We start from the raw sequence: 144,179 nt of genomic DNA on the forward strand, positions 1-144,179 counted from the left end.
TTTGCCCCAATGTCACCTGTGCCCCAATGTCTCCTGTGCTCCAATGTCACCTGTGCCCCCAGTGTCTCCTCTGCTCCAATGTCACCTGTGCCCCAATGTCTCCTGTGTTCCAATGTCTCCTGTGCTCCAATGTCACCTGTGCCCCAAATGTCTCCTGTGTCCCAATGTCACCTGTGCTCCAATGTCTCCAGTGTTCCAATGTCTCCTGTGCTCCTATATCACCTGTGCCCCAATGTCACCTGTGTCCCAATGTCTCCAATGCTCCAAAGTCTCCTGTGCCCCATTGTCACCTGTGACCCAATGTCTCCTGTGCTCCAATGTCTCCTGTGCCCCAGTGTCTCCTGTGTCCCAGTGTCTCCTGTGTCCCAGTGTCTCCTGTGCCCCAGTGTCTCCTGTGCCCCAGTGTCACCTGTGTCCCAGTGTCTCCTGTGTCCCAGTGTCTCCTGTGTCCCAGTGTCTCCTGTGCCCCAGTGTCACCTGTGTCCCAGTGTCTCCTGTGTCCCAGGGTCTCCTGTGTCCCAGTGTCTCCTGTGTCACAGTGTCTCCTGTGCCCCAGTGTCTCCTGTGCCCCAGTGTCTCCTGTGCCCCAGTGTCTCCTGTGCCCCAGTGTCTCCTGTGTCCCAGTGTCTCCTGTGTCACAGTGTCTCCTGTGCCCCAGTGTCTCCTGTGCCCCAGTGTCTCCTGTGCCCCAGTGTCTCCTGTGTCCCAGTGTCTCCTGTGCCCCAGTGTCTCCTGTGCCCCAGTGTCTCCTGTGCCCCAGTGTCTCCTGTGCCCCAGTGTCTCCTGTGTCCCAGTGTCTCCTGTGTCCCAGGGTCACCTGTGCCCCAGTGTCTCCTGTGCCCCAGTGTCTCCTGTGTCCCAGTGTCTCCTGTGTCCCAGGGTCTCCTGTGTCCCAGTGTCACCTGTGTCCCAGTGTCACCTGTGTCCCAGTGTCACCTGTGTCCCAGTGTCTCCTGTGTCCCAGTGTCTCCTGTGTCCCAGTGTCTCCTGTGTCCCAGTGTCTCCTGTGTCCCAGTGTCACCTGTGCCCCAGTGTCACCTGTGCCCCCAGTGTCACCTGTGTCCCAGTGTCTCCTGTGTCCCAGTGTCTCCTGTGTCCCAGTGTCTCCTGTGTCCCAGTGTCTCCTGTGTCCCAGTGTCTCCTGTGTCCCAGTGTCTCCTGTGTCCCAGTGTCTCCTGTGCCCCAGTGTCTCCTGTGTCCCAGTGTCTCCTGTGCCCCAGTGTCTCCTGTGTCCCAGTGTCACCTGTGCCCCAGTGTCACCTGTGCCCCAGTGTCACCTGTGTCCCAGTGTCTCCTGTGTCCCAGGGTCTCCTGTGTCCCAGTGTCACCTGTGTCCCAGTGTCTCCTGTACCCCAGTGTCTCCTGTACCCCAGTGTCTCCTGTGTCCCAGTGACTCCTGTGTCCCAGTGTCTCCTGTGTCCCAGTGTCTCCTGTGCCCCAGTGTCTCCTGTACCCCAGTGTCTCCTGTGTCCCAGTGTCTCCTGTACCCCAGTGTCTCCTGTGTCCCAGTGTCTCCTGTGTCCCAGTGTCTCCTGTGCCCCAGTGTCTCCTGTGCCCCAGTGTCTCCTGTGCCCCAGTGTCTCCTGTGCCACCAGTGTCACTTTGCCGCCAGTGTCTCCTGTGCCCCAGTGTCTCCTGTGCCCCAGTGTCACTTTGCCGCCAGTGTCTCCTGTGCCCCAGTGTCTCCTGTGCCCCAGTGTCACTTTGCCGCCAGTGTCACTTTGCCGCCAGTGTCTCCTGTGCCCTAGTGTCTCCTGTGCCACCAGTGTCACTTTGCCGCCAGTGTCTCCTGTGCCCCCATTGCCTTTTGTGCTCCCAGTGTCTCCTGTGCCCCAGTGACTTCTGTGCCCCAGTGCCCCTAGTGCCTCTGTGCCCCATCGTCCGATACAGCAGTCCCAGGTCGACTCTGTAATCAGACACGTCATTAGTACTGGTTACACTCTAGGGCACCTCACTCACAGGCTTAGACACAAACGTCCACCTATCCACTCCATAGATGGTGTTGCTGTCTAAGCGCCACCTCACCTGAGGTCAGCAGCGGCTACGCTACTAGCTGATTAAGACGGGAATCCAGCCCCTGTGGCCGGTATATCCCGTCCTCACTAGATGGCTTCGTCCATTTGGAGGGGGTTTCGGGAGCTGACTCACAGATGGCGTTGTCGTCACCGCTCCGTGCTACGACGCTGGGCTCGGGTCCGTAACACTCGCCTCGCTTCTCACTCTGTTCTCCCTCAAGCTCTTGTATGCTTCAGTAATCATATCTGCTCTATATGTGTCATCTTTCACCTCCTTTATCCCTGCTTCTTGGATCTTGAACTTTGTTTCGGGATGCATCATTTCTAAGAACTTTTCCATGACCATCAATTGCTTCAGGTCAGCGTAAGATCTAACTCCGGCAGCCTCAATCCATTTCTGGAATCGTCTTTCCAGATCCCTTGCTGTCTCAGCAAAAGTACATGCTCCAACATTCACCATCTCTCTAAAGCGCTTCCTATAAGCTTCTGGGGTTAGCTGAAACGAGCGCAGTATGCTGCTCTTTACTGTGGCGTAATCCTGGCACTTTTCGAGTGACAATTGGGTGTATGCCTTCCTGGCTACACCGTCAATTTTAACTGGACCAGCTGGGCCCCATTCCTCCTGTGGCCACTCCTTGATGCTGGCTACCTTTTCAAAGTGCTCAAAAAAGCTCTCTGCCTCTTCGGGAACAAACAAGAGAATGTCCTTCTCCCTAACCCTAACATCTGGCGAGTGTGATACCTGGGTGGTGCTCTCTGGCAACCCATGTTCAATCCTTTGTTCAGCCAGAGTCATATTTGCTTCTATCTGCATTTGTTTTGCTCTCTCTTTTTCTTTCTCGACCTGGGCTTTTTCTTTCTCGACCTGGGCTTTTTCTTTCTCGACCTGGGCTTTTTCTTTCTCGACCTGGGCTTTTTCTTTCTCGACCTGGGCTTTCACGCTTCAAGCCTTACCAAAACATGTCTAACTTATCAATAAACATTCGCTATGATCGCTGTGCACACGATCAGTTATCGGCAATCACTGTAATCTGGCTAAATTTGGGATTACCACAATAAGGTCTCAAGCAGGGCGCTCTCTGGGGGAGGCGACACTGTGGATACCTCAGGCTACCCACAGAACTGCCTTAACTGTCCCCTCAACACCTTCTGCAGTTCCTGACTTGAGCTGGCACGCCTCCTAACTTATTCCTCAGTCGAGACGTCTGTCCACTGCCTTCCTCTTGAGGGTATATCAACTAGGGGTATCCTCTTTAAAAGGATCAAACACGGAGTGCACCTTCCCCCTCGCGATTTCTTCAGCTCAAGTGGCTCAAGCTCCTCTCAAGCGAGCCTCATGCCTCCACCAAACTCTCCACATCTTGTGTCAAGTCATTTACATATTTTCTTATTCACTGCCCATTATCTTAAATTGTCTATCAAATCCAACCAATTATTTTACATCTGTATCTTCACCTCTATATTTCCTAGACCTTCTAGTCAGGTCAGGCAAAGGGAGACTCGTTTTTCGGCTGCCTGGGATCATAACACTAGAAAAATGTACAATATTGATTCCATCCACCTAGGCTTATTTCCACAGAGGTGAGGCTTACAATTGGTACGATATTGGCTTTACCTAAGAGATAATTCTTTATTGACTTTATTTACCATATTCCCTATGCATGCTTTTAGATTGTGTCCATTTTTCCCTCACATAGTTAGGCTATTCCAGTTCACATGATTCCTAATAATCTCCAGCTGAGAAGATACTACTTTGCTGGGCGGAGTATTACTGTTATCAGCCTATCAGATAGGATATTTTCCTATCAAACATTTTCAACTGTGTCCACCAACATTTTATACTTGAAACTAACCTCCACAGGAGGTAAAGTTCGTAACACCCCTCCTAAGCCATGAAGAAAAAAAATGAGAAATTCATAAAAGCATTTCACATTTTTTTCACATAAAATTAACACCTCAGATAGATTTCAGAATAATTTTAAACAAACAATGATATATATTAAACATTAGATATACAATAATATATACATCTCTGTGCCATAGTACAACCCTAAGTCACCCCAGGTTTTGGCAATCTGGAAAGTGCATCTGCTTCTATATTTAATTTTCCTGGAATATGTTTGCTGCCCAGATTGTACTCTTGCAACAGTAAAGACCACCTTAATATCCTCTGATTGGAATTCTTCTTGCTAGCAATAGAATTCCAATCCATGTGGTCAGAATTTTTTCCATGTGGTCAGTAAACACTTCAAGAGTATTGGCTGATACATAAATGTCAAATTTATCTCTAATATCCTTAAAAAAGTAAGAGTAATGCCAGTTCATAAAGGAGGTAATCCGGCAGACATAAACAATTATAGACCAATACCGAACCTACCCACACTATCAAAAATATTTGAAAAAATTATCTACAAACAGCTCTACTCCTATCTCGTAAAATTCGACATTCTTAGCCCCTGTCAGTTTGGCTTCCGCTCCCAAAAGAGTACTAACGATGCAATTATTAGTCTCTTTGACATAATTTACTCAGCCCTTGACAAAAATGAGTTTCCGATTGGACTCTTCATTGACTTGAGAAAGGCCTTTGATACTGTTAATCACAACTACGTCTTACGTAAACTCAATCATTATGGAATCCGAAGCCATGCACTGGATTATATCCAATCCTAACACACAGAAATCACAATTGCGTGATGCATCAAATGAACAAATCCACAAGAGCCGTGACAAGGATTCGAACCTGCGTCCGAGAGCATAACAGACGCTGCCTTAATCGACTGAGCTACGACATGGAAAAGGAATTGAAACCGAAGTTCTACTGAACTTACTGGATCCTGCAGCCTCTCCGAGACACAAACCAGGCTTTTACACAATTTCCCCCTGCACTCGAGCTATGTCAATAGGCTGTTCTCCCGCTTTGCCCTTACTTCATTACACACAGAAATCACAATTGCGTGATGCATCAAATGATGCGTGTGTGTAATGAAGTAAGGGCGAAGACGGAGAACAGCCTATTGACATAGCTCGAGTAAATGGGGGTAGCCTGGTTTGTGCCTCGGAGAGGCTGCAGGATCCAGTAAGTTCAATAGAACTTCGGTTTCAACTCCTTTTCCATGTCGTAGCTCAGTCGATTAAGGCAGCGTCTGGGATGCTCTCTGAAGAATGCTCTCGGACGTAGGTTCGAATCCTCGTCACGGCTCTTGTGGATTTGTTCAATGCTATTGTTATTTCTGTGTGTTTTGCATGGTAGAGTTTACAGAGGATTTGAGCTTAGGCTGCGGTTTCAAAACTTTGAAATCGTCCCATTCAATAGTGGGAAATTAATTAAAACTAATCTTTTAATGTCTTTTAATCTTTTAATTATAAAAGAATACAAAATTATAATTTTGTTTAACCTAATATGCTTTCTTATGATATATGATAATTTAATGACCTGTTCTTTTGAAATAATGAAACATTACTATAGAATTAGGCAATGCATTTCTCATCAATAAAATTAACAAATACTGAGTTGTATTACTTAATCCAATTACTAGGAAAATGTACAATACTGATTCCAAGTACCTAGGCTTATTACTACAGAAGTGTGGATTACAATTGGTACGATATTGGCTTTACTTAAGAGATACCTATCAGAAATAACTTGGGTATCTTCTTGAGGTTATCTTGAGATGATTTCGGGGCTTTAGTGTCCCCGCGGCCCGGTCCTCGACCAGGCCTCCACCCCCAGGAAGCAGCCCGTGACAGCTGACTAACACCCAGGTACCTATTTACTGCTAGGTAACAGGGGCATAGGGTGAAAGAAACTTGGCCCATTTGTTTCTGCCTCGTGCGGGAATCGAACCCGCGCCACAGAATTACGAGTCCTGCGCGGGTATCTTTAACAGAAATAACGTTTGACTAACAAAAGAGGGAATATTGAGAAAGAAGATTTTTTAACAATTAGTTGGTTATTATCTCGACAAACAACACAATAACGCAGTCTCCGTGGTGTAGTGGTAAGACACTCGCCTGGCGTTCCGCGAGCGCTATGTCATGGGTTCGTATCCTGGCCGGGGAGGATTTACTGGGCGCAATTCCTTAACTGTAGCCTCTGTTTAACGCAACAGTAAAATGTGTACTTGGATGAAAAAACGATTCTTCGCGGCGGGGATCGTATTCCAGGGACCATAGGATTAAGGACTTGCCCGAAACGCTACGCGTACTAGTGGCTGTACAAGAATGTAACAACTCTTGTATATATCTCAAAAAAAAAAAAAAAAAAAAAATAAAGAGCCAACAAAGGGAAAGTAATATTTTTGATTTAGTGGAGATAAATAACATCGAAATAGTGGCTGATCGAGGCATCTGTGACCAGAAGTCACTCAGATTTAACAGCATGGAATAGTTTCATAAGAAGGATAAATTGAGAAAAAAGCTAGAGCCTGGGCTGCCGGTCGGCCGAGCGGACAGCACGCTGGACTTGTGATCCTGTGGTCCTGGGTTCGATCCCAGGCGCCGGCGAGAAACAATGGGCAGAGTTTCTTTCACCCTATGCCCCTGTTACCTAGCAGTAGAATAGGTACCTGGGTGTTAGTCAGCTGTCACGGGCTGCTTCCTGGGGGTGGAGGCCTGGTCGAGGACCGGGCCGCGGGGACACTAAAGCCCCGAAATCATCTCAAGATAACGGAAGAGTTTGAAGCAGTGTCATGGAGAATACCAGGTGTGTGTGCCGTAACCCATGTCAGTATGCTGAAGGCTGTTCAGCCCAGGACACTACTGTATTATCTCTGTAGGCCCAACTTTTTGCCATTTCTTACTTTATTTACGAAAAGTGGCCAGTTTTTACGAAAAGCCAGCATACCCGTTGCCAGTTTTTACGAAAAGCCAGCATACCCGTTGCCAGTTTTTACGAAAAGCCAGCATACCCGTTGCCAGTTTTTACGAAAAGCCAGCATACCCGTTGCCAGTTTTTACGAAAAGCCAGCATACCCGTTGCCAGTTTTTACGAAAAGCCAGCATACCCGTTGCCAGTTTTTACGAAAAGCCAGCATACCCGTTGCCAGTTTTTACGAAAAGCCAGCATACCCGTTGCCAGTTTTTACGAAAAGCCAGCATACCCGTTGCCAGTTTTTACGAAAAGCCAGCATACCCGTTGCCAGTTTTTACGAAAAGCCAGCATACCCGTTGCCAGTTTTTACGAAAAGCCAGCATACCCGTTGCCAGTTTTTACGAAAAGCCAGCATACCCGTTGCCAGTTTTTACGAAAAGCCAGCATACCCGTTGCCAGTTTTTACGAAAAGCCAGCATACCCGTTGCCAGTTTTTACGAAAAGCCAGCATACCCGTTGCCGGTTTTTACGAAAAGCCAGCATACCCGTTGCCAGTTTTTACGAAAAGCCAGCATACCCGTTGCCAGTTTTTACGAAAAGCCAGCATACCCGTTGCCGGTTTTTACGAAAAGCCAGCATACCCGTTGCCAGTTTTTACGAAAAGCCAGCATACCCGTTGCCGGTTTTTACGAAAAGCCAGCATACCCGTTGCCAGTTTTTACGAAAAGCCAGCATACCCGTTGCCAGTTTTTACGAAAAGCCAGCATACCCGTTGCCAGTTTTTACGAAAAGCCAGCATACCCGTTGCCGGTTTTTACGAAAAGCCAGCATACCCGTTGCCGGTTTTTACGAAAAGCCAGCATACCCGTTGCCAGTTTTTACGAAAAGCCAGCATACCCGTTGCCAGTTTTTACGAAAAGCCAGCATACCCGTTGCCAGTTTTTACGAAAAGCCAGCATACCCGTTGCCGGTTTTTACGAAAACACAGCATACCCGTTGCCAGTTTTTACGAAAAGCCAGCATACCCGTTGCCAGTTTTTACGAAAACACAGCATGTTCTGGAGTAGTTACTGTCTTGATAATGAGTGAGCCAAGCTGAAACCGCCTTCAGGTAAGAGTTTCCAGCATTTTCCATCCTTATTATTGAATTATAATTATCTATATTTGTTCATTAGTGTATACGTTAAAAAGACGAAAATAGGAAGGTAAAACATAAATGAATTTCAGTAGCGTTAATAAGGAAATTGTGTGGCGAGAAGGAGTCAGGAAGAGAGGAAGCCGCTTCCTGGGGTGTGGGAAAAGCTCCCCCCCTCCCTCCTCCAAATCTTTCCTCTTCCCCTTCTAATTCAATTTATTATTGAGAAACACTAAAACAAGTAGCACCACACCGAGTATCTCACTTGACTATGAGAATCGCATACGTCTCCCTAGTTGCTTATATTTCCTATGGTATTTGAGAGAAAGACTGCTTTTTTTTACCCTGGAACCGCCTACCTGCCGAATTCATAAATACTAAAACTCTGTTAACATTTAAAGTACAAATGGAAACGATCATCATGTTTCAATGGGGAGATCATCAAGGCAGTTTGACACGCCGCCGGCTTCCTGTCGTCATTCGGACACTAGTTTTAGCGATTTCGATGATGGTAAACTCAGAAACCGACCACAGTCAGCATATGTTCGTCCCATACTCCAAATTCATCTACCTGAGATGTTGTGTGAGGTTATCCCCAAGCATCTGCCCTCCAACCTTGCCCAGACAGCCAGTCAAACATCCTTTCTTATATAACTGACATGCTGATGTTTGGGTGATGCTGAGTTTGTGGTGGTGTGAAGGGGTCCAGACCTGCACGGGATGATGCTGGGCTTGTGGTGGTGTGAAGGGGTCCAGACCTGCACGGGATGATGCTGGGCTTGTGGTGGTGTGAAGGGGTCCAGACCTGCACGGGATAATGCTGGGCTTGAAGTAATGTTAACTCTAAACAAGAGTTTAGTGTTTATTCATTTTTGTAAAGGTACATTTGCTTCAGTACCATGTATACATAAACAAAAAATATTTTCTAGGGTTAGTGTGAACTTGTTGATTGACTTGCCTCTCTCTACCTTGGGGCCTCGTAGCCTGGTGGATAGCGCGCAGGACTCGTAATTCTGTGGCGCGGGTTCGATTCCCGCACGAGGCAGAAACAAATGGGCAAAGTTTCTTTCACCCTGAATGCCCCTGTTACCTAGCAGTAAATAGGTACCTGGGAGTTAGTCAGCTGTCGCAGGCTGCTTCCTGGGGGTGGAGGCCTGGTCGAGGACCGGGCCGCGGGGACACTAAAGCCCCGAAATCATCTCAAGATAACCTCTATATTGAGAGCATTAAGGCTGACACTCCCCAAGGGGGCATGCAAAGACTTGGAACACTCTTTGACTTCATTGGGGCTTCTTCGAGGACTGGCATTCGCATCGATAATAGTATAAAGGCATGACGGAAACATTTCTCTAAATGCACCTGGCAACAAACATATGAATAAAGGTAACTGCAGAAGGCTTATTGACCCATACGAAGCAGCTCCTAATTATAACCACACAATCCTACTCATATACATGTCCAACCCACGCTTGAAACAACCAAGGGACCCCACCTCCATCATGTTACACAGTTATTGGTTCCACAAATCAATAACCCTATTACTAAACCAGTATTTACCCAAGTCTTTCCTAAATCTAAACTTATCCAATTTATAAGTATTGTTTCGTGTTCTGTCCTGTGTTGATACTTTTAATACTCTATTAACATCCCCTTTGTTATGCACATTCATCCACTTGTACACCTTTATCATGTGACCCATAATTCTTCACTTTTCTAGTAAATGTAATTTAAGCTTTGTTAATATTTCTTCATATGACAGATTTCTAATTTGGGGGATTAACTTTATAATCCTACACTGGACGCATTCATACAGCGACTAAAACTGAACTGCATATTCTAAATGGGTCCTAACCAGAGCAAGATATAGAAGAACAACACCAGGTGTCTTATTACTAACTCTACCATTAATAAATCCCAGTGTCCTAATTGCCTTATTACGAACATTTATACATTGATTTTTTCGTTTCAAATTCTTACTAGTCATAACTTCCAGATCCCTTCCACATTCCGACTTTGCAATCTTAACACTATCTAACTCGTATCTTGTAACTCTATCATCAACATCTTACCCCAAAACCTTACATTTGTCAGCATTAAACTCCATTTGCCATCTTTTGTCCATTTCAAATTTCTATTTAGACCATATTGAAGTGATAGTGAGTCTTTTTTCGTGTTTATCTCCCTACCTGTTTCCCTATTTCCTGTTACCTAGCAGTAAATAGGTACCTGGGAGTTAGTCAGCTGTCACGGGCTGCTTCCTGGGGGTGGAGGCCTGGTCGAGGACTGGGCCGCGGGGACACTAAAAAGCCCCGAAATCATCTCAAGATAACCTCAAGATAACCTCCCGATTTTTGTATCATCAGCAAATTTGCAAATGTTGCTGCTCAAACCTGAATCTAAATTATTTATATTATGAATACCAGGGGTTCCTGGACAGAGCCTTGAGGCACTTTACTTACAAGATTTTTCCACTCTGACTTAACCCCAATTATACTAACTCTATGTAGTCTCCGTGGTGTAGTGGTAAGACACTCGCCTGGCGTTCCGCGAGCGCTATGTCATGGGTTCGTATCCTGGCCGGGGAGGATTTACTGGGCACAATTCCTTAACTGTAGCCTCTGTTTAACGCAACAGTAAAATGTGTACTTGGATGTAACAACGATTCTTCGCGGCAGGGGATCGTATTCCAGGGACCATAGGATTAAGGACTTGCCCGAAACGCTACGCGTACTAGTGGCTGTACAAGAATGTAACAACTCTTGTATATATCTCAAAAAAAAAAAAAAAAAAAAATGTTTCCTTTGGAACAGCCGTGCCCTAATCCAACTTAATATAGCACCCCCCCAATACAATGAGCCTCTATCTCTTTAATCAGTCTTTCATGTGGTACTGTATCAAAAGCTTTGCTAAAATCAAGGTACACAACATCATAAACCTTACCACTATTAACTGCCTCAACTATGCTGGAGTAAAATAATAGCAAATTCGTTAACCATGAATAGCCATTTGTAAAACCCTGATGTGAATCGTTTATTAATTTCTTTTTTCAAACAAGGCTCCATGAAGATCTCAATTCCCTCCAACCTAAACCTCTACATATTACCAGACCGCTCTGCTGATATCCTGGCTATAAATACAGAAACAATACACAAGTATGACGATATCAGGAAATTGAACAAAGCATTATATATCAAGCGCTTTAAACCAACTATCAATATACATCTAAAAATTTAGGCAAGTCCTACCATCTACATGACCTGATGGCATGTCCTACCATCTACATGACCTGATGGCATGTCCTACCATCAACATGACCTGATGGCATGTCCTACCATCTATATGACCTGATGGCATGTCCTACCATCTATATGACCTGATGGCATGTCCTACCTTCTATATGACCTGATGGCATGTCCTACCTTCTATATGACCTGATGGCATGTCCTACCTTCTATATGACCTGATGGCATGTCCTACCTTCTATATGACCTGATGGCATGTCCTACCTTCTATATGACCTGATGGCATGTCCTACCTTCTATATGACCTGATGGCATGTCCTACCATCTATATGACCTGATGGCATGTCCCACCATCTATATGACCTGATGGCATGTCCTACCATCTATATGACCTGATGGCATGTCCCACCATCTACATGACCTGATGGCATGTCCTACCATCTATATGACCTGATGGCATGTCCTACCATCTATATGACCTGATGGCATGTCCTACCATCTATATGACCTGATGGCATGTCCCACCATCTATATGACCTGATGGCATGTCCTACCATCTATATGACCTGATGGCATGTCCTACCATCTATATGACCTGATGGCATGTCCTACCATCAACATGACCTGATGAAGAACAAAGCTTTAAAAATAGATGCTCAGTCTTTCCTTTACTTCCCAAAGGTTTTAATAGAAGTAATTTCGCTATTCTTTGCCTTCTGACAACGACGCTTCCAACGATTCCAGAAACAGCAGTATTTCTGGGGCACTCAGACCTATAGTGGCTTTTTCTGCATTCCCTCCAAAGTATGCACGGACCTTGCCATGGAAGTACTGCGTCTTTCCAGAAGTAACGTCATCGTCTTGTACACACATTCTGCGAAAAATGGAAAACATCCTTTTGCGAATATGCTGAGGTTCCCACTCAGCATCATCATTGATGTCTTCCATCTCCAGTAGGAATGCGTTCTTAAGGATGAAACCAGCGGGAGCAGGAATTTTGAACCTGCGTCCATTCCAGTATGTGTACAGATCCTTCACGTCCCGGGGTGCCCAGCTCTCCACCTTCAGGGTAACGATAAGTAGCTTACAGGCAAGGAACACCAAACGACGATCCTCAGACATGGAACGAAAGATTCTGTTTTCAACAACAGCAAAAGAATAGCGCCAGTCGCCATCACCTGTGTTGCTGATGTGGACTGTGTCGATGTCGACAGGCGTCAGTGGAGGTCTTTCCAGTTTATCAGGCCAGGGAACTTTTAAAACTGGGACAACATCAACATCAATCAACAATAAAGGAAACTCGGTACCTTCCCATGCAAATGAAATATTGACACCAACTTGAGTCTTTCTTATTCCCGGAGTCACAAAGCTCAGACGATTATCTGACAGCTTAAAGTTTTTCACACACTTATATACAGCATCGGAAAATATATTCACAAAGTTCATACCATCAACAAAAGCTTTGAGAGACTCATTCACAGCCGAGACGCTGAGACACGTGGTGTAACCTTTCATTACCGCCACCTCCTGTGGAAGAGGTGTCAGCTCAATGTTTACGCCTCCACCTGGAAAGCCATTAATATTTTTAAGAACCACATTACAGTCAAACTCATCAGGTGCATACAGGCGTAGGTTGTCTGCACTACTACCTAGGACCTGGAGATCGCCTTCTAAAAGAGGGTTTAAGCTTGCTAGATTACTAACGATTTTCCTTAATTCTGATGTCAGTGTTAGCTGCACCTCTCGAGCTTCACCACTGGTAAAGTCTACACGAAGTTTTCTTGCAGCTCTTTCAAAATTTGCTCTCCACTTCCACTTGAACTGCTTTAAGTGTGCCTTTATGAGAGAGAGAGGGTCATTCTGTTCTTGTGCAGTAATTCTGATACTTTTTTCAAGAATGTATGTCTCCATGTAACTGTTAAAGGCTGCTAATAAATCTTCAGGTCGATTTCCAGCTTTACTTCGCGTGTCTTCAAGACCTTCTCGCAGGCGATCGCCCACCGCAGCGTGACCAAACAAGTAAGCGAGGTGTGCAGGGGTGCGGCCCGCTCCGTCCCTGGCAGTGTGGGACGCATGTCTGCTCAGCAGATACTCCAGCAACCCGAGGCATCCAAGAGATGCAACAATATGTAAAGCGGTGGACCCGCTGACTGGATCAACGACCTCATCCACAGGCACACCCGCCACTTCCAGCAATAGGTGGGTCAGGAGCGGCAGACCTGACTCACAACACAGTCGAAGGGCTTTGTGATATGTTGAGTTCACATGTTCTTCAAGCTCAGAATTCTGCTTAGAATTTGTGAGTATTGGTTTGCCTCTTTCTTTCAGCCTGTCTATGAACAAGAAGAAGAGTTCTTCCTCTATATCAAGCTCCTCTTGAGTCTCTGTTGCAGTCACCATCACTGTTCCATTTCCTTCATCACTTTCACCATTAATTTGTGATTGGTAAAACAGCAGTTGTTTCAGCCAATCATCGTTAGTAAACTTTGTTTTCTCAATTTTTCTCAATATAGTTATCATATGGAGAAACAATTTCTTCCACCCATCTGATGTAGAGGTTTGGTTGGGAGATGAGATGGCTGCACATGACAAACTGGTTTTCCCAGCCAGCAAGTCAGCCTCGTTGGACAAAATGGGACGATCTGAGGATAAGTTTTCTTCACATGATGACAAGCTGTACTCACAGTACAAGACAGCCATAAGGACTATCACACAGGCAATATTCTGCTTTTCCAGACCATTCCGAGTTTTTTCCATCACGAAGTCAAGGGCGCGGTAGTCTTGACTCATAGCATCCTGAAAAATAAAAGTTTGTGTTGATAATAAGATCAATAAAGCTACAGAAACAACTATAGCTAAAGATAATAACAGTTACAATCCATCCTTCAATAACACAACATACGTAACAATCGAGAGGTACATGTCCCAAGGAGCTGGGACATGAGGGCGGGTGGAAGCAAGGAGCTGGGACATGAGGACGGGTGGAAGCAAGGAGCTGGGACCTGAGGACGGGTGGAAACAAGGAGCTGGGACATGAGGGCGGGTGGAAACAAGGAGCTGGGACCTGAGGACGGGTGGAAACAAGGAGCTGGGACCTGAGGACGGGTGGAAACAAGGAGCTGGGACATGAGGACGGGTGGAAACAAGGAGCTGGGACATGAGGGCGGGTGGAAACAAGGAGCTGGGACATGAGGGCGGGTGGAAACAAGGAGCTGGGACATGAGGACGGGTGGAAACAAGGAGCTGGGACATGAGGGCGGGTGGAAACAAGGAGCTGGGACATGAGGGCGGGTGGAAACAAGGAGCTGGGACATGAGGACGGGTGGAAACAAGGAGCTGGGACATGAGGGCGGGTGGAAACAAGGAGCTGGGACATGAGGACGGGTGGAAACAAGGAGCTGGGACATGAGGACGGGTGGAAACAAGGACGGGTGGAAGTGAACATTTAATCGGAATTGATGGATTTTCTAAACATTCATTTGAAAATTTTAATTAAGTTTTATATACATTACTAAGTTATATTTATTATATGTAGCTTCTCAGCTTTTGTAGAGCCATTTAAATTCTCAGAATGTGGTTAATGTTGTTGTTGTTAAAGATTCGCTACCTGGAACAGAGTTCCAAGTAGCACGGGCTATGGTGAGCCCGTAGAGTGGTTAGTGATGCTAATTTAATCTGGCTTGCAACACTAATGATGGAGACGCTTTCTTTTTTTTTTTTTTCTTTTTTTTGAGATATATACAAGAGTTGTTACATTCTTGTACAGCCACTAGTACGCGTAGCGTTTCGGGCAAGTCCTTAATCCTATGGTCCCTGGAATACGATCCCCTGCCGCGAAGAATCGTTTTTTCATCCAAGTACACATTTTACTGTTCCGTTAAACAGAGGCTACAGTTAAGGAATTGCGCCCAGTAAATCCTCCCCGGCCAGGATACGAACCCATGACATAGCGCTCGCGGAACGCCAAGCGAGTGTCTTACCACTACACCACGGAGACTGCTTTCCTAATGATCTCACCTCCAAAAGTTGATTCCCTGTTTCTTGAGGACATAGCTGGAGGGGAAGCCTTCCCTTGTCGTCACACAGAAAGATATTTGCTCCCATATGGCGAACCAAACTAAGAGTTGTATGCATGTGATCAGCGTCCAGGGAAGTGTGAAGTGCGGTACGACCATCTGAAGTCCTTGACGTCACTGAGCCTCCTCCTTGCTGCCGGACAGACGTATCAATGAAGGATTAAAATTATTATCCACGTTTTTACATTATCCTATACATATTGTTACGGAGTGTAGCTCCTTGAAGGATTAAAATTATTATCCACGTTTTTACATTATCCTATACATATTGTTACGGAGTGTAGCTCCTTGAAGGATTAAAATTATTATCCACGTTTTTACATTATCCTATACATATTGTTACGGAGTGTAGCTCCTTGAAGGATTAAAATTATTATCCACGTTTTTACATTATCCTATACATATTGTTACGGAGTGTAGCTCCTTGAAGGATTAAAATTATTATCCACGTTTTTACATTATCCTATACATATTGTTACGGAGTGTAGCCCTGTATTTCCTAATTCCCACATATAAGAGACATAACTTCCTTTTTTGTGCATAACTAGAAGAAATTGTGAGTTGATTTTATACACTTAAGAGGAAGCATGATGTTGCATTCAGAAGAAATTGCGATTTCTTGTTATTTGAGATGAAGCTATCAAGCGTCTCCTACATGTTAAGATGGCTGAGCGAGCTGCGAGGGAGGCAAGGGGCCAGATTCACGAAAGCACTTAGGCAAGTACTTACGAACGTGTACATCTTTTCTCAATCTTTGACGGCTTTGGTTACATTTATTAAACAGTTTACAAGCATGAAACCTTCCCATTCAACTGTTGTTATTGTTATAAACAGCCTCCTGGTGCTTCAGAGCTCATTAACTGTTTAATAATTGTAAACAAAGCCGCCAAAGATTGAGAAAAGATGTACAGGTTCGTAAGTGCTTTCGTGAATCTGGCCCAAGGATTCTAGCCCGGAATAGGAGCGGGAACAGGGGCAGCTGCCCCCCCCGTGCCCCCGTATATTTGTTATATTTATATAGCCAAGAATATGTTACAATCATATTACAATGCATAAGTAGATCCATCATAACTTAATCTGGGGCCTCGTAGCCTGGTGGATAGCGCGCAGGACTCTTAATTCTGTGGCGCGGGTTCGATTCCCGCTCGAGGCAGAAACAAATGGTCAAAGTTTCTTTCACCCTAAATGCCCCTGTTACCTACCAGTAAATAGGTACCTGGGAGTTAGTCAGCTGTCACGGGCTGCTTCCTGGGGGTGGAGGCCTGGTCGAGGACCGGGCCGCGGGGACACTAAAGCCCCGAAATCATCTCAAGATAACCTCAAGAAGATAGATTTGTCTTAGATACGACAACATACTTCACGTATGTCTATATATTTTGAAGGAACTACATGTAGCATGTTGCAAACTAATATAGCTCCTTAATCAACAGTATTTTCATATTAATTTATTTAATGTTCAATAGTTGTAATTCATTTAAAATTCAGTACACCCATATTAATTACCAAATTACTGGAAGTTATAATATACCTAAATTCTTTGTAGGAGTAATATTAAAAATAATTAAATAAACTTATTGAATTACAGATTTAGTATTGCCATTCGGCGATTTATGGTACAACATGGTAAAAAGATTGCAACCTGGTGTTCTACAACCCTCATCATGGCTCCTATGGATTTACTCACTTATGGAAAATGAGTTTTGCAGGCACGACTGCTTGTCACTTATATCCATTGTACTTAAATATTTACTGTCGGTTCCTAAGCCAAGTACAAAATTTGAATCAGTAATGAAAAAAATATAACACTGGGGGAAAGGAGAGACAGCAGTTGCATCTGAAACACAAGAAGGAGTTGGGTACGCTGAGGCCCCACGAGTTGAAGTTGAGGCCCCACGAGTTGAAGTTGAGGCCCCACGAGTTGAAGTTGAGGCCCCACGAGTTGAAGTTGAGGCCCCACGAGTTGAAGTTGAGGCCCCACGAGTTGAAGTTGAGGCCCCACGAGTTGAAGTTCTGCTTTGCAAGTTATATCCGTAAGAGCTGATACTTAACGAGGCATAAGACATAGATAACATATCAATCAATCAGAAGATTGGATCACGGGCAAAAGACTCTTCCACCACTACTGCGCCACGTTGAGGGGGTACCAACCGAGTCCAATGAAAGCACCACTATCTGGAAGACAGAAGAGTTAGGGGGGACATGATCACCACATTCAAGATTGTGAAGGGGATTGATAGGGTAGATAAAGACAGTCTATTTAACACAAGGGGAACACGCACAAGGGGACACAGGTGGAAACTGAGTGCCCAAATGAGCCACAGAGATATTAGAAAGAACTTTTTTAGTGTCAGAGTGGTTGACAAATGGAATGCATTAGGCAGTGATGTGGTGGAGGCTGACTCCATACGCAGTTTCAAGTGTAGATATGACAGAGCCCGATAGGCTCAGGAATCTGTACACCTGTTGATTGACGGTTGAGAGGCGGGACCAAAGAGCCAGAGCTCAACCCCCGCAAACACAACTAGGTGAGTACAAAGTCAGGGCCGACGGCCTCGACAACCACATATACAACATCAAGTCATCAAAAGCCTCTAATGTGTCACTCATCGACATCCGACAAGAAGTGGAAGCTTCGTGCTCTACTTCTCGAGCGAGAAGGACCTCAAAAAGCTGCAGGGCATCGATGAAGAGCTGCACCAAGCTCACCTCAGTCTTAACTACCCACAACGGTACCTCGCTGCACGAACCGTCTCAGCGAGACCAGCATTTGGATTACGGACAAAGAACTGCTACATTGGAAGAAAATGTAGAATAGAACCAATGAAGAGCAGAGGTGCCATAGGCACAATCAGAGAACACTGTATAAACATCAGAGGTCCAGTGAAGAGCAGAGGTGCCATAGGCACAATCAGAGAACACTGTATAAACATCAGAGGTCCGCGGTTGTTCAACACCCTCCCAGCAAGCATAAGAAATATTGCCGGAACAACCGTGGACATTTTCAAAAGGAAACTAGATTGTTTCCTCCAAGGAGTGCCGGACCAACCGGGCTGTGGTGGGTATGTGGGCCTGCGGGCCGCTCCAAGCAACAGCCTGGTGGACCAAACTCTCACAAGTCGAGCCTGGCCTCGGGCCGGGCTTGGGGAGTAGAAGAACTCCCAGAACCCCATCAACCAGGTATCAACCAGGTATATACTCATCAACGTCGAGGAAGAAAACCAGAACATGTTGGTTGTTGTTTTAGGTTTAGCCATTCAGAAGGAAATGCCCATTGACCTCGTAACCGAGTTCGGTTATTTGCGATAACCTTGTTACTGTTATATTTGGGTCAAAGTTTTAAATGGAGGTGGGGTTTCCCCCATTTCTCCCGTTTATTTTCTGCTACTGTTTTAGCGCAATGGTTTTAGTCTTTTTTTAATAACATTATCTAAGTGGCGGATATAGAAGCACAGTGTTGACCAGACCACACACTAGAAATTGAAGGGACGACGACGTTTCGGTCCGTCCTGGACCATTCTCAAGTCGATTGAGAATGGTCCAGGACGGACCGAAACGTCGTCGTCCCTTCAATTTCTAGTGTGTGGTCTGGTCAACATACTTCAGCCACGTTATTGTGACTCATCGCCTGCATAGAAGCACAGTGTTCACTAGTTCGTCCCATTTTTCAACTGCGTTTCTAATCATTGTAGTCGCTGTGGATTTTGCATCTAATGCAGCTGCTCTCGTTTAATGTGCATGACTTTAGATTCTTCCCATTCCATTAAGTAATGCAATTGTGGCGTCTCTGCATCTATTCCACAGAAATGACACTCTCTAACCAACCCGTTCTCGCAAATTTAATAAGTCAATATTGACTTATTAAATATGTGCATAGGTGACATACTTAACATAATAGATACCCTTAAAAAGATTCATAGAAAACACCGACCTTACCTAACCTACTTAGTATGTTAAGATAAGCATCTTATTGCTTCGTAATTACAATTATTACCTAACCTATAATAGGTATAGGTTAAGTAATAATTGTAATTACGAAGCAATAAGTTGCTTATCTTAAGATACTAACAAGGTTAGGTAAGGTCGGTGTTTTCTATGAATCTTTTTAAGGGTATCTATTATGTTTAGTATATCACCTATGCACGTAGTTAATAAGTCAATATTGACTTTACGAATTTGCGAGAACGGGTTGCTCTAACTATTGGGTTCATTACCTCCCAGCAGCACTTGTAACCAGGTCTGAGTCTGTGTATGGCTACTGCAATGTCTCTGGATATTTTTTGCCAGGCATGAAAGAGGAGTAACCAGTGGCTTGTTCGTACCATATCGCAGTGGATCTTTCTTCCACTACTTTGGCTCTGTGGCGACTTTTGATAGTTGAGAATATTTTCTTCTTGATTTGCTCCTTTATCTGTGAGAAACTTGGAGGTATTTGAACCTGTACAACAGGTAGAGCAGTGGCAGTTTTTGCTAGTGAGTCTGTCTTTTCATTACCATCTATGCCAATGTGACTTGATATCCAATTTAGGGTGATTGACAGCCCTAGATTATGGGCTTCTTTTCCTATATGTAGGATTTCTGTGATGAATTGTATATTATCTCTGTGCGGGCTGGATAACAATGCCTGGAGCGAAGATTTACAGTCGGTAAGAATGATGATGAAAAATGTTCAATTTTTTTAAATTATTAAGAGTAAATTATTCTCAGTTGCATAATTTATGGCCTTTTTGAAGGCATATAAGTCTGTTGGCAATGCTAAGCACACACTGTTCATGCTCCAGTAAGCTTCATGGGTGTTAATGTAAACTGCTGCCCCAGCAAAAGCGGATTTAACTTTGCCTACAACTCGAGTCATTTTTCTTCTTTGATTTTTGCTGTTTCTTCATGCACATGATCTCGAGTTTTTGAAAGTTTCCTCTCCTAACCTGTCCGCGTAGGCCGGACGACTCAAACAGAAAACGGAGCAGTACGTCACTTTTGTGAGTCGATGTCATTTCAAATTACGTCCAAATTTGGCCATAGCGCGCATACGAGCCAAAAGTGACGTTATTTTTAAGAGGACGAGTTGCTCGGATAGTGCTAAGAAGTTTCAGATTAGCTTGGGTTCTGTCTCTTCTGATATTCTTTCGTGCACAATTTAGCCTGCTATGTAGTTCTTTGATCCTACCACAGGATCACATTGGTACATTGGTACCACATTGGTACCTAATACCAATGGCCTTTATGTTGTATGTTTTCTTCTTGGGGATCTTATCTTGAGGTTATCTTGAGAAGATTTCGGGGCTTTAGTGTCCCCGCGGCCCGGTCTTCGACCAGGCCTCCACCCCCAGGAAACAGCCCGTGACAGCTGGCTAACACCCAGGTACCTATTTTACTGCTAGGTAACAGGGGCATAGGGTGAAAGAAACTTTGCCCATTGTTTCTCGCCGGCGCCTGGGATCGAACCCAGGACCACAGGATCACAAGTCCAGTGTGCTATCCGCTCGGCCGGATGGAGTGATCTGCTGAGTGAATTCCAACTGAGCAGCATGTTGATATTCTCAGGTGTGTTCTACCATGAAATTAACCTTCACCTCATTAGCCGTGGCTACCCAAGCTACCACACAAAGATTCAACTGATTTGGCATCAAGATCCCACCCTACCGAGTGAAGAAGGAACGCGTCTGTGATATACAACAGAGCTCTAAGTGCTATGAATTCACCCACCCAACCAGAATTGTCAGCAACCCATCGTGAAGTGCAGTATCTGCGCCCAGAATCATCACAACTCAATGTGCAAAGCGGAGACCAAATGCTGCATAAATGGCAAAAGCGATCACTCTGTGATCGCTTTCCCCCCACGATCACAGAGCGATCACTCTGTGATTTCCCCACTGCTTCCCTCGTAGACAAGAAATCATCGAAGATCTGGTTGAGTCAAAGAAAGCCAAAATCTCTACCGCCGCTGTCAGCTCTATTAGCATTAGCTTCAGCGCCTCAGCTAAACCAACCAGCCAAACATAACCTGGTTGATACCTGGTTGATGGGGTTCTGGGAGTTCTTCTACTCCCCAAGCCCGGCCCGAGGCCAGGCTCGACTTGTGAGAGTTTGGTCCACCAGGCTGTTGCTTGGAGCGGCCCGCAGGCCCACATACCCACTACAGCCCGGTTGGTCCGGCACTCCTTGGAGGAATAAATCTAGTTTCCTCTTGAAAATGTCCACGGTTGTTCCGGCAATATTTCTTATGCTTGCTGGGAGGACGTTGAACAACCGCGGACCTCTGATGTTTATACAGTGTTCTCTGATTGTGCCTATGGCACCTCTGCTCTTCATTGGTTCTATTCTACATTTTCTTCCATATCGTTCACTCCAGTACGTTGAGGCCTACCCCGTTTTACCAAACAGTGGCCCTGCCCACCAGCCTTCCTAGTGGAGAACCAATGCTCAGTCAGCACCCTCACAATCCCTCACTTCACACGAATGGATCATTCCCGGTCTCATTCGTCTAGCTGAGAGACTCGCCGGACCAGACAACCACCAGTTCGTAACTCAATGCTCTGAATATTGCCAACGGCCTGGACCCCATCATTGCCCTTGAAGACAGGCTCTCTGCCTCTCCGACTACTACAGGGACCTCCAGAAAGACTACCTCAACCCAGACTCCAGCACCACCCAAGACCCAGGCTACACAAACGGAAACACTTCACACCGGCTCCTAACGATCCTACAATCACCAACTCAGCCGAAGCGCTCGCCGACGGACTGTCTACGCCTGGTAGTAATACCACTAACGCTCCGGCGTTAGCTGCAACCACCACTCCATGACACCAGGGCCTAACCCCTACTGTGCAAACAAAGACTGAACCATCGACTACAGACAACGCATCGGAGTTTTCAGACGAAGAACTCTCAGTAGGAGCAGCATCTCCACACCATCAATTTAACACCTACAACGTGCAAGACTTCCTCATGGAGGCCTCCTCACCAAGTTTAGACGAAAACAGTCATGTCAACAAGAAGCAAGACCCCGACGAAGAAAGTCTGGAAACTCAGGAGTACGCGAGGACCTAGTACACAAGGGGCCCAACCACCTGCAGGAGAAGAAAAGTGGGATGAAGAACCAAGACTGAGGCGTCTTCACCCAACGCCAACACACCACTTTACTCTCTACCTCACCTCCCGCCCTGGCACAGACCCTTCAAGCCCCATCAAGCCTACCACGCCGCCCAAGATAATCAGAATAACAAAACCACGATCAAGACCAAAGGAAAACACTCGACGCCAACCCACGGTGGATAGACCACCGAACTGTTTAGTCTCCTCATCTTCCATCCTCAACCTCTTCAAGAATTCCAACTTCTCGTCCTTCTTCCTCCTCCCACCTATTCCAAACCCCTTGGACATGTTACTTAACGTAACATTGATACATTTACACATATCGTAGAAGCTGAAAGAAATACCTCTTAATTGTTAGAGTTTAAGACATTCTCAAAATATATAATTGGTAAAATATTTGTTTATGCTATATACTATACATGAAATAAAAATAGGTAAAAATACGAGAAAAGGAAGAACCTGTATAAATGCTGCAGTAAGGGTGGCGCCTCTTTGGCAGGCTTTCACGAGGAGCTTGGTAAGGGGAACCGAATCCCGTTTTTTACTCCTCCAGGCTGCTCTCCACGGCTCCGACCCCTGCAGCTCCTCCAGCAGAAACCCCAACCCAACACTCAGCTCCTCATCTTCTGCCTCGCTCCCAACTTCCATCAGATTCAGTTCAAACTTTATTCTGTGTACTAAAGCCTACATGGAAAAAGAGAAAATCTTGGATGAACATGTGAATATGCAGCACTGACTTGGACTATGTATAGGTAAGAAGATCACGCAAGATAAGATTGCGAAGAACATGTTTGACAAATTATGTGTAATAGAAAATAGTTTGGCAGTTTCTTGAGGTTATCTTGAGGTTATCTTGAGATGATTTCGGGGCTTTTTAGTGTCCCCGCGGGCCGGTCCTCGACCAGGCCTCCACCCCCAGGAAGCAGCCCGTGACAGCTGACTAACTCCCAGGTACCCATTTGTTCATTAGTTTGGCAAGCAGAGAGAATGGGAGATAGGAAGTTGACGAAAGTAACGAGGTAATTAAAACCAGCCAAGAACATAGGATTAATAATAGGGCGAGACAGTACCTGGGTTAAGAGTGATGCCATTAATGAGAAATATCTTTTTGTTGAACATAGATACGAGTCCTTCATGGAGACTAACAATCCTGCAGCTTTTATGGGAAATGATGTGTTAGATAAGATATAAAAAGATATAAATGATAATACACTTTTATGACAAATTCAAGGTACAGATTTCATGGAGGATAAACTGGTTTAAGTTGTGTCAACTGTATTTGCGTATTTACACATATACAATCGAATACAATTTACAACCACAAAATACTAAATTTTGCAGGATTACAATACAATACAATACAATACAATTTTATTTAGGTAAGGTACATACATACAATAAATTTTTACAAGGATTGGTTGACTTATAGGTAGAGCTAGAACATACAATGCCTAAAGCCACTATTACGCAAAGCGTTTCGGGCAGGATTAGTCTTACCAGAAAAATAGAGCGAAAGATGAGGATCAACAATGCATTTCTGGACAAATTTCGCTTTCCAGAAAATGGAATAAAACGTCATAAATGTGTTTGTTGTAATCTTTGTGGTATGTTTAATAAAATAATTCATATGTCTGGCACAGATATATCTTCAAACACTTCATTCAAATGGAAGAAAATGTAGAATAGAACCAATGAAGAGCAGAGGTGCCATAGGCACAATCAGAGAACACTGTATAAACATCAGAGGTCCGCGGTTGTTCAACGTCCTCCCAGCAAGCATAAGAAATATTGCCGGAACAACCGTGGACATTTTCAAGAGGAAACTAGATTGTTTCCTCCAAGGAGTGCCGGACCAACCGGGCTGTGGTGGGTATGTGGGCCTGCGGGCCGCTCCAAGCAACAGCCTGGTGGACCAAACTCTCACAAGTCGAGCCTGGCCTCGGGCCGGGCTTGGGGAGTAGAAGAACTCCCAGAACCCCATCAACCAGGTATCAACCAGGTATTCAGACTAGAATAATATTACAAGAATTGATGAAGTGATAGACATGTTAAACCTTACTAACATTTGATGAGACATATACCCTGACTGACATTCACCATCTTTAAGAAAACAATTGCCATTTATGTACACAAAACAGGGATTCTTGAGGTTATCTTGAGATGATTTCGGGGCTTTAGTGTCCCCGCGGCCCGGTCCTCGACCAGGCCTCCACCCCCAGGAAGCAGCCCGTGACAGCTGACTAACTCCCAGGTACCTATTTACTGCTAGGTAACAGGGGCATTCAGGGTGAAAGAAACTTTGCCCATTTGTTTCAGCCTCGTGCGGGAATCGAACCCGCGCCACAGAATTACGAGTCCTGCGCGCTATCCACCAGGCTACGAGGCCCCTTAGGCTACGAGGGATGAAATCAATTCTACCACATCTCAATCTGCAGGAGACTGTAGCCCTGAAATCCACAATGGAAGAGTTAAGAACCATTACAATAGTGTAATGTACACTATTTGTAATAATAGTAATAATTTGTAAAATAGTGTAATGTACACTACACAATGTAATGTACACTCAGGATATACAACGACCATTAATGCTGAGAGATCCGACGACAGCAATTGTGGGGTTATGTGATTAAAGTAATTTTCATTAAATTATCTTACCTTCAATAGACTTTTTCATAGGTTTGTTTGTTCCATTATTTTTCGTAACTCTACAGTGGGGGATTATATTGTTCTGATGTTTATGCAATTTATAAATAGTTCAGTCAGTGTTGAAACAGTTAATTAACACTTAAACTTACTCACTTGGTCAATTAAACTAACCAGAATGAATTCTTAAATTAATTAACTGAAAGGACCAGCCTAATGGCGTTTAGTCTACTTGTTTGTTTATCACTGAATGAACTAATTGTTAATGCAAATTACAAATTACTCTTACACCAATTAAATTACTTCATAGTAATTTAATTTATTATTTAGAATTTAAGTGTAAAATGTGAAAATTATTTCACACAGCAATAGCACCGAGAGCACTGAAGGAAACTGAACGCTGCTGATAAGGAAACAGAATTATTAAAACAAAATCAGATAAAGGAAATCTTTATCAGCAAAATCAGATCACACAATCGACTTGAGAATGGTCCAGGACGGACCGAAACGTCGTCGTCCCTTCAATTTCTAGTGTGTGGTCTGGTCAACACAATCACATAAATCCAAATCAAGCTCATTAAAGCTCAGATACCAGTATAAAAGTAACGACTGTCAATAAACCTTCAAAGTTAAAACTTGCAAAAATTATGCGAAGGAAATATTCAGATATAGAAAGAAAACTGGAAAATTTGAATTCTCACATCTTAAAAAATAGAGAATATAGAGTAATGAAATGTTACTTCTGAGCAGCCCTTAAGTAGCTCCTTGAAGCTACTATAAACTTGTGTCGCCTTCCAGGATCTATGGCTGGAGCTGGAGGTCTGGGAGAACACTCCTAGACCTCCAGAGAACACTCCCAGACCTTCAGAGAACACCCAGACCTCCAGAGAACACTCCCAGACCTCCAGAGAACACTCCCAGACCTCCAGAGAACACTCCCAGACCTCCAGAGAACACTCCCAGACCTCCAGAGAACAACTCCCAGACCTCCAGAGAACACTCCCAGACCTCCAGAGAAACACTCCCAGACCTCCAGAGAACACTCCCAGACCTCCAGAGAACACTCCCAGACCTCCAGAGAACACTCCCAGACCTCCAGAGAACACTCCCCAGACCTCCAGAGAACACTCCCAGACCTCCAGAGAAACACTCCCAGACCTCCAGAGAACACTCCCAGACCTCCAGAGAACACTCCCAGACCTCCAGAGAACACTCCAGAGAACACTCCCAGACCTCCAGAGAACACTCCCAGACCTCCAGAGAACACTCCACAGACCTCCAGAGAACACTCCCAGACCTCCAGAGAACACCCCAGACCTCCAGAGAACACTCCCAGACCTCCACGAGAACACTCCCAGACCTCCAGAGAACACTCCCAGACCTCCAGAGAACACTCCCAGACCTCCAGAGAACACTCCCAGACCTCCAGAGACACTCCCAGACCTCCAGAGAACACTCCCAGACCTCCAGAGAACACTCCCAAGACCTCCATGAGAACACTCCCAGACCTCCATGAGAACACTCCCAGACCTCCAGAGAACACTCCCCAGACCTCCACGAAGAACACTCCCAGACCTCCAGAGAACACTCCCAGACCTCCACGAGAACACTCCCAGACCTCCAGAGAAACACTCCCAGACCTCAGAGAACACTCCCCAGACCTCCAGAGAACACTCCCAGACCTCCAGAGAAACACTCCCAGACCTCCAGAGAACACTCCCAGACCTCCAGAGAACACTCCCAGACCTTCCAAGAGAACACTCCCAGACCTCCAGGAGAACACTCCCAGACCTCCAGAGAACACTCCCAGACCTCCAGAGAACACTCCCAGACCTCCAAGAGAACACTCCCAGACCTCCAGAGAACACTCCCAGACCTCCAGAGAACACTCCCAGACCTCCAGAGAACACTCCCAGACCTCCAGAGAACACTCCCAGACCTCCAGAGAACACTCCCAGACCTCCAGAGAACACTCCCAGACCTCCAGAGAACACTCCCAGACCTCCAGAGAACACTCCCAGACCTCCAGAGAACACTCCCAGACCTCCAGAGAACACTCCCAGACCTCCAGAGAACACTCCCAGACCTCCAGAGAACACTCGCAGACCTCCAGAGAACACTCCCAGACCTCCAGAGAACACTCCCAGACCTCCAGAGAACACTCCCAGACCTCCAGAGAACATTCCAGACCTCCAGAGAACACTCCCAGACCTCCAGAGAACACTCCCAGACCTCCAGAGAATACTCCCAGACCTCCAGAGAACACTCCCAGACCTCCAGAGAACACTCCCAGACCTCCAGAGAATACTCCCAGACCTCCAGAGAACACTCCCAGACCTCCAGAGAACACTCCCAGACCTCCAGAGAACACTCCCAGACCTCCAGAGAACACTCCCTGACCTCCAGAGAACACTCCCAGACCTCCAGAGAACACTCCCAGACCTCCAGAGAACACTCCCAGACCTCCAGAGAACACTCCCAGACCTCCAGAGAACACTCCCAGACCTCCAGAGAACACTCCCAGACCTCCAGAGAACACTCCCAGACCTCCAGAGAACACTCCCAGACCTCCAGAGAACACTCCCAGACCTCCAGAGAACACTCCCAGACCTCCAGAGAACACTCCCAGACCTCCAGAGAACACTCCCAGACCTCCAGAGAACACTCCCAGACCTCCAGAGAACACTCCCAGACCTCCAAAGAACACTCCCAGACCTCCAGAGAACACTCCCAGACCTCCAGAGAACACTCCCAGACCTCCAGAGAACACTCCCAGACCTCCAGAGAACACTCCCAGACCTCCAGAGAACACTCCCAGACCTCCAGAGAACACTCCCAGACCTCCAGAGAACACTCCCAGACCTTCAGAGAACACTCCCAGACCTCCAGAGAACACTCCCAGACCTCCAGAGAACACTCCCAGACCTCCAGAGAACACTCCCAGACCTCCAGAGAACACTCCCAGACCTCCAGAGAACACTCCCAGACCTCCAGAGAACACTCCCAGACCTCCAGAGAACACTCCCAGACCTCCAGAGAACACTCCCAGACCTCCAGAGAACACTCCCAGACCTCCAGAGAACACTCCCAGACCTCCAGAGAACACTCCCAGACCTCCAGAGAACACTCCCAGACCTCCAGAGAACACTCCCAGACCTCCAGAGAACACTCCCAAACCTCCAGAGAACACTCCCAGACCTCCTGAGAACACTCCCAGACCTCCAAAGAACACTCCCAGACCTCCAGAGAACACTCCCAGACCTCCTGAGAACACTCCCAGACCTCCAAAGAACACTCCCAGACCTCCAGAGAACACTCCCAGACCTCCAGAGAACACTCCCAGACCTCCAGAGAACACTCCCAGACCTCCAGAGAACACTCCCAGACCTCCAGAGAACACTCCCAGACCTCCAGAGAACACTCCCAGACCTCCAGAGAACACTCCCAGACCTCCAGAGAACACTCCCAGACCTCCAGAGAACACTCCCAGACCTCCAGAGAACACTCCCAGACCTCCAGAGAACACTCCCAGACCTCCAGAGAACACTCCCAGACCTCCAGAGAACACTCCCAGACCTCCAGAGAACACTCCCAGACCTCCTGAGAACACTCCCAGACCTCCAGAGAACACTCCCAGACCTCCAGAGAACACTCCCAGACCTCCTGAGAACACTCCCAGACCTTCAGAGAACACTCCCAGACCTCCAGAGAACACTCCCAGACCTCCAGAGAACACTCCCAGACCTCCAGAGAACACTCCCAGACCTCCAGAGAACACTCCCAGACCTTCAGAGAACACTCCCAGACCTCCAGAGAACACTCCCAGACCTCCAGAGAACACTCCCAGACCTCCAGAGAACACTCCCAGACCTCCAGAGAACACTCCCAGACCTCCAGAGAACACTCCCAGACCTCCAGAGAACACTCCCAGACCTCCAGAGAACACTCCCAGAGAACACTGGAACTGTATGTAGTTGTTGTTATAGATTCAGCTGCTTGGAACAAAGAGTTCCAAGTAGCACGGGCTATGGTGAGCCCGTAGTGGACTTACCTGGCACAGAGCGGGGCTGTAACTGAGGAACTGTACTGGGCGCATTGGCTTTATACCATTATGGAGGTCAGATACATAATACAAGTAGGTGAGGAAGGGAACTATCGGAAGAAAGTGCCAAGCCATTATGACTATATAGCACATGGAAGATGTCAAGATGGGTCAAGATGTCAAGATTTTGGATGGGACGGGGGGAAGGCGTCGGGGATTGAATGCTGACCTGCATGAAGCGAGACCATCGCTCTACCTCCCATACCCATACATACATGCCCATACATACCTATGTATGGGTATAAAACGTGTAGGGAGAAATATGAATAAAGGAGTGAGGATACGCAAGGAAACGTGTACCTGCAGATAGATGGAGGAGCAATGGGCTTTTCCCCAAAGAGTGTTAGACAGCCAGGAGCACGATGCACCATGGCGTACCCGGTACCTTAACCACTCAACCAACCGAGACTGTACAAAAGTCATTGGGAGCCGAGGCTATATCTCCAACGACTTGACAGCACTTGGTCGTAAGCTTGGGCATAGTTACGGTTACGACCAACTGTGATCAACCGTCACGGTTGGTAAAGTGGTTAAGGTACCGGGTACGTCATGATGCATAGTGCTCCTGGCTGTCTGGGTTCGAATCCTTCTGGGGTATGGAGTTTTTCAGTGTGTGTGTGTGTGTAAATCACGAAAATTAAAACGTGATGAAAAATGTGACAGTGTCAGACCAGGGAGGAAGAATTGAAACAGGAATTTCCTTAAGTACTTTCGCATAGTAATACATCTTCAGAAAGAATGAAGAAGACATCTTCATTCCTTCTGAAGATGTATTAATATACGAAAGTACTTAAGGAAATTCCTGTTTCAATTCTTTCTCCCTGGTCTGACACTGTCATATATATTATATATATACTATACTTATATATTAGCTCCAAGCAGCTCCGCAAAGCATGGGCCCATGTTGACCAGACCACACACTAGAAATTGAAGGGGCGACGACGTTTCGGTCCGTCCTGGACCATTCTCAAGTCGATTGTGACACAATCGACTTGAGAATGGTCCAGGACGGACCGAAACGTCGTCGTCCCTTCAATTTCTAGTGTGTGGTCTGGTCAACATACTTCAGCCACGTTATTGTGACTCGTCGCCTGCGCATGGGCCCATGCTTTGCTTCAGGAGGCTTGGGTCGTTCATACCCATGATGGGACGGTCCCTCTCCGGGCACGTCCACGGCGGTCTCCGGGGTTAGAGGTCCCTGTGCCCCTTTTTCACCAACCTCGAGGCCATCCCGGAACTCACAGTTCCTGCGACGGCGCTGGAACCAATCGTATTGACCTTTCCATTGGAGACTTTCAACGCCGTGGAGAGGGAGGGGTGACCTGCTGCATGGGTAACAGCTTCTCCCCCGAATCAACCTACTGTGGCATTGTGCCCTGGTGAAGCCACTCAAGACCAGGCCGACATCAGAGCGCAACTCCATAGTCTCCTGAGACTGATGGATGCCTACTACAACTACTACTATATTATTTATATATATATATATATATATATATATATATATATATATATATATATATATATATATATATATATATATATATATATATATATATATATGTCGTACCTAGTAGCCAGAACGCACTTCTCAGCCTACTATGCAAGGCCCGATTTGCCTAATAAGCCAAGTTTTCATGAATTAATTGTTTTTCGACTACCTAACCTACCTAACCTAACCTAACTTAACTTTTTCGGCTACCTAACCTAACCTAACCTGTAAAGATAGGTTAGGTTAGGTTAGGTAGGGTTGGTTAGGTTTGGTCATATATCTACGTTAATTTTAACTCCAATAAAAAAAAATTGACCTCATACATAATGAAATGGGTAGCTTTATCATTTCATAAGAAAAAAATTAGAGAAAATATATTAATTCAGGAAAACTTGGCATATTAGGCAAATCGGGCCTTGCATAGTAGGCTGAGAAGTGCGTTCTGGCTATTAGGTACGACATATATATATATATATATATATATATATATATATATATATATATATATATATATATATATATATATATATATATAGAGAGAGAGAGAGAGAGAGAGAGAGAGAGAGAGAGAGAGAGAGAGAGAGAGAGAGAGAGAGAGAGAGAGAGAGAGAGAGAGAGAGAGAGAGAGAGAGAGAGAGAGAGAGAGAGAGACAGACAGACAGAGAGAGAGAGAGAGAGAGAGAGAGTGTGTCTCATCTAGGGGAAAGGAGAACCCGAATTCAAACCTCCTCTGCCTTGCGGCTAAAGCCACTCATGGAAAAGGCTTCGGGAGTTAACCCAGAGGAAAACTCCGGAGTCGGAGTCCCTAAGGCGGTATGCAGCTGCATGGGGATGGGTAATTGCTCTCCGCAGATTTGCTGCATGGGGCAACAGCCAGTTCTCCACAGCTATTGCCCAGGCCTGTGCCCTGGAAAGAACACTCCAGCGTCTCCTTGACGATGGCTCAACATGAGAAGCTACAGTTACCGGCGATAAGCCTACCACTCAATAGGCTTAGAGTGAGGTGCCAGAGGCTGCTTCCGTCAATGGGAGAAATCTTCCGATTTCATCGACAGTTACCACCCGCAGGGGCTTGGTAGGGGCTACCAAGCTTGGCAGCCCCTAGCCAGTAAGATGCTGTCCTGCCTCGGTCCGCCTGCTCCACTGGGAGCGTGGAGCTTAGGCCACAATCCAACTAGCAGATCGTCAACTATGCACCAAGCAAAAGAAAACAAATGTAGAGCCACCCAGCTCTCAAACTGGGCACTTGTAATGTAAGAACCATGACACCATGACAGTAAGTATCTCGGAAGATTTACTGAAAGTGAACGACGCCCGCGAAACAGCTGTGATCAACAGTGATCAATGTAGGCTCCAGATGGATGTAGTCGCCCTGCAAGAGGCACGTCTGCCCGCATCCGTCAGCATACAGGAGAAGGATTTTACCGTCTTGTGGCAAGGCAAACCACAAGAAAGAGTAAGGAAGCATGGAGTTGTCTTCGCCGTCAGGAACAGGTTACTAGGGTCCAAAGTACCGCCCACAGAGGGGTCTGTAATGATTCTCAAACTTCAGCTTCATCAACGTCTACACTTCAACTCTGACCTCCTCTACCGAAGCGAAGGATTAATTCTATGATGACCTCGGCCTAACTCTCTGAGACCTACCTCAACAAGAGTCAGTTTTCTTCCTGGGAGAATTTAATGCTAGAGTTAGTTCTGATCACAGCTCTTGGCCTTCCTGCCTGGGCCAGCTTGGATTTTGGAAGATGAATGAGAGTGGGCAGCACCTCCTAGAGTTCTGCTGTCGTCACGATCTCTGAGTCACCAATTTCTTCTTTGACACCAAGCCCCAGCACACCTGGAGACATCCCAGGTCTAAGCATTTGTCACCAACTCGACCTGTTGCTTACAGGGCGTAGCAATCTGAGAAGTGTCAAACTGACCCGCAGCTTCCAGAGGGCAGATTGTGACACTGACCACTCTTTCGTCGTTTTCAAAGTAAAGTTCCAACCCCGGAAAATCCACAGAGCAAAGGAGAAGGGAAAACCATGCATAAACGTAAACAAGACCTGGGATCCTCACAAGGTGGAGGAGTTCACTGCTGCTCTGGAAAATGCCCTTCCTAGACCACCCTGCGATAGCACATGTGACAGGTGGTCACACCTCAGGGGGCACCATTTTTAACACTGCCATACCCACCTTCGGTAAAAAGCAGAGCAAGTCAGCAGACTGGTTCGAGGCCAGTACCGAGGAACTGTTACCCCTCATAGAGGAAAAGAGACGAGCTCTCTCAGCCTACAAGAACCTGCCCTCAGGAAAAAAACTACAGGGCCTCCGTATTGCCCAGAGTACCTGGTTACCTGGTTGATGGGGTTCTGGGAGTTCTTCTACTCCCCAAGCCCGGCCCGAGGCCAGGCTCGACTTGTGAGAGTTTGGTCCACCAGGCTGTTGCTTGGAGCGGCCCGCAGGCCCACATACCCACCACAGCCCAGTTGGTCCGGCACTCCTTGGAGGAAAGTAGAGTTCAATAATCTGCAAGGTGCTGTGCTAACAATCACTGCACCAACACTGTTCCAGCATCCAGACTGCAACAGGCCCTATACGAAACAGAACAGATCCTCTGAAGTCAGCCACTGATGAGATCATTAAAGATCGTGATCAGCAGATGAATCGCTGGGTGGAACATTCCTCCGAACTCTACTCCAGAGAGAACTTGGTCAGCGTAGAGGCCCTGGATGCAATCGAGTGTCTACCCATCATGGAAGAACTTGATCTTGAACCGACTGTAAAGAAGATGAGAAAGCAGTGGATTCACTTTCCTCAGGGAAGGACCCCAGGAGATGACGGAATTCCGCCTGAAGTTATCAAGTGCGCTCGAGGAAGACTTAAAACTGAGCGTCGTGAACTTCTGTGCCAGTGCTGGAGGGAGGGCTCGGTGCCACAAGACATGAGAGATACAGAAATCATTACTCTCTACAAAAATAAAGTTGACAGAAGTGATTGCAACAACTATCGTTGCATCTCCCTCCTCAGCGTAGTCGGCAAACTATTCGCCAGTGTCGTCTTGGTCGGACTCCAGATTCTTGCTGAAAGAGTGTACCCTGAGTCACTGTGCAGTTTCAGAGCCGAGAGGTCGACCACTGACATGGAGAAAAGTGCAGGGAGCAGAGAAAAGCCTCGTACATCGCCTTCATTGACCTTACAAAGGCCTTCGAACTCATGAGCAGGGACGGATTCTTCAAGACCCGGCCCAAAATTGGCTCCCCCCCCCCCACCCCCCCCACTACTCAGCATGATACAATCGTTTCACGAGGACATGAGAGGCACTGTACTCACCTATTTGTGCTTGCGGGGGTTGAGCTCTGGCTCTTTGGTCCCGCCTCTCAACTGTCAGTCAACTGGTGTACAGATTCCTGAGCCTACTGGACTCTATCATATCTACATTTGAAACTGTGTATGGAGTCAGCCTCCACCACATCACTGCCTAGTGCATTCCATTTACTAACTACTTTGACTCTAAAAAAGTTCTTTTTAATGTCTCTGTGGCTCATCTGGGTACTAAGTTTCCACCTGTGTCCCCTTGTTCGTGTCCCACCCGTGCTGAAGAGTTTGTCTTTGTCCACCCTCTCAATTCCCCTGAGAATTTTGTAGGTGGTTATCATGTCTCCCTTTACTCTTCTGTTTTTCAGAGACGGGAGTTTTAGCTCCTTTAGCCTTTCCTCGTAGATCATACCTCTCAGTTCCGGAACGAGTCTGGTGGCATACCGCTGAATCATCTCTAACTTTGTCTTGTGTTTAACTAAGTATGGACTCCAAGCTGAAGCTGCATATTCCAGGATTGGTCTGACATAAGTGGTATACAGGGTCTTGAACGATTCCTTACATAAGTTTCTAAAGGCAGTCCTTATGTTGGCCAGTCTAGCATATGCCGCTGAGGATATCCTTTTGATGTGGGCCTCTGGGGACAGGTTCGGAGTGATATCAATCCCCAGATCTTTCTCTCAATTTCTCTTGTACAATTTCACCTCCCAGATGGTACCTTGTGTTCAGCCTTCTGCTCCCTTCGCCTAATTTCATTACTTTGCGCTTTCCTGAGTTGAACTTTAGCAGCCATTTTCTAGACCATTCCAACAGCCTGATCAGGTCGTTTAGTAGTCTCTGTCTATCATCATCTGTCTTGATTCTTTTCATAATTGTTGCATTATTAGCACACATCGAGAGGAATGAGTCTATACCCTCTGGAAGATCGTTTACATATATTAGAAACAGGATTGGTCCAAGTACAGAGCCCTGTGGGACTCCACTGGTGACATCTCGCCATTTTGATGCCCCCCCCCCCACCTCTCACAGTTACTCGCTGTTTCCTGTTGCTTAGATACTCCCTTATCCACTGGAGCACCTTACCTTTTACTCCTGCCTGTTGCTCCAATTTCCGTAACAGGGAGCAACAACTTTAGGGAGCCGGTCGGCCGAGTGGACAGCACGCTGGGCTTGTGATCCTGTGGTCCTGGGTTCGATCCCAGGCGCCGGCGAGAAACAATGGGCAGAGTTTCTTTCACCCTATGCCCCTGTTACCTAGCAGTAAAATAGGTACCTGGGAGTTAGTCAGCTGTCACGGGCTGCTTCCTGGGGGTGGAGGCCTAGTCGAGGACCGGGCCACAGGGGTCACTAAAAAGCCCCGAAATCATCTCAAGATAACCTCAAGATAACAGCCTTCTATAGGGTACAGTGTCAAAAGCTTTCTGAAAGTCCAAGAAAATGCAGTCTGCCCACCCTTCTCTTTCTTGCTTAATTTTTGCTGCTTGATCATAGAACTCTATTAACCCTGTGAAGCACGATTTACCATCTCTGAACCCATGCTGGTGATGTGTTACAAAGCTATTTCCCTCCAGATGCTCTATGAACCTTTTTCTCATGATCTTCTCCATCACCTTGCATGGTATACAAGTTAGGGAAACTGGCTTGTAGTTCAGTGCCTCTTACAACCACTTGGACTGGACGGTAGAGCGACGGTCTTACTTCATGCAGGTTGTCGTTCAATCTCCGACCGTCCAATTGGTTGGGCTCCATTCCTTCCCCCCGCCCCCCCCCCGTTCGATCCCAAATACGTATCCTGACCCCTTCCAAGTGCTATATAGTCATAATGGCTTAGCACTTTCCCCCTGATAATTCCCTTCCCTTCAGTGCCTCTTGCCTGTCACACTTTTTGTATATTAGGACTACATTAGCTGTCTTTCAGCTTTCCGGTAGGTCTCCTGTTTCCAGTGGCCTGCTATACACCATAGAGAGTGGCACACTTAGTGCTTCTGCACCTTCTTTTAGTATCCTCGGTGAGATTCCGCCAGGCCCAACAGCTTTTGTCTCAGGTCCATCAGATTCCTTGTGACCTCATCACTGGTGAGGTCAAAATCCTCCAAGGTTGCTTGGTTTGCCGCCTCCTCATTTAGTGCAGGGGCTTTCCCTTGTTCTTTTGTGAAGACCTCCTGGAATCTTTTCTTGAGTTCTTCACACACCTCATTGTCATTCTCTGTGTATCTATTCTCCCTTTTTCTCAGTTTCATCACTTGTTCCTTCACCGCTGTTTTCCTCCTGATGTGGCTGTGGAACAGCTTTGTTTGGGTCTTAGCTTTACTCACGAAGTCATTTTCATAGTGTCTCTTTGCTTCTCTCCTCACTCTGAGGTACTCATTTCTTGCCCCTCTAGTATTTCTCCCTGCTCTCTGGCGTTCTGTTATTTCTGTAGTTTCTCCATGTTCTTTTACTCAATTGCTTTGCTACCTTACATTCCTGGTTGACCCATGGATTCTTCTGTTGCTTTTCGTTTTTCTCCTTTTGGACGGGGATAAATCTATCTGCAGCTTCCAGGCATTTCTGGGTGACATAGTCCATCATATCCTGTACAGTCTTCTCTCTGAGTTCTGTTTCCCATAATATTCCCCTTTGGAAGTTCCTCATCTCATCTTATTTTCCTCTTCGGTAATTCAGTCTTTTTTCCTTCCGATCCCATCCTTGGATAGGTTATCCCTACCTCTACCAAGATACTCAAATGTCAATACACTGTGGTCACTCATTTCTATGGGGGTTTCAAATTTTACTTCTCTTATTTCTGACTCATTCAAAGTGAATATCAAGTCGAGTCTAGCTGGTTTGTCATTGCCTCTCATTCTTGTGGGTTCCCTGACATGTTGGCCCAGAAAGTTCCTTGTTGCTACTTCTAAGAGTTCAGCTCTCGATGTATCTGCACCACCGTGTGGGTCCCCATTCTCCCAGTCTATCTTTCCATGGTTGAAATCGCCCTTGATTAAGAATCTGGATCCATTCCTGCAGGCAACTGAAGCTGCTCTCTATTATATTAATGGTAGCCATGTTGTTTCTATTAAACTCCTGTTTGGGTCTTCTGTCATTTAGTGGAGGGTTGTAAATGACTGAAAATATTATCTTAGGTCCACCCATTGTCATAGTTCCTGTTATGTAATCTCTGAACCCGTCACTGTGTTATGATTTAGAGGATCTCACAAGTACAATATTAGTAACATATCTGTTATCACCCATCTCAGACTGTAGGAGTGTATTTGCATAGTGTATCTCATATACATTTGGTGGGCTGTTGTATTATGTTTTATGATGTATTAGAATATATGACTATTATATACCTATGTCTGAGGAAGAGAGCTTGCATTAAGTGGACAGGAAGTGTTCATGTTCAATACATGTGCAGTGAGGGAGAAAGGCAGAGCCGGGCTGTCTGTCTTGCCCTCTTGTTATATCCTTATATAAGTAATTGTTTAGTTCAACCATTTAAGAATGTTATACTTTTAGTTATCAATGTATGAAATAGTATGTTAGTATGATTATATAAGTTTGATGGGAATTATTTCAGTCTGTAGTATGTTAGTAAAGAATTATTAATCAGACGTGGTGACTGGGGACGAGGAAGGACTCAGCTCACGTCGCCTTAAGCAGTCAGTAGCAAATGTGAGGTCTTGTGTCAACAGTGTGTCAGTTAAGTAGTATGAGGGTGTCCCTAGCTTAAAGGTGTTTAAGCCGTCTGGCATTCTAATAACAGAGATTATTCATATATATGTCCATCTGAATTTAAAATGTTGATTGTGATCAATAAGCCCAAGTTGAAATAATTTATATCAGATATACAATATTATACTTGTTGACTATATATCTTCGTTTCTGTATTCCTCCCTTCTCGATTTTACTGGTGTCAATTAAGAATTACCTAACAGGGCTGTTGGGATCATAGTCTTGAACATAAGAACGTGATAGGCCTAGGTAGCCGTGATAGGCCTAGGGAGCCGGTCGGCCGAGCGGAGAGCACACTGGACTTGTGATCCTGTGGTCCCGGGTTCCATCCCGGGCGCCGGCGAGAAACAATGGGCAGAATTTCTTTCACCCTATGCCCCTGTTACCTAACAGTAAAATAGGTACCTGGGTGTTAGTCAGCTGTCACGGGCTGCTTCCTGGGGGTGGAGGCCTGGTCGAGGACCGGGCCGCGGGGACACTAAAGCCCCGAAATCATCTCAAGATAACTCAAGATAGGTATTAGTTATTCCTCTGTCAGGCACGAGCCAAATCTAACCAGGTAGTGTAATACACCGTCGTGTATGACAGCTCAACTTCTGAACCATTGAACATCAACGGTGTTAAATACGGCTGCGTCCTTGCTCCAACCCTGTACGGCATCTTCTTCACGATACTCGTGAAGCATGCCTTAAGAATGACCACAGAGGGCAGCAATCTCTGTACAAGATCTGTACGGATTCATCTTATTTATACAAACTAAATACCCACCAAACACACACCGAAACTACGACGTTGGTACAACGTTCGAACAAGTTTTAACACCTCCTAACCAGTTATAGCAACCAATATAGCAAGTTGTAACAACGTTCTAATACGTCATAAACACGTTAAGCCAAGATATAACAACTTTATTACAAGTTGTAACAAGCGGAAAATAGAGACAGTTACGGTTTGTGTTTCCAGGGCAATTAGATTAGAAAATCCACTGCTGGTGCCACTCTGTGGATATGAAAAGTCACTACCCTTTAAGTACTCTACAAATGTAGAGGTTCGTATCCTGGCCGGGGAGGATTTACTGGGCGCAATTCCTTAACTGTAGCCTCTGTTTAACACAACAGTAAAATGTGTACTTGGATGAAAAAACGATTCTTCGCGGCAGGGGATCGTATTCCAGTTACCATAGGATTAAGGACTTGCCCGAAACGCTACGCGTACTAGTGGCTGTACAAGAATGTAACAACTCTTGTATATATCTCAAAAAATACAAAGAACGTACCCTTGTAACAATAGCCGCTATCTGGGTGGTGACATCTGGAGAAAGCCACGCTAACTGTAGGATGTTCATGCCACCTGTGGTGGAGGTAAGTGGTGCCCCAGCACTCAGGAGAAGAGGCAGGAGGTCGGTGCAGTTGGTGGTGATGGCTAGGTGTAGCACGAACACAGTGTGACCCGCTGTCGGCTCCAAGGGTGCTCCGGAGACCAGAAGGCGTGTCACTTCTTTGACGGAACTGACGCGACGTGAATATTCCTCTGTATCACCGACCACAGCAGAGGCTTCCAACTCCACACAGCTCACTTTTTCCAAAAGTCGCCCATACAGGTGCACTCGCTGCCGCCTAGACTGTTTACACAATTATTTATTGAAAATCAACTGTATAAGGATAAGCTTAAACACACACTAATATATATATATATATATATATATATATATATATATATATATATATATATATATATATATATATATATATATATATATATATATATACATATTTAAAAGTTTGTGAGGGTACCACCTCTGGCGCCAATGTGGGGACCCATAGCCTCGGAGAAGAAAATAAAAAGTATTCAGAGGAGACCTTGTGGTTTCTCACTGAACACTAATATTATCTTCTCCTACCACCCCCATTCTTTTGTATGTACACATCTATATATTTACTTTATTTGAACTTTGTTACAAAAAAGAAATTACATATGGGTTACAAAGATGGTTATCATAGGTTGTCGTATATATTTATATATACATATATATATATATATATATATATATATATATATATATATATATATATATATATATATATATATATATATATATATATATATATATATAATCTATATAAATAAAAATGGAAATGTTCGTTTGTTCAAAAACGCTAACCTCCGAAAGTTCTTCACCGATTGCTTTGAAATTTTCACGCTACGTTCCATTCGCCTCCGAGCGGGTTTTTATATACCTACTATATAGATGCCACCCCTGTGACGGGTAAAAAACATGCTTTTTTTGAAAAACTGTGTTTTTCATGTGTTTTTCATGTGAGGGGACGTCTTCGAAACCTCTTTACCCATTGTTTTGAAATTTTGACACACCGTTGCATTTGAATAGGCGCGTGTTTTTATATACCTACTATATAGATGCCACCCCTGTGACGGGTAAAAACATGCGTTTTTGAAAAACAGCGCCATCTGTTGCACGTAACATGCACACTACTAAATACGCCACGAATTCTATTTCGATGTTTCCGATTGGATTGATAAATTTAATTTTCATAGATTTCGATATATTTTATTTTTTAGTGAATTAATTTGTGTAACATTATGTTGGAATTGAGCTGTGTTGTTTACAATACCGTTCGTTTCGTAAGTATAAGTATAGATGCCACACCTGTGACAGGTAAAACTATGCTTTTCTTAAAAAAACAGCGCCATCTGTTGCATGTAGGAGCAACACACATGCTATACTAGATATGTTACAATTCCATTTCAATGTTTCTGATTGCATTGATAAATTGAATTTTTCTAGATTTTTATTTATTTTAATTTTGATTTAATTATTGCGTGTGAATTGTATTGGAATTCAGCTGTGTTGTTTACCAGACCATTCATTTCGTGAGAATAGTTTAATTATATTTTTTTCATATTTTCATTTCATTTTTTAACAGTTTTTCTTATATTACAGTAATGGGAACATCAGATCACTTGAAGTTCCCAATTTTCTGATGTGAAAATCAGACCATTTGGGAAGGCATCGGACGAGGGAGTGGGAAATGGTGGGGATGACGAGGGGACGAGGGAGTTTGGGATGGTATGGACGAGGGGATGGAGGAATAGAGAATGGTGGAGAGGACAAAGGGGACAGGGGAGTGGGGCATGCTGGGAAGGAAGAGGGGATGTTGGAGTGGGGAGGACGAGGGGACGGTGGATTGGGGAATGGTTGTGAAGCCGAGGAGACGGTTGAGCGGGAAATGGTGGGGAGGACTGGGGGACAGGGAATGTTGTTGTGGTTCACAACAACACAGCCACAGCAACGCGTGGCCGGGAACTGCTAGTATATATATGTATATATATATATATATATATATATATATATATATATATATATATATATATATATATATATATATATATATATGTCGTACCTAGTAGCCAGAACTCACTTCTCAGCCTACTATTCAAGGCCCGATTTGCCTAATAAGCCAAGTTTTCCTGAATTAATATATTTACTAAAAAATTTTTCTTATGAAATGATAAAGCAACCCTTTTCTCTATGTATGAGGTCAATTTTTTTTTATTGGAGTTAAAATTAACGTAGATATATGACCGAACCTAACCAACCCTACCTAACCTAACCTAACCTATATTTATAGGTAAGGTTAGGTTAGGTAGCCAAAAAAAGCTAGGTTAGGTTAGGTTAGGTAGGTTAGGTAGACGAAAAAACATTAATTCATGAAAACTTGGCTTATTAGGCAAATCGGGCCTTGAATAGTAGGCTGAGAAGTGCGTTCTGGCTATTAGGTACGACATATATATATATATATATATATATATATATATATATATATATATATATATATATATATATATATATATATATATATATATATATATGACAATGTCAGACCACGGAGGAAAAATGAAACAGGAATTTCCTTAAGTACTTTCGTATATTAAATACATCTTCAGAAGGTGAAGATGTATTTAATATACCTTCTGAAGATGTATTTAATATACGAAAGTACTTAAGGAAATTCCTGTTTCATTTTTCCTCCGTGGTCTGACATTGTCACATTCTTAATCACGTGTTTATTTTCGTGATATACACACACACACACATATATATATATATATATATATATATATATATATATATATATATATATATATATATATATATATATATATATATATATATATATATTGTTCGCATATGTGTTCCTCACGTGTGCCCCAAAGAATGAGGTGATTTAGACCTGACCACCCATTTCCAGGGAATGAATTACCCAGAAACAGGTATAGATTATCTTAGAATAGTCAAAAGGATTAAGGAGTTAGAGAATAAGTATGAAAGATTAAAGGAAAAGCATCACTGAACACACAGTATCTTTATAAAGGAAAATGTAAATATTCGTTTGTTTAAAATCGCTAACGTCCGAAAGTTCTTCATCACTTTGAAATTTTCACACAACGTTCCATTTGCATCAGGGCGGGTTTTTATATACCTACTATATAGATGTCTCGTCTGTGACGGGAAAGAATTTTTTTTTTTTAGAAAAACTGTATTTTTCATGTGAGGGAAATTTTCGAAACCTCTTTACTGATTGCTTCTAAATTTTGACACAATGATGCATTCGAATAGGCGCGTGTTTTTATGTTCCTGAACAAATCCACAAGGGGCCGTGACGAGGATTCGAACCTGCGTCCGGGAGCATCCCAGACACTGCCTTAATCGGCTGAGCTACGACAGGGTTAAAAGGGTTGATTCTGAAGTTCTACTGAACTTACTGGATCCCGTAGCCTCTCCGAGGCATAAACCAGGATTTTACACAACCCCCCCCCCCTGCACCCAAGCTATGTCAATAGCTCTGTATCTCTGTCAATCGTCTCTGTATACTTTGCCCAATGTGACAAATTTTTGTCCAATTTTGTCCAAATGACAAAATCATTTTTTTGGTGGTGTCGACTGGGACGTTGGTAAATAGGGATTCGATGTCCAGGGAAGCAATGATTCCATCGAGTTGTGTAGTTTTGATTAATTCTAGGAAATCTGTTGTTGATTGTAGACTATAGTTGCTTGGAGTGCATGGAGTTAGGAGTTCGATAAGTCTTTTTGCCAGGTGATAGGTTGGAGTTGGTATTTGGCTGATTATTGGGCATAGTGGGTTACCTGGTTTGTGTGTCTTAACATTGCCATAGGCATATCCTAAGCCATAGTTGCCTTGAAGTTTATTGAAATGAACACTACCTTTCTTTGCGTTGATTGCAGTAATAATTTTGTTCACTTTGCGTTTAAGGTCTTCCACGGGGTTCCTCGTGATTCGTTGAAATTTGGCGTCATCACTAAGGATGTCGCTAATTTTGTTCATGTATTCTTGGGTAGGAATCAATACATATGCTGCTGTTTATGCTTATTGTCACATCTTTCAGATTTTTTAGTGGTTTTGCTGCTTTTTTGAGTCGTGGGGTTAAGATTGTAGATGAATATGTTCCTCGTTTTTTTCCCCGGCTTCTGTTAGTAGTTCAGCCTGAAGTGTGTCAGTGCTGAGGACTTTCTTGTTGTCGTCTAACATGTGGATGTCGTCCAGAAGCATTTCGATTTCAAGGCGTTTTTGATGCTTCTTTGGTCTTGATATGAATTGGCAGATTAGGCCAAGGTTTATGTAGCCGTCTTTTGGACGAGGGATGTTTAACTGTCCACCATTGACGGCTGTCAGCTTTCGGAGTGTCCTCGTTTTGACATGCGTGTGTATTGTTGTTTTAGGGTTGATAGTTCACTGTTGATGGTTTGCTTGAGTTGGCTGGGGAGGTCGTACTGGGTTCATTTAATTAACTGATGTTCAGCTTGCTCTGTAAGGCTTCGGAGGGCTTCCTTCTTCGTGTTGAGTTGATGCCGTAGATCTTGCCTATACCTACAGGTAAACTTTGCATTGCGGACTGCTGGGTCATGTGGGTTTATATTGGTGTATACTGGCAGTAGGTTTTCTTTTATGCATGTTTCATTGAATATGACAGCATATTCCATCAGCATACATGACAGCATATTTTTTCTGATTTAGGGCTTCCATCCCTCTTACTCGTGCTCTAGCAGCTTCAAGTTCAGCTGGAGTTGGAGTTCACCAAAAGCCATGTTCGTTTTCAAGGTGAAGAACGAGAATTGAATAACTGAAAAATGTATTACACTTATTATAAAATCGCACGACGTTTCGAACCTACATGGTTCATTCTCAAGTGTTCATTCAGGTTCATTCTTCAGTACATTATATATATATATATATATATATATATATATATATATATATATATATATATATATATATATATATGACAATGTCAGACCACGGAGGAAAAATGAAACAGGAATTTCCTTAAGTACTTTCGTATATTAATACATCTTCAGAAGGAGTGAAGATGTATATTAATACATCTTCAGAATACATCTTCACTCCTTCTGAAGATGTATTAATATACGAAGGTACTTAAGGAAATTCCTGTTTCATTTTTCCTCCGTGGTCTGACATTGTCACATTTTTAAATCACGTGTTTATTTTCGTGATATACACACATATATATATATATATTAGTATATTTTGGTAGCAGTCTTTCCTGTAGACATATATTATTAAATATGACCGAAAAAGTAAGATTAATAATTCTAACACGAATTTTTTCAATCTTTCGTACATTTCTTTTCACTGTTGGAGGTAATTCAAAAATCAATTCTCCAAAATTCATTTTTATTTCTAGTCTGACGCGACACGAGCGCGTTTCGTAAAACTTATTACATTTTCAAAGACTTTTAGTTTACAAATACACAACTGAATAGAACTTACACATCTCCTGGTTTCGTTTATATCTACATTTGAGTGAGGTGGATGGGGTGAGGTGGCATTAATAGGGTATTAATTTCATCAACACAAGACAGAACAAGAGGTGGCATTAATAGGGTATTAATTTCATCAACACAAGACAGAACACGAAACAATGGGTATTGAAATGGAAGTGATTGTAGAAAGCCTATTGGTCCATATTTCTTGATGCTTCTATATTGGAGCGGAGTCTTGAGGTGGGTAGAATGTAGTTGTGCATTAATTGGCTGTTGATTGCTGGTGTTGACTTCTTAATGTGTAGTGCCTCGCAAACGTCAAGCCGCCTGCTATCGCTGTATCTATCGATGATTTCTGTGTTGTTTACTAGGATTTCTCTGGCAATGGTTTGGTTGTGGGAAGAGATTATATGTTCCTTAATGGAGCCCTGTTGTTTATGCATCGTTAAACGCCTAGAAAGAGATGTTGTTGTCTTGCCTATATACTGGGTTTTTTGGAGCTTACAGTCCCCAAGTGGGCATTTGAAGGCATAGACGACGTTGGTCTCTTTTAAAGCGTTCTGCTTTGTGTCTGGAGAGTTTCTCATGAGTAGGCTGGCCGTTTTTCTGGTTTTATAGTAAATCGTCAGTTGTATCCTCTGATTTTTGTCTGTAGGGATAACGTTTCTATTAACAATATCTTTCAGGACCCTTTCCTCTGTTTCCCCTTTCGAACTGTTATTTATATATATATATATATATATATATATATATATATATATATATATATATATATATATATATATATATATATATATTGCTGGTGCTGGTATATATATATATATATATATATATATATATATATATTGCTGGTGTGTATATATATATATATATATATATATATATATATATATATATATATATATATATATATATATATATATATATATATATATATATATATATATATATATATATATATATATTAATAGGGTATTAATTTCATCAACATGTTGATGAAATTAATACCCTATTAATACCACACTTTGTTCTGTCTTGTGTTAATGCCACATCACCCCGTCCACCTCACTCAAATATATATATATATATATATATATATATATATATATATATATATATATATATATATATATATATATATATATATATGTATATATATATATATATTAGTGTGTGTGCGTGGGCGTGAAGCTTGAGTGGGTGACAAATCAAGCTATATACTGAATATGGAAGAACATACTGAATATACTGAATATACTGAATATACTGAATATACTGAATATGAAAGAAAGGATGACATGAATCTTCTCTATTTCTTATATTTCTCGTCATTTGAGAAGAAAGTTGAAAAATTAACTCTCCAAAGAACTAACACTAAGAGATTCATTTCCTTAAATTTTGTCATGAAAGATAGAGTTGGTTGCTTCACATTCCAGGAGATAATTAAGTAACTCGTAGCCTGGTGGATAGCGCGCAGGACTCGTAATTTTGTGGCGCGGGTTCGATTCCCGCACGAGGCAGAAACAAATGGGCAAAGTTTCTTTCACCCTGAATGCCCCTGTTACCTAGCAGTAAATAGGTACCTGGGAGTTAGTCAGCTGTCACGGGCTGCTTCCTGGGGGTGGAGGCCTGGTCGAGGACCGGGCCGCGGGGACACTAAAGCCCCGAAATCATCTCAAGATAACCTCAAGATGGTCTTTCTGTGATTGTGTCGCAGAAGATGCATCCTCACTCTCTGGATTCACTAATTTCCCAGATGCATCTGTAACCTAGATGTAGTCTATATAATCGAACTGTTATTTCCCTGTGGATTCCTTTCGGGTTATTTAACCTGTCTAACATGATGGCCTGAAGATACCTTATTGCAGAGGGCGAACCTTCTGCTACTCTCTGGTGTAGATGGGCTTTATTGAGATGGGAGTATTTTGGCGTTTTTTTTATGTAGTCTAGGCTGGGTTGGATTCTATTGTGGATCACTGGGTGACAAGTTGCCAATTTAGCGGTTTCATCAGCTGTCTCATTTAATGGAATTCCAACATGGGATGGGATCCAATTTAGGGTGATGTTGAGTTCTTTGTCTTTAGCTGCTGCACCTGGTTGATACCTGGTTGATGGGGTTCTGAGAGTTCTTCTACTCCCCAAGCCCGGCCCGAGGCCAAGCTTGACTTGTGAGAGTTTGGTCCACCAGGCTGTTGCTTGGAGCGGCCCGCAGGCCCACATACCCACCACAGCCCGGTTGGTCCGGCACTCCTTGGAGGAAACAATCTAGTTTCCTCTTGAAGATGTCCACGGTTGTTCTGGCAATATTTCTTATGCTTGCTGGGAGGACGTTGAACAACCGTGGACCTCTGATGTTTATACAGTGTTCTCTGATTGTGCCTATGGCACCTCTGCTCTTCACTGGTTCTATTCTGCCTTTTCTTCCATATCGTTCACTCCAGTACGTAGTCATTTTACTGTGTAGATTAGGGACCTAGCCTTCCAGTATCTTCCACGTGTTTGTCTTTTGATAATTCTCTCGTCTTCTCTTTAGTGAGTACCTTTGGAGGGCTTTGAGACGATCTCAATAATTTTGGTGCTTTATCGCGTCTATGCGTGCCTATGTTCGTCTATGAATGATCTCTGTATTCCCTCTATTTCAACAGTCTCTCCTGCTCTGAAGGGGGAAGTGAGTACTGAGCAGTACTCAAGACGGGACAACACAAGTGACTTGAAGAGTACAACCATTGTGATGGGATCCCTGGATTTGGAAGTTCTCATAATCCATCCGATCATTTTTCTGGCTGACGCAATATTTGCTTGGTTATGCTCCCTAAACGTTAGGTCGTCAGACATCATTATTCCCAAATCCTTTACATGCTGTTTTCCTACTATGGGTACATTTGATTGTGTTTTGTACCCTGTATTATGTTTAAGGTCCTCATTTTTACCGTACCTGAGTACCTGGAATTTATCACTGTTAAACATCATGTTATTTTCTGATGCCCAGTCGAAAACTTTATTAATATCAGCTTGAAGTTTTTCAATGTCCTCAGCCGAGGTAATTTTCATACTGATTTTTGCGTCATCTGCAAAGGATGATACTAAGCTGTGACTTGTATTTTTGTCTATATCTGATATGAGAATAAGGAAAAGCAGCGGTGCAAGGACTGTACCCTGAGGTACAGAGCTTTTAACTGCGCTTGGACTAGATTTTATATGACTGACTGTTACTCGCTGAGTCCTGTTTGACAGAAAACTGAGTATCCAGCGTCCTACTTTACCGGTTATTCCCATTGACTTCATTTTGTGTGCTATCACGCCATGGTCACATTTATCGAAAGCCTTTGCGAAGTCCGTGTATCACATCAGCATTCTGTTTTTCTTCTAATGCCTCAGTGACTTTGTCGTAGTGCTCAAGTAGCTGTGAGAAGCATGATCTCCCCGCTCGAAATCAATGTTGGCCTGGGTTGTGAAGGTCATTGGTCTCCATGAAATTGGTGACCTGACTCCTAATCACTCTCTCAAATACTTTTATTATGTGGGACGTTAGTGCAACTGGTCTATAATTTTTTTTTATTTGGATGTGCCTGTGATTTGATCAGTGTCCTGGGTGGACCTGACTGACTTCAATGAGGGGGCCTGACGACTGAGTGGACAGCGCTCTGTATTTGTAGTCCTAAGGTTCAGGGTTCGATCCTGGCGGAAACAAATGGGCAGAGTTTCTTTCACCCTGATGCCTCTGTTCACCTATCAGTAAATAGGTACCTAAGAGTTAGACAGCTGCTACGGGCTGCTTCCTGGGGATGTGTAACAAAAAGGAGGCCTGGTCGAGGACGCTAAGCCCAGAAATCACCTCAAGACAACCTCAAGACAACCTCAAGATAACCTCAAGATAACCTCAAGATAAGATGACCCTGGCGGAGAGCACCGAGGAGGCCTTGCTCGGAAAATATAAATTCTTTACATCATATCCCTTATATATGATCTCTATATACTTATTATATCTGTTCCTCGGGTTCTTCCACTGTTTGTTGTTTTAGATTCGATTTAGATTACAGTCTCCGTGGTGTAGTGGTAAGACACTCGCCTGGCGTTCCGCGAGCGCTGTGTCATGGGTTCGTATCCTGGCCGGGGAGGATTTACTGGGCGCAATTCCTTAACTGTAGCCTCTGTTTAACGCAACAGTAAAATGTGTACTTGGATGAAAAACGATTCTTCGCGGCAGGGGATCGTATTCCAGGGACCTGCCCGAAACGCTACGCGTACTAGTGGCTGTACAAGAATGTAACAACTCTTGTATATATCTCAAAAAAAAAAAAAAAAAAAAAGATTCAGCTACTCAGAATAAGAAGTTCCAGTAGCACGGACTATGGTGAGCCCGTAAGTGGAGGCTTTTTGGAACCATTATCTGTATCAATAGCTGATACTAGAGATCTGGCAATGAATGGGGGGGTCTTCATGGTGGTTTTCAACCCTAGAGGGCTGGCTGTATGGGTTCTTCCACTTGATCTATATTATATACCAAGAACAGCCATGGATCCCCATGCACATGGGCCTCGTAGGCCTCGGGGGGGGGGGGGGGGGATTAGGGGCCTCGTAGCCTGGTGGATAGCGCGCAGGATTCGTAATTCTGTGGCGCGGGTTCGATTCCCGCACGAGGCAGAAACAAATGGGCAAAGTTTCTTTCACCCTGAATGCCCCTGTTACCTAGCAGTAAATAGGTACCTGGGAGTTAGTCAGCTGTCACGGGCTGCTTCCTGGGGTGAACAGTTGATTGACAGTTGAGAGGCGGGCCGAAAGAGCAAAGCTCAACCCCCGCAAAAACACAACTAGTAAACACAACTAGTAAACACATGCTGCTGGAGCTGTCTACTCACCAAGTCAGGTGTGTTGGCGTGAAGCATCTGGGCGATATGAGTGTGCCCCTGGGAGCGAGCGAGGTCGCCAGGTGTCTCAGAGGCGTGGGTGAGCGCATGAGGGTAGGCGCCCACAGACAGGAGAGCGAGCACTGCATCTTGCTGTAATATAAAACATCTTTATTAGGCAATGCATTTTGAAGGTGAAAAGGTGAAGGAATTTTGTAGGTGGGTTAGATGTAATGATCTGGTGCTCAGATCATGATTTCTCCCCTCTCCCCTCCTTCCTTCTCCCTTTCTCCCCTTTTCTCCCATCCCCTTGCCCGTCATTCGTCTCTCCCTCTTCACCCCCCCCCCCTTCGGCCATTTGTCAAGGGCTAAGAAAGGTTGACCTGAGGGTGGTCTGGCTAGCTGGCCCTCGCGGTACCTTTGCTTCCCCACTCAATTCTCCCCACTAAGATTTCCCTCTCCATCCACCTCTCAATTTCCTCTCTTCCCCTCTCACCGGTTCCTTCCCCATACCAGGCGAGTCAAATGTCCCTACTCTTTATTTTGGAGGAGACAGGCTTGAACATAATTTATCAGTTTGGCAAACATTGCTCGGAGGTGCACTAGGCTCCGGTGGTCCACTATAGAAGCGCCTTTTTCTCTTCAAATAGCTGGAGAGAGTTGACTCAATCTTCAAGAATTTCATGTATCCTTCCACCGCAGCTCATGGAATGTGATTGGCGGTAGATATGTGCCAAGTCCTTATTGGCCCTAGAGAGCCAGACCTTAGCCCTAGTGTTAAATGGTTGGTCATTGCCAAAATAAGGGGTGGAACCCTGGGGGTGTATTAGATGGTGGGAGGAGCAATCCTTTCTGGTAAGCTGGTAAAACAAAATTTCGGTAGTGTGTCTTGGGAGTGTGTTGGGAATAGGGACTCGGGCCCGCATCCAAGGGGCTGAGGGCAGCCATCGACATCTTGGCCTCAGTGCGGTTTTAAAGTATTGTGCACTTGATTTCATGTCCTCAGTAGATACCCATTGTGCCTCTAAGGGAATAGAATAAGGTACATGTTTAAATTGTTTTAATTTACATGATTCATAAAATAAATTGCATGACTTGTCCAGTGGTATTCTATTAATTCCCCCTTGATATATTTCTCTACTTTGTCATTTTTTATGTGTTGAATTGGACCCCCCCCCCATGTTCTCCCCCATGTAATAGATATTAAAGTTGCCCTTGGATTTAAATAAGTAAAGTAAATTAAATAAGCTAATTCCCAACATTTATTACTGAAGTACCTATTACCTGGGAGTTCCATGATTACTGATCCCTTGCCTTCCTGGGGGATCAGTGATAGACACATTCAGGTAGGTTGGTCGGGAAGGTGGTGGCAGTGTTTAAGTGATTTTAATTATTAGTTATAAATTAATAATCCGTATTCTTGTGGTGTCCCCCTCATTTAATATTCAGCTTATATTCGTGGCAGTCCAGTGAGGGGTCATACTGGACAGTCCAGTGAGGGGTCATACTGGACAGTCCAGTGAGGGGTCATACTGGACAGTCCAGTGAGGGGTCATACTGGACAGTCCAGTGAGGGGTCATACTGGACAGTCCAGTGAGGGGTCATACTGGACAGTCCAGTGAGGGGTCATACTGGACAGTCCAGTGAGGGGTCATACTGGACAGTCCAGTGAGGGGTCATACTGGACAGTCCAGTGAGGGGTCATACTGGACAGTCCAGTGAGGGGTCATACTGGACAGTCCAGTGAGGGGTCATACTGGACAGTCCAGTGAGGGGTCATACTGGACAGTCCAGTGAGGGGTCATACTGGACAGTCCAGTGAGGGGTCATACTGGACAGTCCAGTGAGGGGTCATACTGGACAGTCCAGTGAGGGGTCATACTGGACAGTCCAGTGAGGGGTCATACTGGACAGTCCAGTGAGGGGTCATACTGGACAGTCCAGTGAGGGGTCATACTGGACAGTCCAGTGAGGGGTCATACTGGACTGTAACAGTGTTAAGCTGGGGTATTGAGTGAAGAAGAAGGAGGGTAGGAAAGATTCATTCTAGGCAAGATTCAGGGTTATTACATAGAGGCGGGAACTATGCGCACACAAGGGCAAGTAGACATGACTAGGCTTCATTAAATACAAACCTGGCCGCGGTAGGCGGCGTGGTGGAGTGGTGTCCACCCTCGGGCGTCCTGGTAGTGAATGCGGTAAGGTCGTGAGGGAAGATGTGCACTTAAATTAGCTGAGTTCCCGGTCTTGGCCCACTTCAAGGTTATGTTTCCAATACGCTCGTACTCCACCTGGCTCGCTTCCTGATGAAACAACACCAGGGCAGTCAATTTCCAATAAGGTTTTATTTTTATTTGTAAATAGGCTAATGCAAAGTTGTCCATTAAAAGTCCATAGCCTTATGAAAAGGATAAGTTAGTCAAATGTTAGGAACAGATTTTACAGACATTTTTGAAGATTGAAGATTAAAGGTGAAGTGATTATCGCCACATGATTAATCCTGGTTATCTTATATGTTATGCTTGAAATCTAGATTACCTTGATAACAATACAATATACATTAATGTCTGATTCTTTAGTCATTAAACTGATGCAAATAAACCCAGGTTCACATGTTAAATTTACCATCATGTTCAAAAGAACTTTAAATTTTGAAGTATAATTTGGAACATTTAGTTATGTTTCAACTGTCTTGTCTGTTATTATAATTGGTATATAACATCCAAATCTACCTTATGATATAGTTATGCCTCGTTGAGCCACACAGCAACAGCACTCCTGGGGCCAGATTCAGGAAAGCACTTACGCAAGCAGTTACGAACGTGTACATCTTTCCTCAATCTGTGACGGCTTTGGTTACATTTATTAAACAGTTTACAAGCATGAAAACTTGCCAATCAACTGTTGTTATTGTTATAAACAGCCTCCTGGTGCATCGCAGCTCATTAACTGTTTAATAATTGTAAACAAAGCCGCCAAAGATTGAGGAAAGATGTACAGATTCGTAAGTGCTTGCGTAAGTGCTTTCGTGAATCTGGGTCCTGACCTGGTTGTGCAACCTGTTCTCAGGGGGGAGACTCCCTGGGGGTAATGTATTCAAAACCACTACATAATTAGTGCTATTATCCACTCACTATCCATGGTTAGATTAGCGTAAGGTTATTTTAGGTTAAGGTTTGTTTAGGTTAGGTTAGGTTAGGTTAGGTTAGGTTAGGTTAGGTTAGGTTAGGTTAGGTTAGGTTAGGTGACGTTTCACCATGTTTGGTTGTGTTAATACGGTGTATTATTCACAAAAATGTGAAATATGGATTCGTAAATTATTTAGTGTACCCGAGAATTTCCTTTACAAAAAATTGAAGTCTTCAGACAGTTTCAAAGAAAATGTATTCTACCTATACTTGTTGTGTTTGTTGTATTTTCAACCAATGATTTATAATTCAATTAATTTATAACTTGAGAATATTCTCTGTTTAGGACAAAGGGTCACTTGCCAATATAAATCTAGACTATTACTGTAACCATAAATGCTTTCAGACCATCACAAATTATCTAGATAACTATTCAGGAGGTTTGAGATCGGGAGGAGAGGGGGGGGGGGTTGTAACAGTGCAAGTATTTTGCACTCTTTCAGGTATAATTGTGAACTGTAATTGGGAGTTGTGTGTGTGTGTGTGTGTGTGTGTGTGTGCGTGTGTGCGTGTTGGTGAGGAGCGAGATGGTAGGAGCGTTGCTGGCTGGCTCAGTTTCGTTGACATGGCAGTACTTAACAACGACCTTGTGTACTGTCGGACCACCGGCCTGGGACCTATAGGGACTAGTTTTGCATATATGAGTCCTTATTTGGGCACGAGGAAAAGTACAACCCCCCCACCACCACCCCCCCGATTGGGGGTGGCAAGGAGTGGTTATATATGTCCTGTTGGGCAGTTTAGGATGAGTTAGTGACCACCTTGCACAGAGAGAAGGTGACCAGCCGTCTTTCCCACCCTGAGAGTGGACCCGTCTGATTTAAGAGGTAAGAGTACCAGTTAATGCATCGTCTTGAACAGGAGTGTCTTAGTGGTGACTAGTGTAGGGTAATAGGTTACCAGTAAGCAAGTATGGTTGAGGAATGGGTTAAGTAGTTGGATTCCCCTTTTGTAATTAATTCAATGTTAATATAAAAAAATTGGGAAAGTGTTAAAAAGTGCAGAACTAGTATTCAATTCCTAAAAATGGAAATAAATGTCAAAGTGTAGAATAACAAAGTTTGAGTTTTGTTCATTACTCTTTTTGAATCAATGTTCCCTCAAGTAAGAGTTAAGGCTAGAGATAACTAGATGAACAAGTGAGAAATTAAGCAGTGTTCCTGTCGCATTGTTTAAGTGGAATTAAGATTTAGTTTGCAAATGACAGGTGGTGGCAGCTTAAATATGTAAAGTAAAATTGACATCAGTATAACATCATTTAGAGAATAACATCAGTCCACTCTCTCTATTACTTCTCCTCCTACATCACACGAGGAAAATTCCTCCTTCCTATTCCTATTCCTCCTTCCTTATCTCCCTCCTGCCTCCCCTCTTCCCGTTCGCTCCCCGTTTTCTATTCCCGCTCGCCTCTCTCTACCTCAGTTCCTGCCTCAACCTCCCCCATGTTTTATCCACCCATTCTTCATCCCTCCTTCCTCCTCCCCTCCTTCTCCCTTTCCTTTGCTACACTACTTACCCCCCCCCCCCCCCCGTTACAGGAGGTCTCTCATGGTAATGCATGACGACAGGCTGTTGTAACACATGAACCTGACTACACCCAACCCGTTCTCGCAAATTCGTAAAGTCAATATTGACTTATTAACTACGTGCATAGGTGATATACTAAACATAATAGATTCCCTTAAAAAGCTTCATAGAAAACACCGACCTTACCTAACCTTGTTAGTATCTTAAGATAAGCATCTTATAGCTTCGTAATTACAATTATTACTTAAACTATACCTATTATAGGTTAGGTAATAATTGTAATTACGAAGCAATAATATGCTTATCTTAAGATACTAACAAGGTTAGGTAAGGTCGGTGTTTTCTATGAATCTTTTTAAGGGTATCTATTATGTTAAGTATGTCACCTATGCACACATTTAATAAGTCAATATTGACTTATTAAATTTGCGGGAACGGGTTGCTACACCACACCCTAGTGTAGTTGTAACACATGGACCTGACTACACCACACCCTAGTGTAGCTGTAACACATGAACTTGACTACACCACACCCTAGTGTAGTTGTAACACATGAACTTGACTACACCACACCCTAGTGTAGTTGTAACACATGAACTTGACTACACCACACCCTAGTGTAGCTATAACACATGAACTTGACTACACCACACCCTAGTGTAGCTGTAACACATGAACTTGACTACACCACACCCTAGTGTAACTGTAACACATGAACTTGACTACACCACACCCTAGTGTAGCTGTAACACATGAACTTGACTACACCACACCCTAGTGTAGCTGTAACACATGAACTTGACTACACCACACCCTAGTGTAGCTGTAACACATGAACTTGACTACACCACACCCTAGTGTAGCTGTAACACATGAACCTGACTACACCACACCCTAGTGTAGCTGTAACACATGAACCTGACTACACCACACCCTAGTGTAGCTGTAACACATGAACTTGACTACACCACACCCTAGTGTAACTGTAACACATGAACTTGACTACACCACACCCTAGTGTAGCTGTAACACATGAACTTGACTACACCACACCCTAGTGTAGCTGTAACACATGAACCTGACTACACCACACCCTAGTGTAGCTGTAACACATGAACCTGACTACACCACACCCTAGTGTAGCTGTAACACATGAACTTGACTACACCACACCCTAGTGTAGCTGTAACACATGAACTTGACTACACCACACCCTAGTGTAGCTGTAACACATGAACTTGACTACACCACACCCTAGTGTAGCTGTAACACATGAACTTGACTACACCACACCCTAGTGTAGCTGTAACACATGAACTTGACTACACCACACCCTAGTGTAGCTGTAACACATGAACTTGACTACACCACACCCTAGTGTAGCTGTAACACATGAACTTGACTACACCACACCCTAGTGTAACTGTAACGTACATATGCTGTATTACTCGCCTTTTGTCTCCAAGTTAGTTCCTCCTTGTATCATGAAAGTGGTAAAAATAGTAATGAATCTGTATATATGTGTGTGGCAACTGTGATAAGAGTAATATAGTTGCTCCAAATTCTGTGGAGTTCTATTGCAGGCAATTAGCTGTTTCTGTTAATTCCAGATAACTTCTCCCCAATAATTCCACATTCCAACAGGTTCTCCAATAATCCTATGTGCACAAATTGCAGCTGATACTTGCTTTTTTTTTTTTTTTTGAGATATATACAAGAGTTGTTACATTCTTGTACAGCCACTAGTACGCGTAGCGTTTCGGGCAGGTCCCTGGAATACGATCCCCGCCGCGAAGAATCGTTTTTTCATCCAAGTACACATTTTACTGTTGCGTTAAACAGAGGCTACAGTTAAGGAATTGTGCCCAGTAAATCCTCCCCGGCCAGGATAATCGTTTAATCGATAACTTCTTGATAAGACGCATCTGGTGAACAGCTGATGCATCAGTGGGAGAGGAGCCAGCGGGCCATATTAATTTAAATTCAATGTAAACAAAGTCTCGTTGAAGCAGAACAGCTCCAACGACAGCTTGGCGCTCTCCCCCTGATTCCCTTCCCTTCGCTTTCGACGCAGTTTTACTGGACCAAAAATGTCCCGTCGTCAGCACGATCTTCGTCTACAAAAATGGAAGTGTTCTTTATCCAAGAACCCGTTAAATCTTATTCATTTCAGGCCAGTAATGTTAGGTAACAGTCTCCGTGGTGTAGTGGTAAGACACTCGCCTGGCGTTCCGCGAGCGCTATGTCATGGGTTCGTATCCTGGCCGGGGAGGATTTACTGGGCGCAATTCCTTAACTGTAGCCTCTGTTTAACGCAACAGTAAAATGTGTACTTGGATGTAACAACGATTCTTCGCGGCAGGGGATCGTATTCCAGGGACCATAGGATTAAGGACTTGCCCGAAACGCTACGCGTACTAGTGGCTGTACAAGAATGTAACAACTCTTGTATATATCTCAAAAAAAAAAAAAAGGTAGAGGTTGGTATACCGGTGAGAACGCATGGCGAGCTACCCAAACAGGTTAAATGTTACTTAAATCTTATCAAATAAACTATAATATTTCCCCTGATATAGCTGTCATATATAGGGGCCTCGTAGCCTGGTGGATAGCGCGCAGGACTCGTAATTCTGTGGCGCGGGTTCGATTCCCGCACGAGGCAGAAACAAATGGGCAAAGTTTCTTTCACTCTAAATGCCCCTGTTACCTAGCAGTAAATAGGTACCTGGGTGTTAGTCAGCTGTCACGGGCTGCTTCCTGGGGGTGGAGGCCTGGTCGAGGACCGGACCGCGGGGACACTAAAGCCCTGAAATCATCTCAAGATAACCTCAAGATATAAGTTACGATTATTTCTGTGTGTGTGTATCCTTTCACAGGTGATATTGGAAGGGGAAGAAGAATAATGACAATTAACTGGTATAACACGTAAGATGTGATGACGCCTCATCCACGAGGAGTCTCGGTTGGCATGTTCATCCGTGTTCATATCGGGTTGACCAGGCCATAACAATTATACAGATAAGCTCTATTTGTTTTTAATTTTAGCTAATTATCAGTTGTAATTTAACACCTAGTAATATGGTAGTGAATGTCTACCAATCAATAATTTCACTTGATACACTATATATATCAATAATTACCCCCCCCCCAGAATGTGTTAGAAACGATGTGTAGGAATAAACTCATACAGTCCACTTTAAGCATCATACAGTCCACTTTAAGCATCATACAGTCCACTTTAAGCATCATACAGTCCACTTTAAGCATCATACAGTCCACTTTAAGCATCATACAGTCCGCTATGGAAATAAATTAATGTAAGAAATAAATTACTATAAAAACTAATATAAATGAATAAATTGCTAAATAAATAAATCCCACAAGTCAGTATTCCCCACAATGGTCAACTTGCCAAGTCAGAGGAAACATGGAATGTAAGTTGTCAAGAACGGAGCGTTGTGAGGCGTTGTGAGGCGTTGTGAGGCGTTGTGAGGCTAACTCAGCAGTAGTTGAGGGATAAATGCTCGGTATATATATACTGTGGATCTTGTTTAACATCATCGACATTCACCAGCAACACTGTAACACTCAACGAGTCTTGTTCCAACTCTCACAAGACGCTACAGCCTGGCTACAGCGCACACAGCAACACCAGCTACCTGCTCTCATCCCACACTCCAGCTCTCTACCCCTCCGGCCTCGCTCAAGCTCTCTGCTCTCGGCTCCAGGCCTCGCACAAGCATCCTCATCTTAACTATCACGACGTTTCTTTACATTTCCAACATCCGACTGCTGAGTTCAAGACTACATTAAATAAACGCTTAAAACCACTGTACTCTTTGAAATTCGTCACCAAAAATCGTCTACATTGCATATGCACGGCAGCTAAATTGTCCAATTAAAAATAAATGATTCAGATAGTTTTTAATATCTGATAATCTATATCTATATCTATCTGATCTATATCAGATAGATATAGATTCAGATTCAGGTCAATATTCATGTGGAAACTACATAATCTAGTGTAAGTTAAATAAGCTAGGTGAGCATTAATTAATTGTCAGTTAAACGCTCCAAGTGGCAGTTTAAGAGTCTTCAAGAAGACCTCGGACCAGATTCACGAAAACACTTAAGCAAGCACTTACGAACCTGTACATCTTATCTCAATCTTTGGCGGCTTTGTTTACAATTATTAAACAGTTAATGACCTCGGAAGCACCAGGAGGCTGTTTATAACAATAACAACAGTTGAATGGGAAGTTTTCATGCTTGTAAACTGTTTAATAAATGTAACCAAGGCGGTCAAAGATTGAGGAAAGATGTACACGTTTGTAAGTGCTTTCGTAAGTGCTTTCGTGAATCTGGGCCCTCGGCTGCTGTTCTCACCGTTTGTGTGTGTTCACTGGGCGCGGGGTGGGAGAGCTGCTTGTGGAGCCACCAGGCTACGTGGTGCTGGCCGTACAGCTGCGCCATGTCCTCTGCGGTGCGTCCGTCGGTGTTCTGGGCTCTGTGACACACACTCCTCCCCACCAACCACTGCACCGTCCGTAGACGGCCCCCGCTGGCCGCGCTGTGAAGTGCGTTCCCTCCCAGTCTTTCAACAGCCTGGAGGTCACATCCTCGGCTCTCTAGTAATTCCAAGACAGGTATCTGGCCTCGTGATGCGGCGTAATGAATGGCGCGGTTTCCTGAGTCAGCAATAATAATAATGCACAGAGAGTAATCACACTAACGTAACTGCATCAGTGAGAAAGTCTATAGGAGCCGTGAAGAGGGTTCGAACTTATGTGGTGGGTGCTCCCACGCACACTCCCTAGACAACTAGACCACAACATGGTATAATGATTGCAACCTGGAGTTCTAATGAACACGCGAGTGTTTCCTGAGGCTTCCACTGAAGCTGGACAAGGATCTTCATACGCAATCCGCCCCCGCCCCCCACTCCCCCCCCCCACTTAATACATGCGGGGGGGGGGGGGGGAATTGTGTGAAAATCCTGGTCTGGCCTCAGGGAAGCCTCAGGAAACCCTCGTGTGTTCATTAGAATTCCAGGTTGCAATCCAAATACCATGACATGGTCTAGGCATCTATATAGCGTGTTTGTGGCAACACCCACCGCATTGGTTCGAATCCTCATCACGGCTCCAATGGATTTTCTCAATAATTATATTAACAATACAAATAATAAAATTACAAATAATAATAATAATAACTATGATAATTACAATAACAATTACAGCAACCGGAGAAATAGTTATGCAATACTAGTACAAAATTGAATAAATTCAGTATTATTAGATTTATTAGATTTGTTATAATTATTATTAGATTTATTGAATCTGTTAGAGAAAACAAATAGGGGTGTGACCTCTCTTTAAGAAGGGACAATGGGGCTAACCCCGACCCACCTCTGACAGTCACTATCTTGAGGTTATCTTGAGATGATTTCGGGGCTTTTAGTGTCCCCGCGGCCCGGTCCTCGACCAGGCCTCCACCCCCAGGAAGCAGCCCGTGACAGCTGACTAACTCCCAGGTACCTATTTACTGCTAGGTAACAGGGGCATTCAGGGTGAAAGAAACTTTGCCCATTTGTTTCTGCCTCGTGCGGGAATCGAACCCGTGCCACAGAATTACGAGTCCTGCGCGCTATCCACCAGGCTACGAGGCCACTCCCACTATAGCTCTACCAGTCACCGCCAAAGTTTAATAAGGTTAGCCCTAGCTCCTGGCTCCCAACCTTGCACACACAGAAACAAGCAAACATTGTATTTTATTGATATAAACGTTTTAATAGTAAGTAATAAGAAAGAGGTACAGTATTATGGATTCCCATACCAGCCAAATCTTTATTAGAATGTTTGTATGTCTGTCTGCCCCAGGTTGGAGGTCAGATGAATGGAGCTACCTTGACCCACTTTTCAAAATGACACATGGGGGGTATGTGACTGGCATAGTCTGACCAGGGTCAGCCACACTGCCTTCTTTTAAGAAATGTCGGCCCCTACAGCTACCCCTTGCAATTTTGAATATGTATGAAATTTGGTGTTCGTTTTCTGTAGAGGTTTGAGCACGTTATCTTATTTTCATAATTTTCTTAATTTTTCATAATTTCATAATTTTCATATTTTTATTAATTTTCATAATTTTCAGTGTCGTCGCTACCCTGTGCTAGGTTGACGTCTAGGCCTACCTCCCACATGGACTTACTACGAAATGGGTACAGTCGGCTCTAAGGAGTTTACAACCTGGCAGTGATTATATATATATATATATATATATATATATATATATATATATATATATATATATATATATATATATATATATATATATATATATATATATATATATATGTCGTACCTAGTAGCCAGAACGCCCTTCTCAGCCTACTATGCAAGGCCCGATTTGCCTAATAAGCCAAGTTTTCCTGAATTAATATATTTTCTCCAATTTTTTTCTTATGAAATGATAAAGCTACCCATTTCATTATGTATGAGGTCAATTTTATTTTATTGGAGTTAAAATTAACGTAGATATATGACCAAACCTAACCAACCCTACCTAACCTAACCTAACCTATCTTTATAGGTTAGGTTAGGTTAGGTAGCTGAAAAAGTTAGGTTAGGTTAGGTTAGGTAGGTTAGGTAGTCGAAAAACAATTAATTCATGAAAACTTGGCTTATTAGGCAAATCGGGCCTTGCATAGTAAGCTGAGTAGTGCGTTCTGGCTACTAGGTACGACATATATATATATATATATATATATATATATATATATATATATATATATATATATATATATATATATATATATATATATATATACCAACCAGCTTTTGGAAGCAATCACCTAGGTTCTAAAGTGGTGAGTAGTGTGATTTGGTCAGATATCTGGACAAACAATGACTTTTTGAATCAGTGCCTCGGGCAGTGAGGAAGCGGTCGCCTCCCCTTCCCTGGCGCCCGGTCAGGTGCCTAACCAGGTACCCAGGGGATTGGGAATTTTAGCCCCTATTGCCCAGTCCCCTAAAACTGTATTTCCCCTGTGCAGTTTGGACACTGTCGCACCAACGGATAACTCACCCCACTACACTGATGCCTCAGTGATCTGGTGTTATTGTTAGTACCAGTGCAGTGCTTTATATACAGTGTAGTGCAGTGCTTTATACTCCTATTAAAGCCTGTGTGTCCGTGTGTGTGTGTGTGTGTGTGTGTGTGTGTGTGTGTGTTTACTAGTTGTGTTTACTAGTTGTGTTTTTGCGGGGGTTGAGCTTTGCTCTTTCGGCCCGCCTCTCAACTGTCAATCAACTGTTTTACTAACTACTTTTTTTTTCCCCACACCACAGACACACACACACCCCAGGAAGCAGCCCGTGACAGCTGACTAACTCCCAGGTACCTATTTACTGCTAGGTAACAGGGGCACTTAGGGTGAAAGAAACTTTGCCCATTTGTTTCTGCCTCGTGCGGGAATCGAACCCGCGCCACAGAATTACGAGTCCTGCGCGCTATCCACCAGGCTACCCCGGCCCCCTGTGTGTGTGTGTGTGTGTGTGTGTGTGTGTGTGTGTGTGTGTGTGTGTGTGTGTGTGTGTGTGTGTGTGTGTGTGTGTGTGTGTTTGTGTGTGTGTGTGTGTGTGTGTGCGGATAAAGTAGGTATCAGTGTGGCACTCTAGAGCACCTGGCACTTTAGCTGAAACCACACTGCCAGAGAGGTACCCGCAGCAGCGTTGCCAGCTGAACATGCATACACCTCCTCATGCTTGCATTTTGTGTGATCTACTCATCCTGTTTCTGCATTATAATTAGCAGCTGCTGTTGCTCTGGGTCCGGGCCATAGTCTGAAGTGCTACTCCGTGTTAGAAGCTGACATGTCTTGTCACTTCATGTTATGATTCTGGAAACTATAGCCATTTCCCTCCTGCCTGCTGGAGACATCCACAGTGACCCAGTTGACCCTTTCAAAATACTTCAGACGCATGTGCGTCCACTTTGGCCACCACCCCGCATGACATACAGGGGCCTCGCAGCCTGGTGGATAGCGCGCAGGATTCGTCATTCTGTGGCGCGGGTTCGATTTCCGCACGAGGCAGAAACAAATGGGCAAAGTTTCTTTCACCCTGAATGCCCCTGTTACCTAGCAGTAAATAGGTACCTGGGAGTTAGTCAGCTGTCACGGGCTGCTTCCTGGTGTGTGTGTGTGTGTGTGTGTGTGTGTGTGTGTGTGTGTGTGTGTGTGTGTGTGTGTGTGTGTGTGTGTGGTGTGGAAAAAAAAAGTAGTTAGTAAACAGTTGATTGACAGTTGAGAGGCGGGCCGAAAGAGCAAAGCTCAACCCCCGTAAAAACACAACTAGTAAACACAGTTATGGAGGGGGGGGGGGGGGCTGGAGCTCTTCTAGCAAGGAGGCTGCTAGGGCTTAGGAGACAGAGTGCTCAGTTTCCCCGACTCACATTACTCGCCAGAGTCACTTGGTCCCACAGGAGAGGACCACGTAATGCCCACCACCGCAGGCCTTCGCTCCCATCACCGAGGTGCCACTGACTCACTCTGGAAGCCCTTCAGTCAACCAAGGGGAAACTGCTATTAGCAATTCCAGCCTAGACCCACGGAGGAGTGAAGGAGGACTCAGGCTTACCTTTCCTTACAACACTTTCCCTGAGTTCTTCCTGCCAAATAAAAGTTGCAGGAATTCCTTTCCCACCTGCCTTCTCTGTTTACAACAAGGTCCCCAGCTGGGTTAATATTTCTGCACCCCAGCAATGCAGTTCAGTAGGTACACACTATGTCGCTTGTTGCCAAAGTGTTGCTACTCCTACAGCGTTGACACAGAACCGCCAGCCTAGGGTACACTTTCATAAATGTCTGTGTTGCTTTACCACTCTCCAGCCACTAAGAAACTTCTATAGAAAACTTACTGTTCACTAGGTGGGACTATAATATCCCTCGTGTATGCTCATAGAGATCAGTATGGAAGCGCACTTAAACACAAAGATAAAATATATGTGATATTTACTAACATAAACTACATGATCACATATACAAGTAATAATGATACAGGAATGTATATAAAGAATAAATAATCTGGAGATCGTCGGCAACTCTTCTCTCACGACCTCCAGCAACTCCGTCAGCTGGGCAGATTTAAAAGAGGGTCTCACACGCCAGGTAAGTCTACTACGGGCTCACCATAGGCCCGTGCTACTTGCCCCGCTCCTGTGTCAGGTAAGTTACGGGCTCACCATAGGCCCGTGCTACTTGCCCCGCTCCTGTGCCAGGTAAGTTACGGGCTCACCATAGGCCCATGCTACTTGCCCCGCTCCTGTGCCAGGTAAGTTACGGGCTCACCATAGGCCCGTGCTACTTGACCCGCTCCTGTGCCAGGTAAGTTACGGGCTCACCATAGGCCCGTGCTACTTGCCCCGCTCCTGTGCCAGGTAAGTTACGGGCTCACCATAGGCCCGTGCTACTTGCCCCGCTCCTGTGCCAGGTAAGTTACGGGCTCACCATAGGCCCATGCTACTTGCCCCGCTCCTGTGCCAGGTAAGTTACGGGCTCACCATAGGCCCGTGCTACTTGACCCGCTCCTGTGCCAGGTAAGTTACGGGCTCACCATAGGCCCGTGCTACTTGCCCCGCTCCTGTGCCAGGTAAGTTACGAGCTCACCATAGGCCCGTGCTACTTGCCCCGCTCCTGTGCCAGGTAAGTCTACTACAAGCTCACCATAGGCCCGTGCTACTTGCCCCGCTCCTGTGCCAGGTAAGTTACGGGCTCACCATAGGCCCGTGCTACTTGCCCCGCTCCTGTGCCAGGTAAGTTACGGGTCACCATAGCCCGACTTAATCAAACTAGAAATGCTCTACAAATCAAGGGACCCAGAATGTGGAATGACCTTCCCAACCATGTTAAAGACTGTACCTCTCTCAACCAGTTTAAGATAAAAACGAAGCTATACCTAATAAATTCCCTGTAACCTACCTTACCCCTCTATTGTCAACCCATGTATGTTTTTTTAAATGGCGCTGTTTGTCGACAGAATTGTATTTGTGCTGCTTTTTCAGCCATGTTCCCCCCTTTTTATCTCTTTTTTATTTGTTCTCAACTCATTTTATTCTTTATGCTCAATTAGTATTAAGCTTTAGTCATTTAAGTTTTTCATGCCCGAAACGCTTTGCGTAATAGTGACTTTAGGCATTGTATGTACTAGCCCTATCTATAAATCCACCACTCTTTGTAAAATCTCTTGTATGCATGTACCTTACCTAAATAAACATTTGATTTGATTTGATTTGATTTGAGCCCGTGCTACTTTGCACTTGTTCCGAGTAGCTGAATCTATAACAACAACCCTCTCACAAAAAAAAAAAAAAACACCAGACACGATCGACACCAGGCGAGCACCAGCATCACCTTCACTCGACAGACATCACTCCACAGTGAGCATTTGACTGATAGAATGGAATACGAAATGAATTGTGACAGAACCAGCGTTGCTGCCCAGAGTCATAAAAGAAAAAGTCACGTCAGTACCAGTTCCGATAGTGATAACGATTGGTGTCCACCAAAGGTCCGATAGTGATTGGTGACCACCAACGATTGGTGACCACCAAAGGTCCGATAGTGATTGGTGACCACCAACGATTGGTGACCACCAAAGGTCCGATAGTGATTGGTGACCACCAACGATTGGTGACCACCAAAGCCAACAGGAAGAACCACTCCATGTCGACCTCTCAAGAACATAGGCCTCTATAGATGAGCACTCCATCTACTCAAACTAAATTGATTGATTGATTGATTGAGATATATACAAGAGTTGTTACATTCTTGTACAGCCACTAGTACGCGTAGCGTTTCGGGCAGGTCCCTGGAATACGATCCCCTGCCGCGAGGAATCGTTTTTTCATCCAAGTACACATTTTACTGTTGCGTTAAACAGAGGCTACAGTTAAGGAATTGCGCCCAGTAAATCCTCCCCGGCCAGGATACGAACCCATGACATAGCGCTCGCGGAACGCCAGGCGAGTGTCTTACCACTACACCACGGAGACTGCTGCCATGCCAGTCTTTAAGGTCCAGCATACTGAAGGTAAGTATTCCTACGCCACTGTAGTAGACCTTGAAAAAGAGTACCCCCAGTTCCAGATCAGAGCAAAGGCAAATTTCAGAGGAGAATATATTCTGAGGCCCAAAGACAAGACAGCTGTAACAATTCTGAAAAATTACAGAAAATGTGACGAACTCAAGCCAGAGGGTAAAATAAGAAAAACCATTGTCCTCCACTATCCCTTGCATATGGCCCTTGATCATCTCAAAAAGCTGAACTATGTGGTGTCAGCAGAGAGATGCCAGTTAAAAACCACAAAGCAGGAAACCCGACAAGTCCTTCTCACAGTAAGAGGACGGATCCCGTAGAAACTTGACCTTGGAATCTGGGGCGTGTTCCAACACAGGCCTTACACCCCAAAGCCCCTCAAATGCTTCAGATGTTAGAGATTTGGACATCACAAAGATGGCTGCCAACGCCCAGTGAGGTGTGGAGTCTGCAGCCAGCCCTATGACACAAAAATATGCATTGATTAACACAAAGCAAACCAACCCCATCCAAACAAAGTGCCCAAATTGCTCCAAGGCACATCATGCTGGAACTTAAAATGCCCTGAAAGGCTTAAAAGGCTTCAAACAAACCCCCACCATGCCTACAGCAGAGCCGAAGCCCCCACCGAAACATATAAGAGCTCCCCTGCCCACTAAAACCACGTGGAGTCCACCAAGATCTATTCAGGTAGAAGAGGCACACGGCCCTTCACCATCGGCTATGGTGAAGGGTGTGAAGGCCTCCGTCCAGAACAAAGGGATGGCTGGGGGGCCACAAGAAAGTTGTTCAAATCAGTCGCCCGCCCATTGCATCCAGTAAGCACACTGGGGGCAATAAGGGTAAGAGTGTCAATTCCAGTGTCAAAGTTTCCACTGAGAAGGGTTAAAAAGTAAACAGGCCCCACACCTGTACAGCAGTAAATAGTGTTACCGCACAAATGGATGCTCTCGGGCCAATGCTTACAACTTTGGTCACGGAATTGGTCGAAAATCTGCTGTCGATACACGGTATCAAGCAAATCACAGAAACTCGAAAGACAATTGAGCACAAGCTCAAGCAATTTTAAAAAAACAATATCCTCACCTTCAAAAACGCAGGGCAGGAGACACCCTCCTAAAATCAGATAGAGTCCAGTTTGTCTGAAAGTGACCTTGATGACTCAATTTCAGGTCCACCAAGATCCTCAACACCAGTTGCAACTTCCATGGCGTGTTCATCAGACTCCATGCATACCACGGTAATATCAGCAAATTCCAAGAACCTAGAGGTCTAAAGATCCTGCAATGGAATGCGCAAAGGCTGTGCTCAAAATTGCAGCCCTTGCAATGCATAGCAGCAACCAAAGGCATAGACATCCTGATGCTATAGGAGAGCCTGCTTCGAGACGGATTAGAACCTAAAATCTCAGGCTATCGAGGCTTCTTCCTTCCATGGATCAATGGGCAATCCAGGGGATGTGCCATCTATGTAAAATGTGACCTGACCTCCAAGTCCATAACCAGCCACCCGATTGAGGAGCAGGGACAGAGGTAATGGGAGTATTCATTGAGCTAAGACACGACAAACTGGAAGTGTTTACATTTTACAGGTCTCCACATGCTGAAATGGATTTCTCAGTGTTATTTGGACACGCGACTACATCAAACACAATCATTTGTGGTGATTTTAATACTCATCATCGATTGGCACTGGGCTCGAACACAACAAATGAGGCCGGTACTCACATTACACATCTACTAGACCAGCTTCCAGAATTCCAAATTTTAAACTAGAATGAACCCTACCCACATCCAAGGTAGTAGATTAGACCTTACCTTCGTTTCAGCCTCCCTAAAAGATGCAGCAACATGGTCAGTTGAGCCCACACTCACAAGCGACTACCATGGGGTTCAAATTGATCTTAAGTTAGATTTACCCACCCCTCCTCTGCCTCCATCTGAAGCCTGGAACTTTGCTTTAGCAAAATGGGACCAATTTCAAAACCTCATTTCAGAGTGGCATAGAAACTATGATGTTCCTGAAGACATTAATCAGGCTGAACAAGATTTTGTCAAAGCAATTCAAAGTGCAGCCAACCACTCAATCCCACTGAAAAAAACAGTCCATCAGACACCACAAAGATCATTGGTACTATTGCGAACGTGTCAAAGAACCCAACCATAGACTCAACAGCATAAGGAAGCTATACAAAAAGCAGCCAAGTGATCACAACAGGACCCTACTTTGTGAGGTCAAGGAACATGTGCATCGAGAGACTAGGTTAATAAAAGAACAAAAGTGGCTGGAATGGTGTTCACACCTGAATGAACACACCTCTCTTGGAGAGATGTGGCAGCAAATCCACCGGGCCAAAGGGAATAAAACACCTAAAGCCCCACACCCCAAGGATCCACATCAGGAAGCTGAAGAACTGGCAACCAGGTTTGCAGAAAGAGCAGCCAGCAATCAGCTTCATCCAGATGTACTAGCAGTGCAGACAGGATTGGAAGAAGAAAAGTGGCACAGAATCCTTACAGCATGTGCAGAAGTCTCTGACACTAATGCCCCTTTCACACTGGATGAGCTCAATCGGGCAAGAAAAACTCCAAGGATACATCCCCTGGAGCCAACAAAATAACCTATAAAATAATTAGAAACCTCGGCCCAGAGGGAGACGCTGCATATCTAAGGTTAATTAATTTAGCCTGGACTTCTCAAACTAGACCTACAGCTTGGAATAGAGCAGACATAGTGCCGATCCCAAAACCCAAAGATCCAACTAATCCTAGGCCCATCTCTCTCTCCAAAGCTGTGCAGCCAAGACGGCTGACAGAATGGCACTCGACAGACATGAGTGGAAAATGCCTAAACTGCACCATGATATGTATGCCAATAGAAGAGGGGTTGGCACAGTGGAATGTATTACAACTCTGTTAGCCCACTTGAATGACAGACAAGAAATGCTGATATTCCTGGACCTCAAGAAAGCCTTGAACTGGCTAGCGCCCCAGCTATTCTCTGCTGCCTCATCGACAAAGAGGTCAGAGGCAACCTGCTCTCCTGGACCAAAAACTGTCTCACAAACAGACAAGCAAGAGTAAAACTTCATGGCACAGTCTCTGAGTACAAAAGACATGAAAATGGTACACTGCAAGGAGGTATTCTCAGCCCTCTTCTCTTCAACTGTTTAATGAAAAGAATAATGAGGTTCATCACAGGTTCCTAGGCCCCTTCCGACCAGCCAGTCCCATAACCCGGCAAACACACACCGAAACTACGACGTTGGTGCAACGTTTGAACAAGTTTTAACACCTCCTAACCAGTTATAACATCCAATATAACAAGTTGTAACAACGTTCTAATACGTCATAAACACGTTAAGCCAAGATGTAACAACTTTATTACAAGTTGTAATAAGCGGAAAATAGAGACAGTTTCGGTTTGTGTTTCCAGGGAACACACTGGATGTCCTCAGCTGGCATGTGCTTTCAGTGTCAAAACTTTGGTCACATTGCCAAGCACTGTAAATCTTCAGTCACCTGTACCTTCTGTGCAGGCAATCATCCCACTAAAGACTGCCCCAATAAAGACCACGCCCCTGGGACCGATGAGACCACATCCACAGCCACCAATCACAAGTGTTCCAGGTGCTTGTTGGAGGGTGTGACCGCCTGGCACAAGGTCTGTGTCAAGCGTCCCCCTCCCCACAGCACAGTGGGGTAAACCCCCCCCCCCCACCACCCCAGTCAACCTGCTGGTATCTCATCCTCATAATGCACTGCCAGTCTGCCAGTGCAGACTACTTACCACATGCCTCTGTATAACTAACCATCCTGTGTGAGGGGGATTTTTTAGCATCACGTAGCTAGCTTTTTGACGGTACTTGACACTCATACCACACTAAAACAACAGTACTGGCTTTAACAAGGGCGTCAAACTGTTAAATATATTATTAAAACGTGTTGTTTGCAGAAGGAAGGCATCATACCTTCGTCCTTTTGAGACCACAGGTGTGGCACTTCACAGGTGGCATTACCTTGACTGGCACCAAGAATAAGATTCATATTAAGACATATATCTGCCTGCTCACATGTGCAACCACTCAAGGAGTTCACCTGGAAGTGACTCCTGATATGAGTGTAGAATCTTTTATCCAGGCCTTCTGCAGGTTTGCTGCACGCAGATCCTGCCCCAGGTTCATGATATCCGATAACGGGTCCAACTTGGTGGCTGGTGAGGGAGATCTGGGAACATCCAAAGGTGGAGAGCCGGTCAGTCGAGCGGACAGCACGCTGGACTTGTGATCCTGTGGTCCTGGGTTCGATCCCAGGCGCCGGCGAGAAACAATGGGCAAAGTTTCTTTCACCCTATGCCCCTGCTACCTAGCAGTAAAATAGGTACCTGGGTGTTAGTCAGCTGTCACGGGCTGCTTCCTGGGGGTGGAGGCCTGGTCGAGGACCGGGCCGCGGGGACACTAAAAGCCCCGAAATCATCTCAAGATAACCTCAAGATCCAGCCGTTTGCGCTGCCTTAAGACAAAAACAGACGTACTTGAAATTCATACCACATACAGCACCATGGCACAGTGGGCGCTATGAGAGGATGGTGGGAACAGTGAAACGCTGTTGCAAGACCTTACACCCCCAGAAAATAGACCTCCGAGACCTATATACAATAGTAACCAAAATAGAATCACGATTTAACAACTGACCACTGACTTAGCCATATAATCCCACATTCCTATCCCTGATCTTCAACTTCACCCTCACTAGCACTAAGGTGGTGAAAGCACTTGGGCTGGACGGTAGAGCGACCTCTCGTCGCTCTACGGTCTCGTTTCATGCAGGTCGGGGTTCAATCCTCGACCGTCCAAGTGGTTGGGCACCATTCCTTCCCCCCCCCTTCCCCCCCTCCTGTTAGATGATCCCTCACAACATGAACCACCAGTCCAGCTCATCTAGCGTGTGGGGGGACATCTGGCACCTATAGCGCCTATAGTGGATGAGGAATCCACATAACTTTGTTACGTTGGCGAGACTGGCAGTTCAGAGTTACAAACATCTTTTTACATTTATCAGTCGGTGAATGACATTTAGACAAGGGAATATCTTACGTCTCTGCATGAATATCACTAAGGGGCTAATTCTCCATACAATAAAATTAACACACAACCTGGCAGTGTTGTTTCTGTGGACAGCAATGGCCCACCCATATCACCAAGCAATCTTGAGGACAGCTTAAGTACAATGCAAAGACCCTCAAAACAATTGACAAATTAGTACCTCTGGAGTTCGCAGTTGAGGAAAACACTAAGAGACCTACAAAATATATGACTTCAATATGAGACATATGTCCCGTACTCACTACTGCACAAAGGTGGAACCAAAAATTACAACAGTATTACACCTCAAATTCTGAGTCAGTAATAAACAGTGTGCTTGTCACCCTTGTTCCCCCCCTCCCCCCCAGAATTATGTGGGAAATATTTCCCATTTGCTACATTATTTACTGCACAATATATTTATATAATAATTTACTGCTATGAAGATTCGTCATCTGTTAAGCTTACAAGACTAACCATGAATAATAATTGACCATTCTAATAACCTTTAAACTGATTATTAGGATTTACCTCTGTTAATACAATAAATACCTATTATGAAAATATTAAGGGTTGATGTAACATTCGTGACGTCAGTCAGCTCTATGTCACCACCAGGATTGAGCAACTGAATTACGATACTTAAGCCTTGTGAATAAATATTACGACGGAGATAAATTCCAACGCTTTATATATTACTCAAATTAATATACTTAATTCAATCATGTAATGATTTAAATTGAACAGCCCCTCTTCCGATTAAATAAACTTAACTCTCACTTGAATGACAGCCAAAGTAAGGGAGGAGGACCTGGCCATATTATTTTTCAAAGAGACATGCAACTAACACCGAGTCTCTGAAGTGGAACCCATAATACTGCCACCTCCCTGCTTATGTGCAGAAAAGTCGGTTGACTTAGTACTAGGCAGTGTTCGTCTCCATCTAAGAGTGTTAAGTATCTTTATATTATATGTTGGCCAACTTTAATAACTAGGTTTATAAGATGGTTTAGCAGCAGAAGAAACTAAATCTCAAGTAAGAACTTAAGCTCAAGCAGAGTTACAAGAGTTTTACATTCTTATAAAGCCACTAGTACGCGTAGCGTTTCGGGCAGGTCCTTAACGCTAATTTCCCCGGAATACGACCCCGCCGAATCGTTTAACAACCAGGTACCCATTCACTGCTGGGTGAACAGAGGCTACAGTTAAGGATTGGCGCCCGGTTAATCCTCCCCGGCCAGGATTCGAACCCAAGGCAAGGCGCTTGCGAAACGCCAAGCGAGTGTCTTACCACTGCGCCACGGGGACTAAGTTCTTGCTTACTGAGAATAAATAAATAATTACTAAAATTGTAAGTGTTTGTATTATTATCAACATCACTGCATCATATGTGAGGCTGCATGTAAATCAGGAGAAGGGTGTTCTATTCTGTGAATGACCATTCCAGGCTTTTTAGCTGTTTAGGAAACAACTGTGTAGTGTAGTGGTAAGTGGTAAGTGGTAAGTGTAGTGTAGTGGTGTAGTGGTAAGACACTCGCCTGGCGTTCCGCGAGCGCTATGTCATGGGTTCGTATCCTGGCCGGGGAGGATTTACTGGGCGCAAATCCTTAACTGTAGCCTCTGTTTAACGCAACAGTAAAATGTGTACTTGGATGAAAAAACGATTCTTCGCGGCGGGGATCGTATTCCAGGGACCTGCCCGAAACGCTACGCGTACTAGTGGCTGTACAAGAATGTAACAACTCTTGTATATATCTCAAAAAAAAAAAAAAAAAAAAAAAAAAAAAACAACTAGACAGAAGAAACGAGTGCTATTAACTAATCCCATTCAGATAGCATAGGGATTAATTTAAATTAAGTACAACCAAATTAATTTAGTACACCTTAAACTTGAATAACACTAAAGTACAATTCCTGCTCTATGTGAATTAACACAAACACCGTAATCCCCCACTGTGGGAAGTGTGTGAAAATTTAATTTACAGTTTATAATAATAATTAGTAATAATATATTACTAATATTATTATATTATTAATATTATATATAATATTATATATAATATATATATTATATATATATATTATATATAATATATATAATATAATATTATAATATTAATTATATTATAATTAGTAATAATGTTTTACTGTCCACTATAATATATAGTTCACTTACGAAAGAAAATAAATAAACGTAGCCATATAATCCCACATTCCAATCCCTGATCTTCAACTTCACCCTCACTAGCACTAAGGTGGTGAAAGCACTTGGGCTGGACGGTAGAGCGACCTCTCGTCGCTCTACGGTCTCGTTTCATGCAGGTCGGGGTTCAATCCTCGACCGTCCAAGTGGTTGGGCACCATTCCTTCCCCCCCTTCCCCCCAACCGTCCCATCCAAAATCCTTATCCTGACATATTCCAAGTGCTATATAGTCGTAATGGCTTGGCACTTTCCCTGATAGTGAGACTGTATAGTCCCACTAGCTTAGCGTTTTCTCTCGATTATTATCTTCCCTTTGGAGATATCAGGTCTTCTGTTTTGATTGTTGTGTGGCTGGTTAATGATTTGTTATCTTATTAGTTGATTTGGGTTATATTGCTGCATGGTTAATGGCATAATAAGAGCCTATGTATACAACTCTTAACTTGCGAAAGCTAAGATATTTGAGTGGGCAGCAATTGAGGAACTGAAGGCAACTCATTTTTTTTTTTTTTTTTTTTTTTTGTTGAGATATATACAAGAGTTGTTACATTCTTGTAGAGCCACTAGTACGCGTAGCGTTTCGGGCAAGTCCTTAATCCTATGGTCCCTGGAATACGATCCCCTGCCGCGAAGAATCGTTTTTTCATCCAAGTACACATTTTACTGTCGCGTTAAACAGAGGCTACAGTTAAGGAATTGCGCCCAGTAAATCCTCCCCGGCCAGGATACGAACCCATGACATAGCGCTCGCGGAACGCCAGGCGAGTGTCTTCCCACTACACCACGGAGACTCATGGAGTATTGCCAGTACTGGTTGTACACTGACACATCATTGTCAGGCCTTGTTACGATTATTTCAATCTTATTATTAGTTGGCAAGGCTGAGAATTCACATTTTGATACAAATTTAATTCCTGGCCACACCCAATAACCTTGCTGACCGAACCACAAAGATATATAGAATCCACTGCTGTAAATAGGCTTCATTAAATATAATGTCAGTTGTAACTTACAGTTCATTTTCCTTCTGAAGAAGTGAAAAAAGTTGAAATTGCATTCTAAAAATAAGTTGCTACTTTTCCAGAGTAATATCCATGTAACCTATATCAACTGTGAAAGTCATTTACAGGGCATCAGTTGCCCAAAGTACTTACCAAAAGAGCTTTGAGCTTCGATGTTTGCGCCTGCGTCTAAGAGAACCTTTATAACGTTGACATGACCCCATAAGGCTGCCCTGTGTAGAGGTCTCCACAACCCTACTGAAGCTTCAATGTTTGCTCCAGACCTGATCAAAGTACTCGCTACTTGTGCATTACCCACGTAGCTGGCACAGTGTAGTGGGCCCCAACCTGTAAGCAAATTGGAAATGCTCTGAGGTACAAGAAAGTAGAAAATCAGAAGCTATAGGAAATTCACCATTTAAAAACATTTGGCAAGATACTTGAAAAACAAGAGTAATGGGAATATAGAAGTATCAATGGAAATGGTATAAGATAATTGGGATTATATAATGATTAATTAATAGTATGTAATGAGAACTATGCAAGGGCATAAGAATTTAGCAAAATCTGTTGGATTTAAAAATATATAAATTTTGAAATTTTATAATATTTGTTTGTGCCTGTCATAAGATTTTTCTGTTATAAGTATCTACCATAAATAAGATGCAATACAGTATTACAGAACTAACCATTATTGTCTGAAGCCTCAATATCAGCGCCTTCCTGCACCAGCAAGGTAACGAGGCTCTCTTGACCCCACCGACACGCCAGGTGCAATGGCCTCTCTCCTGCTCGCGGTACATGCAAGGAAGCATCGCAGAATTACTGTGTTGCCTAATAAAATAGCCTCTGCTTATGCCAAATTAAAGGAAAAGTGCAACAGTATTACAATTATTAGCAACATTTTGCATTTCCCCTCAGCTTAAAAAGGGGCCTCGTAGCCTGGTGGATAGCGCGCAGGACTCGTAATTCTGTGGCGCGGGTTCGATTCCCGCACGAGGTAGAAACAAATGGGCAAAGTTTCTTTCACCCTGAATGCCCCTGTTACCTAGCAGTAAATAGGTACCTGGGTGTTAGTCAGCTGTCATGGGCTGCTTCCTGGGGGTGGAGGCCTGGTCGAGGACCGGGCCGCGGGGACACTAAAGCCCCGAAATCATCTCAAGATAACCTCAAGATAACACAATGTTGGTCCCATTGTTTTAACTGTAGATGTCTGATGTTGATCTCTCGTCATAATTTATTTAATTTATTTGTGATTAAAACTTAGAAAAATGCAGTGGACAATAAGTGAAAAGGTGCACAGTCTTAAACAGAGAAATATGAAATATGCGTAGTGACTGGCGAACATTTGGAGATAATTTGATACATTTTGAGTTATCATAATTATAGTGCGGTAATGATGGTAGAAAAATTTGATCATTCTTTGTTTTGCTTTTGTGTTGAGATAAAGGCTGAGCAATTTTTTATTTAAATTGCAAAGGAGATTCATGTTTTGGGTGACTATTGCATGGCATATTTGCATAGATTTAGATAAACTCTTGGAATATCAGATAAATTCTTACACATGTTCTTTTACAGTCCTCTTGGAAGAGTTTCCAGTTAGGAATAGTTTTGAGGTATAAGGCTTTGTGAGGGTAAACAATGCATGTAGAGAATGTACGTAGTAGCATGATTAGGGATATGAACAGAGGGGCCTCGTAGCCTGGTGGGGGGCCTCGTAGCCTGGTGGATAGCGCGCAGGACTCGTAATTCTGTGGCGCGGGTTCGATTCCCGCACGAGGCAGAAACAAATGGGCAAAGTTTCTTTCACCCTAAGTGCCCCTGTTACCTAGCAGTAAATAGGTACCTGGGAGTTAGTCAGCTGTCACGGACTGCTTCCTGGGGTGTGTGTGTGTGTGGTGCGAAAAAAAAAAAAAAAAAAAAAGTTAGTTGTCAGTTGATTGACAGTTGAGAGGCGGGCCGAAAGAGCAAAGCTCAACCCCCGCAAAAACACAACTAGTAAACAGAGGGGCTGTATGAAGCCTGAAGACTGAGTATGTTTTAGTTCTGTTAGCTGATTTTTCCCGGGTGATGATGGGCTGGAGGTAGGTTGTGATGGGTAATCCCTATGCACAAATACCGTAAGTTAGATAGGGATATAGTGTGAGAAGGGCATAGTTTGGGGACGTAATATTTCATCTTTTAAAGTATGTTTAAAACTGTTTTAGCTACTTTTTTGGCTGTGTTGAATGTGAGTGTTGAAGTTAACAAGAAGTGTTGTACAAGCCCACAAGGATTCCTTCACTTCTATTATTCTCAGAGTTTTATGTTATTTAATGATTCTGAAACTTAGGGGCAAGTTTCAGTACTTGGAACAAGAAGTTTTATTCTTAGAAATGAATAATACATTGGTTTTAAACATTTTTTGTTAAAACATAATAATTAAAATTATGATGAATTCCCGTTAATATAACCAGCATTCGTGTAACAATATATAACTTTCACAATAGAAGTATTCTTAAAACACGCTCAAAAATAGTAATTGAATTTAATATCTGTTTCTCTTCAGTCAAAATCATCCTTACCAGATGTATCGGAGAGAGCGAGACAAATGCCGGTTCATACTCATTAGTCTATTACCAGTCAATACAGTGGATATTATTTCCAAAATACACTTTCTCATACCGAACATTGGCAATAGTAGTGAACAGTCAACCATGATACCTGGTGCTGCTGTTGAGCAAAGGGTGACGACAGAGGTAGGCTGTATTTGCCCGGCAGGACTGGTTCCCGAAATGAAAAGCAAAACGAAGTTGTTTGTTGGTTTGCTAAAGGCGAGTTATAGACGAGGGGTATTAGTGATATTTTTAAGTTGAGATATGAAGGAAAGACTCAGCACAACTTTTATTTCGAGACACCGACATAGTTCGTAATAATATGGTTTACACTCCTGCTTCCAATGCTGCTGGTGTCTACTCTATTTCCTAGTTCTCTTGTCCTCTCTAATATTTTGGTGAAATTGGTTGTACACATAATAACTTAACACAAAAGAAGTGTTCAGTCTGCAGACATTAACAATTCTCTGTTCCGGCATATTAGGAACTCTAGTCATCCTATAGATTCGTCTTCTAAAATAATCTTTCCTGATCTTTAAGGGGGCAAATCACAGGAAAATAAAAAATAATAATAGAAAATTTTAGAAAAATATGTGTTCCCTAGGCAACCCTATAGTGTTGTGTTATTGTGATTATTATCTTATTTTCCCATGTTATTTCGAGCCCGACCTCAGACCAAAACTTCTAGCATGAGCAACCACCACACCCTTCCCTACCCTTCAAACTACCTGTATTATTGTCCATATATATTATTGTGTTTAAAGTAATTAGGATAGGTTGGGGTAGGCTAGTGTTAATATATCTTAATATATATTACTGTGCATAAGATACTGTAATTAGGATAGGTTAGGGTAGGCTAGTGTTAATACATCCTAATATGGCTTAGGAAATGCCGCAATGATATACAATGTGGCCCGAGTAATGTATTGGTGTAATTAAAATCTCATCTTTTAAGAACTGAAGAGTTTAAACATCTTGCTTGCATAATTATTACGTATGGCTAAGATGAAGAATTACAGAAAAAATATAATTGGAAAGGTTAGAAATATACAACATTGGGGGGATAAAAATTTTGCACTTGGGTGCTAATGTGATTGTAATGTGAGCATCACCTCTAGCAGAGAGTCATGATCGAACAGGAATATTAGAAGCATTGTAACTTTTTAAATTAAATTAAAAATTAAATTTAAAATTTAATTTTTTTTTAAATTTAAAATTTAAAATTTAAAAAAAATTTAAAATTTAAAAATTTAAAAATTTAAAATTTAAAATTTAAAAAAATTAAAAAAAAATTAAAATTTAATTTTTAAAAAATTAAATTAAATTTAAAATTAAAAGAATGTTTTCAGAACTATATATTGTAATTAATATATATTTACTGCTATGTTGGAGATTTTGATGGGTCATGTCCAATTTGCTAGCGTGGAAATTAACAGAAAACGAGAATTATTAAAGCGGGGGAGGGAGTTGGGTCAATGTAACAGCCCCATAAGTGCAATTATGCACTGCTTATTACAGTAAGAAAGTGTACTTATTACACTTAGTATTAAATCGTACTGTCAATTCGGAGGATGGGTTGGTAATAAGTCAATATTTGTTGCTGCTTTGATTGATTGAGTATATATACCAAAGAGATCAGGGTGAATGTGAATAGAGACCAGTAAGCCTTCAGCGGTTTCTCTTAATTCACATAGAATGGATATAAATAGATGTAGTTAAGTATGGTAACTAATAGGCAGACACATATCAATTGAAAATAGCGGCTATTGCTAACATTAAAATTGTGCTCCTGTCCAAACATCTGACACCCATCTCTCACAACTTGAAAATATATTCAGCTCAATAATACCAATTAAGTTCGTTAATCAATTAAGTTCGTTAATCAAATTATGACACATGAAAATTACAACTGCACCATCCTTGCTCTCACTGATGCAAATTGGTCAATGATGTGGTCAAAGTCCGGGTTTTGTTCAGTTTCATCTCTATCTACACATAGCAGAGGAAGATCACAGTCTACCTTGACCCAGGGAGGCTCTCAGATACGAAAGTATTTGTTTTAATTTGCTGAATGATCTCTCACCGCTGGGGGATGGAAACCGCGATGGTTAGCATTATCTGAATTTCAATACGAAGATTTGGGAAGATGCTCTCATCTCAATACTGAAGACAGATTATACACCTGCAGAAAATTCTCCTTTCATTCTCCGAAGATAGCTTATCTGACTTTAATAGAATTTAATGCTCAGTGGCGCTCCCTTCAAGTGGGGCCCAGGGCACGTTGCCATACCCAAAATATGCCACTGGTGGCGCCCAGGGCACGTTGCCATAATTGTCATACCCTACATACGCGACTGCCAAAAGACCTTTTGCAATGTCCTTTATTCTCAGATGCTTATTATGAGTGAGATGATAAGGTGTACTTGATTGATTGTGTAATGCATAGGATGGATTTGACCCATAAGCGGGTCACTAATATCAGGGGAGACAATGACCGACCCATGCCTGGGTCACTAATATCAGGGGAGACAATGACAGACCCATGCCTGGGTCACTAATATCAGGGGAGACAATGACAGACCCATGCCTGGGTCACTAATATCAGGGGAGGCAGTGACCGACCCATACCTGGGTCACTAATAACAGGGGAGGCAATGACAGACCCATGCCTGGGTCACTAATATCAGGGGAGGCAATGACCGACCCATACCTGGGTCACTAATAACAGGGGAGACAGTGACCGACCCATACCTGGGTCACTAATATCAGGGGAGACAATGACCGACCCATACCTGGGTCACTAATATCAGGGGAGACAATGACCGACCCATACCTGGGTCACTAATATCAGGGGAGGCAATGACCGACCCATACCTGGGTCACTAATATCAGGGGAGGCAATGACCGACCCATACCTGGGTCACTAATATCAGGGGAGACAATGACCGACCCATACCTGGGTCACTAATATCAGGGGAGACAATGACCGACCCATACCTGGGTCACTAATATCAGGGGAGGCAATGACCGACCCATACCTGGGTCACTAATAACAGGGGAGACAGTGACCGACCCATGCCTGGGTCACTAATATCAGGGGAGGCAATGACCGACCCATGCCTGGGTCACTAATATTAGGGGAGGCAATGACCGACCCATGCCTGGGTCACTAATATCAGGGGAGACAGTGACCGACCCATACCTGGGTCACTAATACCGCCTGTGATATATGGGCCAATAGATTTGCAGTATCCTACATTCTTATGTTCAGTCTTTAACTAGGCAACGACAAAAATATTTGATACAAATAAATAACCGTTAACATGCAAATTGTTTTTGGTACAAACATATAACCTAACCTAACCTAACCTAACCTAACCTAACCTAACCTAACCTAACCTAACCTAACCTAACCTAACCTAACCTTTGAATAGTCACTGAACAATATTGCAGGACTAGGAAAACTAAACTGAAAATATATGACTGGAAATTACTTTTGGAATAAAATTAATTAAAAATTTTGGGAAGATTACAACCAGTTGACGTCATTCACAGAAAATTTAAACAGAGCTTCAACGTTCAGTCGACCTTTCGGGAAACAAAGGCGTCCAGCTCAAAGAAAATGAGAAATGCACGTCGTCGTCTCATTTTACACTACTGTGGGTCACCATGTCTCTATCGGTCTCGAGAGAACAGGAAGCCGGCGGCTTGTCGAAGGTCACCTGATTTGTTCTGATAATTCTACCAAGCTAGAATTTGAAATTCAGCAGCGTTTGGCATTTACGGTTTTGGCAAGTAAGCAGTTGTACATGTAACAACGCTATGGGTGAAAAAGCATCTTCTGTTCTCTGTTCTACATTGTAACTTGTTGAGCTTCAACCCATTGATCCTTGTTCATGTTACATCTGACCTTTTGAAGAAGTGGTCTGGACCAATATCCTCCAAATTGTTCAGTATTTTTGATGAGATCCGCCTTGTTATCTCTGGTTGTCAGCCTTGAGGACCTCAACTGTTCCTGTTATGAGAGACGACTGAGTACAGATATGAATTTTGTTGCACAGCACTGAACTCTCTCCAAAGCTGATACATTTTTTTTTTTTTTTTTTTTGAGATATATACAAGAGTTGTTACATTCTTGTAGAGCCACTAGTACGCGTAGCGTTTCGGGCAAGTCCTTAATCCTATGGTCCCTGGAATACGATCCCCTGCCGCGAAGAATCGTTTTTTCATCCAAGTACACATTTTACTGTTGCGTTAAACAGAGGCTACAGTTAAGGAATTGCGCCCAGTAAATCCTCCCCGGCCAGGATACGAACCCATGACATAGCGCTCGCGGAACGCCAGGCGAGTGTCTTACCACTACACCACGGAGACTGCTACCATCTTTCTTTCAGAAAATGAAGTCTCCATGCTTGCATGCAACAGTCCAAGTCCAGACATACAGCTGAATAACTACTTTCATTTCCTTGAAGTCAAAATTTCGTTTGACTATTCTTAGGATTTAGTTTTTTTTTTTTAACTTCAACTCAAACCTGTTGTGCAACTTTTAGTGATTGGTACATTCTGATTCCAAGGTACATTTGTTCATTTATCTGCTGCAAGCTAGTGTTGTTGATTTGGTAGTTGTGACGTGGGTTGTTATACCCCGCAGATAAGGTCTCGCACTTAGTCGATATTAAAAATCATTTGCCTGTCTTCCAACCATCTTCTTGAGGTTATCTTGAGATGATTTCGGGGCTTTTTTTTTTAGTGTCCCCGCGGCCCGGTCCTCGACCAGGCCTCCACCCCCAGGAAGCAGCCCGTGACAGCTGACTAACACCCAGGTACCTATTTTACTGCTAGGTAACAGAGGCATAGGGTGAAAGAAACTCTGCCCATTGTTTCTCGCCGGCGCCTGGGATCGAACCCAGGACCACAGGATCACAAGTCCAGCGTGCTGTCCGCTCGGCCGACCGGCTCCCACCATTTGTGAAGTTCATGTGGATCTTTGTATAGCCTCATTTTCCTTATCACTTCCCACTCTACCATAAATCTTAATATAATTTGCAAATCTTATGATGTGGCTTAACTGTAATATCCTTATCTAACATCATTGATGTTTTTTTTTTTTTATTATTATTTTCTACCACAGACGTGGCCACACATTTACAATGCTAACCAGCATATGACAAAGAGGCTTGGCCCCAAATTGGAACCTTCCGGTACCTCGCTTAACACATTTCCCCAGTCAAACTTATTTCCTTTAAGGATGACTCTTTGTTTTAACCACTGTTTATCAACTCAACAATTTTTCCACTTATTCCGTTTGCTTATAAATTCCTTGCTAGTCTTTCATGTCGTACCTTATCAAAAGTTGTAACAAATTCAATGTATACTACGTCTACTGGAAGTCCTTTGTCTGAATAGCTGGTTACCGCTTCCAAGCAGGTTTGCTCGCAGGATTTATTTCAACCCGTTCTCGCAAATTCGTAAAGTCAATATTGACTTATTAACTACGTGCATAGGTGATATACTAAACATAATAGATACCCCTAAAAAGATTCATAGAAAACACCGACCTTACCTAACCTTGTTAGTATCTTAAGATAAGCATCTTATAGCTTCGTAATTACAATTATTACTTAACCTATACCTATTATAGGTTAGGTAATAATTGTAATTACGAAGCAATAAGATGCTTATCTTAACATACTAAGTAGGTTAGGTAAGGTCGGTGTTTTCTATGAAGCTGTTCAAGGGAAACTATTATGTTAAGTATGTCACCTATGCACATATTTAATAAGTCAATATTGACTTATTAAATTTGCGAGAACGGGTTGTGTTGTTTTAGATTCAGCTACTCAGAACAAAAAACTCCAAGTAGCACGGGCTATGGTGAGCCCGTGATGGACTTACGTGGCACAGGAGCGGGGCTGTAACGCTCGTTGCATTGTAAATCAATAAATAAATAAACGTGTAAATATCCATGTTACGTTGATTTTATTAGATTGTTCACGGCGAGGTGGTGACTGATGCCCTCCCTCAGGAGTCTCCCTGTGGGCGTGTAAATGTGAAGGGTAGGTTATCTTGAGGTTATCTTGAGATGATTTCGGGGCTTTAGTGTCCCCGCGGCCCGGTCCTTGACCAGGCCTCCACCCCCAGGAAGCAGCCCGTGACAGCTGACTAACTCCCAGGTACCTATTTACTGCTAGGTAACAGGGGCACTTAGGGTGAAAGAAACTTTGCCCATTTGTTTCTGCCTCGTGCGGGAATCGAACCCGCGCCACAGAATTACGAGTTCTGCGCGCTATCCACCAGGCTACGAGGGTAACACTGATCGCACACACCACGGGCTCACCATAGCCCGTGCTACATGAACACTTCGTTCTGAGTTGGGATAGATGTTCATGATAATGACGCGAAGTGTAAACTATGTGGTATGTTAAGGTCTCACACCCTGGCCCATTATGTTCTTGATTGTCCGTTGATTAATGTATATAGAAACACTGAGATAAGGACTGTTCCTGAACAAATAGCCTGGATGTGTCACAACGGAAAGGTTGATGATATTCTTGAGAGATATAAGAATTTTGCACCAAGATTGTAATATTTTGTTGAATTATCTGCAGGTGTCTTGCAAATTGTCTATACAGTATACCTCGGTCATAAAAGTATTTGTGTGTACGTCTGATAACATACTACTTGTGAAGGAGGAAATGTATATGTTTACCTCTCAGAATGTTTGGTAATATGTTTATTGTTTGTGATGTGTGTCTATGTATATATTAACACGTTGTACTGAACGGGGTGAGAATAGCTTGAGCTACCTCATCCCTTTGTGTGTATTTTACCTCAATAAACTTATTTCAATTTCAATTTCAATTCGTTCTGAGTAGCTAAATCTAAAACAACAACAAGAACAGCAACTGATCGCACCGTAATTTCCTTATGAGCTCTGTCTGCATTTCTTGAAAATATCGGTAACGTTTGTATAACGTCCCGATAGTACAGTGGGGTGCGTTCTCGACTCACAATTGAGAATTCCGGGATCGAATCCCGGGCGAGACAGAAATGGTTGGCTGCATTTCCTATCGCCTAATGCCTCTGTTCACCTAGCAATTTTGTACTTACTTACAAGCTGCACTTACACAATGCACTTAATGCACTAAGCACTTAGCAATGCACTTATTACAAGTTGACAGTAAGTTGTTGTGGGGTTGCCTCCTGGGCAGGGGAGGGGGGGGGGGGGACCTTGACATAAGCCTAATGTTTATGAATATACTCTGGCTGCCTGTCCCCCGACACAATAAATTATTATTGTTATTATTACTATTTCCAGTCAAGGGGGAACTATTCCTGAGTTCAGAGATTTTCTGGAAAGGCATTTCAGTGGTAGACATAGTTCTATTGTAAGTTCCTTAACGACTCTGCATTGAATTCCGACCATATCTGAGGCTTTTGAAACTTTCAGTTTGTCAATGGTTTCCCTGATTATACCGCATGTTGTGGTGACATGCCTTAATTCATTCTCTCCACCTGCATCAAACACCTGTGTGGGTATTGCCAAGTTGTCGACACTCTCTTGTGTGACCACTGATGAAAAGTGGTCAGTCTCCGTGGTGTAGTGGTAAGACACTCGCCTGGCGTTCCGCGAGCGCTATGTCATGGGTTCGTATCCTGGCCATGGAGGATTTACTGGGCGCAATTCCTTAACTGTAGCCTCTGTTTAACGCAACAGTAAAATGTGTACTTGGATGTAACAACGATTCTTCGCGGCGGGGATCGTATTCCAGGGACCATAGGATTAAGGACCTGCCCGAAACGCTACGCGTACTAGTGGCTGTACAAGAATGTAACAACTCTTGTATATATCTCAAAAAAAAAAAAAAGTGTTCATTCAGAGTGTTATCCTTTTGTCATCAATTATAATTTGTTTGGTCTCGCTTTTTAGGGGACCGACCGAGTCTTTTGTTTTGGTTTATATAGACATAGAAAGACTATGTTTATATATATAGACATAGAAAGACTATGTTTATATATATAGACATAGAAAGACTCTTTCGTTCCTTTTTGTGTCGAGTAAGTTTTCTTCCGTAGTTTCCATTGGCTGACCTGGGGCCAGATTCACGAAAGCACTTACGCAAACACTTACGAACCTGTCCATCTTTTCTCAATCTTTGGCGGCTTTGTTTACAATTATTAAACAGTTAATGAGCTCAGAAGCACCAGGAGGCTGTTTATAACAATAACAACAGTTGAATGGGAAGTTTTCATGCTTATAAATTGTTTAATAAATGTGACGAAAGCCGTCAAAAATTGAGGAAAGATGTACACGTTCGTAAGTGCTTGCGTAAGTGCTTTCGTGAATCTGGCCCCTGATTCCCTGGGTGGCTGAATTTAAGGCCCTGCTGTATATCTCATAATCTATGTTGTTCCTTGTGGATTAATGTCTGCTCCAGAGGCTCCACTTAGTTACTAGAGCTCTTATAACTGCTTGTATCATCCACTTAGTTCTCTGTCTTTTTTTTTCTCTTTTTCTTGACATATATTTCTGAACAAACTCAGTGATGACCTCTTTGAAGTTTCCCATGAAACTTCCATGTCTTGATATTCTAATAACTCCCTCCACGAGGGGGCCTCGTAGCCTGGTGGAGGGGGCCTCGTAGCCTGGTGGATAGCGCGCAGGACTCGTAATTCTGTGGCGCGGGTTCGATTCCCGCACGAGGCAGAAACAAATGGGCAAAGTTTCTTTCACCCTGAATGCCCCTGTTACCTAGCAGTAAATAGGTACCTGGGTGTTAGTCAGCTGTCACGGGCTGCTTCCTGGGGGTGGAGGCCTGGTCGAGGACCGGGCCGCGGGGACACTAAAGCCCCGAAATCATCTCAAGATAACCTCAAGATAACCTCCAGGAGGTGTTTTGCAATTGATCTCTCATTCCTTGAATGGTGAGGAGAACAGAAGAGGAAAGAAAAGAGGTGAGAGAGGGCAAGAAGAAAGGGGAAGAGAGAGGGGAGCGAGAGAGAGAGACTCAGACAGAGCTATGTTCCACAGCTAGTAGAATAGATTTTAATAACTTTTGTTTCACACTTCACAAAGCTCTACAACACATTAGTAACACTAACAGTCTTGTGTTAGTGTGTGTGCCACAAACCAAGTGAAAAGAAATTGATTGATTGATGAAGATTAAGCCACCCAAAAGGTGGCACGGGCATGAATAGCCCGTAAGTGGTGACCCTTTTAAGCCATTACCAGTATCAAGATACTGGAGATCTGTGGAGGAAAAGAAATTACAGAACTCGTTAATTTATACTAGTACTATTTAATAACTAAATAGGGGATAAATGGGGGGACGAAGCACACATATTGTATGTGCTTCGTACCCCCATTTATCCCCTATTTATTTCCAATATATCCCCTTGTCTTTTCCTTTATTGTACTTGGTTATCACCTGACCCCATTCTGGTTAATCTATAATTTCTTTTCACTTGAGAATGAACCATGGAGGTTCGAAACGTTGTGCGATTTTGTAATTAGTGTAATATATTCTTCAGTTATTCAATTCTTTTCTTCACCTAAAAACAACATGACTTTTGGTGAACTCCTCTTCCAGCTGAACCCTGATGCAGGAGCATTAGTAAGAGGGATAGAAGCCCTAAATCAGAAAATAGTAAATACGGAATATGCTGTCATATTCAATGAGACATGCATAAAAGAAACCCTGCTGCCAGTATGTCGTACCTAATAGCCAGAACGCACTTCTCAGCCTACTATGCAAGGCCCGATTTGCCTAATAAGCCAAGTTTTCATGAATTAATTGTTTTTCGACAACCTAACCTACCTAACCTAACCTAGCCTAACTTTTTTTGGCCACCTAACCTAACCTAACCTGTAAAGATAGGTTAGGTTAGGTTAGGTAGGGTTGGTTAGGTTCGGTCATATATCTACGTTAATTTTAACTCCAATAAAAAAAAATTGACCTCATACATAATGAAATGGGTAGCTTTATCATTTCATAAGAAAAAATTAGAGAAAATATATTAATTCAGGAAAACTTTGCTTATTAGGCAAATCGGGCCTTCCATAGTAGGCCGAAAAGTGCGTTCCGGCTACTAGGTACGACATATATATATATATATATATATATATATATATATATATATATATATATGAATGAAAACTCACACCCCAGAAGTGACTCGAACCCATACTCCCAGAAGCAACGCAACTGGTAACTACAGGGCGCCTTAATCCGCTTGACCATCACGGCCGTCAAAAGGAAGTGATAGCCGAGGCTATTTGAGCCACTTCCCCGACGGCAACTCGGATGGTAATCTTGGGCATAGCATTTCACCAAATCACCTCATTCTTTGGGGCACACGTGAGGAACACAAATGCGAACAAGCCTGAATGGTCCCCAGGACTATATGCGAATGAAAACTCACACCCCAGAAGTGACTCGAACCCATACTCCCAGAAGCAACGCAACTGGTAACTACAGGGCGCCTTAATCCGCTTGACCATCACGGCCGTCAAAAGGAAGTGATAGCCGAGGCTATTTGAGCCACTTCCCCGACGGCAACTCGGATGGTAATCTTGGGCATAGCATTTCACCAAATCACCTCATTCTTTGGGGCACACGTGAGGAACACAAATGCGAACAAGCCTGAATGGTCCCCAGGACTATATGCGAATGAAAACTCACACCCCAGAAGTGACTCGAACCCATACTCCCAGAAGCAACGCAACTGGTAACTACAGGGCGCCTTAATCCGCTTGACCATCACGGCCGTCAAAAGGAAGTGATAGCCGAGGCTATTTGAGCCACTTCCCCGACGGCAACTCGGATGGTAATCTTGGGCATAGCATTTCACCAAATCACCTCATTCTTTGGGGCACACGTGAGGAACACAAATGCGAACAAGCCTGAATGGTCCCCAGGACTATATGCGAATGAAAACTCACACCCCAGAAGTGACTCGAACCCATACTCCCAGAAGCAACGCAACTGGTAACTACAGGGCGCCTTAATCCGCTTGACCATCACGGCCGTCAAAAGGAAGTGATAGCCGAGGCTATTTGAGCCACTTCCCCGACGGCAACTCGGATGGTAATCTTGGGCATAGCATTTCACCAAATCACCTCATTCTTTGGGGCACACGTGAGGAACACAAATGCGAACAAGCCTGAATGGTCCCCAGGACTATATGCGAATGAAAACTCACACCCCAGAAGTGACTCGAACCCATACTCCCAGAAGCAACGCAACTGGTAACTACAGGGCGCCTTAATCCGCTTGACCATCACGGCCGTCAAAAGGAAGTGATAGCCGAGGCTATATTGAGCCACTTCCCCAACGGCAACTCGGATGGTAATCTTGGGCATAGCATTTCACCAAATCACCTCATTCTTTGGGGCACACGTGAGGAACACAAATGCGAACAAGCCTGAATGGTCCCCAGGACTATATGCGAATGAAAACTCACACCCCAGAAGTGACTCGAACCCATACTCCCAGAAGCAACGCAACTGGTAACTACAGGGCGCCTTAATCCGCTTGACCATCACGGCCGTCAAAAGGAAGTGATAGCCGAGGCTATTTGAGCCACTTCCCCGACGGCAACTCGGATGGTAATCTTGGGCATAGCATTTCACCAAATCACCTCATTCTTTGGGGCACACGTGAGGAACACAAATGCGAACAAGCCTGAATGGTCCCCAGGACTATATGCGAATGAAAACTCACACCCCAGAAGTGACTCGAACCCATACTCCCAGAAGCAACGCAACTGGTAACTACAGGGCGCCTTAATCCGCTTGACCATCACGGCCGTCAAAAGGAAGTGATAGCCGAGGCTATTTGAGCCACTTCCCCGACGGCAACTCGGATGGTAATCTTGGGCATAGCATTTCACCAAATCACCTCATTCTTTGGGGCACACGTGAGGAACACAAATGCGAACAAGCCTGAATGGTCCCCAGGACTATATGCGAATGAAAACTCACACCCCAGAAGTGACTCGAACCCATACTCCCAGAAGCAACGCAACTGGTAACTACAGGGCGCCTTAATCCGCTTGACCATTAAGTTTTCATTCGCATATAGTCCTGGGGACCATTCAGGCTTGTTCGCATTTGTGTTCCTCACGTGTGCCCCAAAGAATGAGGTGATTTGGTGAAATGCTATGCCCAAGATTACCATCCGAGTTGCCGTCGGGGAAGTGGCTCAAATAGCCTCGGCTATCACTTCCTTTTGACGGCCGTGATGGTCAAGCGGATTAAGGCGCCCTGTAGTTACCAGTTGCGTTGCTTCTGGGAGTATGGGTTCGAGTCACTTCTGGGGTGTGAGTTTTCATTCGCATATAGTCCTGGGGACCATTCAGGCTTGTTCGCATTTGTGTTCCTCACGTGTGCCCCAAAGAATGAGGTGATTTGGTGAAATGCTATGCCCAAGATTACCATCCGAGTTGCCGTCGGGGAAGTGGCTCAAATAGCCTCGGCTATCACTTCCTTTTGACGGCCGTGATGGTCAAGCGGATTAAGGCGCCCTGTAGTTACCAGTTGCGTTGCTTCTGGGAGTATGGGTTCGAGTCACTTCTGGGGTGTGAGTTTTCATTCGCATATAGTCCTGGGGACCATTCAGGCTTGTTCGCATTTGTGTTCCTCACGTGTGCCCCAAAGAATGAGGTGATTTGGTGAAATGCTATGCCCAAGATTACCATCCGAGTTGCCGTCGGGGAAGTGGCTCAAATAGCCTCGGCTATCACTTCCTTTTGACGGCCGTGATGGTCAAGCGGATTAAGGCGCCCTGTAGTTACCAGTTGCGTTGCTTCTGGGAGTTTGGGTTCGAGTCACTTCTGGGGTGTGAGTTTTCATTCGCATATAGTCCTGGGGACCATTCAGGCTTGTTCGCATTTGTGTTCCTCACGTGTGCCCCAAAGAATGAGGTGATTTGGTGAAATGCTATGCCCAAGATTACCATCCGAGTTGCCGTCGGGGAAGTGGCTCAAATAGCCTCGGCTATCACTTCCTTTTGACGGCCGTGATGGTCAAGCGGATTAAGGCGCCCTGTAGTTACCAGTTGCGTTGCTTCTGGGAGTATGGGTTCGAGTCACTTCTGGGGTGTGAGTTTTCATTCGCATATAGTCCTGGGGACCATTCAGGCTTGTTCGCATTTGTGTTCCTCACGTGTGCCCCAAAGAATGAGGTGATTTGGTGAAATGCTATGCCCAAGATTACCATCTGAGTTGCCGTCGGGGAAGTGGCTCAAATAGCCTCGGCTATCACTTCCTTTTGACGGCCGTGATGGTCAAGCGGATTAAGGCGCCCTGTAGTTACCAGTTGCGTTACTTCTGGGAGTATGGGTTCGAGTCACTTCTGGGGTGTGAGTTTTCATTCGCATATAGTCCTGGGGACCATTCAGGCTTGTTCGCATTTGTGTTCCTCACGTGTGCCCCAAAGAATGAGGTGATTTGGTGAAATGCTATGCCCAAGATTACCATCCGAGTTGCCGTCGGGGAAGTGGCTCAAATAGCCTCGGCTATCACTTCCTTTTGACGGCCGTGATGGTCAAGCGGATTAAGGCGCCCTGTAGTTACCAGTTGCGTTGCTTCTGGGAGTATGGGTTCGAGTCACTTCTGGGGTGTGAGTTTTCATTCGCATATAGTGCTGGGGACCATTCAGGCTTGTTCGCATATATATATATGCAAACAAGCCTGAATGGTCCCCAGGACTATATACAACTGAAAACTCACACCCCAGAAGTGACTCGAACCCATACTCCCACAACTGGTATGTACAGGGACGCCTTAATCCGCTTGACCATCACGACCGGACATAAGGAAGTGATAGCCGAGGCTATATGAACCACTTCCCCGCCGGCACTCGGATGGTAATCTTGGGCATAGCATTTTATCAAATCACCTCATTCTTTGGGGCACACGTGAGGAACACAAATGCAAACAAGCCTGAATGGTCCCCAGGACTATATACAACTGAAAACTCACACCCCAGAAGTGACTCGAACCCATACTCCCACAACTGGTATGTACAGGGACGCCTTAATCCGCTTGACCATCACGACCGGACATAAGGAAGTGATAGCCGAGGCTATATGAACCACTTCCCCGCCGGCACTCGGATGGTAATCTTGGGCATAGCATTTTATCAAATCACCTCATTCTTTGGGGCACACGTGAGGAACACAAATGCAAACAAGCCTGAATGGTCCCCAGGACTATATACAACTGAAAACTCACACCCCAGAAGTGACTCGAACCCATACTCCCACAACTGGTATGTACAGGGACGCCTTAATCCGCTTGACCATCACGACCGGACATAAGGAAGTGATAGCCGAGGCTATATGAACCACTTCCCCGCCGGCACTCGGATGGTAATCTTGGGCATAGCATTTTATCAAATCACCTCATTCTTTGGGGCACACGTGAGGAACACAAATGCAAACAAGCCTGAATGGTCCCCAGGACTATATACAACTGAAAACTCACACCCCAGAAGTGACTCGAACCCATACTCCCACAACTGGTATGTACAGGGACGCCTTAATCCGCTTGACCATCACGACCGGACATAAGGAAGTGATAGCCGAGGCTATATGAACCACTTCCCCGCCGGCACTCGGATGGTAATCTTGTGTTCCTCACGTGTGCCCCAAAGAATGAGGTGATTTGATAAAATGCTATGCCCAAGATTACCATCCGAGTGCCGGCGGGGAAGTGGTTCATATAGCCTCGGCTATCACTTCCTTATGTCCGGTCGTGATGGTCAAGCGGATTAAGGCGTCCCTGTACATACCAGTTGTGGGAGTATGGGTTCGAGTCACTTCTGGGGTGTGAGTTTTCAGTTGTATATAGTCCTGGGGACCATTCAGGCTTGTTTGCATTTGTGTTCCTCACGTGTGCCCCAAAGAATGAGGTGATTTGATAAAATGCTATGCCCAAGATTACCATCCGAGTGCCGGCGGGGAAGTGGTTCATATAGCCTCGGCTATCACTTCCTTATGTCCGGTCGTGATGGTCAAGCGGATTAAGGCGTCCCTGTACATACCAGTTGTGGGAGTATGGGTTCGAGTCACTTCTGGGGTGTGAGTTTTCAGTTGTATATAGTCCTGGGGACCATTCAGGCTTGTTTGCATTTGTGTTCCTCACGTGTGCCCCAAAGAATGAGGTGATTTGATAAAATGCTATGCCCAAGATTACCATCCGAGTGCCGGCGGGGAAGTGGTTCATATAGCCTCGGCTATCACTTCCTTATGTCCGGTCGTGATGGTCAAGCGGATTAAGGCGTCCCTGTACATACCAGTTGTGGGAGTATGGGTTCGAGTCACTTCTGGGGTGTGAGTTTTCAGTTGTATATAGTCCTGGGGACCATTCAGGCTTGTTTGCATTTGTGTTCCTCACGTGTGCCCCAAAGAATGAGGTGATTTGATAAAATGCTATGCCCAAGATTACCATCCGAGTGCCGGCGGGGAAGTGGTTCATATAGCCTCGGCTATCACTTCCTTATGTCCGGTCGTGATGGTCAAGCGGATTAAGGCGTCCCTGTACATACCAGTTGTGGGAGTATGGGTTCGAGTCACTTCTGGGGTGTGAGTTTTCAGTTGTATATAGTCCTGGGGACCATTCAGGCTTGTTTGCATTTGTGTTCCTCACGTGTGCCCCAAAGAATGAGGTGATTTGATAAAATGCTATGCCCAAGATTACCATCCGAGTGCCGGCGGGGAAGTGGTTCATATAGCCTCGGCTATCACTTCCTTATGTCCGGTCGTGATGGTCAAGCGGATTAAGGCGTCCCTGTACATACCAGTTGTGGGAGTATGGGTTCGAGTCACTTCTGGGGTGTGAGTTTTCAGTTGTATATAGTCCTGGGGACCATTCAGGCTTGTTTGCATTTGTGTTCCTCACGTGTGCCCCAAAGAATGAGGTGATTTGATAAAATGCTATGCCCAAGATTACCATCCGAGTGCCGGCGGGGAAGTGGTTCATATAGCCTCGGCTATCACTTCCTTATGTCCGGTCGTGATGGTCAAGCGGATTAAGGCGTCCCTGTACATACCAGTTGTGGGAGTATGGGTTCGAGTCACTTCTGGGGTGTGAGTTTTCAGTTGTATATAGTCCTGGGGACCATTCAGGCTTGTTTGCATTTGTGTTCCTCACGTGTGCCCCAAAGAATGAGGTGATTTGATAAAATGCTATGCCCAAGATTACCATCCGAGTGCCGGCGGGGAAGTGGTTCATATAGCCTCGGCTATCACTTCCTTATGTCCGGTCGTGATGGTCAAGCGGATTAAGGCGTCCCTGTACATACCAGTTGTGGGAGTATGGGTTCGAGTCACTTCTGGGGTGTGAGTTTTCAGTTATATATATATATATATATATATATATATATATATATATATATATATATATATATATATATATATATATATATATATATATATAAATATACATACATATATATACAACACAGAAATCATCGATAGATACAGCGATAGCAGGCGGCTTGACATTTGCGAGGCACTACACATCAAGAAGTCAACACCAGCAATCAACAGCCAATTATTGCACAACTATATTCTACCCACCTCAAGACTCCGCTCCAATATAGAAGCATCAAGAAATATGGACCAATAGGCTTTCTACAAACACTTCTATTCAATATCCATTGTTTCGTGTTCTGTCTTGTGTTGATGAAATTAATACCCTATTAATACTCTTGTTCTGTCTTGTGTTGATGAAATTAATACCCTATTAATACCACATCTTGTTCTGTCTTGTGTTAATGCCACATCACCCCTACCACCTCACTCAAATGTAGATATAAAATCGGAGATGCGTAAGTTCTATTCAGTTGTGTATTTGTGAACTAAAGTCTTTGAAAATGTAATAAGTTTTACGAAACGCGCTCGTGTCGCGTCAGACTAGAAATAAAAATGAATTTTGGAGAATTGATTTTTGATTTACCTCCAACAGTGAAGCGAAATGTACGAAACATTGAGAAAATTCGTGTCAGAATTATTAATCTTACTTTTTCGGTCATATTTAATAATATATGTCTACAGGAAAGACTGCTACCAAAATATGCTAATATATATATATATATATATATATATATATATATATATATATATATATATATATATATATATATATATATATTTGTGCTTTCTGGGTTCGAGGCCCACTGGTGGGTGTTGTCCAAAGATTGTTAATCTTCACTTGTGGTTTATGCAAGTATATATATATATATATATATATATATATATATATATATATATATATATATATATATATATATATATATATATATATATGTATATATATATATATATATATATATATATATATATATATATATATATATATATATATATATATATATATATATATATATATATATATATATATATATATATATATATATATTGGTATAAAACGTTCCAAGTAGCACATGCTATGGTGAGCCCGTAGTGGACTTACCTGGCACAGGAGCGGTGCTGTAAGTTGCTCTTCCCTTTAACAGTACATATTTAAATACTCTAACCTTCTTAGCAAGCGTGACCTCACTTAAGCCTACCCCGTTTTTGTTACCCCCTTTACTTTTTCTTAGCGTCCTTTATTCTTTTCCCTTTCTGTTCTTCCCACTCTTACACACTCTTATCATTCGTACTATTCTTCCAATTTGTATCATTCGTACCTTTCACCTTACCCTTCTAGAAATTACCTTCTTCTCTTATCTGCTCCCCACCTCAATCTCTTTTCTTTATTAGTTCCTTACTTCCTCTCTACCACCGTTCGCATGGTCGTCCCTCAAGAATGCCTCGACCACCTCTGCGACTACGACACCTTGAAGAAGGAAATTCGACCAGACTACGAACTTCGGGGAACTGCGATAAGGAAACCAATCCTCTTGTAACATCGGACATCTCCACCTAGACCAGCAGGACTGTGGCCAGCCCCGCCGACAGTCCTGCTGACTCCTGTGGCACTCAGCTGTGAGTGACGTGTACCCCATCAATTCACCGGTCTGACCAGCCCTATGGCCTTGGATTGGATTGGCGCGTCCACAGCCCCCATCCCCAGATCTCCAGTATAAGCTATTGGTACAGTTAATGGCTCCAAAGAGCCTCCACTTATAGGCTAACCACAGCTCATGCTACTTGAAACTATTTGTTCCGAGTAGCTGAGTCTAAAACAACAACAACTCTCTACTACGAAGGTCCTCCACCGACCAAGAGAGCGTAAGCAGTCATAGAACAACAAATGGAGAGCATCACAAGACCTACAACGACTCACATCTTCACAGACGGATCAGTTGATCAAGAAAGAGGTTCTGCTGGGGCAGCAGTTTACACTACCAACCATGAAGCTTACTGGAGCATGAATAGTGGCTGCTCAACATTGCAAACAGAACTATATGCCCTGAAGGAAGCCATAAATTATGCAATTGAGAATAATTTACATGATGTCATCATTCATTCCGACTCTAAATCTTCGCTCCAGGCATTCTTATCCAGCCAACACAGAGATAATATACAACTCACAGAAATTCTACATATAGGAAACGAAACACCCAATCTAAGGTTGTCAATCACCCTAAATTGGATATCAAGTCACACTGGCATGGATGGTAATGAAAAGGCAGACTCACTACCAAAAACTGCCACTACTCTACCTGTTGTTCAGATTAAAATACCTCAAAGTTTTTTTTTTTTTAATGTATTTTTAATTTTATCTCTCAGAATGTTCGGTAATACGTTTATTGTTTGTGATGTGTGTCTATGTATGTATTAACACGATGTACTGAACGGGGTGAGAATAGCTTGAGCTACCTCATCCCTTTGTGTGTATTTTACCTCAATAAACTTATTTCAATTTCAATTTTCAAGTTTTTCACAGATTAAGGAGCAAATCAAGAAGAAAATACTCACAACTATCAAAAGTCGCCACAGAGCCAAAGTAGCAGAAGGAAGATCCACTGCGATATGGTACGAACAAGCCACTGGTTACTCCTCTTTCAAGCACCCGGCCTGAGGTGGAACAACTTGTTGAGGGAGCCCGGGGGCACGGGGGGAATTGTGTAAAACCCTGGTGTGTGTCTTGGAGAGACTGCTGGATTCCTGTGAGGGCAGTTGCACTCCCGGTTGCAATTCTTTTACCATGTCGTTCTTTCAAGCACCCGGCCTGAGGTGGAACAACTTGTTGAGGGAGCCCGGGGGCACGGGGGGAATTGTGTAAAACCCTGGTGTGTGTCTTGGAGAGACTGCTGGATTCCTGTGAGGGCAGTTGCACTCCCGGTTGCAATTCTTTTACCATGTCGTTCTTTCAAGCACGCGGGCTGAGGTGGAACAACTTGTTGAGGGAGCCCGGGGGCACGGGGGAATTGTGTAAAACCCTGGTGTGTGTCTTGGAGAGACTGCTGGATTCCTGTGAGGGCAGTTGCACTCCCGGTTGCAATTCTTTTACCATGTCGTGGCACAGTCGATTAAGGCGCGTCTGGGATCCTCCCGGATGTAGGTTCGAATCCTCATCGCGGCCCTTGTGGATTTCTTCAATTATATGTTGATACGCTTAATACCGCATTAATATCCCCTTCGCTCCGGAAAATCACAGTAACGTGATATATCAATGAGAAAATCCACAGGAGCCGTGATGAGGATTCGAACCTATGTGCTTGGTGGTCCCAGACTTGTGGATTTTCTCATTGATATATCACGTTACTGTGATTTCTCTGTGTACTGAAAGAGTCACCTCGACCACCGCTGCGACTACGTGGTCCTTCGTCAGAGGTAGAATCATCGACATCCTCATAGAGTCCTTATCCTTATCGACAGAGGTCAAAGGCAACCTGCTCTCCTGGACCATAAACTGTCTCATAAACAAAGAAGCATAAACAGAAGGAGTACAGTCTCCGTGGTGTAGTGGTAAGACACTCGCCTGGCGTTCCGCGAGCGCTATGTCATGGGTTCGTATCCTGGCCGGGGAGGATTTACTGGGCGCAATTCCTTAACTGTAGCCTCTGTTTAACGCAACAGTAAAATGTGTACTTGGATGAAAAAACGATTCTTCGCGGCAGGGGATCGTATTCCAGGGACCATAGGATTAAGGACTTGCCCGAAACGCTACGCGTACTAGTGGCTGTACAAGAATGTAACAACTCTTGTATATATCTCAAAAAAAAAAAAAAAAAAAAAAAAGCAAGAGTAAAACTTCATGGCACAGTCTCTGAATACAAAAGACATGAAAATGGTACACTGCAAGGAGGTATTCTCAGCCCTCTTCTCTTCAACTGTTTAATGGATGAATAATGAGGCTGAAACTCCCACATCACCGCAGGCTGCTAAACTACGCGGACGACTTTGTCATCATCATAAAAGGAAGAGATGCGGAGCGCCTTGCACCCAAATGCTTAGACTGCATCAGTAAAGAGGCAAAGTAGATTGATATCAAGCTTAACCCCTCAAAGACCATGCCCATAAAAATAGTGAAGCCCAACATCAAACTCACAGTACAGGGTCAACCAATTCATTGGATGAACACTTGTCAGTATCTAGAAATAATCCTGGACACAGATAAATTTTAATGCGAGGTCACTTAAGAGAGAGAACTGCGGCCCGGACGGCAATCCTCAGGTCACTAACCTCCCTCTCTGGAGGAGCCAATCTGCAAGTCCTTCGCACATACTATGTACATGCAGTCAGATCAGTGATCGACTATGCCGCACCTTCACTCACAAGTCTATCACACCAACAGTGGAAAAGGCTTGAAGAAGCACAAAACAATGCTATGAGAGCTGTCTTGGGAGCCCTTGTGTGGACCAGACTTGAAATTCTAAGACTGGAAACGGGTTTTCCCTCTCTTCAAGAAAGAATATCTCAAAGAACAGCTACGATTATCAGTAAGATAACTATTTCTGATAACTAGATGACTTGGCCAAAACAACTTCTTGGGCTGCCAGAGCCGGAGAAGTCCTAAACAAATAAAAAGAATGATTCTTGATAAAAAGGGGGATCAAAAACTACACTTGTCCGCCACAGTGGGAGGAGCCTATCTTCAAAATAGTAATACTATAGAAGGTCTTCCGATGAAAAAGGCTGCCTATGATCCAACAACCCTAAGGCGCATCATAGAAAAGCAAATGTGCAGCATAGCAGTAGCAGGAGTCACCCACTTCTTCACAGACGGATCGGTGGACACAGAATATGAGAGTGCTGGTGCTGCTGTTTGCACGGCCAGCGTACAGGCATATTGGAGACTGGGAGGACTAGTATCATCAACCCAAACTGAGCTGTTTGCCATACAACAGGCATTCGCATATGTGATTGCCCCAAACACTCAAAATTCAATCATACACACAGACTCAAAAGCTGCACTTTAAATATTAGGAGAAAAAGTTGAACTGCATAATCTAAATGGGGCCTAACAAGCGCAAGATATAGTTAAAGAACAACACCAGGTGTCTTGTTACTAACGCTTCAATAAATAAATCCCAGTGTCTCACCTCCCATGGTTTAATGTCATGACTTAGGGAAGCTACCGAGGAAACGCTTAGAAGAGTTTCGTTTTTCTCAATACTATAGTTTTACTTAGAAGAGCCGCTCTTTATGGTTAAATGTGCACCAAAGAAAATGGGAATAAACCTTAGTAAAGCGTGAGTGTGAGACGTGTGGTATATGATATTACTCGTGTGAGTGAGTTGTTCAGAGCATTACAGAGTTATAGCTATCTTATCTACGAATGTGAATTTTATTACATGTATTTACCAAAATTTTTGCTAAGCTATATCTACCTTTTTTGTTCGTAAAATAACAATATAACAAGTAATGTATTGCAGATAAATATTTAAATAAAATGATCACTGGCTGAACGGTTAAGACGTTATTGTTAGCCTCGTTAGGTCACTGAACAACCTGTCCTCTTAAAAAGAACGTCGCTTTTGGCCGTTTGCCCGTATAGCCGAATTTGGATGTAATTTGAAAATGAAAAAAAAATGAAAATAAATTTGGGATTTTTTTTTCAACATCAGTAAGTTAAGGGTCCTCTGATAGGTTAGGTGGGCACGAAATTCTCATAAAGTTTCAAAACGGTATGAAAAACGTGAATTGAAAGTCACCTATTCTAACCTTACAGAGTCGGCCGGACGACTCGAACAGAAAACGGAAGAGTACGTCACTTTTGTGAGTCGATTTCATTTCAAATTACGTCCAAATTTGGCCATAGTGCGCATACGGGCCAAAAGTGACGTTATTTTTAAGAGGACGGGTTGAAGTATCAGTAGCATAAAAAGATAACATCAACATACCATCATCCTCTGCGCTGGCGGCCTCAATATTGGCTCCAGCCTTCAGCAGAGCGCGCGCGAAGTCTAGGTGACCATGAACTGCAGCAATATGGAGAGGAGTGCGGGTGTTAAGGCCAGGGTCGTCCACAGTGACGCCAGCAGACACCAGGGGCGACACAAGGTGGTGATGGCCCAACACCGCTGCCAATCCCAGCAGTGTGCAGCCCCCAGCACCGTCGTCTTCAGGAGGCAGCACCACACGTGCATCTCCACCAGCAACAAGTTGGTGCAGGAATCCCGTCTCGTCGCCACTCCTCACACACGCAGCCTATCAAGAGATTCATTTAAGGTATTATGGTTCACTATCAAAAACAAAACTTATTAACAGTAAAGAACGAGAATATATATATATATCCATAGCCAATAGTTTTTATATATAAATCATTCGGAAGTTCTCTACAAGGAAAAATGTGGATATAGGCTCCCAGTAGTACAGCCCGGGTCCTTCTTGACACAGTGAGTGAGCAGGGAACAAGCTTCTACTGAAGACAGATTGATGATTGATGAAGATTAAGCCACCCAAAAGGTGGCACGGGCATGAATAGCCCGTAAATGGTGGCCCTTTTGAGCCATCTGTGGAGGTGCGACTGCACCCTGCGTGACGGGAGATGTCTCCCGTGTACTGAAGACAGTCCAAGTTTCCTATATAACCCCAAGCTCTCTGGTGTGGGTAAAGTAGCTCACCCACCATATGCTCCAGCTTCAAATACACAAATTAATTTTCATATATATATATATATATATATATATATATATATATATATATATATATATATATATATATATATATATATATATATACATATATATATATATATATATATATATATATATATATATATATATATATATATATATATATATATATATATCACGTTAGTGTGATGTCTTTGTGTATTATTATAATTATTATTATTTGAACAATTCCACAAGGGCCTTGATTAGGGTTCGAACCTATTCGCCGAGTGTTCCCCGACGTGCTCTAGTCAAGTGTACCACGATTTGGAACCATGTTGAGGGGCCTCGTAGCCTGGTGGATAGCGCGCAGGACTCGTAATTCTGTGGCGCGGGTTCGATTCCCGCACGAGGCAGAAACAAATGGGCAAAGTTTCTTTCACCCTGAATGCCCCTGTTACCTAGCAGTAAATAGGTACCTGGGAGTTAGTCAGCTGTCACGGGCTGCTTCCTGGGGGTGGAGGCCTGGTCGAGGACCGGGCCGCGGGGACACTAAAAGCCCCGAAATCATCTCAAGATAACCTCAAGATAACCTCAAGACGTTGTAGTACAGTTGACTACAACACGTCTGGGACCACTCAGCACATGGTTATAAATAGGAGCTGCCTCGTATGGGCCAATAGGCCTTCTGCAGTTACGTTTGTTCTTATGTTCTTATGTTCTTAAGTTCGAACCTCCCATGAAGGCCCTTATGGTTTTGTTCAATTGATATACCACGTTATTGTGGTCTCTCTGTGTATTATTATTATTATTATTATTATTATTATTATTATTATTAAGACATTCACACAAGAAGGACCATTTTACCTCTTTGACCAAAGAGCCAGAGCTCAACCCCGACAAGCACAACCAGGTGAGTACAACTAGGGGAAGTATAACTAGGTGAGTACAACTAGGGGGAGTACAACTAGGTGAGTACAACTAGGGGGAGTACAACTAGGTGAGTACAACTAGGGGAAGTACAACTAGGTGAGTACAACTAGGGGAAGTACAACTAGGTGAGTACAACTAGGGGAAGTACAACTAGGTGAGTACAACTAGGGGAAGTACAACTAGGTGAGTACAACTAGGTGAGTACAACTAGGGGGAGTACAACTAGGTGAGTACAACTAGGGGAAGTACAACTAGGTGAGTACAACTAGGTGAGTACAACTAGGGGAAGTACAACTAGGTGAGTACAACTAGGTGAGTACAACTAGGTGAATACAACTAGGTGAGTACAACTAGGCGAGTACAACTAGGTGAGTACAACTAGGGGAGTACAACTAGGTGAGTACAACTAGGTGAGTACAACTAGGTGAGTACAACTAGGTGAGTACAACTAGGTGAGTACAACTAGGTGAGTACAACTAGGTGAGTACAACCAGGTGAGTACAACTAGGCGAGTACAACTAGGTGAGTACAACTAGGGGAGTACAACTAGGCTAGTGCAACTAGGTGAGTACAACTAGGCGAGTACAACTAGGCGAGTACAACTAGGCGAGTACAACTAGGTAAGTACAACTAAGTGAGTACAACTAGGTGAGCACAACTGGGTGAGTACAACTAGGTGAGTGCAACTAGGTGAGTACAACTGGGTGAGTACAACTAGGTGAGTACAACTAGGGGAAGTAGAACTAGGTGAGTACAACTAGGTGAGTACAACTAGGCGAGTACAACTAGGGGAGTACAACTAGGTGAATACAACTAGGTGAGTACAACTAGGCGAGTACAACTAGGTGAGTACAACTAGGGGAGTACAACTAGGTGAGTACAACTAGGTTAGTACAACTAGGTGAGTACAACTAGGCGAATACAACTAGGTGAGAACAGCTACGTGAGTACAACTAGGTGAGTACAACTAGGCGAATACAACTAGGTGAGAACAGCTACGTGAGTACAACTAGGTGAGTACGACTAGGTGAGTACAGCTAGGTGAGTACAACTAGGCTAGTACAACTAGGTGAGTACAACTAGGAGAGTACAACTAGGCGAGTACAACTAGGCGAGTACAACTAGGTAAGTACAACTAAGTGAGTACAACTAGGTGAGCACAACTGGGTGAGTACAACTAGGTGAGTGCAACTAGGTGAGTACAACTGGGTGAGTACAACTAGGTGAGTACAACTAGGGGAGTACAACTAGGTGAGTACAACTAGGTGAGTACAACTAGGGGAGTACAATTAGGCTAGTACAACTAGGTGAGTACAACTAGGTGAATACAACTAGGTGAGTACAACTAGGCTAGTGCAACTAGGTGAGTACAACTAGGCGAGTACAACTAGGCGAGTACAACTAGGCGAGTACAACTAGGTAAGTACAACTAAGTGAGTACAACTAGGTGAGCACAACTGGGTGAGTACAACTAGGTGAGTGCAACTAGGTGAGTACAACTGGGTGAGTACAACTAGGTGAGTACAACTAGGGGAGAACAACTAGGTGAGTACAACTAGGTGAGTACAACTAGGGGAGTACAACTAGGGGAGTACAATTAGGCTAGTACAACTAGGTGAGTACAACTAGGTGAATACAACTAGGTGAGTACAACTAGGCTAGTGCAACTAGGTGAGTACAACTAGGCGAGTACAACTAGGTGAGCACAACTGGGTGAGTACAACTAGGTGAGAATAACTAGGTGAGTGCAACTGGGTGAGTACAACTAGGCGAGAACAACTAGGCGAGTACAACTAGGTGAGTACAACTAGGCCAGTACAACTAGGTGAGTACACCTTGGTGAGTACACCTAGGTGAGTACAACTAGGGGAGTACAACTAGGAGAGTACAACTAGGTGAGTACAACTAGGTGAGTACAACTAGGCGAGTACAACTAGGCGAGTACGACTGGGTGAGTACGACTAGGTGAGTACAACTAGGTGAGTACACCTAGGTAAGTACAACTAGGCGAGTACAACTAGGCGAATACAACTAGGTGAGTACAACTAGGTGAGTACAACTAGGGGAGTACAACTTGGTGAGTACAACTAAGTGAGTACAACTAGGTGAGTACAACTAGGTGAGTACAACTAGGTGAGTACAACAAGGTGAGTACAACTAGGCGAGTACAACTAGGGGAGTACAACTAGGTGAATACAACTAGGTGAGTACAACTAGGTGAGTACAACTAGGCGAGTACAACTAGGTGAGTACAACTAGGGGAGTACAACTAGGCTAGTACAACTAGGCTAGTACAACTAGGTGAGTACAACTAGGCGAATACAACTAGGTGAGAACAGCTACGTGAGTACAACTAGGTGAGTACAACTAGGTAAGTACGACTAGGTGAGTACAACTAGGTGAGTACAACTAGGCGAGTACAACTAGGTGAGTACAACTAGGGGAGTACAACTAGGTGAGTACAACTAGGTGAGTACAACTAGGGGAGTACAACTAGGCTAGTACAACTAGGTGAGTACAACTAGGAGAGTACAACTAGGCGAGTACAACTAGGCGAGTACAACTAGGTAAGTACAACTAGGTGAATACAACTAGGTGAGTACAACTAGGCTAGTGCAACTAGGTGAGTACAACTAGGCGAGTACAACTAGGTGAGTACAACTAGGGGAGTACAACTAGGTGAGTACAACTAGGGGAGTACAATTAGGCTAGTACAACTAGCTGAGTGCAACTAGGTGAGTACAACTGGGTGAGTACAACTAGGTGAGTACAACTAGGGGAGTACATCTAGGCGAGTGCAACTAGGTGAGTACAACTAGGTTACCTTACCTTGAGGTTACCTTGAGGTGCTTCCGGGGCTTAGCGTCCCCGCGGCCCGGTCGTCGACCAGGCCTCCTGGTTTCCGGACTGATCAACCAGGCTGTTGGACGCGGCTGCTCGCAGCCTGACGTATGAGTCACAGCCTGGTTGATCAGGTATCCTTTGGAGGTGCTTATCCAGTTCTCTCTTGAACACTGTGAGGGGTCGGCCAGTTATGCCCCTTATGTGTAGTGGAAGCGTGTTGAACAGTCTCGGACCTCTGATGTTGATAGAGTTCTCTCTCAGAGTACCAGTTGCACCTCTGTTTTTCAACGGGGGTATTCTGCACATCCTGCCATGTCTTCTGGTCTCATGTGATGTTATTTCTGTGTGCAGGTTTAGGACCAGCCCCTCTAATATTTTCCACGTGTAAATTATTATGTACCTCTCCCGCCTGCGCTCAAGGGAGTACAGATTTAGGCTCTTTAGTCGGTCCCAATAGTTTAGATGTTTTACTGAGTGGATTCTAGCAGTAAAGGATCTCTGCACGCTCTCCAGGTCAGCAATTTCTCCAGCTTTGAAAGGTGCTGTCATTGTGCAGCAGTACTCTACTCTAGAGAGCACAAGCGTTTTGAAAAGTATCATCAGCGGTATAGCATCTCTAGTGTGAAAAGTTCTTGTTATCCAACCTGTCATTTTTCTTGCAGTTGTGACGGCTACTTTATTGTGTTCTTTAAAGGTAAGGTCTTCCGACATGAGTACACCCAGGTCCTTTACATTGCCTTTTCGTTCTATGTTATGATTTGCCTGAGTTTTGTACGTGGTTTCCGTTTTTATATTTTCATTTTTTCCATAGCGCATGAGCTGGAACTTATCTTCGTTAAACACCATATTATTTTCTGTAGCCCATAGAAAGGCCTGATCTACATCTGACTGGAGGTTCGCCGTGTCCTCTATGTTGCCTACTCTCATGAAGATCCTAGTGTCATCTGCAAAGGATGATACAGTGCTATAGGTTGTGTTCTTGTCTATGTCCGAAATGAGGATGAGAAAAAGTACTGGAGCAAGCACAGTACCCTGGGGGACTGAGCTCTTCACGGTTGATGGGCTGGATTTTATTTTGTTGACTATTACATTGGGTTCTGTTGGTCAGGAAATTGTAGATCCATCTGCCTATTTTTCCGGTAATTCCTTTTGAACGCATTTTATGTGCAATAACACCATGGTCACATTTATCAAAAGCTTTTGCGAAATCTGTGTAAATTACATCCGCGTTATGTTTGTCTTCCATAGCATCTAATGCCATATCATAGTGGTCCAGCAACTGCGACAGGCAAGAGCGCCCTGTTCTGAAACCATGTTGTCCGGGGTTATGGAGTTGCTGTGATTCCATGTATTTTGTGATTTTACTTCTTAGCACTCTCTCAAAAATTTTTATGATGTGCGATGTTAGTGCTATCGGTCTGTAATTTTTTGCCTCTGCCTTATTTCCTCCTTTATGGAGTGGTGCTATCTCTGCTGTTTTTAGTATATCAGGAATAACGCCAGTATCTAGGCTTTGTCTCCACAGAATGTGGAGGGCCTGCGATAGTGGTTTTTTACAGTTCTTTATGAATATGGAGTTCCAAGAATCCGGGCCTGGTGCAGAGTGCATAGGCATACTGTTTATGGCTTCTTCAAAATCCAGTGGGGATAGGGCGACGTCTGATATATGATTTGATGTTGGTATCGTATCCATGAAAAATTCATTTGGGTTATCAATCTTTAGTGTGTTTAATGGCTCGCTGAAAACAGAGTCGTACTGCTTCCTCAGTAGCTCGCTCATTTCTTTGTTGTCATCGGTGAAAGTTCCATCTCCCTTTCGCAGGGGCCCGATACTAGATGTGGTTTTTGATCTTGATTTTGCATAGGAGAAAAAATATTTCGGATTTCTTTCTACTTCACTGATGGCCTTTTGCTCTCTTTGCCTCTCCTGGGTTTTGTATGATTCTTGTAGCTTCCGTTCAATTGTTTCTATTTCTCTACCTAACCTTCTTCGCCGTTCTTGAGATAGGGTGCGACTCTCAAGTTGTTCCGCGATTCGTTTTCTTCGCCTATATAGGGAACGACGTTCCCGTTCCAATCTGCATCTCTTCCTCTTTTTTCTTAGAGGTATGCGGTTTGAACATATTTCTAGTGCTACTGAGCTTATTTTTTCCAGGCACTGGTTCAGGTTTGCATTTTCTAGCTGTTCTTCCCAGTTTATTTCTGTGAAGTCCTGGTTTATTTGCTCCCAGTTTATCTGTTTATTATTGAAGTTGAATTTGCTGAAATCTCCTCCACCGGGAATCTGGACTGGTTTTGAAGGTCCATTCCCCATGGTTGTCAGAACTTCAATTAAGTTGCGATCTGAGTAACAGGTATTTGTAATCATTATGTTCCTGATCAATTCATCATTATTAGTGAAAATGAGGTCCAGCGTGTTCTCCTTCCTAGTTGGTTCTACTATTTGCTGGTTTAAGGCAAACCTGTCGCACATCCGTAGCAGGTCATTTGCATGTGCCTGTTCATTTAGGCTACTTCCTGGTATTCTTTCTGATATTACTGTATTAGCCAGGTGCTTCCATTTCAGGTGCCGTAGGTTGAAGTCCCCAAGCAGGATGATGTTCGGAGCTGGATTTGTGAGGTTTTCCAAGCAGTGCTCTATTTTCATTAGTTGGTCTTTAAACTGCTGAGGGTTTGCCTCCGGTGACTTATATACAAGGACAATAACTACATTTAAAATCTCTATTTTGATTATCAGCACTTCCACCATATCATTTGAGGTGTTTAGCAGCTCAGTACAGATGAGTGTGTCTTTGATGTAGAGGCTGACCCCACCCTGAAGCCGGTGTTTCCTATCACATCTGAAAAGATTGTACTCTGAGATCCATATTTCACCATCATGGTAGTCCTTTGTGTGGGTTTCTGTTAGGGCTGCAAACACTGCATTTGCCTCATGAAGGAGACCATCTATAAATTGAACTTTGTTGGATTTGCATGTTTTTATACCCTGGATGTTGGCAAATATAAGTGATGTTATCGTGTTAGTGGAAGTGCTGGAAGCCTTACCTGGTGTTAATATCTGAGGCTCTGATAAGGAGGCCACTGTGTTTGCGTCCAGGGTGTGTCGTTTTGGAAGTGATTCGTCCAGTTTTGGTAGTAGGACGGGTGTTGTCTGGTGTAGTACCTGTGTACTTGTTGGTAATTTGAATTCCAGTCTTGTGGGTATCTCCGTTCCCCTCTGTAATCCTGTAGTGGTTCCATCTGACTGTTCCTCTCTCTTATATTTACTACTCTGTTTCTGCCTTCCTCTAAAAAATTTCCAGTAGTGTCATATTGATCTTCCCGTCTATAACGCTGTGTACCTCTCACATGGAATTCCGGACACTGAAGATTGTAGCATTTTTTGTCACTTATTGAAAATTGACATAATTTAGGGTGGAAGTATCTACACCCTGTTCCAAAAAGGCATGTACCCCTCGCCAACATGTTCCTGCATTTTCGAGGATGCAGAAAATGGCATTTTGCTCCTAATTTTCCATATTTGCATATTCCTTTAGCGTAGAATTTGCAAATGTGTTCCGGTTTTGCGTTTTTCAAGGTATTTATATCTGCGACTGTCTTGTCAACCTCTTTATTGGAGCCATCTCCGTTTTTCGTCCCAATTCCTTCATTTATGTACTCTGTCTCACTGTTGCTCTCATCGTTTATATTATCTGGCTCTGCAATATTGCTGTTATTTTGTACCACAATAGTCTCCTCCTCCACACTCCTGCTGCGGTTCTCTAAACTATCTGTTCCTGAGTTTTGGTCGTTATCCAATGTTGACTTTTCCCAGTCCGCATATATCACTGGTAGCCTGTCTGTGAATGGTAATCTCTGTGACTCGGGAATGTTTTTCATCAGTTTAGTTATGTTCTCTAACATTAATCTGTCATCTTTGCAAACCCAGTAAATTCCTTGCCTTTTTATGCATCCTGGAGCTAATTCTGTACAGCCCAGGTGAAATCTTATGTTACAGATGCAGCACGTTACGCCTGCATTACGTCTTCCCAGTACTCCCGAACACTCGCCACACCTCTCCATTGTCTGATGTATTGTGTTGTATTTGAGAGTCACTGTATGGATCACTTGTTGATGTCAGTCCTTTTAACTCTTTATAAAATTATATGTATATATATTTATATGTTTAATATTTATAATATTATATGTATACCGTATATTAGTAATATTATGTATGTTATTTTGTTCAAACTTTATGGCAGGTACTTAGCGTAGGTAGCGAGGCTGGTCCCCGGTCGGTACAGGTGACCTCTTGTGGCCCAGGGGCCAGATTCACGAAAGCACTTACGCAAGCACTTACGAACGTGTACATCTTTCCTCAATCTTTGACGGCTTTGGTTACATTTATTAAACAGTTTACAAGCATGAAAACTTGCCAATCAACTGTTGTTATTGTTATAAACAGCCTCCTGGTGCTTCGGAGCTCATTAACTGTTTAATAATTGGAAACAAAGCCGCCAAAGACTGAGAAAAGATGTACAGGTTTGTAAGTCCTTGCTTAAGTGCTTTCGTGAATCTGGCCCCAGGTTGATGTCACCAGTTTCCAGTTACCCGATTTATAACCACTGATGCCGCCTCTTGCCACTATTCTATATTTCTAGTAATCTATATTTATAATATTCTATGCACGATTTTCCTTCACTTCCAACTTATATGTCGTTGTGATACCCGTTCCACATCACTGTTCCACGAATCACCGTTCACTATTTTTTTTTCCTAATACACGCATGTACACAAACAACCCGTTCTCGCAAATTTAATAAGTCAATATTGACTTATTAAATATGTGCATAGGTGACATACTTAACATAATAGTTTCCCTTGAAAAGCTTCATAGAAAACACCGACCTTACCTAACCTACTTAGTATGTTAAGATAAGCATCTTATTGCTTCGTAATTACAATTATTACCTAACCTATACCTATAAAAGGATAAGTAACAATTGTAATTACGAAGCTATAAGATGCTTATTTTAACATACTAAGTAGGTTAGGTAAGGTCGGTGTTTTCCATGAAGCTTTTCAAGGGAAACTATTATGTTTAGTATGTCACCTATGCACGCAACTAATAAGTCAATATTGACATATTAAATTTGCGAGAACGGGTTGACACAAAGCCTCGTTCACTGGCTCACTCGTGGTCTCCCGTTTATTCTCTATTTAACACAAAGTTCTATTGTTAATGACTATTTTCAATTATCCAGCGGTCACTATGCACTTTGTCATGTCTGTATACCCAGGAAACACAAACCGAAACTGTCTCTATTTTCCACTTGTTATAACTAGTAATAAAGTTGTTACATCTTGGCTTAACAAGTTTATGACGTATTAGAACGTTGTTACAACTTGCTATATTGGTTGTTATAACTGGTTAGGAAGTGTTAAAACTTGTTCGAACGTTGTACCAACGTCGTAGTTTCGGTGTGTGTTTGGCGGGTAATCAGTAATCCACGGCAGTAGTCTTGGATGAAAAAAACGATTTTTCGCGGCGGGGATCGTATTCCAGGGACCTGCCCGAAACGCTACGCGTACTAGTGGCTGTACAACTAGGGGAGTACAACTAGGAGAGTACAACTAGGTGAGTACAACTAGGCGAGAACAACTAGGCGAGTACAACTAGGTGAGTACAACTAGGCCAGTACAACTACGTGAGTACACCTAGGTGAGTACAACTAGGTGAGTACAACTAGGCGAGTACAACTAGGCGAGTACGACTGGGTGAGTACGACTAGGTGAGTACAACTAGGTGAGTACACCTAGGTGAGTACAACTAGGTGAGTATAACTAGGCGAGTACAACTAGGCGAGTACGACTGGGTGAGTACGACTAGGTGAGTACAACTAGGTGAGTACACCTAGATGAGTACAACTAGGCGAGTACAACTAGGCGAGTACAACTAGGTGAGTACAACTAGGATAGTACAACTTGGCGAGTACAACTAAGTGAGTACAACTAGGTGAGTAAAACTAGGTGAGTACAACTAGGTGAGTACAACTAGGTGAGTACAACTAGGCGAGTACAACTAGGCGAGTACAAATAGGTGAGTACAACTAAGTGAGTACAACTTGGCGAGTACAACTAAGTGAGTACAACTAGGTGAGTAAAACTAGGTGAGTACAACTAGGTGAGTACAACTAGGCGAGTACAAATAGGCGAGTACAAATAGGTGAGTACATCTAGGTGAGTACATCTAGGTGAGTATGACTAGGTGAGTACAACTAGGCGAGTACAACTAGGCGAGTACAACTAGGCGAGTACAACTAGGCGAGTACAACTAGGGGAGTACAACTTGGCGAGTACAACTAAGTGAGTACAACTAGGTGAGTAAAACTAGGTGAGTACAACTAAGTGAGTACAACTAGGTGAGTATGACTAGGTGAGTACAACTAAGTGAGTACAACTAGGCGAGTACAACTAGGTGAGTACAACTAGGCGAGTACAACTAGGTGAGTACAACTAGGTGAGTACAACTAGGCGAGTACAACTAGGCGAGTACAAATAGGTGAGTACAACTAAGTGAGTACATCTAGGTGAGTATGACTAGGTGAGTACAACTAAGTGAGTACAACTAGGCGAGTACAACTAGGTGAGTTCAACTAGGGGAGTACAACTAGGTGAGTACAACTAGGTGAGTACAACTAAGTGAGTACATCTAGGGTGAGTATGACTAGGCGAGTACAACTAGCTGAGTACAACTAAGTGAGTACAACTAGTTGAGTACAACTAGGTGAGTACAACTTGGTGAGTACAACTAGATGAGTACAACTAAGTGAGTACAACTAGGTGAGTACAACTAGGCGAGTACAACTAAGTGAGTACAACTAGGGGAGTACAACTAGGCGAGTACAACTAAGTGAGTACAACTAGGTGAGTACAACTAAGTGAGTACAGCTAGGTGAGTACAACTAGGCGAGTACAACTAGGTGAGTACAACTAGGCGAGTACAACTAGGCGAGTACAACTAGGCGAGTACAACTAAGTGAGTACAACTAGGCGAGTACAAATAGGTGAGTACAACTAAGTGAGTACAACTTGGCGAGTACAACTAAGTGAGTACAACTAGGTGAGTAAAACTAGGTGAGTACAACTAGGTGAGTACAACTAGGCGAGTACAAATAGGCGAGTACAAATAGGTGAGTACATCTAGGTGAGTACATCTAGGTGAGTATGACTAGGTGAGTACAACTAGGCGAGTACAACTAGGCGAGTACAACTAGGCGAGTACAACTAGGCGAGTACAACTAGGGGAGTACAACTTGGCGAGTACAACTAAGTGAGTACAACTAGGTGAGTAAAACTAGGTGAGTACAACTAAGTGAGTACAACTAGGTGAGTATGACTAGGTGAGTACAACTAAGTGAGTACAACTAGGCGAGTACAACTAGGTGAGTACAACTAGGCGAGTACAACTATGTGAGTACAACTAGGTGAGTACAACTAGGCGAGTACAACTAGGCGAGTACAAATAGGTGAGTACAACTAAGTGAGTACATCTAGGTGAGTATGACTAGGTGAGTTCAACTAGGCGAGTACAACTAGGTGAGTACAACTAGGTGAGTACAACTAAGTGAGTACATCTAGGGTGAGTATGACTAGGCGAGTACAACTAGCTGAGTACAACTAAGTGAGTACAACTAGTTGAGTACAACTAGGTGAGTACAACTTGGTGAGTACAACTAGATGAGTACAACTAAGTGAGTACAACTAGGTGAGTACAACTAGGCGAGTACAACTAAGTGAGTACAACTAGGGGAGTACAACTAGGTGAGTACAACTAAGTGAGTACAGCTAGGTGAGTACAAGTAGGCGAGTACAACTAGGCGAGTACAACTAGGCGAGTACAACTAGGCGAGTACAACTAGGCGAGTACAACTAAGTGAGTACAACTAGATGAGTACAACTAAGTGAGTACAGCTAGGTGAGTACAACTAGGTGAGTACAACTAGGCGAGTACAACTAGGCGAGTACAACTAGGCGAGTAAAACTAGGCGAGTACAACTAGGCGAGTACAAGTAGGTGAGTACAACTAGGTGAGTACAACTAGGCGAGTACAACTAGGCGAGTACAACTAGGCGAGTAAAACTAGGCGAGTACAACTAGGCGAGTACAACTAGGTGAGTACAACTAGGCGAGTACAACTAGGGGATTACAACTAGGCGAGTACAACTAGGTGAGTACAACTAGGCGAGTACATCTAGGCGAGTACAACTAGGGGATTACAACTAGGCGAGTACAACTAGGCGAGTACAACTAGGTGAGTACAACTAGGCGAGTACAACTAGGTGAGTACAACTAGGCGAGTACATCTAGGCGAGTACAACTAGGTGAGTACAACTAGGCGAGTACAACTAGGGGATTACAACTAGGCGAGTACAACTAGGTGAGTACAACTTGGCGAGTACATCTAGGCGAGTACATCTAGGGGATTACAACTAGGCGAGTACAACTAGGTGAGTACAACTAGGCGAGTACATCTAGGCGAGTACAACTAGGTGAGTACAACTAGGCGAGTACAACTAGGGGATTACAACTAGGCGAGTACAACTAGGCGAGTTCAACTAGGCGAGTACAACTAGGCGAGTACAACTAAGTGAGTACAACTAGATGAGTACAACTAAGTGAGTACAGCTAGGTGAGTACAACTAGGTGAGTACAACTAGGCGAGTACAACTAGGCGAGTACAACTAGGCGAGTACAACTAGGCGAGTAAAACTAGGCGAGTACAACTAGGCGAGTACAACTAGGCGAGTACAACTAGGTGAGTACAACTAGGCGAGTACAACTAGGTGAGTACAACTAGGCGAGTACAACTAGGGGACTACAACTAGGTGAGTACAACTAGGCGAGTACAACTAGGGGATTACAACTAGGCGAGTACAACTAGGCGAGTACAACTAGGGGATTACAACTAGGCGAGTAAAACTAGGCGAGTACAACTAGGCGAGTACAACTAGGCGAGTACATCTAGGCGAGTACAACTAGGCGAGTACAACTAGGCGAGTACAACTAGGCGAGTACAACTAGGCGAGTACAACTAGGCGAGTACAACTAGGCGAGTACAACTAGGCGAGTACAACTAAGTGAGTACAACTAGATGAGTACAACTAAGTGAGTACAACTAGATGAGCACAACTAAGTGAGTACAGCTAGGTGAGTACAACTAGGTGAGTACAACTAGGCGAGTACAACTAGGCGAGTACAACTAGGCTAGTACAACTAGGCGAGTACAACTAGGCGAGTACAACTAGGCGAGTACAACTAGGCGAGTACAACTAGGGGATTACAACTAGACGAGTACAACTAGGCGAGTACAACTAGGCGAGTACAACTAGGCGAGTTCAACTAAGTGAGTACAACTAGGTGAGTACAACTAGGCGAGTACAACTAGGGGATTAGAACTAGGCGAGTACAACTAGGCGAGTACAACTAGGGGATTACAACTAGACGAGTACAACTAGGCGAGTACAACTAGGCGAGTACAACTAGGCGAGTACAACTAGGTGAGTACAACTAGGTGAGTACAACTAGGCGAGTACAACTAGGGGACTACAACTAGGTGAGTACAACTAGGCGAGTACAACTAGGGGATTACAACTAGGCGAGTACAACTAGGCGAGTACAACTAGGGGATTACAACTAGGCGAGTAAAACTAGGCGAGTACAACTAGGCGAGTACAACTAGGCGAGTACATCTAGGCGAGTACAACTAGGCGAGTACAACTAGGCGAGTACAACTAGGCGAGTACAACTAGGCGAGTACAACTAGGCGAGTACAACTAGGCGAGTACAACTAAGTGAGTACAACTAGATGAGTACAACTAAGTGAGTACAACTAGATGAGCACAACTAAGTGAGTACAGCTAGGTGAGTACAACTAGGCGAGTACAACTAGGCGAGTACAACTAGGCGAGTACAACTAGGCGAGTACTAATCATCTGTACAACATCTGTTCTCCCAAACACTAACCACCATGACAAAATTTAAGAAGAATTTTTAATCCCAAACATATACCAGTAGAAATTGAAGGGACGACGACGTTTCGGTCCGTCCTGGACCATTCTCAAGTCGATTGTGACACAATCGACTTGAGAATGGTCCAGGACGGACCGAAACGTCGTCGTCCCTTCAATTTCTAGTGTGTGGTCTGGTCAACATACTTCAGCCACGTTATTGTGACTCATCGCCTGCATATACCAGTAATTCTTATGGCAGACCTTAATGCTGAACCTAGTTAATCAAATTAAAATCTTTAGTCATAAATTTTTTGCACATTTATAATTTGGAAAGTTTACATAAAAATTACCGGACATTAATTAACTGTCACAATGAAAACCCCACAGACATAATAATATTATGAAGATAATATTGCATCATAATAACATTAACATAAAAATACTGATTTTTGAATTTGATTGAAAACTGCTTAAATGCAAACTGAAATTAAAGGCCTAATAACAAGAGGCCGATTTTAACCATAAAATAGTAATCAACATATTAAATAAAAATAAAATTTTCACTAACCATCAATAACGTTGTGTCATTCATAATGATGAACCCTATTGGCTGGTGCAACTATATGAAGGCTTGTTAGCCCCCCCGGACACTTCTTGCTTCTCCAGGAGCACTTTAATGTGTTGACCAGACCACACACTAGAAGGTGAAGGGACGACGACGTTTTAGTCCGTCTTAGACCATTCTCAAGTCGATTGTGTTGACGTCTGGTCCTTGAAACACAAGGAGGCTCAGTATAAGGTATTGGCTACAACTTGGACATTTTCCATACTCTATATTCCATGGCCGAAACTTTGTCCTTAACTTACAGTAACAATATGTGAATTGTTCATCTAGGGTAGTTACAGTGTTCTTGGGTAGTAAATTCGTGCTCAAAATATGATGGAAAATAGCAAGTTACAGTTGCCTTTCGGAGAAAAGTATGAATAAAATTGTTCAGGAATTAGCTAAGTTGTTAGAGAAGCATGAATGTCTGAGTAAAGTGTCTAGTCGCGTACATAATAATTATAACCAGAGATGAGGAATTAAATAGTATTGGATCCTCACAATCTGTTCGGTAAAATATACTAGCTGAAAATTATTCAAATTGACACGGGGACTTAACTCACGAGACATTAGATTGCCTAAATCTAACATCACAATTGGAGGGTCAGAGTCCGTGGCGCAGTGGTAACTCGCCTCACGCTTTGATTTTCGATTGAGTTCGTATTCTGGCTCGGAAGGATTGACTAGGCGCCAATCCTTATCTGTACGCTTTTATCGACTCAGCAGTAAATGGGTACCTGATTGTTGAACGATTTGGCGGATCGTATTCTGGGGGAAATTAAGATTAAGAACTTGCCCGAAATGCTATGCGTGCTGGTGGCGGTACAAGAATGTAAGAACTATTGTATATATAAATAAAATACAGTACAAAAGGAAAGAAAACAATTTCTGATACAGGAGTCCTTTCTTATACTGCATATGACAGGGCCTCGTAGCCTGGTGGATAGCGCGCAGGACTCGTAATTCTGTGGCGCGGGTTCGATTCCCGCACGAGGCAGAAACAAATGGGCAAAGTTTCTTTCACCCTGAATGCCCCTGTTACCTAGCAGTAAATAGGTACCTGGGAGTTAGTTAGCTGTCACGGGCTGCTTCCTGGGGGTGGAGGCCTGGTCGAGGACCGGGCCGCGGGGACACTAAAGCCCCGAAATCATCTCAAGATAACCTCAAGATAACCCCCTCAAAGGACAGCATCCTTGCTCTTGTGGTAACATGAGAGGAGGGCATGATCGATCACATACAGCTCTTGTGGTAACATGAGAGGAGGGCATGATCGATCACATACAGCTCTTGTGGTAACATGAGAGGAGGGCATGATCGATCACATACAGCTCTTGTGGTAACATGAGAGGAGGGCATGATCGATCACATACAGCTCTTGTGGTAACATGAGAGGAGGGCATGATCGATCACATACAGCTCTTGTGGTAACATGAGAGGAGGGCATGATCGATCACATACAGCTCTTGTGGTAACATGAGAGGAGGGCATGATCGATCACATACAGCTCTTGTGGTAACATGAGAGGAGGGCATGATCGATCACATACAGCTCTTGTGGTAAGATGAGAGGAGGGCATGATCGATCACATACAGCTCTTGTGGTAACATGAGAGGAGGGCATGATCGATCACATACAGCTCTTGTGGTAACATGAGAGGAGGGCATGATCGATCACATACAGCTCTTGTGGTAACATGAGAGGAGGGCATGATCGATCACATACAGCTCTTGTGGTAACATGAGAGGAGGGCATGATCGATCACATACAGCTCTTGTGGTAACATGAGAGGAGGGCATGATCGATCACATACAGCTCTTGTGGTAACATGAGAGGAGGGCATGATCGATCACATACAGCTCTTGTGGTAACATGAGAGGAGGGCATGATCGATCACATACAGCTCTTGTGGTAACATGAGAGGAGGGCATGATCGATCACATACAGCTAGAACAGAGGCTCGCCACTTCGTGTGACCATAATATTATAAGATTGTAATTATAGAAATCCTTCTATAGGTTCCTAATGAAGACTTTCTAGACTACCCTTGAGGAGACCATCAAGGAATGAGCAAGGAATTGCAAAACATCTCCTGGAAGGAGTTAATACAAGATTAAGTCATGGATGAATCATACGACAATTTAAAAAGTCTTTACTGAACTTGCTCAAAAATATGTGCCGAGAAAGAAAACGAAAAGAGAACTAGATGGATGACACAAACAGTGAAAAAGAGCTCTAGTAACTAAGCGGAGCCTCTGGAGCAGGTATCAACCCACAAAGAACAACATATATTATGATATATACAGAAGGGTCTTAAATTTAGCCACCCCAGGGAATCAGATCAGCCAAAAGAAACTACGAAAGAAAGCTTGCTCAAGCAGTAAGAAAGATCCAAATTCCTTCTGTGCCGATATATGAAGCAAAAGACTCGGTAGGACTCTTCAAAAGATGAAACCAAGTTATAATCAACGACAAAAGGACAGCCAACACTCTGAATGACACATTTCATCAGTGTTCACACTGCAGAGTACTGATAACATCCAATACACACAGAGGTTTTTGAAGCAGGAGAATAGAATGAATTTGAACAACTGAATGAATCTTAGAATGAACAACTCTTGTATATATCTTGTACAGTCTCCGTGGAGTAGTGGTAAGACACTCACCTGGCGTTCCGCGAGCGCTATGTCATGGGTTCGTATCCTGGCCGGGGAGGATTTACTGGGCGCAAATCCTTAACTGTAGCCTCTGTTTAACGCAACAGTAAAATGTGTACTTGGTTGTAACAACGATTCTTCGCGGCGGGGATCGTATTCCAGGGACCTGCCCGAAACGCTACGCGTACTAGTGGCTGTACAAGAATGTAACAACTCTTGTATATATCTCAAAAAAAAAAAAAAATTGATGGGTATTGCCCATAACAAGCGTTATAATCAGGTAAAGCACTATCAAACTGAAAGAATCAATAGGTCCAGATGTGGACGGAATTCAATCCAAAGTCATTAAGGAACTGACAGATGAACACTGTCTACCACTGAAACTTCTTTTATGAAAATCACTGGACCAAGGGATAATCAAATGTCACCCCAATTTTAAAAAAAGGCAGAAGAACTCGACAGAAAACTATCGTCCTATCAGCTTGGCCTCGTACATCCGCAAGCTCATGGAGAGAATCCCAAAGAAGGGAATCTTGCCCCATCTCATCGTGCACAGTCTAGTAAAATCAACTCAACATGGCTTTCTTAAAATCCTGTCTTACAAACCTGCTCATGTGTCTGGAAATGGTAACTAGCTATTCAGACAAAAGGCCTCCAGCAGATGTGGTATTCATGGACTTTACTTAAGATTTTGAAAGGGTACCACATGTAAGACTGGCAAGGAAAATATATGTATGCAGAATATGCGGTAGAATACTAGAATGGTTAAAACAATGGTTAAAACAAAAGAAATCAAATGGCCGTCCTAAACGGAAATAAACTTGACTGGAGAAATATGGTGAATGGAGTACCGCATGATTCAATTTTGGGGCCAACCCTTTTTGTCATGTACATCTGTGACATGGATGAGAATATTACAAACCACATCATTAAAATCTGCAGATGACATTAAGGTTTATGATAAAGTAGGAAGTGACAATGATATTGAAGCCTTACAAAGAGATCTACATGAGCTCCACAAATGGTCGGAAGACTGACAAATGGTTTTCTATATCGAATAATGCAAGACCCTGCATGCTGGGCATAACAGTGTGCACCACAACTACTTTTTTTTTTTTTTTTTTTTTTTTTTTTGAGATATATAGAAGAGTTGTTACATTCTTGTACAGCCACTAGTACGCGTAGCGTTTCGGGCAAGTCCTTAATCCTATGGTCCCTGGAATACGATCCCCGCCGCGAAGAATCGTTGTTACATCCAAGTACACATTTTACTGTTGCGTTAAACAGAGGCTACAGTTAAGGAATTGCGCCCAGTAAATCCTCCCCGGCCAGGATACGAACCCATGACATAGCGCTCGCGGAACGCCAGGCGAGTGTCTTACCACTACACCACGGAGACTACTAAACCAACAACATTACCTTGCAGTAGATGCATGAAGCAAATGACCTTAGAGTCAGAATCCATCATTCTCTGAATATTTCACAGCAAGTGGGAGCTACACAAGAAATAGTTAAAATTCCTAGGCTTAGTCAAAGGAAACTTTGACTTCAAGGAAAAACGGCAGTAATACAGTCGTACAATTGCCTGTTGCATACCCATATTGGATTATTGTATCCAAGCATAGAGACCTCATCCTCAGAAGGATATAGCTGCTCTACATAAAGTTTAACATAGGGCAACAAAAATCATTTCTGAATTAAGTCAACTCTCACACCAAGCCACCATGCAGGACAGAAAACAGAAGATGCTTTTTCACCCACAGGGTTTAAAACCCATGGAAACGCCTACCCGCCGAAACCGCAAATGCCAATACTGCTAAATTTCAAAATCAGTTTGATAAATCATCAGGGCAAAATGGGGGACCTTCGACAATCCTCTGGCTTCCTGTCCTCGCTATGGCCACTAGAGAGATGGTAGTCCTCAAAATATATCAAGGTTAAAAGAGTTGGAATTCTTTCCATGATCAAATACGACGCACTTCACCCTAGGCAACTCTCTGTTATTCTTCCATTAATCCACATCTCACCTAAAGTATCTAAACCTGTGGATCTTCAGCCCAAAATTACGTTTGGCTCCTAATTAGTCAACCCAGTCGCCCAACCACTTGGGCTGGACGGTAGAGCGACGGTCCCGTTTCATACAGGTCGACGTTCATTCCACGACCGTCCAAGTGGTTGATGGGCACCATCCCCCCCCCCGTCCCATCCCAAATCCTTATCCTGACCCCTTCCCAGTGCTATATAGTCGTAATGACTAGGCGCTTTCTCCTGAAATTTCTCTCCCCTCCAGTCCCAGTCGCCACTCATCCTTTTACTGAAATCTTTGAATATGTTAAGTAGCAAGTCCCTGTACATCGTCTGAGGTGTGCTCTACAGCTATGGTACTGTAGTGTGCTCTACAGCTATGGTGCTCTAGTGTGCTCTACAGCAATGGTTCTGTAGTGTGCTCTACAGCTATGGTGCTCTAGTGTGTTCTACAGCTATGGTACTGTAGTGTGCTCTACAGCAATGGTTCTGTAGTGTGCTCTACAGCTATGGTGCTCTAGTGTGCTCTACAGCTATGGTACTGTAGTGTGCTCTACAGCTATGGTGCTCTAGTGTGCTCTACAGCAATGGTTCTGTAGTGTGCTCTACAGCTATGGTGCTCTAGTGTGCTCTACAGCAATGGTTCTGTAGTGTGCTCTACAGCTATGGTACTGTAGTGTGCTCTACAGCTATGGTGCTCTAGTGTGCTCTACAGCAATGGTTCTGTAGTGTGCTCTACAGCTATGGTGCTCTACAACAATGGTTCTGTAGTGTGCTCTACAGCTATGGTACTGTAGAGTGCTCTACAGCTATGGTACTGTTGTGTGCTCTACAGCTATAGTACTGTAGTGTGCTCTACAGCTATGGTACTGTAGTGCGCTCTACAGCTACAGAACTCTAGTGTGCTCTACAGCTATAGAACTCTAGTGTGCTCTACAGCTACAGTACTCTAGTGTGCTCTACAGCTATAGAACTCTAGTGTGCTTTACAGCTATGGTACTCTAGTGTGCTCTACAGCTACAGTACTCTAGTGTGCTCTACAGCTACAGAACTCTAGTGTGCTCTACAGCTATAGTACTCTAGTGTGCTCTACAGCTATAGAACTCTAGTGTGCTCTACAGCTATAGAACTCTAGTGTACTCTACAACTATAGTACTCTAGTGTGCTCTACACTATAGTACTCTAGTGTGCTCTACTGCTATAGAACTCTAGTGTGCTCTACAGCTATAGAACTCTAGTGTGCTCTACAGCTATAGTACTCTAGTGTGCTCTACACTATAGTACTCTAGTGTGCTCTACAGCTATGGTACTCTAGTGTGCTCTACAGCTACAGTACTCTAGTGTGCTCTACAGCTATGGTACTCTAGTGTGCTCTACAGCTATGCTCTAGTGTGCTCTACAGCTATGGTACTCTAGTGTGCTCTACAGCTATGGTACTGTAGTGTGCTCTACAGCTATGGTACTGTAGTGTGCTCTACAGCTATGGTACTGTAGTGTGCTCTACAGCAATGGTACTGTAGTGTGCTCTACAGCTATGGTACTCTAGTGTGCTCTACAGCTATAGTACTCTAGTGTGCTCTACAGCTATGGTACTGTAGTGTGCTCTACAGCTATGGTACTGTAGTGTGCTCTACAGCTATGGTACTGTAGTGTGCTCTACAGCTATGGTACTCTAGTGTGCTCTACAGCTATGGTACTCTAGTGTGCTCTACAGCTATGGTACTGTAGTGTGCTCTACAGCATGGTACTGTAGTGTGCTCTACAGCAATGGTACTGTAGTGTGCTCTACAGCTATGGTACTGTAGTGTGCTCTACAGCTAAGTACTGTAGTGTGCTCTACAGCTATGGTACTGTAGTGTGCTCTACAGCTATGGTACTCTAGTGTGCTCTACAGCTAGTACTCTAGTGCTCTACAGCTATGGTACTCTAGTGTGCTCTACAGCTATGGTACTCTAGTGTGCTCTACAGCTACAGTACTCTAGTGTGCTCTACAGCTAAGTACTGTAGTGTGCTCTACAGCTATGGTACTGTAGTGTGCTCTACAGCAATGGTACTGTAGTGTGCTCTACAGCTATGGTACTGTAGTGTGCTCTACAGCTATGGTACTGTAGTGTGCTCTACAGCTATGGTACTGTAGTGTGCTCTACAGCTATGGTACTGTAGTGTGCTCTACAGCATGGTACTCTAGTGTGCTCTACAGCTATGGTACTCTAGTGTGCTCTACAGCTATGGCACTCTAGTGTGCTCTACAGCTATGGTACTCTAGTGTGCTCTACAGCTATGGTACTCTAGTGTGCTCTACAGCTACAGTACTCTAGTGTGCTCTACAGCTATGGTACTGTAGTGTGCTCTACAGCAATGGTACTAGTGTGCTCTACAGCAATGGTACTGTAGTGTGCTCTACAGCAATGGTACTGTAGTGTGCTCTACAGCTACACTGTAGTGTGCTCTACAGCTATGGTACTCTAGTGTGCTCTACAGCTATGGTACTCTAGTGTGCTCTAAGCTACAGTACTCTAGTGTGCTCTACAGCTATGGTACTGTAGTGTGCTCTACAGCTATGGTACTCTAGTGTGCTCTACAGCTATGGTACTGTAGTGTGCTCTACAGCTATGGTACTGTAGTGTGCTCTACAGCTATGGTACTGTAGTGTGCTCTACAGCTATGGTACTCTAGTGTGCTCTACAGCTATGGTACTCTAGTGTGCTCTACAGCTATGGTACTCTAGTGTGCTCTACAGCTATGGTACTGTAGTGTGCTCTACAGCAATGGTACTGTAGTGTGCTCTACAGCTATGGTACTGTAGTGTGCTCTACAGCTATGGTACTGTAGTGTGCTCTACAGCTATGGTACTCTAGTGTGCTCTACAGCTAGTACTCTAGTGTGCTCTACAGCTATGGTACTCTAGTGTGCTCTACAGCTATGGTACTCTAGTGTGCTCTACAGCTATGGTACTCTAGTGTGCTCTACAGCTATGGTACTGTAGTGTGCTCTACAGCAATGGTACTGTAGTGTGCTCTACAGCTATGGTACTGTAGTGTGCTCTACAGCTATGGTACTGTAGTGTGCTCTACAGCTATGGTACTGTAGTGTGCTCTACAGCTATGGTACTCTAGTGTGCTCTACAGCTATGGTACTCTAGTGTGCTCTACAGCAGTACTCTAGTGTGCTCTACAGCTATGGTACTAGTGTGCTCTACAGCTATGGTACTCTAGTGTGCTCTACAGCTATGGTACTCTAGTGTGCTCTACAGCTAGTACTCTAGTGTGCTCTACAGCTATGTACTCTAGTGTGCTCTACACTATAGTACTCTAGTGTGCTCTACAGCTATAGTACTCTAGTGTGCTCTACAGCTATAGTACTCTAGTGTGCTCTACAGCTATAGTACTCTAGTGTGCTCTACACTATAGTACTCTAGTGTGCTCTACAGCTATAGAACTCTAGTGTGCTCTACAGCTATAGACTCTAGTGTAATGCTAGCCTGACTTGAGACGTTGCCCAAACGGCTTCAACAGAACGTTTGGTTATCACACAAGAAACAAATATTTATGCATTTATTTATTTATATAGAAGAAGACACAATGGGCGGGTGAGGAGCACAGCCTAGTAAAGCCACTAGCGCGCTTTACGTTTCGGACACGGGCTTAAGCTAAGATTTAAGCCTAAAATTTAAAAAATTTTAAATTTTGCCCCGAGGGGCGAGTTTATTGGGCAGAGTCACTCATCTTGTGAGTGGACACACCGCCATAGTGACAGTATTGGGCAGCGCCACTCATCCTGTGAGTGGACACACCGCCATAGTGACAGTATTGGGCAGCGCCACTCATCCTGTGAGTGGACACACCGCCATAGTGACAGTATTGGGCAGCGTCACTCATCCTGTGAGTGGACACACCGCCATAGTGACAGTATTGGGCAGCGTCACTCATCCTGTGAGTGGACACACCGACATAGTGACAGTATTGGGCAGCGTCACTCATCCTGTGAGTGGACACACCGCCATAGTGACAGTATTGGGCAGCGCCACTCATCCTGTGAGTGGACACACCGCCATAGTGACAGTATTGGGCAGCGTCACTCATCCTGTGAGTGGACACACCGCCATAGTGACAGTATTGGGCAGCGTCACTCATCCTGTGAGTGGACACACCGCCATAGTGACAGTATTGGGCAGCGTCACTCATCTTGTGAGTGGACACACCGCCATAGTGACAGTATTGGGCAGCGTCACTCATCTTGTGAGTGGACACACCGCCATAGTGACAGTATTGGGCAGCGTCACTCATCCTGTGAGTGGACACACCGCCATAGTGACAGTATTGGGCAGCGTCACTCATCCTGTGAGTGGACACACCGCCATAGTGACAGTATTGGGCAGCGTCACTCATCTTGTGAGTGGACACACCGCCATAGTGACAGTATTGGGCAGCGTCACTCATCCTGTGAGTGGACACACCGCCATAGTGACAGTATTGGGCAGCGTCACTCATCCTGTGAGTGGACACACCGCCATAGTGACAGTATTGGGCAGCGTCACTCATCCTGTGAGTGGACACACCGCCATAGTGACAGTATTGGGTAGCGCCACTCATCCTGTGAGTGGACACACCGCCATAGTGACAGTATTGGGCAGCACCACTCATCCTGTGAGTGGATACACCGCCATAGTGACAGTATTGGGCAGCGCCACTCATCCTGTGAGTGGACACACCGCCATAGTGACAGTATTGGGCAGCGTCACTCATCCTGTGAGTGGACACACCGCCATAGTGACAGTATTGGGCAGCGTCACTCATCCTGTGAGTGGACACACCGCCATAGTGACAGTATTGGGCAGCGTCACTCATCCTGTGAGTGGACACACCGCCATAGCAGCATGTACAACACTCCCCAATAGGAAGAAAACCCGAAGCCTACTGACGGGTACATTGTAATAGAGTTGCCCAGACCACACACTAGAAGGTGAAGGGACGACGACGTTTCGGTCCGTCCTGGACTATTCCCAAGTCGATTGTGACAATCGACTTGAGAATGGTCCAGGACGGACCGAAACGTCGTCGTCGTCCCTTCACCTTCTAGTGTGTGGTCTGTCATTCTTTAGCCACGTTATTGTGACTCATCGCCTGCACATTGTAACGGAATTTGAATTCAAATGATAACGAACATCATTATAAAGAGATCAAATACAATTATAGGGATCAAGTTGGATTTCCATATTGTAATATACTGGGTGAGAGGTTAGCACCAGGTGGGTGCTAAAAAAAAAAAAAAAAAATCACCCACTACGGGCTCACCATAGCCCGTGCTACTTGGAACTTTTTGTTCCAGGTAGCGAATAAGGTACTTTTATTTACGTGGCGTGTTTAAATAAATGTAATTTAGTCTGACTCGAAGAATATCGGAGAGATTTTTATTTCTGGAATGAAGTTCATGGGTTCTATTACATCTATCAAGAAAGTGTTTTAAAACAAGATTACAATTAGAGAATAGGGTTTGTAAGTGTAAGTAGCACAGGAGAATGAGTGCAGTGAGAGTATGCTTAGCATACTTAGGGATTTAAACAGAGGGGCTGTGTGTTGAGGGAGTCGAGTCAGACCAGACCAGCGAGAGCGGGTCAGACTAGGACAGACTTATGCAAATTTTATGCAAGGGGCATATGCAGACATAGATATGCTGGTACTAAGAAAGGATTAGAATGCAGTTACCAACATCCCAATTCTTTTTTTAATATGCTTAGGAAAGGTCAGTGTCGATTTGGATCAATATGTAGGTTTTTTCCATCCTGACATGTGCCAAACCTCACTGGAGGACAGAAAATGCTATAATCTCAGCTGCCCATACTTTCACGTGAAAGGCACAGAATGCTACATAAGAGTGGCAAGCAGGATAATGAATTTGGAGAAAACTCGATAAATATTTTATACCAGACCGAAAGAGATTTCAAAAGGAGGAGCATAGAGAATGTATAGCTGGATGCCAGACCCACTTGCATACCAAAATTACAGATGCAATTACACACCAAAAAGGAACTACAACTACGACAGACAACTGCCTACAACAATCAGCACTGGTCAGAACAAACTCAATATGTCCACGCATAATGGGCTTGCCGAAAAAGTCTCCCAGTCCAACCATGCCTAATAGAGTATCCTCCTTAATCTTTGTCAACATACAAGGACTGAAAAAAGAACAAACAACAAAGTACAGTTCATAAATGCCTCCTCACGGAGTCAAATGCAGTATTTGGAGCTTTCACAGAAACCCATGCAGGGGAATTCTTGGACAGTGAGATCTGGATTCCAGGATATAACCTATACAGGCGTGATAGGAAAATTAGGTCACATGGAAGAGTGGGTCTGTATATTAGGGAAGATCTTGTATGCTCGGAGCTCCTTAACGTTATAAATGAGGTGGTAGAGGTACTAGGATTAAAAATAGAGAAAATAAACTTAGTGATTATTCTAATATACAAACCGACAGATGCAACGGCCGAGGAATTCACAGAACAGATAAACAAAATAGAGAATAGCCTTGATAATTTGGAGAACCCGATACCTGATATTATCTTCCTAAGTGACTTCCACTTGCCTAGTCTCAGGTGGAGAATAGCAAACAATAATATTATACCAGGAAATCTAACGGGACCGAACCAATCACAGATTAGAGAACTACTTAAATTCTGTGACAAATTTTCACTCAACCAGCAGATATCAGAGCCAACGAGAAATGAAAATATTCTAGATCTGGTCTTTACGAACAATGAAGACATAATCAGGGACATTACGATATCAAATACCACATACTCAGATCACAAGCTCATTGAAGTGCAAACGACCATCAATACTCAGAATAGACCTAAAACGTTGATCAAGCGAGAGGGGCTATTCAGTAAATTCAATTTTAATAACAAAAGGATAGACTGGGAGAAAATAAACAGGGAACTTACAAACATTCCATGGGAAACTGTTCTAAGTAATACAAGTCCTACAGAAGGAATAGAAAAACTGATTTCGGAAGCGTATCAAGTCTGAAACATGTTCCTTTGAGGAAAGCCAGAAAAAGGTCCAACGTAGAAAGAGAACGCAGACGACACTATAAAAGAAAGAAAAAAATAGCGGAAATGCTTAACCAGACATGACTTTCCCTACAAAGAAGGAATAATTTAAATAGTTTAATTTAAATTTATTGAACAAATCGAGCGGAGATTGAAACACTCATATCAGACTTGTTCTGTTAGAACAGAAAGCAATTCAGGAAATAAAGAAAAATCCAAAATATTCCTTCACATATGAGAAATCAAAAGCAAAAACCACTGTCAGTATTGGACCTATTCGTACAAGTGAAGGTTCATACACGGAGGATGACAAAGAAATTAGTGAAATCGTAAAAAAGCAGTATGAGGACATGTTTAGCACTCCGATAAACAACATGAAAGTGGAAGACACAGACAATTTCTTTATGCGTGATATCCAAACACTTGTAAATATAACTGATATCAACACGAGCGTACTAGATTTTGAAAGAAATTGAAAACATGCCCATGCACTCAGCTCCGGGTCCAGATTCATGGAATTCAATATTTATAAAGAAATGCAAAGTGCCAGTGGCACAGGCACTCAGTATAGTGTGGAGGAAGAGCTTGGACACGGGGGTGATACCAGATGCACTTAAAGTAGCAGACATAGCCCCTCTACACAAGGGAGGGAGCAAAGCATTGGCAAAGAATTATAGACCAGTTGCACTAACGTCCCACATAATAAAAGTATTTGAGAGAGTGATTAGGAGTCAGGTCACCAATTTCATGGAGACAAATGACCTTCACAACCCAGGCCAACATGGATTTCGAGCGGGGAGATCATGCTTCTCACAGCTACTTGATCACTAAGACAAAATCACTGAGGCATTAGAAGAAAAACAAAATGCTGATGTGATATACACGGACTTCGCAAAGGCTTTCGATAAATATGACCATGGAGTGATAGCACACAAAATGAGGTCAATGGGAATAACCGGTAAAGTAGGACGCTGGATACTCAGTTTTCTGTCAAACAGGACTCAACGAGTAACAGGGAGGGAATTATCCGAGTAAAGCGCCTAGCCATTACGACTATATAGCACTGGGAAGGGATCAGGATAAGGACCTGGGATGGGACGGGGGTGAAGGAATGGTGCCCAACCACTTGGGCGATCGGGGACTCAACGCCGACCTGCATGAAACGAGACTGTCGCTCTACCGTCCAAGAGACTTGTTGGAGGACAGTCAACCATATAAAATCTAGTCCAAGCGCAGTTAAAAGCTCTGTACCTCAGGGTACAGTCCTTGCACCGCTGCTTTTCCTAATTCTTACATCAGATATAGACAAAAATACAAGTCACAGCTTCGTATCATCCTCTGCAGACGACACAAAAATCAGCCTGATAATTACTTCGGCTGAAGACATTGAAAAACTTCAAGCAGATATTAATAAAGTTTTCGACTGGGCAACAGAAAGTAACATGATGTTTAACAATGATAAATTCCAAATACTCAGGTACGATAAAAATGAGGACCTTAAACATAATACAGGGTACAAAACACAATCAAATGTGCCCATAGTAAGAAAGAAGCATGTAAAGGATTTGGGAATAATGATGTCTGACGACTTAACGTTTAAGGAGCATAACCAAGCAAATATTGCGTCAGTCAGAAAAATGATAGGATGGATTACGAGAACTTTCAAATCCAGGGATCCCATCACAATGGTTGTACTCTTCAAGTCACTTGTGTTGTCCCGTCTTGAGTACTGCTCAGTACTCACTTCCCCCTTCAGAGCAGGAGAGATTGCTGAAATAGAGGGAATACAGAGAACATATACGGTATACATAGACGCAATAAAGCACTAAATTATTGGGATCGTCTCAAAGCTCTCCAAATGCACTCACTAGAAAGACGACGAGAAAGATATCAAATAATATACACATGGAAAATACTGGAGGGACAGGTCCCAAATCTACACAGTAAAATAACAACGTACTGGAGTGAACGATATGGAAGAAAATGCAGAATAGAACCAGTGAAGAGCAGAGGTGCCATAGGCACAATCGGAGAACACTGTATAAACATCAGAGGTCCGCGATTGTTCAACACCCTCCCAGCGAGCATAAGAAATATTGCAGGAACAACCGTGGACATCTTCAAGAGGAAACTAGATTGTTTCCTTCAAGGAGTACCGGACCAACCGGGTTATGGTGGGTATGTGGGCCTGCGGGCCGCTCCAAGCAACAGCCTAGTGGACCAAACTCTCACAATTCAAGCCTGGCCTCGGGCTGGGCTTGGGGAGTAGAAAACCTCCCAGAACCCCATTAACCAGGTTGCAGGAAGACTGAATTTGTAATACTTCCGATTTTTGCTGGGAGGTGATGAGCTTGAGATAGTTTGCATTGGTTGAACCCCTAGCAAACATACTGTATGTTTGATAGTGATAGATTATCGAGTAGTGTATTGTGAGAAGAGCAGAGTGAGGAACATAACATACATGGATTTTGCTAAACATACACTCACTCCACAATTAATAACTCACACATATACATACACACTCCACTGTATACCGGGACAGAGGGTCCCAGTAGTACAGTCGGGTTCGTATCGAGAATTCCGGGTTAGAGTCCCCTGCAGAATAGAAATGGTTTAGCACATTTCCTTTCACCTAATGGGTCTGTTCACTTAGCAGTGAGTAGGTACTCAGGAGTTAGTCTGCTTGTTGTGGGGTTGCCTCCTGGGTGGGGTCAGTAATTCGTTCTGGGGGGGGGGGAGGGAGGACCTCGATAAAAGCCAAAATGTGTATGAATATACTCTGGCTTCCTGTCCCTCGACGGAGTGAATAATTATTATCATATTATAGTCTTGTGCTACTTGATCAACCAGACTGTGAACCTGATCAACCAAGCCGTGACTCATACGTCAGGCTGCGAGCAGCTGCCTCCAACAACCTGGTTGACCAGTCCAGCAACGAGGAGCGACTGGGCCGCGGGGATGCTAAGCCCCGAAACCATCTCAAGGTAACCTCAAGGTAAGGTACTTACACCCGGCCGATCAGGTTGACACCACACAAACTTGCCCACACACCACAGCAGTAAATAGGTACCTGGGAGTTAGTCAGCTGTCACGGGCTGCTTCCTGGGGGTGGAGGCCCTGGTCGAGGACCGCGCCGCGGGGACACTAAAAAGCCCCGAAATCATCTCAAGATAACACTGTCGGAAACGTTCGCCAGCTACCCAGACAAAGGCCTTCCGGAGGATGTCGTATACAGGGACTTTCCTAAAGCCTTTCGATAAGGTGCCACAGGAAAAACCAAAGAAATCTTGGCCGGTGGATGGAAGGAAGTAATTATCAGGGAAAGCACCAAGCCATTACGACCATATAGCACTGGGAAGGGGTCAGGATAAGGATTTGGGATGGGACGGGGGAAGGAATGGTGCCCAACCACTTGGACGGTCGGATAAATGGTAAAGTACTAGAATGGATAAAACAATGGTGAAACAAGGAAAGTAAAGTGTTGTGCTAAATGGGAACGAATCTGAATAGAGAAATGTGGTAGATGGGGTGTCACCCGAGCTGCCAGTGGTAGGTGGGGTGCCACCCGAGCTGCCAGTGGTAGGTGGGGTGCCACCCGAGCTGCCAGTGGTAGGTGGGGTGCCACCAGAGCTGCCAGTGGTAGGTGGGGTGCCACCAGAGCTGCCAGTGGTAGGTGGGGTGTCACCCGAGCTGCCAGTGGTAGGTGGGGTGCCACCAGAGCTGCCAGTGGTAGGTGGGGTGCCACCAGAGTTGCCAGTGGTAGGTGGGGTGCCACCAGTGGTTGGTGAGGTGCCACCCGAGCTACCAGTGGTAGGTGAGGTGCCACCAGTGGTAGGTGGGGTGCCACCAGAGCTGCCAGTGGTAGGTGGGGTGCCACCAGAGTTGCCAGTGGTAGGTGGGGTGCCACCAGAGCTGCCAGTGGTAGGTGAGGTGCCACCCGAGCTGCCAGTGGTAGGTGAGGTGCCACCAGTGGTAGGTGAGGTGCCACCAGAGCTGCCAGTCGTAGGTGAGGTGCCACCAGAGCTGCCAGTCGTAGGTGAGGTGCCACCCGAGCTGCCAGTGGTAGGTGGGGTGCCACCAGAGCTACCAGTGGTAGGTGGGGTGCCACCAGAGCTACCAGTGGTAGGTGGGGTGCCACCAAAGCTGCCAGTGGTAGGTGGGGTGCCACCAGAACTGCCAGTGGTAGGTGGGGTGCCACCAGAACTGCCAGTGGTAGGTGGGGTGCCACCAGAACTGCCAGTGGTAGGTGGGGTGCCACCAGAACTGCCAGTGGTAGGTGGGGTGCCACCAGAACTGCCAGTGGTAGATGGGGTGCCACCAGAACTGCCAGTGGTAGGTGAGGTGCCACCCGAGCTACCAGTGGTAGGTGAGGTGCCACCAGAGCTGCCAGTGGTAGGTGGGGTGCCACCAGTGGTAGGTGGGGTGCCACCACAGCTACCAGTGGTAGGTGGGGTGCCACCACAGCTGCCAGTGGTAGGTGGGGTGCCACCAGAGCTGCCAGTGGTAGGTGGGGTGCCACCAGAGCTACCAGTGGTAGGTGGGGTGAAACCAGTGGTAGGTGGGGTGCCACCACAGCTACCAGTGGTAGGTGGGGTGCCACCAGTGGTAGGTGGGGTGCCACCAGAGCTACCAGTGGTAGGTGGGGTGCCACCACAGCTGCCAGTGGTAGGTGGGGTGCCACCAGAGCTACCAGTGGTAGGTGAGGTGCCACCAGAACTACCAGTGGTAGGTGAGGTGCCACCAGAACTACCAGTGGTAGGTGAGGTGCCACCAGTGGTACCAGTGGTAGGTGAGGTGCCACCAGAGCTGCCAATGGTAGGTGAGGTGCCACCAGTGGTAGGTGAGGTGCCACCAGAGCTACCAGTGGTAGGTGAGGTGCCACCAGTGGTAGGTGAGGTGCCACCAGAGCTACCAGTGGTAGGTGAGGTGCCACCAGAACTACCAGTGGTAGGTGAGGTGCCACCAGAGGTACCAGTGGTAGGTGAGGTGCCACCAGAGCTACCAGTGGTAGATGAGGTGCCACCACAGCTACCAGTGGTAGGTGGGGTGCCACCACAGCTACCAGTGGTAGGTGGGGTGCCACCACAGCTACCAGTGGTAGGTGAGGTGCCACCAGAGCTGCCAGTGGTAGGTGGGGTGCCACCAGAGCTGCCAGTGGTAGGTGAGGTGCCACCAGAACTACCAGTGGTAGATGAGGTACCACCAGAACTACCAGTGGTAGATGAGGTGCCACCAGAACTACCAGTGGTAGATGAGGTGCCACCAGAACTACCAGTGGTAGATGGAACAGGGGAATGAGAGAGAGGATGAGGGGGAAGGGGGATGATGGAGATGATTTTGGGGCTTAACGTCCTGGCGGCCCGGTCCTCGACCAGGCCTCCTTTTTGTTACACAGCCCCAGGAAGCAGCCCGTAGCAGCTGTCCAACTCCCAGGTACCTATTTACTGCTATGTAACAGGGGGGGGGGCATCAGGGTGAAAGAAACATTTTTGCCCATTTGTCTCCGCCTCCACCAGGGATCGAACCCGGAATCTCAGGACTACGAATCCAAAGCGCTGTCCACTCAGCTGTTTGGCGCCTATGCTGTGAGACAAAGTTGCCAACCTACTGCTTTAGATACGGATATCCAGCGATAATGTTCATGGCTTAACCAGTAGTTCATTAGACAGGTTCTTCGTTCATACAATAGTGGTGGCTGGTGGTCCTTGGTGGTGGCTGGTGGTCCCTGGTGGTAGCTGGTGGTCCCTGGTGGTGGTTGGTGGTCCCTGGTGGTGGCTGGTGGTCCCTGGTGGTGGCTGGTGGTCCCTGCTGGTGGCTGGTGGTCCTTGGTGGTGGCTGGTGGTCCCTGGTGGTGGCTGGTGGTCCCTGCTGGTGGCTGGTGGTCCCTGGTGGTGGCTGGTGGTCCTTGGTGGTAGCTGGTGGTCCCTGGTGGTGGCTGGTGGTCCTTGGTGGTGGCTGGTGGTCCCTGGTGGTGGCTGGTGATCCTTGGTGGTGGCTGGTGGTCCCTGGTGGTGGCTGGTGGTCCCTGGTGGTCCCTGGTGATCCTTGGTGGTGGCTGGTGGTCCCTGGTGGTGGCTGGTGGTCCCTGGTGGTGGCTGGTGGTCCCTGGTGGTGGCTGGGGTCCCTGGTGGTGGCTGGTGGTCCCTGGGGGTGGTTAGTGGTGGCTGGAGGTCCCTGGTGGTGGCTGGTGGTCCCTGGCGGTGGCTGGTGGTCCCTGGGGGTGGCTAGTGGTGGCTGGAGGTCCCTGGTGGTGGCTGGTGGTCCCTGGTGGTGGCTGGTGGTCCCTGGTGGTGGCTGGTGGTCTTTGGTGGTGGCTGGTGGTCCCTGGTGGTGGCTGGTGGTCCCTGGTGGTGGCTGGTGGTCCCTGGGGTGGTTAGTGGTGGCTGGAGGTCCCTGGTGGTGGCTGGTGGTCCCTGGTGGTGGCTGGTGGTCCCTGGGGGTGGCTAGTGGTGGCTGGAGGTCCCTGGTGGTGGCTGGTGGTCCCTGGTGGTGGCTGGTGGTCCCTGGTGGTGGCTGGTGGTCCCTGGGGGTGGCTAGTGGTGGCTGGAGGTCCCTGGTGGTGGCTGGTTTAGTATTAAATAATAGGCAGGTAAAATGACCAAACTGCTACTCACAACTTTATATAATTTCGTGCTTTCTGGGGTGGTTGTAGCGTCGTGTGTAATACTGAGATGGCAACTGTGCTTCTGTGTCTCAGTGGCATTAGTAAAGTGGTGGTTGGTGGTCCCTGGTGGTGGCTGGTGGTCCCTGGTGGTGGCTGGTGGTCCCTGGTGGTGGCTGGTGGTCCCTTGTGGTGGCTGGTGGTCCCTGGTGGTGGCTGGTGGTCCCTGGGGGTGGCTAGTGGTGGCTGGAGGTCCCTGGTGGTGGCTGGTGGTCCTTGGTAGTGGCTGGTGGTCCCTGGTGGTAGCTGGTGGTCCTTGGTGGTGGCTGGTGGTCCCTGGTGGTGGCTGGTGGTCCCTGGTGGTGGCTGGTGGTCCCTGGTGGTGGCTGGTGGTCCCTGGTGGTAGCTGGTGGTCCCTGGTGGTGGCTGGTGGTCCCTGGTGGTGGCTGGTGGTCCCTGGTGGTGGCTGGTGGTCCCTGGTGGTGGCTGGTGGTCCCTGGTGGTGGCTGGTGGTCCCTGGTGGTGGCTGGTGGTCCCTGGTGGTGGTTGGTGGTCCCTGGTGGTGGCTGGTAGTCCCTGGTGGTGGCTAGTGGTCCCTGGTGGTGGCTGGTGGTCCCTGGTGGTGGCTGGTGGTCCCTGGTGGTGGCTGGTGGTCCCTGGTGGTGGCTGGTGGTCCATGGTGGTGGTTGGTGGTCCCTGGTTGTGGCTGGTGGTCCCTGGTGGTGGCTGGTGGTCCCTGGTGGTGGCTGGTGGTCCCTGGTGGTGGCTGGTGGTCCCTGGTGGTGGCTGGTGGTCCCTGGGGGTGGCTAGTGGTGGCTGGAGGTCCCTGGTGGTGGCTGGTGGTCCTTGGTAGTGGCTGGTGGTCCCTGGTGGTAGCTGGTGGTCCTTGGTGGTGGCTGGTGGTCCCTGGTGGTGGCTGGTGGTCCCTGGTGGTGGCTGGTGGTCCCTGGTGGTGGCTGGTGGTCCCTGGTGGTAGCTGGTGGTCCCTGGTGGTGGCTGGTGGTCCCTGGTGGTGGCTGGTGGTCCCTGGTGGTGGCTGGTGGTCCCTGGTGGTGGCTGGTGGTCCCTGGTGGTGGCTGGTGGTCCCTGGTGGTGGCTGGTGGTCCCTGGTGGTGGTTGGTGGTCCCTGGTGGTGGCTGGTAGTCCCTGGTGGTGGCTAGTGGTCCCTGGTGGTGGCTGGTGGTCCCTGGTGGTGGCTGGTGGTCCCTGGTGGTGGCTGGTGGTCCCTGGTGGTGGCTGGTGGTCCATGGTGGTGGTTGGTGGTCCCTGGTTGTGGCTGGTGGTCCCTGGTGGTGGCTGGTGGTCCCTGGTGGTGGCTGGTTGTCCCTGGTGGTGGCTGGTGGTCCCTGGTGGTGGCTGGTGGTCCCTGGTGGTGGCTGGTGGTCCCTGGTGGTGGCTGGTGATCCCTGGTGGTGGCTGGTGGTCCCTGGTGGTGGCTGGTGGTCCCTGGTGGTGGCTGGTGGTCCCTGGTGGTGGCTGGTGGTCCCTGGTGGTGGCTGGTGGTCCATGGTGGTGGTTGGTGGTCCCTGGTGGTGGCTGGTGGTCCCTGGTGGTGGCTGGTGGTCCCTGGTGGTGGCTGGTGGTCCCTGGTGGTGGCTAGTGGTCCTTGGTGGTGGCTAGTGGTCCCTGGTGGTGGCTGGTGGTCCATGGTGGTGGCTGGTGGTCCCTAGTGGTGGCTGGTGGTCCCTGGTGGTGGCTGGTAGTCCCTGGTGGTGGCTAGTGGTCCCTGGTGGTGGCTGGTGTTCCCTGGTGGTGGCTGGTGGTCCCTGGTGGTGGCTGGTGGTCCCTGGTGGTGGCTGGTGGTCCCTGGTGGTGGCTGGTGGTCCCTGGTGGTGGCTGGTGGTCCCTGGTGGTGGCTGGTGGTCCCTGGTGGTCCCTGGTGGTGGCTGGTGGTCCCTGGTGGTGGCTGGTGGTGGCTGGTGGTCCCTGGTGGTGGCTGGTGGTCCCTGGTGGTGGCTGGTGGTCCCTGGTGGTCCCTGGTGGTGGCTGGTGGTCCCTGGTGGTGGCTGGTGGTCCCTGGTGGTCCCTGGTGGTGGCTGGTGGTCCCTGGTGGTGGCTGGTGGTCCCTGGTGGTGGCTGGTGGTCCATGGTGGTGGCTGGTGGTCCCTGGTGGTGGCTGTTGGTCCCTGGTGGTCCCTGGTGGTGGCTGGTGGTCCCTGGTGGTGGCTGGTGGTCCCTGGTGGTGGCTGGTGGTCCCTGGTGGTGGCTGGTGGTCCCTGGTGGTGGCTGGTGGTCCCTGGTGGTGGCTGGTGGTCCCTGGTGGTGGCTGGTGGTCCCTGGTGGTGGCTGGTGGTCCCTGGTGGTGGCTGGTGGTCCCTGGTGGTGGCTGGTGGTCCCTGGTGGTCCCTGGTGGTGGCTGGTGGTCCCTGGTGGTGGCTGGTGGTCCTGAGATTTCTCTCTAATACAGAAGCATTTTTTCTCACAAACAACCCCATCATGGCTTCTAACCAAACAATGTTGACTTCTTTCTTTCGTAAACTGAATGGGAAGTATAAGAAGAATAATGTACAGGAGACAATACTGATAGTAATAACAGTGAAAGTGACCAAAGTTGTTTTGACTGCTTCTAGTTAAATTTTTAAACTGGATCCATTTGCAATGAAAAAGAAAATTTGCCAACGTATCAAGCAGATAAATGGCAAAATTTATGTTCTCGTTGATGGATCAAATAGCCTGAGCATTAAAATAACCTACATAGTTTACTTGAAATGTGAAAGTGATAAGGAAGGTAATCCCTATTGAATGTTCTTAAATCAAATTGAACTACCTGATCAGAAAGCTGCAACTACTGATAGGCATCTATTGAGCTGTCTCAATTATCATGGGTTTGATGACTTATATTTGAAACAGAACCTTGAAGCATTTGCTAGTGATGGTTATCTTGAGGTTATCTTGAGATGATTTCGGGGCTTTTTAGTGTCCCCGCGGCCCGGTCCTCGACCAGGCCTCCACCCCCAGGACGCAGCCCGTGACAGCTGACTAACACCCAGGTACCTATTTTACTGCTAGGTAACAGGGGCATAGGGTGAAAGAAACTCTGCCCATTGTTTCTCGCCGGCGCCTGGGATCGAACCCAGGACCACAGGATCACAAGTCCAGCGTGCAGTCCGCTCGGCCGACCGGCTCCCTCGGACCGGCTCCGTGATGGGGCGTCATGCTTAGTGTCAAATCTGGCGGTGCAACAATTCTCAAGGAACATTACCCTGATATAATAATCTGGGACTGGAACATGGAACACTATTTCCTAAATATTGTAATCAAAAACTGTTTTAAATAAAAAGTCAATACTCCTATCCAATGACGATGGTTTGCTTTCAGCCTCTGATACTGCTATTGAATTCAATAGGTTCTTCTCATCCATTGGGTCATCCCTTGCTAATGATATTACATCTTCCAGTACTAATGTCAAGGACTACCTTACAGGTAACTCTCCACAGTCTCTGTACCTAACGCCTGCTAACTCTACTGATGTTAATGAGATAATCCTTTCCCTTAAAACAAAGTCTAGTGCCCTTGATGAGATACCAACTTTAATTTACAAAAAAGCCTGCACATTTTTAGCTCCTGTCATTGCATTGCTCTACAACAAGTCACTTGAACTCCAAACCTTTCCAGATATACTAAAAAAAAGCGAGAGTAACCCCAGGCCATAAATGTGGTGATCTCACTGATGTCAACAACTTCAGACCTATATCAATTCTGCCAAACTTGTAAAAAAAAATTGAAAACTTTACTCTTATCTACCTAAACACAATATACTCATTCTTGCCAACATGGCTTCAGACCCACAAAAAAGCACTAACGATGCACTTATTAGTATGATTAACTTGATACATACAGCTCTTGATAAAAATGAGTTCCCTGTTGGGTTATTTATGGACCTGCGTAAAGCTTATGACACTGTCAACCACCAAAACCTTCTTAAATTACATCATTGTGGAGTCAGAGGTCACTTCCTCCAATACCTTCAGTCTTACCTTACTGACAGGCTCCAGTATGTTTCTGTGAATAATTCAATTTCTCCCACACTACCCGTCAACAATGGTGTTCCACAGGGCAGCATACTTGGACCTCTCCTCTTTCTCATCTACATTAATGATCTTCCAAATGCCTCTCAACACCTCAAACCAATTCTATTTGCTGATGACACAACCTTCCTTTTCTCCAGTCCTGACCCTCTTGCTCTAAATGTCACAGTGAATACTGAATTAAATAAAGTCCATCTTTGGTTAACTGCTAACAAACTCACGCTTAACAGTGACAAAACTTTCTATACTTTGCTTGGTAATAAATCTTCAAATCAAATTAATTTAAGAATAAACAATATCCAAATTAGTAATAAAGTTGATGGTAAATTCCTTGGTGTCCTCATCGATAACAAGCTGAATTTCCAGGGACACATTCTAAATATAGCAAAAAAAGGTTTCTAAAACTGTTGGCATTCTTTCTAAGATCAGATATTTTGTACCTCGCCCTGCCCTGGTGACTCTCTATTACTCTCTCATCTATCCTTATCTCAACTATGGTATTTGTGCTTGGGGTTCTACTACCCAAAATCATTTACGTCCTCTAATTACTCAACACAAAGCTGCTATTAGAACAATATCTAACTCTGGCCCCAGACATCACTCGGTACCCTTACTTAAATTTTTGAATATGTTAGATATTAAGTCACTGCACATCCTCTCATGTGTATTCTATACATTCAAAACTCTGAACTGCAATGTCAATCCTGACCTTAAAAGTTTCCTAGAAGGTTGTAACAGAACTCATGAGCACCACACCAGAAACAAATACCTTTTTGATATTCCAAGAGTGCGACTTAACCAAACTAGAAATGCTCTACAATTCAAGGGACCCAGAATGTGGAATGACCTACCCAATCATGTCAAAGGCTGTACCTCACTCAACCAGTTTAAGAGTAGAACTAAGTACTGCCCAATTAACTCCATGTAACCTACCTTACCCCCTAAATGTCAACCCATGTCTTGCGTCAAAATAATGTTGTTTGTTGATCAACTTGTACAATTGCTGATTTCTGCCATCATACCCCCCCCCTATTCTTTTTTTATTTCCCTTTTCACCGCAATTTTGACTTTACTCCCAATTACTATTACGTTCTAGTCTAAGTGTTTTTCCCCTCCACACCTTGCCCGAAACGCTATGCGTATTAGTGGCTTTAGATATTGTATGTACTATCTTGAGGTTATCTTGAGATGATTTCGGGGCTTTTTAGTGTCCCCGCGGCCCGGTCCTCGACCAGGCCTCCACCCCCAGGAAGCAGCCCGTGACAGCTGACTAACTCCCAGGTACCTATTTACTGCTAGGTAACAGGGGGCATTCAGGGTGAAAGAAACTTTGCCCATTTGTTTCTGCCTCGTGCGGGAATCGAACCCGCGCCACAGAATTACGAATCCTGCGCGCTATCCACCAGGCTACGAGGCCCCTTCTAATATTAATTACTAGCTCTATCTATTAATCCAACATTATGTTTGTAACTCTGCAGTTATATATGTACTTTTCCTGAAAAATTCTTAATCATAGATTAGAACTTGCTATAGGTAATTTAGTGAGAGAAGTTCATGGAATTAATAATTTTCAAGCATTTATGGACAAATTGTTCTCAGTCTACAGTAGATCACCTCTAAATCAAAAGGAACTATCTGAATGTGCCTCTCAACTTGAACACAGATTGCTCAAGCGTCTAGGATGATCTCGAACGTAGGTTCGAATCCTCGTCACGGCTCTTGTGGATTTGTTCAGATTGCTCAAGTTCAGATTATTTCCCCTTGGGCAGACGCCCTTGGGCAGACGCCCTTGGGCAGCCCCTTGGGCAGACGCCCTTGGGCAGCCCTTTGGACAGACGCCCTTGGGCAGCCCCTTGGGCAGACGCCCTTGGGCAGCCCCTTGGGCAGACGCCCTTGGGCAGCCCTTTGGACAGACGCCCTTGGGCAGCCCTTTGGACAGACGCCCTTGGGCAGCCCCTTGGGCAGACGCCCTTGGGCAGACGCCCTTGGGCAGCCCCTTGGACAGACGTCCTTCAAGACTTCTTTATCGAAAACGACCATCCATCGAAATATATTACTACAACTGCACTCAGAATGAATCAGGTTCACGACATCATCCAAGAAAGAAAAAGTGGCGCTTCTCTATACCATGGAAGATAACCGCTATCAGGATCACTATTCTTCCTATCCCAGCCTGAGATCATTAAGGATCATACGGGTCACTGAGGAGGTGATCAATGCACGAAAGTGTATATAGCTGTTCTCTTCAAAATATGCTTACCATACCTTGAGGTGCTTCCGGGGCTTAGCGTCCCCGCTGCCCGGTCGTCGACCAGGCCTCCCGGTTGCTGGACTGATCAACCAGGCTGTTGGACGCGGCTGCTCGCAGCCTGACGTATGAGTCACAGCCTGGTTGATCAGGTATCCTTTGGAGGTGCTTATCCAGTTCTCTCTTGAACACTGTGAGGGGATTGCTAGTTATGCCCCTTATGTGTAGCGGAAGCGTGTTGAACAGTCTCGGGCCTCTGATGTTGATAGAGTTCTCTCTCAGAGTACCAGTTGCACCTCCACTTTTCAACGGGGGTATTCTGCACATCCTGCCATGTCTTATGATCTCATGTGATGTTATTTCTGTGTGCAGGTTTGGGACCAGCCCCTCTAATATTTTCCACGTGTAAATTATTATGTATCTCTCCCGCCTGCGCTCAAGGGAGTACAGATTTAGGCTCTTTAGTCGGTCCCAATAGTTTAGGTGTTTTATTGAGTGGATTCTAGCAGTAAAGGATCTCTGCACGCTCTCCAGGTCAGCAATTTCTCCAGCTTTGAAAGGTGCTGTCATTGTGCAGCAGTACTCCACTCTAGAGAGCACAAGAGTTTTGAAAAGTATCATCATCGGTATAGCATCTCTAGTGTGAAAAGTTCTTGTTATCCAACCTGTCATTTTTCTTGCAGTTGTGACGGCTACTTTATTGTGTTCTTTAAAGGTAAGGTCTTCCGACATGAGTACACCCAGGTCCTTTACATTGCCTTTTCGTTCTATGTTATGTTCTATGCTTCCTTGATGTTAAATGATGAGGTTAAGGGTTGGGTTCATAATTCTGGTGTGGGGAGGTTTTTGAGACATGACCTCTAATATAAGCATCAGGCCAAATTCAACTAGTATGGGGAAATGGGTTATGTCTTGGGAGCGGATGCTTCTAATTGAAAATTCCAGAGAATCAAATATTTTAGCACACTTCTTTATTTTTTTATTTTATATAGACACGAAAGTACATTGGCTTATCTTGAGAGGTTATCTTGAGATGATTTCGGGGCTTTAGTGTCCCCGCGGCCCGGTCCTCGACCAGGCCTCCACCCCCAGGAAGCAGATTCTTTCTTATGCTTAGAGTACATAACATTTATGTTTTTACAGTCTTGCAAAATCAAAAAACACGCATAGCATTTAGGGCAGGTCCTTAATCTAACAGATAATTTAAGTAGGTAATTAGTAACAAAATCTGAAGTATATTAATATGTACATTGTAGCAAAATTTGCATTCAACATAACACCTATGATATAAGTTGATAACAGTGATTACAATGGTTAAGTTGAATGGCTTAGGCACATATATTGGGGAAGTAGGTAGTAGAAGATACAGTGTGAGCTTCAAGCACTATGTAGGAAACTATTAGGATGTAATTAGCACATTTTGCTTTTATTTCTAAATAAAGCATCTATGCTTTATTTAATATAATATTTTATATTTATTTGTGTATGGAAACACAAACCGAAACTGTCTCTATTTTCCGCTTGTTACAACTTGTAATAAAGTTGTTACATCTTGGCTTAACGTGTTTATGACGTATTAGAACGTTGTTACAACTTGCTATATTGGTTGTTATAACTGGTTAGGAAGTGTTAAAACTTGTTCGAACGTTGTACCAACGTCGTAGTTTCGGTGTGTGTTTGGCGGGAGTACAGTGAAAGGAGAGCAGAATGGGGAACAAAATATCTGATTTGAAAATAACCCGACAGTTTTTAATACTTTTTTGGCTATGTATGTGTTGTATTTTTTGGTTGTATGTGGGTGCTGAAGCTAGGCCTCTTGTCTGTGTATATCCCAAGGAACTTTCTATCATATTTTATGTTATTGTTAACATTGGCTATCTGAAGGTGAATTTGGTTTGAATACCAAAGACTAATGGGGAATTTGGGAATAATGCCAATGACAAATTTATTAAAGCGTCAAAGACTTATTATGATACCAAACTACACAGAACACCAATAATAGGAGAAATATGGTTTATCCTGTAGACTTCTTTAACAAATATTGTTTAAAGGTATTAAGGATGAAGACGGTTGAGAACATTTTAACTAATGAAAGTAGTGACATTGAACATTTGGAAAGAAGACGTTCTACTAGACAGATCGTGAAGGTGAAGGGTTATCTTGAGGTTATCTTGAGTTGATTTCGGGGCTTTTAGTGTCCTCGCGGCCCGGTCCTTGACCAGGCCTCCACCCCCAGGAAGCAGCCCGTGACAGCTGACTAACACCCAGGTACCTATTTACTGCTAGGTAACAGGGGCATTCAGGGTGAAAGAAACTTTGCCCATTTGTTTCTGCCTCGTGCGGGAATCGAACCCGCGCCACAGAATTACGAGTCCTGCGCGCTATCCACCAGGCTACGAGGCCCCCGTATGTGTGTGTGTGTTACATCTGCCAATGGAAGAGAGATCAGCTAATTTTTTTATTATTAGCAACGCAGTATTTTCAGGATGAATTTTTTTCCAAGGCAAGTATTTTTGACAATGTAATATTTTGATGATGATGTCATATGCAGCAGATGTTCTGCACCACTCACCATGCATGAGTAATTATTAAAATACTTCAGAAATACTGATTTTTTTTAACAAATATGAATGACACCACAATTAAAACAGCTTTTCAAAAATTGCTTGATAACCTGGGGCCAGATTCATGAAAGCACTTACGCAAGCACTTACGAACGTGTACATCTTTCCTCAATCTTTGACGGCTTTGGTTACATTTATTAAACAGTTTACAAGCATGAAAACTTCCCATTCAACTGTTGTTATTGTTATAAACAGCCTCCTGATGCTTCGGAGCTCATTAACTGTTTAATAATTGGAAACAAAGCCACCAAAGATTGACAAAAGATGTACAGGTTCGTAAGTGCTTTCGTGAATCTGGCCCCTGGATCTTTACCAAGATGGCCACGAGTTGCCTGAGCTTTCTTCTTCTTTTTTTTTTTTTTTTTTTTTTTTTTTGAGATATATACAAGAGTTGTTACATTCTTGTACAGCCACTAGTACGCGTAGCGTTTCGGGCAAGTCCTTAATCCTATGGTCCCTGGAATACGATCCCCTGCCGCGAAGAATCGTTTTTTCATCCAAGTACACATTTTACTGTTGCGTTAAACAGAGGCTACAGTTAAGGAATTGCGCCCAGTAAATCCTCCCCGGCCAGGATACGAACCCATGACATAGCGCTCGCGGAACGCCAGGCGAGTATCTTACCACTACACCACGGAGACTTCTTGGTTTATGAATTCTGAATGTCAGTTTGAGAACACTTTCGCATTAACAAGAGAAAACTCTTCTTATTCAGCTTTCTGGACCGGAAAAGAACATATCCATCGCCAATAAAACGCTAAAAGCAGTCTCCGTGGTGTAGTGGTAAGATACTCGCCTGGCGTTCCGCGAGCGCTATGTCATGGGTTCGTATCCTGGCCGGGGAGGATTTACTGGGCGCAATTCCTTAACTGTAGCCTCTGTTTAACGCAACAGTAAAATGTGTACTTGGATGTAACAACGATTCTTCGCGGCAGGGGATCGTATTCCAGGGACCATAGGATTAAGGACTTGCCCGAAACGCTACGCGTACTAGTGGCTGTACAAGAATGTAACAACTCTTGTATATATCTCAAACATAAAAATCTCACGTTTCAAAATCGTACTTTCAAGAAATGTGAATGTAACATACACACTCTCGTCATCAAAGATGTTAAATAACAGACCAACTTACAAATGAGCCCCGAAAATATGAAATATGATGATAATTTCTGTGATGAGTATGATCTTAAATTGAACTCGTCACACTTTACACCTTCTTCAAGTCCCTCAAGTCATCACCGACGCCAAATAATGAAGATATTAAACGGAAGATACACTCTAACAGATAACGTATTACATTTCTCCACAATTTTCCGCAAGAAAACTCTATTTCATCTTAGTATCTTCATCTCGAGGGAGCCGGTCGGCCGAGCGGACAGCACGCGGGACTTGTGATCCTGTGGTCCTGGGTTCGATCCCAGGCGCCGGCGAGAAACAATGGGCAGAGTTTCTTTCACCCTATGCCCCTGTTACCTAGCAGTAAAATAGGTACCTGGGTGTTAGTCAGCTGTCACGGGCTGCTTCCTGGGGGTGGAAGCCTGGTCGAGGACCGGGCCGCGGGGACACTAAAAAGCCCCGAAATCATCTCAAGATAACCTCAAGATAGTACTTCATAAGGAATACACGAAACATGTAAATCCTGAACTTTGATTACCTCAGTGAAGACGCTGAGGGGGTGCAGCAACTATGGGATTCTTTAGAACATGAACACGCCTTTGTTGTAAGATCAGCGACACTCTCAGACAACCACAGAGTTCCTCCACAGCACGAGACATGCCACGTCCAACGTCCAGTGATAATATTGACCAAAGAAGATATCAAGTCCGGCACTGGAGGCCCACATGGTACAAAAAAGCCACAGGAGCCGTGATGAGGACTCGAACCTAAGCGCTAAGTATTCCAAAATGCATGCTATAAACGACTCCGCCACGATATAGTCTCGGAACACCCAGCGCATAGGTTCGAATCCTCATCACGGCTACTGTGGATTTTATCAGTGATATATCACGATTATGTAATTTCTCTGTGTACATGGTACAGTTTTCTGTGTACATGGTACAGTTCTCTGTGTACATGGTACAGTTCTCTGTGTACATGGTACAGTTCTCTGTGTACATGGTACAGTTCTCTGTGTACATGGTACAGTTCTGTGTACATTGTACAGTTCTCTGTGTACATGGTACAGTTCTGTGTACATGGTACAGTTCTGTGTACATGGTACAGTTCTCTGTGTACATGGTACAGTTCTCTGTGTACATGGTACAGTTCTCTGTGTACATGATACAGTTCTGTATACATGGTACAGTTCTCTGTGTACATGGTACAGTTCTCTGTGTACATGGTACAGTTCTGTATACATGGTACAGTTCTCTGTGTACATGGTACAGTTCTCTGTGTACATGGTACAGTTCTGTGTACATGATACAGTTCTCTGTGTACATGGTACAGTTCTCTGTGTACATGGTACAGTTCTCTGTGTACATGGTACAGTTCTCTGTGTACATGGTACGGTTCTCTGTGTACATGGTACAGCTCTCTGTGTACATGGTACAGTTCTCTGTGTACATGGTACAGTTCTCTGTGTACATGGTACAGTTCTCTGTGTACATGGTACAGTTCTCTGTGTACATGGTACAGTTCTCTGTCTACATGGTACAGTTCTCTGTGTACATGGTACAGTTCTGTATACATGGTACAGTTCTCTGTGTACATGGTACAGTTCTCTGTGTACATGGTACAGTTCTCTGTGTACATGGCACAGTTCTGTGTACATGATACAGTTCTCTGTGTACATGGTACAGTTCTCTGTGTACATGGTACAGTTCTCTGTGTACATGATACAGTTCTCTGTGTACATGATACAGTTCTCTGTGTACATGGTACAGTTCTGTATACATGGTACAGTTCTCTGTGTACATGGTACAGTTCTCTGTGTACATGGTACAGTTCTCTGTGTACATGGCACAGTTCTGTGTACATGGTACAGTTCTCTGTGTACATGGTACAGTTCTCTGTGTACATGATACAGTTCTCTGTGTACATGGTACAGTTCTCTGTGTACATGGTACAGTTCTCTGTGTACATGGTACAGTTCTCTGTGTACATGATACAGTTCTCTGTGTACATGGTACAGTTCTCTGTGTACATGGTACAGTTCTCTGTGTACATGGTACAGTTCTCTGTGTACATGGTACAGTTCTCTGTGTACATGATACAGTTCTCTGTGTACATGATACAGTTCTCTGTGTACATGGTACAGTTCTCTGTGTACATGGTACAGTTCTCTGTGTACATGGTACAGTTCTCTGTGTACATGGTACAGCTCTCTGTGTACATGGTACAGTTCTCTGTGTACATGGTACAGTTCTCTGTGTACATGGTACAGTTCTCTGTGTACATGGTACAGTTCTCTGTGTACATGGTACAGTTCTGTGTACATGGTACAGTTCTCTGTGTACATGGTACAGTTCTGTGTACATGATACAGTTCTCTGTGTACATGGTACAGTTCTCTGTGTACATGGTACAGTTCTGTGTACATGATACAGTTCTCTGTGTACATGATACAGTTCTCTGTGTACAT

The 144,179-nt window shown here is 44.5% G+C and overlaps 3 protein-coding genes across 5 annotated transcripts in view; 1 reads left to right on the forward strand and 2 right to left on the reverse strand.

Annotated features, from left to right (window-relative positions):
- Positions 1-8,464: 8,464 nt before the first annotated feature.
- Positions 8,465-113,530, reverse strand: LOC123768517 (serine/threonine-protein phosphatase 6 regulatory ankyrin repeat subunit B). 3 transcript variants are annotated; one of them, XM_069336207.1, is made up of 12 exons: positions 113,328-113,487; positions 98,277-98,583; positions 74,072-74,170; positions 73,536-73,730; positions 58,388-58,689; positions 51,422-51,589; positions 49,298-49,438; positions 38,895-39,239; positions 22,830-23,054; positions 15,220-15,411; positions 12,019-13,998; positions 8,465-8,765 (listed from the first exon to the last, which is right to left on the reverse strand). In XM_069336207.1, the coding sequence occupies exons 1-12, from the start codon at positions 113,349-113,351 to the stop codon at positions 8,607-8,609; spliced, it is 4,137 nt and encodes a 1,378-aa protein (XP_069192308.1). In that variant the 5' UTR covers positions 113,352-113,487; the 3' UTR covers positions 8,465-8,606. The 3 variants fall into 3 exon arrangements, with proteins under 3 accessions (XP_069192308.1, XP_069192310.1, XP_069192309.1); XM_069336209.1 differs by lacking the exon at positions 38,895-39,239; XM_069336208.1 differs by lacking the exon at positions 8,465-8,765 and having other exon boundaries at positions 11,566-13,998; positions 113,328-113,530.
- A 9,890-nt stretch (positions 113,531-123,420) lies between these two features.
- LOC138371165 (mucin-22-like) lies at positions 123,421-130,739 on the reverse strand. The gene is made up of 3 exons (XM_069335999.1): positions 130,705-130,739; positions 128,632-130,364; positions 123,421-123,488 (listed from the first exon to the last, which is right to left on the reverse strand). The coding sequence occupies exons 1-3, from the start codon at positions 130,737-130,739 to the stop codon at positions 123,421-123,423; spliced, it is 1,836 nt and encodes a 611-aa protein (XP_069192100.1).
- Positions 130,740-140,033: 9,294 nt separating this feature from the next.
- Positions 140,034-144,179, forward strand: part of LOC138371166 (dynein heavy chain-like) — a 7,404-nt gene continuing 3,258 nt past the window's right edge. The window contains exons 1-5 of the mRNA XM_069336000.1: positions 140,034-140,120; positions 142,638-142,736; positions 143,046-143,270; positions 143,399-143,476; positions 143,584-144,018. Coding sequence (XP_069192101.1) covers positions 140,034-140,120; positions 142,638-142,736; positions 143,046-143,270; positions 143,399-143,476; positions 143,584-144,018 — 924 coding nt within the window. The remainder of the gene's footprint in view (positions 140,121-142,637; positions 142,737-143,045; positions 143,271-143,398; positions 143,477-143,583; positions 144,019-144,179) is intronic.

This window comes from Procambarus clarkii, chromosome 35, assembly GCF_040958095.1.
Source record: "Procambarus clarkii isolate CNS0578487 chromosome 35, FALCON_Pclarkii_2.0, whole genome shotgun sequence".
In the NCBI taxonomy this organism is placed as follows: domain Eukaryota; kingdom Metazoa; phylum Arthropoda; class Malacostraca; order Decapoda; family Cambaridae; genus Procambarus; species Procambarus clarkii.

Excerpts from the sequence above, each read along its gene's own strand:
- LOC123768517 (XM_069336207.1), bottom strand. The coding sequence starts at position 113,351 with ATGAATGACACAACGTTATTGATG. Across the intron at positions 49,439-51,421 it reads ACGCCGCCTACCGCGGCCAG|CAAGATGCAGTGCTCGCTCT; the intron begins GTTTGTATTTAA and ends TTTATATTACAG. Across the intron at positions 39,240-49,297 it reads ACGCCAACACACCTGACTTG|TCTAGGCGGCAGCGAGTGCA; the intron begins GTGAGTAGACAG and ends TTGTGTAAACAG.
- LOC138371165 (XM_069335999.1), bottom strand. The coding sequence starts at position 130,739 with ATGAACATTATCGCTGGATATCCGTATCTAAAGCA. Across the intron at positions 130,365-130,704 it reads GGATATCCGTATCTAAAGCA|TTCTGGTGGCACCTCATCTA; the intron begins GTAGGTTGGCAA and ends TACCACTGGTAG. Across the intron at positions 123,489-128,631 it reads ACCTACCACTGGCAGCTCGG|ATGTAATAGAACCCATGAAC; the intron begins GTGACACCCCAT and ends CTTTCTTGATAG.